General features: G+C 40.4%; 4 protein-coding genes across 5 annotated transcripts; 2 read left to right on the top strand and 2 right to left on the bottom strand.

The window, feature by feature from the left end:
- Positions 1-657: 657 nt before the first annotated feature.
- LOC124286444 (S-adenosylmethionine synthase-like) lies at positions 658-9,064 on the bottom strand. Its single transcript, XM_046722823.1, has 8 exons — positions 8,956-9,064; positions 8,098-8,298; positions 7,508-7,623; positions 6,384-6,527; positions 4,860-5,078; positions 3,428-3,610; positions 2,034-2,167; positions 658-1,266 (listed from the first exon to the last, which is right to left on the bottom strand). The coding sequence occupies exons 1-8, from the start codon at positions 9,062-9,064 to the stop codon at positions 1,164-1,166; spliced, it is 1,209 nt and encodes a 402-aa protein (XP_046578779.1). The 3' UTR covers positions 658-1,163.
- A 23,409-nt stretch (positions 9,065-32,473) lies between these two features.
- On the bottom strand, positions 32,474-40,160 carry LOC124286458 (S-adenosylmethionine synthase-like). The gene is made up of 8 exons (XM_046722836.1): positions 39,986-40,160; positions 37,067-37,267; positions 36,778-36,890; positions 36,102-36,245; positions 35,611-35,829; positions 34,824-35,006; positions 34,089-34,222; positions 32,474-33,775 (listed from the first exon to the last, which is right to left on the bottom strand). Exons 1-8 carry the CDS (start codon positions 40,095-40,097, stop codon positions 33,673-33,675), a joined length of 1,209 nt encoding a protein of 402 aa, XP_046578792.1. The 5' UTR covers positions 40,098-40,160; the 3' UTR covers positions 32,474-33,672.
- A 198-nt stretch (positions 40,161-40,358) lies between these two features.
- LOC124286457 (UBX domain-containing protein 8-like) lies at positions 40,359-95,229 on the top strand. Of its 2 annotated transcripts, XR_006901035.1 has the most exons (8): positions 40,359-40,482; positions 45,515-45,649; positions 62,733-62,806; positions 63,222-63,341; positions 63,789-63,932; positions 66,970-67,086; positions 93,116-93,578; positions 93,617-95,229. XR_006901035.1 is itself a non-coding variant. In XM_046722834.1 (7 exons), the coding sequence occupies exons 1-7, from the start codon at positions 40,407-40,409 to the stop codon at positions 93,275-93,277; spliced, it is 828 nt and encodes a 275-aa protein (XP_046578790.1). In that variant the 5' UTR covers positions 40,359-40,406; the 3' UTR covers positions 93,278-95,229. The 2 variants fall into 2 exon arrangements, 1 of the variants encoding a protein (XP_046578790.1); XM_046722834.1 differs by having other exon boundaries at positions 93,116-95,229.
- Positions 95,230-122,499: 27,270 nt separating this feature from the next.
- On the top strand, positions 122,500-131,403 carry LOC124286461 (sulfotransferase 1B1-like). Its single transcript, XM_046722838.1, has 7 exons — positions 122,500-122,774; positions 124,542-124,627; positions 124,775-124,973; positions 127,394-127,714; positions 129,478-129,581; positions 130,373-130,535; positions 131,165-131,403. The coding sequence occupies exons 2-7, from the start codon at positions 124,607-124,609 to the stop codon at positions 131,299-131,301; spliced, it is 945 nt and encodes a 314-aa protein (XP_046578794.1). The 5' UTR covers positions 122,500-122,774; positions 124,542-124,606; the 3' UTR covers positions 131,302-131,403.
- The last annotated feature ends 12,776 nt before the right edge of the window (positions 131,404-144,179 follow it).

Genomic DNA, 144,179 nt, shown 5'->3' with positions numbered 1-144,179 from the left:
GATATTACATATATCAGTGCACCACTAATATGGCAATGCCGCAACAAGACAGAAGACTGACGACAACAATGGAGAGGTAAAACATACAACCCTACCTTGATTTGTGTTCTGAGATTGTTACATATAAACCTGAAGGCTGCTTCTCACTATATATTAGACATGGCTTCTTTTCCCGGAATTACCGCATTTGAGGTTTTTGTTTGCTCCCAGGTTTTACTTTTTGTAAGTAAGACCTATTTACCGGTTTTACTTTTTGTAAGTAAGACCTCTTCCCAGGTTTTACTTTTTCCCAACTCTATATTAACATCAACATTCAAATGCAGATGATATGTTAGTGTTTTGAAATTAATTACAAATATTGTCAAAGATCAACTTAAATGTGCAAATGTTTTCCCTAGAAGGATTGGAACCGCATATTTCAGATTCATAAGCGGACGCTCTACCTCACAGCCACCGGGCCGACAAAGAACGAGGGTTGAATTATGTATTTATAGTTAGGCCTACTGTCATTCAATTGATTTTACTAGCGCTTCAGTTACTGTTATGTAGCTTCATTACATGATCATCTAATTATCCATCATTGACGGTTTATATGTATAATAAAGCACTCCTCCTCGGTTATGGTTGGGAAAGTAAGCCCTCGACCATCGGGTGGAGAGAAGTTATGGTTGGGAAAGTAAGACCCGAGACCGGAGGGTGGGGAGAAGTAAGACCAAGAGCGCATAGCGCTCGAGGTCTTACTTCTCTCCACCCGATGGTCGAGGGCTTACTTTCCCAATCATAACCTCGGAGTCGTGCTTTATCCTACACATAAAGTGTACAATAAACAGCCGGAACAAACTGCTCTTTACAGGAGAAACCTGTGAATAGATTAGACACCAGATATAATAAGGGGTATTTGGAAATACTCTCGATCAGCTACAAGTGGTTTCTATAACACCTCCAAACAACATTCAGATACTGGATACATACATATATTTAAGTATTTAAGTAATTTGAACAAAATTAAAATATCAAATCAGAGATTCTCATAATTTGAATGTAAAGTCCTAAAGAAAAATATACAGTTGCCAGATATGTCTGGGATATGATATGAATATAGCAGACAAATAAACGTTTGCTTCCCCGTCATGATGCCAACCAACCTGTGGCAGCAGACGAAATTAACACTGAATAGGCTTCGGCTCCTCCCAGGGGAACTCGGAACGCCCGAAGTGCCCGTAGCTGGCCGTCTTCTGGTAGATTGGTTGACGGAGATTCAGTTCACTGAAAAGGTAACAAGAAAGATAAACCACAGGTAGGGTAGGAGCGAGTGAGTGAGTATGGTTTTATGCCACTTTTAGCAATATTCCAGCAATATCACGGAGGGGAACACCAGAAATGGGCATCACACATTGTACCTGTGTGGGGAATTGAACCCGGGGTCTTCAGGGGGACGAGCGAACGCTTTAACCACTACTCTACCCCACCGGCCCAGGTAGCGTAGGAATAGTGCGTTACTTCAAGTTGATATTAACAACGCGTGTAAGCATTGTATGAGCCAGGGTATTGAGTAAAAGGGGTGGTGGGCTGGTGAGGCAAGGGCAGTGTGGTGGTGATGGTGGTGATGGTGGTGATGGTGGTTGGGTGGGTGTGGAGTATGTGTGTAATGCATGATGGTGGTGATGGTGGTTGGGTGGGTGGGTGTTGTTATGTGTGTAACGCATGTGTTAGGGCTGGAGTGGTCGGCCAAGTTTCTTTTTTGGATTGCTCCAGAAATGGAGAGGGTCATAGGTCATGAGGTCATGTGAGGGCCAGTGTGCATGTGTAAGTGGAGAGGTGTGTTTGAGCAAAATGTTTTTTCTGTTCTTGGGGAACATAAAACAAAATGATTCCACTATATCTCGGGTAAAGTGAAAATGAAGCAATGAGTCAGGAAAAGGACAATATTTTGATAGCTGTTGGGGATTTTTGATTCTATATAATTTTGTCAATCAGAACTGACAAGATAAACAAGTGGTCACATGAATGAGAAATGAAACTATGTAACTTACTTAATAATATTTCCAGGTCGAAGGTCAAAGTTTTTCTTGACGATGTCACCCAGCTCATTTATACTTTTGGAGGATGTGCCATAGTCAAACACAGTCACTGACACTGGTTCAGCCACACCGATGGCGTAGGACAACTGAAACATACATTGTCCATCTACACAAAGAATAACACTCAATAGCAAAACATCACGGCCCTTATTCTCAAAACGTTCATAGCCCTAAGAATTCTTACTTTGATCGTAGCCAATGTGTTAAGAAGGGGCTTAAGAAGTTCGTAGGGCTACGTACGTATCGAGAATAGCTAGCCAGGTATATACTGGCTGCCGAACAGTTATCGCCAATACATCTGTATCATGCGTGCACAGTTCTGCTCAATTACACTTTGGGAAATTTTTTCCCATGGTATTTGATAACAATAAAGGACAGCTAAAGAAAATTCTTCACGGTAAGTAACATAAGAGAAAAATTAAAGATAAAGTTATGAAACATATAAAATTATTTAACTTAGTTGTCAGAGGTGTGGAGGGGGGATGTCACACAATCCATACAATAGGAAGTTCACTAAAGTCATTAACTGTTTCATTCCCTACCAATCTACTATAAAAAAACACACAAGTAGTCACACAATCAATTATTCAAGGGTGAGGAATTCTGAAATGGTGATAACTGTTACAGTCAACTGTGAGGAAACACCAATTTGTACTGCCATGATTCCCTTCCACCGTGTTATATAAAAACATGATCTGTGGTATCGAATATCATAATTAATTTTGTTTAATTAATTTAATGAATGGCGAGGTAATTTGGTAAATACCACTAAAATATGATGACAACTGTTGGCAGCCAGTAGAGATTACTATATGAACATGTGTTTCATACTGAATTTATGAACATGATGAAATGACTATCTTCATCATCACTATTATGTATGTACATTCATATCCTCAGGAAAGTAATTGTTTTTATAGCCATATATAGCCGACATATTGCTGATGAGGCTGAAAGATACATTTACTCACTCACTCATTCAATATGAAATGACATTCTTGTATTTCCTAATCAAGGGCAACGGTTATACATTAATTCTTTAATCTTACACAAGTTTCATTAAAATCCGTTGGACTCACATGACAGTGTAGTAATGTTTTTGTTACCCAATATTTCTTATATATAATCCTTATATCTCCACTTTCGAAAAATGTACCATCTTCGACGTGAACAACTATCACAAAATGTCAACAATCTAACAATCAAAACATGATTGAATGAGTTGCATTGTACAACATGCACATGTTTCCAGGACCTTTTCTAACCCTGAACCCCCTACAGGAAAATCTAACAGTACAAAGTGAAGTAAAGTAGAGTTTAGTCCACAACATGTCTGGGGGTCTGACCTGAACAAGAACTCTCTTGCAGAGTCCAGCCTTGACCAGCGACAGTGCAACCCAGCGAGCAGCGTAAGATGCACATCGGTCAATCTTTGTTGGATCCTTCCCGGAGAGTGACCCGCCTCCATGAGCTCCCCATCCTCCATATGTGTCCACGATGATCTTCCTGCCGGTCAGTCCTGCGTCACCCTGAACAGAGGAAACAATCTGTGAGTGAGTGAGGTCGGTTCTACCCTTCTTTCAACAATATTTCAGTCATATCCCAGTGGTGATGAAGGAATGTCTGAAGTGATGTGGAACTCAGGCGTTTACCATCACTTTAGTGAAATCCATAAGGATCAGTATGGTGCTGGTACCAGGTCTTGAAACTACTATCATAGGTTTCTGGTACTCCTGAGGGAAAGAATTCCAGACAATGAATAGGGGAACTGCAGCTGTGATAACTGGGGCTCCCAGACAACCATTCTTTTTAAAAAACACATTTAGGGACTTAGGTATCATAGGTAGTGGATCATGAGTGAGTGAGTTTGGTTTTACGCTGCTGTTTACGCAGCAATATTCCAGCAATCGTGTGTGTGTGTGTGTGTGTGTGTGTGTGTGTGTGTGTGTGTGTGTGACCAGAAATCGGCTTCACACATTGTACCCATGTGGGGAATCAAACCCCGGTCTTCAGCGTGATGAGCGAACGCTTTAACCACAAGGCTACCCAACCATCAGTGGATCATGAAATATATCCCAGACTAGTCTTTGTCACTGTCTTAGACCAACATAATACTAACCACTTACTGCAGGTATCAGACCATTTTTTCATAAGAGACCAAATTTCAATGAAATCAACTTATATTGGTGTTGAAGTTGTCCAGAAACCAACACGTGACCATGGAACTGTTGACAGAATCTTCATCGCTGTATGAGCACTCTGGGTTTGTTACCAGTTGCTGGGCTCCAGATAATGTTTTAAGCCACTGAGTATTTTTACTCTCATGTTATCATTTACATTGGGTCTTCATATTTTTCTTTAGGTCCTTGGATCCAGTGTACTGTGTACTATTATACCAATGAACAGGTGACTTTCAGGTGACTTTTAATTTTCATCTGTTCATGTGCCTAAATTTGTCACACAAGTACACAACGTGAATTATTAACTGCAGTGGAGGTCAAATATAGCCATTCGACCAGTAAATACAGGCTGATGTAGTCATAAGGTACACAAGCTGAATGGGCTGTGCTGGGCGATGACACAGTATATTCTACTGCTGGGTTTTTCAAACTGATCATGCATTTTCATATGCAAGCGTTTCAAACTTAGTTGGGTTATGGTGATCTGTTTTGCCACTCTTACATCTGGCACTCTGCAGCTCAGTTAAGAGAGAGTGGTCTTGCTTGATCTGCTGCATGGGTTCCAGAGAGTTTATACTATCAGTACAAGGAACTATACCTGAGGCCCCCCAATGATGAACCTTCCCGATGGCTGTAGATGGCAGATGGTCCGGTCGTCCAGATACTCCGCAGGGATGACTGATCGGATGACCTTGCTCATGAGATCATCACGTAGCTTCTCCATGGTGACATGTTCATCATGCTGGATGGAGATGACCACTGTGTGGACCCGGATGGGGATGGTGGCGCCACCTTCAACTCGATATTCCACAGTTACCTGTACACAGGCCAAAATAATTTATTGAGGAAATATGTTTTGTCAATTATTGAATTGACTTGGATTGAAAAATATGTTTAATTAATGTCTCCAAATACAAGTATCCATCATAAAATCTGTGAGTGAGTGAATATGGATGATTTTACACTGATTTTAGCAATATTCCCGTAATATCACAGCGAGAAACACCAGAAATGGGCTTTTCTCAGTGTACCCACATGAGAAATTGAACCTAGGTCTTCGGCGCAAAAGCGAAAAATTTAAATACTAGGCTCCCCCACCGCCCCTTAAACTCTGTGAATAAAGAGACCATGGGATACCATAAGAAACAGTGGCATAGCAGCCAGTGAACATGGTTGGTTTTAGAGGTGAAACAAGAAAGCAAAGTCATGATACGATATGTATCACATTACACAGGATACACTAAACATCACAATATGCATTTTGGAAATGTTTTAACTGTAAATATTTCAGACCAGGTTCAAAAGGAAAAGCAGACTGTAGAAACATGGGGGCTATTTTAGTGAACTCAAAACACAAATTACAACACTGACAAAAATGCTTATTGGTCCTTAAAAAAGAAGTAAATCTTTAGGCATGTGTGTCAGGTTGTGTTTATACAGCAATTAAACATATCTATATTGTATCGCTGCATGACAACTCATGATGTGCAAGTGTAACATTTCAGTCCAAGTTGGGGTTTCTTATTATGGTTAATTATCTGTATATTTGGTCATTTATGGTACATTATACTCTATAAACAGCAAAATCAAATTGTAATGTTGGAATCAAATATACCACAAATAAGATAATGATTAGGTGATAACAAATAAATCATTCTTCAAGGAAAAAATGCTATAGGAGAATATAATATTTCATAAGTGAACTTCACACCAGTTTGAGATTCTTCCTTGGACAAAGTCTTATAAAAACATGTCTTCATCTTTCTCTACCAGGTGTTTCCTAGATACCTGCAGTAAAGGCTACACACAGAGGCCCTGTGCCTCCCTCAGCCTGTGGGAAAGTCCCCAGACCCAGGACAGAGACTGCCCCAGGGTAATGCTGGAACCTTCACTATGTCCCTGTACACAGCTGTGAAGCCTCAGGCTGAGCTGGGGTGGGTGAGGGGTTGTCACATGACAAGACATGCAGGTAGTGAGACAAGTGCTTGCTAACTCAATGGGGCTTAGTCCTAGGAAATGCCTTTTTAAAAAAAGAATTTCATAAACATGTGCACTTCAAAATATTCATTTGTCCACCATGATAAATAGTGTTTCCATTCCAATGACAAGACGTGCAGCCTACCTGTGTTTTGGAATCAGGCCTTGCCCATGAAAGTTCACCATTTCTGCGGAGTTCAGCCATTTTGGAATTCAGTTGATGTGAGAGTATCACTGTAAGTGGCATACACTCATCCGTTTCATTTGTGGCATAGCCAAACATCAGTGCCTGAAAACATGATCAGCAATCAGTTTCATCTATGGCATAGCCAAACATTCAGTGCCTAAAAACATGATCACAGGGCTCCAGATAAGGGGCGTATGTACGGATATAAAATAAGCACAATGCAGTAGGAAATAATTTAGAAAACATAGCAGATACGCACCACAGCAATGGTGTACGGTCTTAGAATCATTTACAGACGTACTTATCTGAAAAAGTATTGTTTCATTGTTTATTGACCTGTTTACACAAGACTAGCAATGTTGTGGTGCATAAGCGAAACACAAGGTTACTGATACTCCATTAAATTCCATTCAGTACTCTAAATGCACTCTTATTGTTTTCCAGTACTCCTATATTGAAAAAATAAGGAGTACATACTCCTGATCATGAAAAATTATCTGGAGCCCTACGATCAGCAATCAGTTTCATCTGTGACGTAGCTAAACATCAGAGCCTGAAAACATGATTATTCAGTTTCATCTGTGGCATAGCCATAACAGTAGTGCTAGCTAAAGCCCTAAACGAAGCAAGTCTAGATTTCCCCAGGTTCTGAATCTCTGGTCTCCCTAGGGCTCCTTTTCAATTTAAATGGGCTTGTTTGTTACTATCAAAATTATATATGTTCAGAGACTAAGCCTTAGTCTACAGTAGTGCCTGAAAACATGATAGCAATCAGTTTCATCTGTGGTGTAGCCAAACATCAGAGCCTGAAAACACAATCAGAAATCAGGTTCACACAACAACAATATTTGATGCAACCTCCTCCAAGACATGCCAGAATATCCCATCACTTGGGACACATGCCACACAATAAGCCAAAGCTCAACCTGACCATTGAGACCTCTCAGGTCAGCTTTTACACAAACATGGGACAGTGATGACCTACCCTCCCCAAGAACCTCCATAATGATGCCCTTAACAATGGAATCAGAAGAGACAATGGTCTGAAGCTAATGCAAGGATGTAAGGAGTCTAGTACTTACAGTATCAGTTGACGGGGCATTGATAGACATGGACTCGTACGTCCCATTTTCTTCATCTGTTGATGGTACATGATCCTCCACAGCCAGCAGCACATTACAAGTGCTGTAGTCAAACCCTGCAACGTAAGGTTGTACTTGCTTGTACTGGCTGACTGACAGCAGGATAAAACTACTGACCCTTAAATAGAATTTGATCACCATACAAAATGGCATCAGTGCTTTGTATATATTCATATATCATGAAATTATTTTTATTAAGAAAACTTCAGTACAGCATTGTTCAGGTGAGTGAAACAAGTTAAAATTAAACAATGCAATCACACAGAAAGTAAACGTGCAACTGTTATCTGATCAGAACGCATGGTATGATCCATGATCACTACACTGCAAATATAGCAGACACAAAATATCAGTCTTAGGCAAAATTCTTCAAAAAATCCTTAGATCTATAATTTTGGTCTGCTGAAAGCATGTCTAAGCTGTAACAATGTTCTAAAGCTTGAAAAATAGAAAACTACTATACATCATGATACATTGAGGGCAGGTTAAGGAAAAGATCTAATACACTATTAACCGCTGTGTGTACCCACCCTTAATTGAAGTGTCGTAGCCTATGTGCTGAACAGTGTCCCTGATGACTTGCTGGTAGTTAGTTTCTGCCTTGGACACAATGTCTCCACAAACAAATACCATGCCTGTCTTGGCGGCAGTCTGACAGGACACACGGGAGAATGGGTCCTCGGCCAAATGAGCATCCAAGACAGCATCACTGATCAGGTCACAGATCTTGTCTGAAATGTATTAAAGTTGGGACTGATGCAAAGAGTGAGTGAGTGAGTTTGGTTTTACGCCGCTTTTAGCAATATTCCAGCAATATCACAGCGGAGGACACCAGAAATGGGATTCACACATTGTACCCATACGGGGCTGAAGCAAAGAGGACATGAATAGGTATTCATTATCTGCTAGATATCCATTACTTTGAACTAACGACAAATCGCATAGGATGTTTGAGAGAATATTGAAAAAGACTTGCTGGGAACAAAAGTTGGCCATGACACAACCCTAGTCCTATATCAACGCGACCCGCGATGGGGCCTTGCAAGTTACAGTCAAGACAGCGCCATGTCTTGACTGTAGGAACCCAATTTAATGGGCACTGCGGTTGTCGGCGAAATCTAATAAAGTAAGTAACATTGTTCCTCATTATGAACATAGCGAAAGGAGATATCACAAATGCAGCGAACTCATCGGATTAATGACAATGCCGAACAAAATTAGCTGCTAAAACAGTCTTGAAATTTCAGACTGCCTATGCGCAGAAACCGGGGGGCTTCATCATTCACGCATTCACAAACGCTTCAATAGGTGTATTACTCTCTTCTATTTCTGTGGGCTATTCGATTACATATCTACAGAAGCGAGAGAAAAATTAAAGGTTATGTAACCTGGATGTCCCTCTCCAACTGATTCTGAAGTGAACAAAAACGTCTCTCCATCATTTCGATGAACACCGGCCGCGTCTTCCGAATTGGACGCCGCCATTTTTGACGTCATGTGACTACAAAAAAAATGTAACAAAAGATTGAATAAATAAGAAACGAACAGGAGATAATTAAATATTGGTTAGTACACCGAACAATTACACATAACCAACTGTTTAAAAAAATGTACAAATTTTGATTTCATAAGAAAGCTTTTCTGGGGAGCTTACGAAAACTAACACCAGATCCAAGTCTAGTTAAATCAGGGAAAGTTATCTTCTTTGAATGGCATTTAGAAGTTGGTAAAGGGAAAATTCAATGGATATACAACTTCTTTCTTACAACGTGAGCGACAATTCGGTGCGGCTGCTAACACCGTTATCAAGCAAGTGATGAACAATGCTCAGACAAGGGATTATACATACATGAGAAATGTTTGTACAGTAAGTTGATTGATGTCAACACAATAGACAGTTATTGCTGGCCGATTAAATAAATAATTGAGTGAGTTTAGTTTTACGCCGCACTCAGCAATATTCCAGCTATATGGTGGCGATCTGTAAATAATCGAGTCTGGACCAAACAATCCAGTGATCAACAGCATGAGCATCGATCTGCGCAATTGGGAACCGATGACATGTGTCAACCAAGTCAGCGAGCTTGACCACCCGTTCCCGTTAGTCGCCTCTTACGACAAGCATGGGTTACTGAAGATCAATTCTAACCCCGAGCTTCTCGGGTTAATGAATGAATGAATGAATGAATGAATGAACGAACGAACGAACGAACGAACGAACGAACGAACGAACGAACGAATGAATTTCACAACATGTCGTTAAGATAGCAAAAAGAACATAACCGATAGCTCAAGTCTTTCTTAATGTGTTTAAACAGGACACAATGAACGTCTGAACGAACAGAACGAACGAACGAACGAACTGAATGAACGAATGAATTTCACAACATGTCGTTAAGATAGCAAAAGAACATAACCGATAGCTCAAGTCGTTTCTTAATGTATTTAAACAGGACTGATTGAACACGTCAAGTATGTATTTGCATTCTAAACACATTTTATTCAGTGAAGTCACTGTAGACGGGATTTACCGTGAAAGCTCTCGTATCAAAACAACAGATATAAAACTCACGTCTCTCGTAGGCTGTCAATAAGTACCCATGGCATTCGTGCCGCCGTAAGTGTGACAATATGACTCATACAGATCTATTCTTGTACAATACATACCCGGATTGGGCAGGTACTCAATGACAATACGGTTTCTAATCTCTTTGTGACTTCCTCGGCCAATGCGATGTCTTCTTTTCCAAATGATCAACCTTTGCTTTTAGTAAAATCTTTTAATGGCATTTAAAAATGATACACATGATAAGTTTCAAGGTAATTATTTTATTTATATTTTTCTCACGACAACAAATGCATATCGTATAAAACCTTTATAAACTTAATAAGCTTTTCACAGGAGTAATATTAAGGACATGCTGAACAATAGTAAGCACATGATGAACAATAGCAGCACATGATGAACAATAAGAAGCACGTGGTAATTTAAACAATAGCAAGCACATAATGAATAATAGTAGCATATGATGAACAATAGTAAGCATACGATGAACAATAGCAAGCACATGATGAACAATAGCAAGCACATGATGAACAATAGTAGCATATGATGAACAATAGCAAGCACATGGTGAACAATAGCAAGCACATGGTGAACAATAGTAGCATATGATGAACAATAGTATGCATACGATGAACAATAGTAAGCACACGATGAACAATAGTATGTACACGGTGAACAAACAGACAACAACCATGAGTGAGTATGTGGACCATGTATGTGTTAGGCTCACATCAACAGCAAGGTTTCTGTGAAATTGTACACTATCCTATAGGTTTGTTTTATTAACAGTTTGAATGTCCCCTTATATTCAACACGTATATACGTGTATTCGTGGAATACTAGTCTGTCTCACAGTCCCTGGACCACATTATTTTCCCAACAGCCTGTTTATAAACAAAGGGACACAACTCCGGGGTCACGAACATAAAATCACTGAATATATTTCGAAACAGTCCAATACAAATCTTTAATCTTGCGGCCAGTGCTTACATCATGGGTGACCAGAGACCATCGGTATATGTCTCTCGTTAACCACATAACAGATTCATAGGTGCGTGACTGGCCATGGACTTGCGCAGTCACGCTGGTTGATTGTCACTGGTAGGCAGAGCGTTGAGGGACAAGAGCAATAGACTTATGATGTGTTGTTTGCCTGCATACAATGAATAAAAATAGTGTAGGAAGCAAGCAGCATTCAGTTAACCTTTCCATGAAGTGTTTCCACAAATGATACGTCACAGCCGTCTAAATATTCCTTCAGACAGCTGACATTAGGTACACATGCCTGAGAGTGTGGATCTTGACGTGAACTCTGATAGGGTTTGCATAACAGAGATACGGGGTTCACCTGTATGTTCACAAGAGTGACCGCTGTCAAGGAGTTGAGTTTTTATAGTGTCGTTACTATGGTGGCTGATTAGGGCCATCGCTTTCTCGCCTTAAAATTCGGAGGCGAGAAAGCGAGAAAGCGATATCACGAGACGAGAAAGCGATAACACGAGACGAGAAAGCGATAGCACGAGACGAGAAAGCGATAACGCGAGACGAGAAAGCGATAACGCGAGACGAGAAAGCGATAACGCGAGACGAGAAAGCGAAAGCAATAACGCGAGACGAGAAAGCGATAACGCGAGACGAGAAAGCGATAGCACGAGAAGAGAAAGCGATACCATTACGCGAGAAAGCGATAAAGCGAGAAAGCGATAGAGCGAGAAAGCGAGAAAGCGATATACCAAGGCGAGAAAGCGATAGAGCGATATACCAAAGCGAGAAAGCGATAGAGCGAAAAAGCGATATACCAAGGCGATAAAGCGAGAAAGTGATAGAGCGAGAAAGCGATAGAGCGAGAAAGCGATATTTCACATAATTCTGCCCTGTCTGCACATGACGTCTTACCTGCGTATGATTTAATCCAACAGGAGGCTTTATTTTCATTTGGTTTAGTCGTATAGGAACAACATGAACATGCTTTCAAATTCTGTGGCATTTTTCTAATTAATCCTTCAACTTGTCCAAACAATAATCCAACCATAACTCCAGAAACCGAGTGTGTTTTCGTTGAAATAAATGAGTGCTCTTAAATAGTCTGTAAAAAGGATAACAATCATTTAATTTATTGTTACATCATTAATTAGGCTTGGATTAATTCCTGGCTTGCATTTCTTTATTGTCATTTCCCTTGTTAAATGCTACCATTGTTATCTCATTATTCATACCGGAATTAACAATCCCTGGCTTCCATTTGTCCATCCACCCTACCAATTTAGCGCTAATTAAGTACTGGCTTCCCTTGTTATCTAATCACTGTTGTTTCAAATGTACGTCTTTAGCTTTCTCTTCCTAGTTTCTAGTCTCTTCATTCACCTGATGAAGGATAAGAATATACTCCGTAACATCGTGTTCCAGTGCGGTGTTAAACAACAAACCATCCAAACGAACTCCCCGTCGGGCTTTATTGTATCAGTGATGGAATTTCATACACCATGTGCCTTTCATCTGGTCTTTTTATGTGTGCCTATTTCACACATATATATTTCTACTATTATGTGGAAAAGGTATTGTTTTAAATGTATGTGCCATCGTCTCCCATACTTCTACAAGAATGGCTTGTCTACATACTTATATGTCTGTCTGTCCCCATATCCCAACTATCTACTTGAGACAGTGCAACAAGTCATCGACCGACGTGATAGGTGTGTTTAACAAAAACGTAATATAATTATTACTTGGGGAATAAAGCACTATATCATAAAACACCTGTATATTGAAAATAATTTAGTTTAGATGGGGAGTTGAGAAGTTGGACGTAAGAGGTTTGGGAACTTGATTGGTATAAGTTCAACTAAGTAAGTAGTGTAAAGTATATAGTGACTTATTGTGCAGAACAGTTCAACTGTTGCTGATAACCTAATAAGGAGTCTACTAAATAGATGAAAAGGGGTTAAGTGTTAAAAAGTAGGGCTGGGGAGGCAGGGTACGGTGTTTATGTTTTGGTTGTAAAACGTGCGGTGTGTGGCCTTGACATTGTGAGTTAGTCTGGATAATCGAGTTTACACTGTAATGTGTGGCTAGATAGGGATGTTTTAAAGGGTTTATTCTGAATTTAAGGGTGCCTTTTTTTGTTTGGCGTTTTGATATTTTGTTTTCAGACCCAGTCTGGTAGTTATTGAGTAATTTGGTTTCTTCTAGTAACTACTATCTATAGTAGGTACTAGTCTTTGCACCTATGGCTTTTTTTATATATTGTAAGGAGTTTAGTTGGGGATAGAGAAGGACGGGAGCGACTCACTCCAGTGTGTACATGATAAATGTTTTGTAGATGTGTAGGAGGGTTTATTTGGCTGCAGTGATCTCAATGCTCACAATATGAAACATACATTTTAGAAAGTCCGATATGCTCATGTGGACTAGTAAAAATGAGGATAGTTTTCGCTTTTTCTTTACTTGTCCAGTATATACTGTAACTCGAAATAACATGTACTGTTACCAAAATGGATATACATTAGACTCAGTACTATTCGGAAATGCCCATGCAACTGCACCTGTAAATATGCAGATTCTTAAATCTGTGCATTTATATATCGTAAAATCAGGCAGATTTGACGCCCTTTTCTCATTTGTCTGCATCCCAGTGAATGTCACCTATTGCTCTCATTCGATTTGAATCGTTTTGACATGAGTTGACCAAGTTATAAACAAGATGATACAGGTAGATAGTTCCATATATTGAACGAGTTTCAAGTCCTCCTCTGGAAACGAAAATGTTACGAAAGGTTAATTGGATACACGCGTAACCAATCACTTTTTCAAAACCTATGCGACCACGTCCAGCTGTAGCCTTTACTTTACTTTTATTCTCAATAGACCACCAATGGTGGTATAAGAGTACATATCACACACATCAATTATTACATACAGTCAAAATGGCGGCGGAGGGTAACAATATATTGTAGAAAACCAGTTGTTGGTATAACATGTCTATTATCTAACTTTTGTCAGAAGAAAACATGGCGGAAAAGATGGGTTTTGATAGATATTTTGATGGCAGAACAGGTTTGAAATTGGCGGACCAAAATGTCGCTTACATTATAATAAAGGAGTTGTATATCCATATAACTTTCCCCGTTGTTAAGCACACCAACTTCTAAATGCCATCCAAAGAAGTTCACTATATATGGCTAGACCAGCGTTTAACTGCGTACTATTTTCAGCTTTGATTAGACGAACGTTTGACTGCATCCTTTATTTGCTTAGATTACACCATTGACTGTGGAATGGTTCTGTTACTACATTGATGTACCAAGGTGCTTTACTGTCACGTGCGTCTCCTCTATCTTTGGGTAGGAGCGAATTGGGTTCATGTAGGTGAAGTTCTTCAGTTAATAAATTTCATCGTCTTTATTAATTCAAAGAAACTACAGCTGTATTTTGATCACCCTGAAATACAATAAAGTGACATAAACATAAACGGTTAAGTTCCCATGCCTCATTTCTAATTCCTCCACCTATAACCAAACAGCGAGAACTGATAATTATTTTTGAATTGTCTACATACACATTTGTCACACAACATCATAATTCAAAGAAAACCATAGAAAAGAACCAGTCAGACTACAAAATTCGGAAACTTTTGGAAGCAGTACACATCAAGAAGATACGATCCGCTCTCAACAGAGATGAAGGATAGTACATTCCCAATGCCTACCATCACTTGATAAAGTAATCAATAATATTTCTTGTGTACATTATCTGTTTCAATTCAACTATGTACATCAAACCCATCTTTTGTATATACATCCACCTGGCCTCCTATAAATTCTAATTCAGTCCTTGTATATCACCCTTCTGGCTTCCAATCAACTTACTCAATCTCTTCTACAAGCGTTGTACATCAACCTCATTTATTGTATAAACAACTCATTCCCTATCTACTGTAACAACAACTCCTGTATATATTCTCTCAATTTGTTACTCATGTATCACTTGCTTGACAACGACATTAGAACCCATGTCGAAACATCGCCTCCACAGAATAAAAGAAGTTGTATATCCAATATAATTGTCATTATAGTTCATCAACTCAACTTCTAAAATGCCCATCAAAGAAACAATTCAATTGGTTGGTGTGATTAAGTTGGTTAAGACAATTCGAATCCAGTCATGTCATAAAATATGTAATTCCTTAAGTCACATCACAAAATGAACGTTTCCGTTATTTCACGATATGACTATTGCATACGTGCAAATTGCATGTCAAAGGAAAGTCTACTTCTCTATTAGATATTCTCTAAACGTCAAGTCATACACCGCCATTAGTGGGCAAGAACATTACTGAAAACCATTTAATACTATCCAGAAATTACGATGGCGACTGAGCTCCCGTTTGTAGTCGATCATGCGCAGACAGCACTGAATTGTGGGTAATATCGCTCTATCGCTTTCTCGCTCTATCGCTTTCTCGTGCAATGATATCGCTTTCTCGTCTCGTCCTATCGCTTTCTCGTCTCGTGTTATCGCTTTCTCGTCTCGCGTTATCGCTTTCTCGTCTCGCGTTATCGCTTTCTCGTCTCGTGCTATCGCTTTCTCGTCTCGTGTTATCGCTTTCTCGTCTCCTGATATCGCTTTCTCGCCTCCGAATTTTAAGGCGAGAAAGCGATGGCCCTAATCAGCCACCATACGTTACTGAAATCAAAATGTTGTGGACTTTTCATATATTACATAGGCGGATCCAGAGAGAGAGAGAGAGAGGTGAGGTGAGAGTGGGCTTAACGTCGTGCTGGAGAATATTTCGCTCATATGACGACGTGCATGCATGTGTATGTGTATGTACGGCTGCTTGTACTAACCCAGGCTGTAGCTGGTTTTATAGTGCTAGTTCACTGAGATACCATGCCACAGTTAAGCATGAATACCCCACTCAGACACATTATACTGACTCCGAGCAGACCAGTCCTTGTTGTTGACAGAGAGAGAGAGAGGGATGCGCATTGAAACTAAATGACCATTGAAACTCGGGTGAAAATGAAGTGTGCACCCCTCCTCTTCTCAATAGTGAGCACGCCCCCTTTCTCAAAAAGCTGTATCCGCCCCTGTATTATACTTTTTACTACATTAATCTGACTTGAAATAGCGTCCTTACTCTCACAGATTATCAATTTACATAACGAGTCCTGCGGTACTTGAAGGAGTAAATCTGCTTATTACTCACCCGTGGAAGATGCTGGGGCCCGATCCACAAAGCGTAACGTTACGACCTGTCGTAACTCTATAGGTTATCATAAACTTACGAATGTCGTAGGGCTACGAACACTTTGTGGATCGGTACCCTGCAGTATAACACTTTTACGGCAATATTACACTAGTGTAATACCGCTAGACGTATGACGTCATAATGGTGTACAGTAATGACGTTACAGTGCTACTAAAATAGTAATAATATATATATATGTATAGACCTTGCTTGACTCGTGGAAGCTGAGAGTCATCACACTGTAGGCAGTTTCTATCAATTTAGGTTGGAGAGTAATAAACAGAATGCTAAACGACCTTCCGTGTAATACCATTTCTATTAAACGAGTTAATGATTTGGGATCAAACAAACGGAAGCGAGTAAAGTATGGCTGTCTGGATTATTAAAATAATGATCAAACTTGTCTGCACAGAGATAACCAACAAGCTATACATTATCCGGATTACCCGAACCTTTGATAAGGAACTTACAGGTAAGCATTCATTCATGAATTACACTGTGTAATTCCGAGTAGGTTTCCTTTATATTATATTGTAAGCGAGAAAATGAAAATGCAGAGAATATAATTTCAACCCTACAGAGACACTTTACTGAATACATACGTAAGTCCCAAAACTTTCAAAGTTAACTTTTTGCTTACCCGATTTTTAAACGTAGTATATTTGTTCATTTAAATTTTGGCTAAACTTATCCTACAATCGCCAGCTGCTGAAGGGATGGTGTAAATCCAACTAGGGTCCATGCAGGTAGCAAAAGTAATGTAAGTCCCCATGGTTCCTAGTATGGTGATCTACCTTCAGTTGTTGGCGATCTATAGCCCGTTTTTATATTGTATTGTCATTTAAAAGTAACATATTTTAGTTTAATTACTAGTTTTACATACATATCTGTGATATTCTAGTTGTTTTACTGTCCTTCGTCTGCAGGTTTTTTATAATATCCATATATTTCATTTCAATATCGAATGTTCTCGTCACGATATGGCTGAAATATTGCCGATGTGACGTTAAATATTAACTCACTCACTCACTTACTGAATACATGCTATTTTCAGATTACGTAATCAGTTTGTGACATCATGGACAATAGCTGTATTTTAGTATTTTTCTCAACATTCAAGAACTGTGAAGTGATATGACTTCAGTTGACCAATCAGCATTGTAAAACTCTAAAATGCACTGGAGAAATATCTGGAGGTTATTACACGCGATTATGGTATCCTTATGTTATATATTTGTCTGAATTTGAAAATATACTTTGAACGAAAGAAAATAAACCCTGTGTATCGTCTTATTCTGCTTGAAGACCAAAGTGCACGGGCAAATTATCGGAAATGTATTACACACGACCATGTCCCTGTTGGTAATATTACATAAAACTGTTAAGAAAAAACCTAATGTTCAGAATGACATTCTTGGAATCAAGTGCATGAAGACGTTACTCGCGTGGACCGTGCACCAGACTATCTTACCGAGAGTCACATCGACAACAGACTGACCCAGACGAAACCGTCTTTTTAGAGTAAGCGAGTTGGGTGTAACGTCTCTTTGAACCTTAGTCAAGACATGCTAAATGTGGGAGGGAAGCCCGATGTAATGCAGCTCTCAGAAGTTTATATCTTTGGCGAACGCCACACTGGCTATGGTGCTGACAAATCTAGAAACATAACTGGTGCTCAGCGGGATTCAAGCCAAGTCAAAGTCAAGTCATAGGAGTTTATTGTATTTATAGCCTACGACCCATATACAAATATACATTTATAAATATTCAATATACAAATAATATACAACATACAAATAATATACAATACACGTAATAGAGAAAAAAATGACAAACATTTGTAAAATTACGTTTTAGGGTTTTTACTTCGAACCCACATTTGTTGGTTCTTGCGTCTTCAAGGGACGCAACTCTGGGCCTCGAATCGCAGCGATATACACGACTGGGGCACCCGTTATCCCCTACCTCCTTGCTATGATTATTTTGGTTATTATTTCATCTCCACAATGAACTCGCGAACACCCAGCATAAGTCGTTGTTTACACTGGATACAGTCCGATTCCAAAATGACTGTAAAAGTCAATATATATATATTTTTCAAACTGTACTTTTAGATTTGCATAGACTTCACACAAGTTACACATCTTTAAGACATATGGATCCTCTGACCCATTCTCGACTTATCTTGACGACTTTAATGAAGAGCCAAACTCATCAGCTGATAAGAAACGCCTAATGTGTATAATGCATACAATCTTCCTGACCTAAATCTGGGAAACCAGGATGTTATTCTAGGAACCGCAGAACTTGGTCCGGCTTACAAAGAAATCTGCGTAAGCTAAGACCCAGTTACAACGATATATCCGGCCCTCTGTCGTCAAATTATAACATTGTACAAATCAAGCTCTTGAGTTTCATATCACAAACGAACTGAAACAAGAACGCAATCCTACATTATATACAAAAGAACATCCATTATTTTTATCCCCAGAAATTCCAGGGTTGTTAATACAGCCTTAGAGCAAGTGTGTTTTACGTGCAAGGTTTGTATGAACATGACGTTATCAAGAGGTTATGTTGATTTGACCTTCACTAGATCGTATACGTGTCGTATACAGTGTCAACAACAAAGCCAACGGTGACTAATATCACAATGTGACGTAAGATTTTAAATAATTTCATAACTATCCATACTTATGTAACTATACTTATGTATTACACAAACATTTGTCAGAAGAAGTGCCACGATAAAAGAGTTCCAAACATAAACACCGTGTCAGGCACTGTCAGAAGGTATGAGACACTTCTGATATAGGGGTCTTTATACATACATGGGCAGACACGCATGCAGGTGTGTCGACATTGAAGTCAGCCGTGATTAATACACTACTCATATTTTGATAGGGATAATCATAAATTCTGTTTACATATACACTTGACAGTTTATTAGTATCGTTGTGTGTAATGGAAGATACTGAATTTCCATGTAAAAAGGAATAGCATACAACCATATGTTAACAAATACCCGACACGCACTTAACCAGTACACCCGTTTTGGGCTGTCGACTTGTGTCAGGAATGACGAACATGGACAAAGAGGGCTCAACCAGAACATGGAATACAAGATCCATGGAAGTTTGGTGCCCACTCTGGGATTGATTCACGCATACAGTAAAACGCCACTTATCCGGACCTGAAAGCTCGAATGCCGGACAATGTTTACCGGAAACGAAATTCTTGCAACATGTAATGTCCAAGATATTTTTATGGATTAAACTTCTTTTTTAATTTCTCTCACGACGTTTCGAGACCATTCCAGGTCCCTTCATCAGGTGCAGTTCACCTGATGAAGGGACCTGGAATGGTCTCGAAACGTCGTGAGAGAAATTAAAAAAGAAGTTTAATCCATAAAAATATCTTGGACATCAATGTACAACTTCTAAATGCCACTGAAAGACAACATGTAATGCTTCATTTATCTGAAATTCCGGAAGTCACTTGTGCGAGGTGTGTATCTTTTTAATTGGAAGAACATTAAGTTGCGATCAGAACTAGATCATCTATGTAACATTTTATGTTAGAGTCAACGTATATATTTTGTAGTATGTTCTGTTTGTTATGTAAATTAAGTCGGTAATATTTTTTATAGATCGTTTTTCTAAACATGATTTGTAATGCTATAGTTATCTCTTAACTCCAAAAGGAGTGTCTATTTTCACCGCAGATTACACATACAATGTAATGTTGTATGTTTAAATATGGCGTGAGACAAAAAAAACCCCAAAACAAATCGGTCAGTAATCTCGAGATATTACACAAGTAAGGAAAAATGACCTCGACCCTGTGTAGTTAGTTTTGTAACACTGATTGTATCATCAGAGGTACTATGGTCTCCCCATACACACACAGCTATCGGTTAGGAGACAATAAGCGGATAGGTTAGCCACAGTAAATTAGAGGGATATAGATCAATTCGGGTTAAGAATGTGTAGCAAGTTTGAAACGGGACAGTAGTCACTCTGCGATAATCTGAATTCCAGTTATATCGAAGACATGTAATTTTATGCCGCATATCCAGCAAGAACGGAAGATGTATGATTGTAACATATTCTGTAAACAAATGGGGACTAAGAATAATGACAATTATTTTGGATATACAACTTCTTTTATTCTGTGGCCGGGCGACTTTTCGACATAGGTTCTAATGTCGTCTTCATCAACTCTACTTCTAAAATGCCCATCAAAGAAGAAATGGGGACTATGCAGTATGCATTGACTTAAAAAGGAATCTCTGCTATCGCAGTTCACGATGACAAGCCATGGTGACAGCTGTTGTTATATATTCCTAAAATATAGGCTATACAATTCACATTGTATGGTGCTTTGCGTTATATATTTAATAGGACATTTATGACCTCATCATAATTGAGTCTCTGATCTGTTTACACCTTTTCCTTCTTCTTGGATGGTTTATGTTTGGCTGGCTATCCTACAGATGGTTCTGTCAAAATACTTTAATGCTATGTTATTCCCGTCAAAATTCTCAAAATAATGTGGACCTGACTAGAAATGCCATTTTCACATGTGTTGGATAAGCTTCACAACCTTCTTTGTAGGTATCCACCATAGAAGGTGAACGCTTTGAAGTGGACATCAATATATTATGTTTGAATGGGTTCGAGCTGAGGTTATTACACATGTTTGAATACACAACGTGTGTGAACAATACCCACGGCAACACGTGTGGAACCATTACATTCACAAATGGGAAACAAAGAACAGTATACGCTTCTGTAGAAATTCCAATACAGACCCGCGTGTTTAGTGCATTCCCTGTGGCGATCCCAGGTTAATCCAGGTCCTCGACAACCTGTGCTGGGCGTATAGAAGACGACCAAATGGATACGGTGTAGAGGTTTCGTTGACTTCGATCCTGCAGTCAGTAGAGATCTTTGTACAACTAAAACAGAGAGTGAGTGAGTTGAAATTTATAGTCACATCGGCAATATTTCAGCCATATTGTGCCAGTAAAATAAGCAGATCATCACAGGGATACATTTAAGACTAATAATCAAATCTAAAATACTTTACTTATAAATGACAATACAATATAAAAACAGGCTATAGACCGCCAACAACTGAAGGTAGATCACCATACTAGGGACCATGGGGACTTAGAGTACATTTGCTTCCTGCATGGGCCCTAGCTGGATTCACATCAACCCCTCAGATGTCAGCAATTTAGATATATCTAGCCATACATTAAAATTACACACATTCTACGATCAAAAAACGGAAAGTTGAAATTTACCTTGAATGTTTTGGGACTGAGGAGGACAATAATTTTACAGTACTTTAACCCTCCTCGAGGATACAGCCACTAACAATCTGAGTTACTAATTCAAACTTCCAATCATAAAATATTTAGCTATTTACAAATCATTTAACAAATCTAATTCTTTTAAAAATGCAATAATTAAATGAGAACTGATATTATTAAAAAGATCCTTCACAGTTCGTGATTTAAATTAGTTATCCCTTGTGATGGAATATTCAACACAGTCAAGCAAGACATGATTCTTTCATCACAAGGGATGCAAAACGGAGGATCCTCACCTTTCAATAGGTATTCATGAGTATATCTGGTGTGGCCAATACGACATTCAACTAAAACAATATGTCGTCAAACTATATTCAATCCATCAACCTTCTGTTACAATACCCACGAAACGAGCGTTGCTGTTGACGGCTAAAAACTTTTGGTTTGGGAACCATTATGTTTAAATATGAGAATAATTTGAGAATATATTATTTAGTCACACGTTTGCTCTTATATATGACATTTAGACATTCAATAACTTGGTTACCAAGTATAGGGTAAGTATTGCTTCACGCCTATTTCAGCAAAAACGTAAAGAATATGTCTACTTCCGGTACACCAATCAGCGCAAAGAACCCGGATGTTGGATTTGTTTTGGATGGTTGTTTTACGCCGCACCCAGCAATATATTCCAGCTATATGGCGGCCGGATGTCGGAGGTCACGAGCGAACGCTTGATCTTTTACCCATATTACTTGGCTGAAAGTGACTCTTATTGATTGTTAGTATTTTCATACTAAGAAATACAGTTCACTCTACCACCATGTATTTAAGAAATACAGTTCGCTCTACCACCATGTATAGTGTAATAAAGCACACTTTTGCCCTGAACTATTATAGTTAAAGTACGAGGACGCTTGCGTTTGCCAAATTTAATACTTTTTAAGGATAATTTCGATAAGTTTAAGGCAGAAAACAAACGACGGTGGCGGTGACCTAAATTCAGAATCCTCGCACTGGGTTAACTGGCGCGCTGTTCTATTGATGTGTCTGCCCCCCTACGTTAAGACGAACGTTACCAGAAAAAACAAATGATAACAGTTTGATGGCGGTTTACATTCGGATTAAATATCTTCTCTATCTTATCTTCCCATAAACCATATGGGATAATATGAACGTCGCATTTCTACTACCAACGTAAGTTTAGATCAGTACATCCAGACGAAGCTGAGTCGTCAGGCGACATTCCACGATTGCATTGTGGGAATGTGAACATTGCGAACGTTACCGTGTCGCTGAAAATATGTCGAATTGACCCATTTTAACCGTCGTAAAACATAAACGTAATGTTTCCACCAGTGATGTTAGCTGCGTGAAGCAACTGCAAACCAAGAAACGGACTGCAACGGAGTAGTTTACTGTAGGAGGCCGTACGAGACGATGACAACTGACATGCATCATGACGTCGCTTACATTGTGACGTAATGTAAAATGGTTCGATTACAAGGGGGGCACACTAGAATGGCGCAGTGACGGGAAAACGTCATTCAATTGTTACGTCATAAAAAACTATACCTTTATTTAGGAGATAAACCTACTGTGTGGGAAACTCAGAGGTATATAACGAAATTATAATAGCTCTAAATTTCATTTAAAACCGAACGCGTAGCGTGAGGTTTTAAATGAACAATTTAGAGCTATTATAATTTCGTTATATACCTCTGATTTTCCCACACAGTAGGTTTATCTCCATTCTACCATCACAATTTTATGAACAATTTCAGGTGGAGCTCTTTCTTTGGTTACGAGTCAAGACGTGAAGCGGCCTCGCATTCCAATCTCAAGTGGTATCGCCCGAAACGGGGTGTTTGGTGGCAAACCGTCAATGACTAACAAACTCCAGATTCAGTAATAACAAATCACGTTTTGTTTTTTTCAATGCATCAATCACCAACCATTAACTGATAAGTTGGAAAACATATATCAAATAAGTTTAAAAAGCTTGGTTCACATTTGAAAATTCCACCGTAGACCCTTTCCCCACCAGAATAGTGGCAGCAACCTCATGGCCTTGACCTTTTCTCGAAGTCATTGTTTACATTTGGAAAGATGCGACAGGAGAGCCACTGACAGTTTGCGCAAGGTTAACCTGATTGTATGACTGAGATAGTCTTTGATATCTAATTACTGGTACTGGTACAAAATTTAAGAGTAGGGGCGCTTTTGCTGTAACGAGAAGTCCGCGTTGTACCGAATTTAGATACTGTTGAATTTTGCGCCCTGTCAACTTGACGATTTCACGCACCTCTACGTCTGCGTGCGACAGCTGTGGTGACTCTTACACACTGATGTGTGTACTTTGTGCTCAAATTCGATTCTACGGATATTATTTTCTACATTTTGGAAAGTGTTTTGTGACCTAGTGGCTTCAAAGTGTAGTGAATTCAAACTGAATCGGATTCGCTGGCATGTTCGCGAGTCAGATTTGTGGTGATATTTCCGAAAGGATGGATCAGGACACGAGGGTGTACCTCTGGCATAAACACGGTAAGGTAATTAATTATACTTTAATAGACTACTTTAGATCAAGCGGTGTAATGGATAAGAGGGATCATGACTAAGCTAAATAACTTTTTCAACGATATTATACATTTAGAAAAAAAATATGTTGGGCTAAACAGAACGGTTTGCAGATTCTGTAGATCTAATTGTGTTTTACTACCGCTAAATTTGAAACAGTACAAATTTCAAAATATCATTTTGTTTGAATTGATAACCCAACTGTTTATTTATGTGGACGGAAGGCATTAAAATTTCTTCGGCGTTCGATGTTAATGCATCCTCCGTTACCGGATCAAGATCAGTGGCGATATCGTTGACGAAAGCTGTTAATTAATTTAACACGGAAATTTTGTAGCAGTCTATTGCTGGATCTATTCTGACATAACATAGAATCAACGTAAACATATTTGTTTTTGCTGAATTTTTATTCGGAAAGCAGACGATGTTTTGATCTTGTTCGACTGAATATTTGTTTCCATGCTTTCGAAGTACTTTTGTATGTATAAACACCTATTGCTGTGATTTACGCAAGTAGTGAGTCGTGCCCGTCATCGCTAAATCCATCTTTAAAGACATTTGTGTAATTTCCGACAGTAAAATCGCCGTAATTTATCGATGCATCGGCAGGTTGTTTGGTGTCCGCCATGTTAGTGGGCAGACAAAAATAGTGCATTACCGTAAACCATGTATGATTGCGCACGGAAAACAGAGACCTGTATAACGTGATTATATACCTCTGAATGACTTTAATTAACCAATCACAATCCAGTGTTTACTGAAGTCATGGTAGAATGTCTGATAATGTATTTTTTTCCGATTGTTCTAACAGCTAGGCATCTTAGAATGCTATTTCAACAGTACCCTATTAGTTACATCACGGGTTGGCATCTTAATGTTCGAACTAAGCCGGAAGTGATGCAACTCTTGAATGTTTACCAATTTGTGTAACCCACGAGCTTGGATGTGGTGCTTACAGGCTAGACAAAAACTCAGGGTGAGCCACGATTCAGACCCACGAAAATAGGTGTCTACCTTCTTCAAGGAACGCAGGACAACAAATATCGGCCCCTCGGTTGACAGGGTCACACGTGACCTCCCGCGTCTAATTTGTTTATTATTTGATCTGTAAAGATTTACTGTGGGACACAGAACATGGATCCGTTATCCGACAACAATGATAAAGGTCATATATGTCTTTCTCTTTATGAAGGTAAGAGGACCAGTGTACGTTTGGTGAGATTTATGAACCCCACCAAACCTCTATTCGCCTTTGTGTAGCCATTCCCACCAGGTACTACGGAAGAAGGGTGTGACAGTGTTAGCCGTTCTGTATAAGGTCAGTGCACTTCACACTGCCAACCCAAAGTATATTCAGGTCCATTTCAATCAAGTTACAACTGCGGTTACCCACATACATACAATGTTTCAGTGGCCATAATACGTTTCAATTTTACGACAAGTGGTTCACGCAGAGATGTGTTACCAGAGTTACTTACGGTTAAACCCCGTTGTGTCGAACGTGTCTCTAACTCGCCTTCCCGTCCCTGCCAATTCCTTCCATATTTACCATCATTTATATCTGGATCATGGATATTATATTCTCCCAAAAAAGAAACGCATCATGAAAATAGAAATTTCACGTAGCAATGAATTAAAACGTGATTTATTTTACTAAAGGTTTTTCTCTGTTTATGAGTCCTATGGTGTTTATGTTTTGAAACATCACAACAAAACGCACCATCCGTAAAATACCCGTATTTAACAGCATGATTTTCACTTTCGGCGTGTGGTATCACAGAATACACAATTCACATGTAATGCACGTGAAAGCTAGGGATCAGATAGTCTCAATGATGGGTATAAAAGGTTGATCGCTGTCTGTCGATTATGCACTGTATTTGGAATATTGTTGACGAACGCAAAATGCCACGTCTAAGTGAAGCCAGCCGTCATATCGCCATTGGTTTGCTTGAAGCTGGCCAGTCTCAACGTGCAGTTGCCCGACGCATGAATGTTCACAAAAGCACCATTTCACGGCTCTGGGAGAGATATCGCCGGCAGAATGCGGTAGCAGATGCCCCTCGTAGTGGGCGACCTCGAGCGACCACTGCGGCGCAGGATCGCTACATCCGGGTACATCACCTGCGTCATTGAACAGCTACGGCGACCAGTACCGCTCGACAAATACCCGGATTGAGGAGGCTTTCTGCACAGACCGTCAGGAACAGGTTGAGAGAAGCTGGTTGACGTGCCAGAAGACCTTATTTTGGCCCTGTGCTTCGACAACAACATCGTCGACATCGAGTTCAATGGCGCACCAACGTTCAGGCCTGGAACCTACCGAATTGGTGTAGAATCTGGTTCAGTGATGAATCACGATTTCTATTGGAACGACGTGATGGAAGAATGCGTTTCGCCGACGCTTGCGTTCCCCAGGTGGACAGATTCGGCCGGGGAGGTGTTATGATGTGGGGAACGATCCCCTGCCGTCAACAGTACTGTGACGAAATCCTACGCCCACACCTCCTTCCAATCATTGATCTCCAGAGGGAGTTGTTTCAACAGGACAATGCCAGGCCCCACACAGCACGTCACACTAGAGACTTCCTCCAGAACCGCAACATCAATGTGCTCCCCTGGCCCTCAAGATCACCGGACTTATAAACCCGATCGAACATCTGTGGGATGCCCTGGACAGACGGGTGCGACGCCGTAACCCTCAGCCCCAGACACTTCAGCAACTCGCACAGGCACTACAGCAGAGTGGGCTGCGATTGGGCAACACGAGATTCTGACTTATTCGTTCGATGCCGAGGCGATGCCGTGCAGTTCTGGATGCCCGTGGTGGTCACACGAGGTATTGACTTCAGCGCCACCACACGTCTCCATGTGACACTCAAACTGACTTTCCTCGAGTTGGTGCCAAAGACGGATAAGTCTGCATTCCCAGTGTGCAATTTCGCTATATTTCATTGAATTATAAAGCCATCATGCCACGACTCAGGACTGTACGTCATGAGGCTATTGGCGCGGTCCGTAGGTGTTGAGGGGGTGGGATGGTGGGGATAAGTGCACATCAGAAAACCCCTTCAGTTGTTGTTCAGGGCAGTTTGACAGGTGTGGGCTACAGAGAACAGATGCTCGGACCAGTGACAATTCCGTTTCTTCAGCGTCATGGAACAGAATTGACATTTCAACATAATGCCTGTCACGACTAGGATTGCTATATGACTTTTCTTCAACAGTACAGTATTCAAGTGCTGCTTTGGTCGGCGAATTAAACCAGTCTAAGTAAACTTAGGCTCAGTATTATTCGTTACACTACTATACAGTATAGCAGTGTAACGAATAATACTGAGTCTAAGTTTACTTAGATTGCAAATTCAACGGATCTCTTCCTTGCAGAGCATGTGTGGGATGACGCTTTGTACCAAGTCCGACAGATATTGTTCGTGATTTGGCAACAGAGTTGCACGGAATGTGGCAAGCCTTGTCTGAAACTTCATGCTATTTTCGCTGCTCACCTGTTACTGAGTTTATGATATTGTCGATCAGAGGCGGATACAGCATTTTGAGAAGGGTGTGTGTGGTGTGGTGTGTGTGTGTGCATACTATTGAGAAAAGGAGGGGTGCACACTTCATTTTCACCTGAGTTTCAATGGTCATTTAACAAACTTTCAGCACAAAGGGGGGGGATGTGTGCGCCCCTGCACACCCCACCCTCTGGATCCGCCTATGTTGATTTACCACTGTCTCGCATTTGGACGTGTAACGACAATGTTATGGACATTGAACGTGCTGATCAGTTGTCATCTTATGATATCCTAAATATTTAGATTAGTTTACACAGGTCGAATAGTATGAACAATCGAAACCATTGTCAGGATTTCTATTCATTCGACCCCGAAAGGCTGTAGTTCAGCCATAGATCGATCACACAAGCAACACATGGTGTGCTGTCCTCGACCACGAAACAATAGTTTTGGCCGCACGTCACATATAAGCGTATGTACAGAAATTAAATGTGTTGCTGCTGAAATGGTTCATTGAAAGAGTTTAATTCATTTATGTAATTTATGTAAGTACTGTGCACAATAAATCTCCAAAAGAAGGTTACGTAGTGGGACAACTTCACGATAAACGTTTAACCAGGGGCTCACTTGTTTCAACAAGTCTAGATGTCGCTGTTGACCAGTAGTTTATCAGTTGGTTTGGGGAGAAAAAGTTTTCATTTTCAATGTATGCCTGTTGTGGCAAAAAAAGGAGTGAGGTCAAAGTGACATGCTGGGAGGGCATGTTCCCATTTCGCCTACATCCCATTTCGCCTACAGTCTTAAAAACAACAATTCATGGTATGGTGACTGTTATTTCATGCATGAGTAATAAGTTTACCCCCTTCAGATATAAATGGAATCCCCCTTAGTTTTCCTTTAATTTGATAAGTAGCACATGTAGACAACATGGCTTTTTGCATTAAAATAAAAAAATTGTTCTACTTTCATATTTTTTATTCACAGCAAATCATAGTACAATATGATACAATAATCAAAGTAACACTGGCTGTTAAGTAGTACACTGTACTGTAGTTCATGGATGTCTGAGTTTATTGAAGCTTCAATAAGTGACCTGCTGCGTCCAGGAGCTGAATAGGCGATCTTCTTCCACTTTCAAGTTGTTGTCTCAGTCGGTTGAGACACTGGTCAAGACCTCTGTAAGCTGGGAGGTAGTCTGTCTCACAGTCCCTGAACCACATTAATTTCCCTACTGCCAAGCTCTCTCTGCAGTGCTAAAGCCCTAAATAAAGCAAGTCTAGATTTCCTTAGGTTCAGGGCTCCTTTTCAATATAAATGGGCTTGTTTGTAACTATCAAAATTATATATATTCAGAGACTAAGCCTTAGTCTAGCTGGGAGGGAGCACTTCTCCATGGTGACTGAGCACGAGGTATCCAAGGGAAGCTGGTATTCAAACTCGTCGAGGCTTGCACGACCAAGGGAAGCAACTCTATGAATCAACTTTATTACCGTAAGCTTATAGAACACATGCAAAACATTATGGGGGTATTTTTCAGAAATATATCACAATTGAGAGTATGGCTCAGTCTAAGCAAACTTAGGCTCAGTATTATTCGTTACACTGCTTTATTGAGCATTATTGAGCAGTATTATTGGTTACACTGCTAAAACATTTTGAGCAATTATGTATGAATAAACTAATCATGTCATATTGACAGACATTATGATGGAGAGAAATTTACATAGATTTACATTATTAGTTTCAAATAGGGCTCACATGTTATAATAGTTAAGATTGTTTACAAAATTATTCTTTAAATACATATTTCTGGAGGTAGTAAATTTAGAACATGGAAATAAATAATGAAATTCATATCCAATTTGGGAGGGGCCCGATGGACATTATAATGAGATTTCATACATTCATAGACAACAGCTTTAGAAGATGATATGGGGTTGTTAAGCAATTGAAGCGATTGAACTGAAATTTTAAGTTTAACAGCATTTTTTAACCAAGAAAAGGAAACTATATATTGAGGATGCCATATAATCGACATACCAAAATTATCTAATATTGTTTTAATGTAGTTGAGCCATTTATAGTGATGGTTGTATTTAACTGAATTTGTCAATGATATTTGATATGATTCTGTTAACGTAGAATTATATTTCCCTGATACTATTCTGGATCCTTCTCTATGACGGTGCCATTCCCCATGACTGATCCCTCGCTGTACCAAAGAGGATTAGCTGTAATTTATCTTTGGTACAGCTAATGAGTAATGAACATCTTTCGGCAGAAGTCAGAAACAGAAGAACGTGGTGTAACTTAAGGGAACTTTGCTACAACAAATGAATGAAAACAAAATACAAACGCTGTAATTACAAGAGACAGATTGTGTTGTATTATTAGGCATATAGAATTCTGAAATCCATAGAATTATCTCCCTTGTTCATCATGCCAAATGCTTTCAAGAAGCTATTTTCATGATGTCTACAAATTTATAAAAACAAAATGAGAAAAATTAAATGACCAATCTTTAAAGTTACCTTTTCACCAAGACACGTCACGCCCACTTATGCGCATAGTCCCACTGTTTTAAGATCGATTAACACTCATTGTTAACAAATGGGTTAAATCAGTTCATTCATTGGTCGATGTTTCATTCCTCGCCTGCTGTGCTGTCACGTATAAAACATGCAAAATACTTACATCAGACCTGGAGTTTTAAGTCAATCTCAGTTTAACAATTTCCCTGGACAGGAACAATGCCAAATGGGAACCTTTGTCGGGTAATCTGAGATGTTCAGGTCAGGTGAGGTGAGGTGAAATTGGGTTTAACGTCGTGCTTGAGAATATTTCGCTCATATGACGACGTGCATGCGTGTGTATGTGTATGTGCGGCTGCTTGTACTAGCCCAGACTTAAGCTGGTTTTATGGTGCTAGCCCACTGAGATACCATGCCGCAGTTAAGCATGAATACCCCACTCAGACACATTATACTGACTTCGAGCCGACCGGTCCTTGTTGTACCCATTAATGCCGAGCGCTAGGCAGGGGCCAACAAGTACCATATTTTAACGTCTTTTGGTATGACGCGGTCGGGTATCGAACCCGCGACCTTCCGCTCTCCGGGCGGACGCTCTAACCACTACACCACGGAGGCGGCGGAGCTTATGTGCTACGTCATACGTACCCAAACTTGCTGTAAAATTGTCTTAATTGTAAACATTTACTTGAATGGTATATTGTTAAAATGAACCGCTCAAGCTTTGCTGGGGATCTAGTGAGTGAGCATATATATTTTTGCCCTGTAGTTAAACAATATTCCCCAACATGACAGATGGGGACACCAGAAATGGGATTCAAACATTGGACGCATGTGGGGAAGCGAACCCGGGTTTCGGCGTGACAAGCGAACACTCTACCTCACAAGGCTAACCCTCCTGTCCATCATGTTTGATTACAACTCAGCTATTCAATATTACTTCATATATAACCATGCCCACATCTGGCACCTACTGAAACGGTGCTTTGTGGTGCTCACAATTGAAGGGATTGCCCACAGAGCATAACTCGTAATATCGTTCTCATTACTGGCTGGTACTCGTGGGCTTGGCTATTGGTGTTTTTGTGAAGACTTTGCAAGGTCACGTAAAGTATAGTCGTCTGTCACAATATCAGTTGTACTCACAAAACGTTCTTTGGGTACAAGGTCGTTAGTATTCAGTGCAGTGGCAATGTAATGGGGTTTCATTTAGTCAAGTAAATCAAATGTCTATTTTCACATTACATTACCATATCAAACATCAAGCTTCGAAAACAGAAATGGGATCCACACACTCCCTTCTGGACCTATTCGCACTACTGCTTGTTTCAAACAAAGTGGGGCGTTGGGGAAGCCTAATGGTTAAAGCGTTTGCTCATCACGCTGAAGACACGGGTTCGATTGCCACATGTGTACAATGTGTGAAGCCCATTTCTGGTGTCCCCGCCACTAATATTGCTACAAGCGGTGTAGAGTCTTACTCACTTAAATCAAAGTTCTCAAGGAAATCAGGGGCATTTCCAAATACTAGCACTACTTCATACTTGCAAACTACCATAATCCTTTTCTCTCTTTGGGTTGAAGAAATTAACATGCGCTTTTTGTAAGTTCAAAATCTTCACAGTCCGTGGGTAACCAACCAACCTGTGAAGAATGACAATGCCTCAGAGTTTATTTCCTCTGTAACATGTTATACTTAGCGGTGCGGTCGTAAGCGGTGACTTACTGGATCGATCGAGTGGTCAGGCCTGACTTGGTCGACACATGTCATCGGTTCCCAATTGTGCAGATCGATGCTCCTGCTGTTGATCACTGGATAGTCGGGTCCAGACTCGATTACTTACAGACCGCCACCATACAGCTGAGTACTGCGTAAAACTAAACTCACTATAGTTTGGATTACACAGAGTACCATCCAGAATCCGAACCACACTCATTGTATACATGTATTCATTGTTTCAGCAGGCCTTAAAGACGGTAGCTCAGTCACGCTCGGCTGTTGGCCAGCAAATCAAATTACTGTAGCTAATGACCCTTAGGGGGACTAAGAAAACCAGAACCTTGTACCCCATCAAACAATGCACAAACGCCAAGGGTGGTAATACCCTGGTTCATGAACTGTCAATACAACACAACTCAAATACTTGTTTTAATACCTGTTTATTGTTACCATCTCATACAAAGCCCTCCAGCAAGAGAGTGAGAATTGAAACATATTGCAGCTGTTCACATACACACAGTCTCAATCACACAAGGCGTCACAGCAGTGACCAACAGTGAGGTATTGCCCCATGGTGATGATGAGGACGATGACAGAGATGATACGACACATCACAAACTTACTCACACAACCCACTTTGCACCAATTCAACACCTAATGAGGAAGGTTCATCTTGAAGATCAAATCTCCAACAAATGTACAATACTTTTGCAAGACACCCTCATTAAAACACCATGGGTTTCACCAACAGGCTGCCAAGAACTCAAACAAAATCAGGTTTGATATTGGCAAGACAAATAGGAATGAAAGATTTGTTTTCAAAGGAAAAAATATGATCTGACTAACACACATTATAAACGTAAACATCTTGGAATACTGTTGATAATGTGCAAGACTACATTACAGAAGCACTATAAAAAGGTGCAAAGCCATAAATATGGACAATATGAACACAAGTCTCAGAACCAAGGTCACTGACCCCACTGATGGTATTGAAATGACCTTGACAGCCTGCAACAAGCATATACACCTACAGTTACAACACAAAATGTGAAATGCATCCTCACTAGGATGCATATCGCATGTCGGCATTACTTCAGAATATACATATCTCTGGTCAATCTCCGACTGGGTGTAAAAAATTGATAAAACCCAGCAGACAACAAAAATCACGAAATGTAACTGTTATTATGATTGTTGTAATATCCCTCACATTCACAAGAAAACAACTTCTGTAAGAGAAGATTCAGCTGGATAGTAGGCCCGAGTGTTTATAAAGAGTGCTCTTTTCCATAAATTTCTATAAACACAAGACAAATGTGCTTCCAGATTGTGCATATAAAAAGTCAAGGTAAATTGCACATTTGCAATAACAAGAAGGCGAAATCCGAGACTGTAATTGCCAGAGCAGCAGATGGGAAGTTGTATTGCCAGGACCCCAGCAATCCCCTGTACTTGTGGGCAAGAACAGCGTCGAAGTATCCTTCGAGCTACTGTGGCCTACCGGGAAAAACTCCCGAAAAATCCCCAGATCTTCCACGCACATATAAATTATAATAGTAAAATAGTCATATGATAAAATTATTCATTTATAAAAAAAAAATATTTGCAAATACAACAACTTTAAAACTTCAGTTTCTTAGGTTGCTCCCATGTGAATTCTGGCCGACCAAAATGTCCGTAGCAGGCGGTCTTCTGGTACACGGCCTGACGCAGGTCCAACTCCCTGAAAGAAAGCAATTTTACACAATGTAGTGAGTGAGTTTAATTTTACACCACTTAGAGCAATATTCCAGCAATATCGCGGCAGGGGACACCAGAATGCAATGTAATGAAAGAGTGAGGACACGACATCCTTTTCTCAACATTTTGATGGGAAAGATTTAATAGTCATTTATCTATTAGCATGCAAAGTAGTAACAATAAACAGCTTCTCTGGCAAATGCCACAAAAATATAGATCAAAATATTACAAGGGTATAAACACATCAACAGAGTAATTAATCCAAATAGTTTAGTATTTCAGAAAGGAAAACCTACTTGACAATTTTTCCAGGTCGGAGATCAAAGTTGTTTTTGACAATCTCCAGGAGCTCTGCTTCTGACTTATGAGATGTGCCATAGCTGAACACTGTGATGGACAGGGGTTCAGCAATACCGATGGCATAGGACACCTGATACAGAACAAAAAACACAGGAAATTAGGTACTTCATTGCAAGCATTTCAAATCAAGAAAACACATACTTCAATAATCGTACTGAACTTTCAAATTTCGTCTGACCTAGTGTATTCAAACCTAATTAACCTAGTAACAAACTGAAGAGTAGAGTGAATTAGAATTGGGTTTGAGGCCAAAATCATTTGGAAAACGATGCAGGTGCTTACAAATCTGGTGAACAGGTATGGAGATTACAAACCTTGAAATATAAGGTGACAGACTGGGATTCATACCCATGGTCACGTGTTTCTGGTATGGTCAAGGAACAGTACAGCATATCAGGTTGCACTGATCTCAGTGGCACATGTGCCTCCCTGAAGGACAACTTGGACCTGCATATCAGCTGCCACCATCAATGTACAGTTCCCTTCCTGACTTGCAGTATTTTTAGTGAGTGAGTATGGGTTAGCGCCACTTCTAGCAACATTCCAGCAATATCACAGCTGGGATGACTAGTCTGAGCAAATACTTGAACCACTTTCTATCCCCTCTCCACCTTCCGCGTCTTCAGTAATCAAAGATTTAGTGAACACTTGTCAAAAAGAGGATTTCTCACCTGAATAAGAACACGTTTGCAAAGTCCTGCCTTGACCAGTGACTTGGCGACCCATCGGGCAGCGTACGCAGCTGATCTGTCCACTTTGGAGAAGTCCTTGCCTGAGAAGGCCCCTCCACCGTGAGCTCCCCAGCCACCATACGTGTCGACAATGATTTTCCTGCCTGTCAGACCTGCATCACCCTGGCAACAACAATTATCACGTGGTTACAACTGCCTGATTAATGATTGTACTTTATCTTGAAACAACTGTATACAAATATTTTACTAAATACAGCAGTGGCTGAACAGGTCTTAATTTTACATACACACTCTTAACAGTAAAAATACAATTCCAACTCAAAAGCATAACTTGATGTTCAATGCTACACACTGACATTTTATGACTGAGTGAATGTGGTCTTACGCCGCTTTTAGCAATATTCTAGCAATATCATGGCGGGGGACACCAGAAATCAGCCCATATGGGGATTCGAACTCTGGTCTGACTGGCGCTTTAACCATTAGGCTACCTACTGACTTATTACAGTTATGAACAAGTAAAGATGTGCGCCATATTATTACTGCATATTTGATACCTGGCAATACAGCTGAAAATAAAGAACCTGTCAGTAAATACTATGATTGGAGTTGCCATGTATGAAATCTTTCTAATTTTCGGAAAGACTATTTATAGAAGTGTACCAATTACATATAAATTGCTTCAGTTGAGAGACAGCTAAATGTATGATTGGAGGGTTGTCACCACTACTGCACTGTCTATAGACAGAACACCATCAACCCTTACCTGTGGGCCTCCAATGATGAATCTTCCAGATGGTTGCAGATGGTAGATGGTTTGGCTGTCAGCAAGTTTGTTTGGAATGACCCGGTCGCAAACCTTCTCTCTGAGATCTTTACGGAGTTGCTCCAGTGTGATGGTTTCGTCGTGCTGGACGGAGATCACAATTGTGTGTACTCTGATGGGAACGGCAGCACCTTTAACATACTTGTACTCAATGGTCACCTGAAACAATAATGTCAACATATTTATACTGAAGTCATCTGAAACAGTCTCAACAAAAGAACTGGGAAGAAACTCACCCATAAATGAGAGAATGTTATGTTATGCAATAGAATCTAATATCAATACTTTTAATTACTATCCTCTAATTTAAAACGACCATATTGATTTCATGTTTTACAAATATTTGTCATGATGTATTGTGACACCAGTGGTATTGTCAGTCCATATTGTATCGAAAGATACCAGGCGATACTTGGATTTACTGCACATACCTGTACTTTGGAGTCTGGACGAGCCCATGCCATTTCGCCTGATCGACGCAGTTGAGCAATGCGGGCATTGAGCTGATGAGATAGCACCAAGGTGAGAGGCATGCATTCCTCCGACTCATCTGTGGCATAGCCGAACATCAAACCCTGAAACAAGCATCATCATGTCACCATCAAGTCCAACCAATGGCAGACAATGTAACAAACCATACTCAGTGTAAACTTGTACACAATTACTGACCAGTGCTGAAACTGGGATAGTTCAGGAATGTATGTGGTTGCGGTGAGAAAAGCTGTATTGTCCTCGGCAGGCAAACTGGGGATCACATCATTGCTTTGTTAGAAATGGCTTCTTATTTATTGACGGGTTCGACTCCCCACATGGGTACATTGTGTGAAGTCCATTTCTGGTTCCCCCACCGTGATGTTGCTGGAATATTGCTTAAAGCGGTGTAAAACCAAACTCAGTCAGCCAGTCTTATTTATTGGTCCTGTAACAATTTAACTCTGCCAAGCCAGAATATTAGTCATAACCATAGCAACCAGAATAGAGAAATTTGTGTTACCAATTTGGAATTTTTAATGATACTATCAATTTTAGAGGTAAAAACGTTTTCTTTATCCAGCTGCAACTACACAAATATCTGTGTAGATTCAAGGGAGATAACTGTTGACATACCTGATCTCCAGCACCAATGTCCTCATCATTTCTGGCAACATGAACACCTTGTGCGATATCTGGACTTTGTTCTTCTAAGGCGATCAATACATTGCAGGTCTTGTAATCAAATCCTGAAGAAGAGACACAAATGCTGGGCTTTGTTCAAAGATAATTGAGTCGAGCAAGTTTAGCATTGATCTTCTAACCTGTTAACATATCATACTTAATGATACCAGAAACTATTTAATTCCCTTGTAATGCAAAACAGCGTTTAGTTTCTGCCCATCCAGAAAGAGCAATGGCCTACCTTTTGAAGAATCATCATAGCCGATTTGTTTGATTGTGTTTCTGATGACTTTCTGGTAGTCAACATGAGCTTTGGATGTGATTTCTCCAGCAACCAGAATCATGCCAGTTTTGGCAACGGTCTCGCATGCTACCTTGGCGTTGGGGTCCTGTTTCAAGTGTGCGTCCAAGATAGCATCAGAGATCTGGTCACATATTTTGTCTGCAAAGCAAAATGTTGTCATTAAGAATACATGGAAAATAAATGATTGCTTACACCACTAAAATAACGCAAGGTTAGACAGGGCCATTAGTTTTAATAGCAGGTGAATATCAAACATTTAGCTATCTTACAAACTCAAGTTGAGATTTACTCTTGTCTCATGTTATTTCTTCACTAGCTCTAAGAAATGATGGAAAATAAACACCATTACAAAAGCCTATTAATTACAGAACTTTTAAAATGTCACCAGTCACATAATCCAAGTGATAATCTCAAAACTGGATTGACCCTAGACCACGGTCATAAAAAACTGACATATTAGGAAATGTCAGAAAGAAGTGTTTATCAAAACAGATCCATCACTTCACTGTTGTGTTGTACATGACACGAGTGAAATATACCAGTCAGTGAACAAGTACAAGCTTCTCCAGTCCAGTTCAAACCAGTAAATTTATCTCCACATGGACGCTAATGTTAATTAATCTATCCTGTTCTATGGCATACACAATTCTTATCTATAAATCGCAACACAGGAAAAAATTAGCTACTCTATTAAAAGTGCTCTTACATCAAAGAGGATTTTGCACATGAGCCAGAGCATTTAGAAATGAATAATTTTACCTTATATCCAGCCATGAATTCCCTCTACTGACAGGGCGAGGCTTACATTCATTGAGGAACAAGGAGCAAAATTCTCAAAATGAAGTCTAACTAGTAATAATGCCAATAGAAGCAATGTTATAAAGAACACTGATTTAGAACAGATTACCTAATTTAGGGTTCTACAGACATTGTTGAATATACTTAGAGCAAATGTTTGTGGAATGTATGAGAACATTTGGTAATCTATTGAGGTTATCTTGAGAGAGTTTGACGTGACCGACATTGCCTGGTACACTCTTGTCTGTGTCTACATGTTGACCTTCACTTTAGGACATATAAAAAACAATACTGTTCCAATTACACCTCTTTAAAATTTAGGGTAGGTAGGTAGAATTTATATACATATTTTTTTACCTTTTTTTAGAAGTAAAGTACAAACTAATAACACATTTTATGATTTATGAATGTGTAATTGTTTATTCGATCAAGCTTGTGGCCATCATGTCAACTTTCTCTATCAGAAAGGTATCTGGTATCTGAAAGCTTATTTTATTCAAACTTAATATATTCATATTAGACTGATTGAATATGTATTAAGAATCTTGCAATGCAGTAATGAAAAGACTTCACTACAAAAACTCTACCTTGCTGGAGGATTAGCTTCAAACCAAATATATCCGAAATTAACACGAGATAGGATTTGACTTTGTTTACTTATCCAACTCCACTAAAAAGGACCACTAACTTAAAAACTTTGAAATCCACTGGCCAGAACTTGCAACAGTCAGACGTAAAGCGTACACAATACAGTCTACCACCTCTTGTACGCAAGACAGGTACTCACAGCAGAACTAAGTGAAACGCTTGAACCTATTTAATGTAGTCACCGTGACAAGCCTGTTCAAGAGTGATTTTAAATTAGTCACATCAGCATAACTTTGAGCATATGACAATTATCATGATTGTAAGTGAGAGAGATACATGCTCTGTTCATATAAAACAAAGCCTTGATACGTGTCTATACATACATCGTACATTTGAAGGAATATAGAAGTAAGGACATTAACGGGGCACCCTTAGAATTCTGCCCATATACTGTCGCACAATCTGTCGTAATATATGTCACTCAGACAAGCAGACACAATGTGGAGAAGTTTACAGACTTAACTGGGACCACACTGTCATTAAACTGACTTAACATTTGGCTAGTCATCTCTGAATGTCTCGAGAAAAGGTGACGAACATTTGTGAATATTACGGATGGAATATTGTGACCGTTGTCATTGGACGCCTATGACAGATCATGCCATTTGGCACACCTCGTCTTGTTGATCATGATGCTATTGGCCACACTTGTCCCATTTTAATAACAGGATACGGAGCATTGAGAAACAAACCAAAATGGTGCAAGCTGAAGACAGCCTGTTGCCTGACACTGAATTTACAAGTACACATGAATGACAATAGATACAAAAATCGCTGGGCTTATTGTTTACAGGCCACTGTCAAAACATAGATCATGGCAAGAATGCAGAAGGTACACACATAGCTATTGAAACTTGAGAGCATGAATCGGCTTTAGAATTACTGCTGAACAAAAGTATCTAGTGAAAGTGGGTTTGGGTTGAAGTTCAATGACAGTATCTTGCAACCCAACTTCAACACAAAACCATCTTCCATTAGTAAACAAATACCCAGTTTTCCTGTGCGTAATAGCACAGGAACATACTTTGTGATGCTGAATTCTATAGGCAGGACAGACTATTATGTCCAAATCATTTGTCCATCAAAGACAGCATCATTTCAAAACACGATCACGGCATTATTAATGCTACAACTGACCTACCCTCTGCCAAGTTGAGCTGTCAGTTACACGAAACCCAAGTCAAAACAAACTCGTCTGGCCAAACCTTTCAAGTAAAGGCGGCCTATGCAACCTTCTGAACGCATTTCGACAAGTATAGACGTTGTTTGGATCGATTACACTATCTACTCCTTATGAATGCTGTCTTAATTGCAGAGGTTTTGGTACTAAGATCGTTTTCAGAAAATGACATAGAACAGTGCCTCTCAAAACCATGTGCGTTTGCGAGGTAAAACAATCGGAACAAGTACCTGGATGTCCCTCCCCTACAGATTCTGATGAAAAGAGGAAAGATCCAATGTCATCCTGACTGCATTCTTCTGCATAATGTTGGTTAATATTTCTGTAGTGATCGCCATTCATGATTGCCAGATGAGGCTGTAGTGCTTTTCTCCCTGATAACTGGGTGGAAAAGAGGTCGAGTTTGTGTGCGAGTTTCAATTTATAGACCTTCGCATTACCATGTGACGGCGTTTGGCGCCTTTGATTGGCACATCGCCCTAATGGCAGCCATTAGACTCACCCACGGTGAGGGTACAGATAGTATTTCTGAGTAACAATAACAAAAATGAAGTATATTGTGGTGTGTTATATGTTTGGGCAATTAGCACATATTGGCACTATCGTCACAGCTCCATTAGACGATATTCTCTAAAATGCCACTGCACGGTGATGTCAATGAGCCGTGACGGACGAGTCCATTGTGAAGATGTAAACAACAGGAAGTGTGAAAGTGACATGGAGCAATGTAAGATTAAGCGCTAGTAATCCTATTGTTTTCTGAGCAATACTTGACTGCCGGCATTTGACATTGTGAAAACAAAACTGCCAATGTATTTTGACTGCATAATGACACCAATTACTAAACTAACACATGACTGTGACATATTTCACCGCCTACGGTATGGAGCAATTCTCCACTCCGCACATACGTGTTATCGCCTAACTGGGCGTTACAGCCAATACAGTGACGCAAATTCTTTTGTATGTGTTTGGAATTGCTGTAATTAAAAGACACATAGCTATGTTTTTTTAATGACAGCTGAACAGCCGACACATTAAGGTGTGACGTTTTGTAGTATTTTGACGATTCCGTCATGACATGTTTAGTATTGTTTACGATTAGTAAGTTATTGGCGCGCCAGTATAATCCCTGGTGTGAGACATCTGACAAGGATTGCACAGACCAGCGCCTAGTCACTGAAATATATAAAATTGATAGAAACAAGCAACATTTAAACTGGATCCGGAAAATCTAGCCCTGCTTCATTTTAAATTATAGTAAAACAGTAAGGCAAAACAGGTAGTAAGGAGAAGTAAAATGATTCACACATTTGAGACATTAAGATTTGCCAAGAGCTAGCAGGCATGGGCTTGCTGACATTAATGCAATGTAGCAAGTCCACACTTTTTTACGATTTAGCCTGAGTCTGTGAAACCAAAGTAAATTGGGTTAAATCTAAGGACTGGCGAACTGGTAATTTGTCGTTTGACCAAGTTGCGTGGATTGATTTCAGGACTAACACATTTTGTTCACTCCCTACCTTATGCAACATATGTTTCATTTAATTACATGACATGCAGAATACATAAAAAATAATTATAAAATGGAATTGGTATTTACGACACAACAAACTAACATCTAGTCTCTGAAATGAACATGTTTTACATAAAAAAAAATTCTTACATTATCTTAACAATATATAATGAAAAGGAGTCCAGAGACTATATTCCATAATTCCTTTAACTCTTCATGTACACCAAATTGTAACTAACCAATTACTCATGTGTTATCTGATACATTTAGATAAAATTACAAATACAAATCACACCAATTTGTTTTCACCATTTCTGTTTTTCTGTGTAACAAGCAACTGTTGCATGATAAAGTATACATGTTCTGACTTAAGATTTGTTGTTTGATCGGCATTCTGGAAGTTGGTGAGTCAAAAATATAACATTCAGCGTTATGGATGACAACTTCTTGTTTATTGCATAGAGTGATGTTTTGATGTAGATTCTTAGACCGTTATCAAGTGAAGAATATTTAAAGTTGTAGCCCTAGCTACGAAATGCCCCAGCAAATTTGGTCAAATTAATCCCGATTATTGGTCAAATTGCTCCAGGGGGGTAGTCGAAATGCCCCAATCTATTAAAAATGATTAAATGTATGCCATAAATGCATAGTTTTTGGTAACTTTGATATTATATTCTTCATAAAAAGGTTATTAGGAAGTAATACTTCTGATAAATGTATCTATTTAAAGGAATTGTTGCTAAGAAATACATCAAGTCACATATGTCTTTCTTTCATTTTTAATTTTCTTCTGTGTGGTGGGATGGTCCATGGATGTGGCTCACTTTTGAAAGAAGCTGTTGAACTGAAATTTCCTCCTCCCTGTACTGAGCCCACAGAGCAAAGATCTCCTGGGCTACGGTGTATCGGTCTCAAACTCTCTTAGCTCGCTTTTAGCAGGGGGATATTAAGAAATAGAGGATATCTGTCTTGGAGTCATTTCAATGGTATATGTGCGCCTTCTTTGATGGGGATTTTAGAAGTTGAGTTGATGTCATTGTCAAGGTCAAATGCTTGACAAAGTCATTAGAATCTACAATTTGTGTCAAAATGATACTGATGAATCACAATCTAACACCAAATCGGTTCATGATCAAATATTCATTTCAACTCAGAATGTAATGAGACCAACTCTGGAAAAAAGTTTCGTAACGTTTGTCTCCAAAATATAAAAGTTACTTAACAAACTAACAAGATTTCCTTAAAATTCAGTTACTAGTATTTATCTTTAATAGCACCCTTTAATGAGATGGCAATATATTCTATTAGTTTTCAATTGTGCTCAACATTCTGCCTTTGTTGGGTGAATTCTAACACGTGTTTGAGAGTTGTGTTGAGTTTTATTTGGGATTCAAGGTTGAGCAACATATGGTCAAAAAGAAAGAATAAATGTATTCAGGATATAGGGGAGGTGATCGGAAAGAAAGTCACAGGAAAAAAGTCACAGAATAAAAATCACAATTTTGACTAGGAAAATAAGTCACACGAAAATAGTCACAATAACCAATTAAGTTACCATTACCAATTAAGTTACCTATAATTTAGCAAGACGTATCTGCATGATTGTGTCACAAATACCGACAAGGAACATACGACTTGCAGAACTAAAATCATATCTACAGTCCCGTGGATACCAAGTTCTTCTTGTGGAAGATGGAATAAAGAAAGCAATAAACACAGACAGAAGGACTCTGTTGAAAGTTCGTGATAAACAAATAAATAACACTGTCAATCTGGCCTATGTTTCAATGCACAATCCCAAGAATCCGGAACTTTTTCATATCATAAGACAAAATGTTCCAATTTTAAATGCTGGTATGAAAATGAATCGAATTATGGCTAATGTAACAATGATAAAGAGTAAACGCCTAAGCCGTAACTTAAAACACATATTGACACGTGCCACATTCGACTCATGTATTAAACCTACAGAATTCAGTGTCTCAAAATGTAAACGGGGAAATTGTGGAACTTGTGAATATATACTTGAAACTTCATGTATAAAGTTCAAAAACAGGAAACAATTGTTTCATGTACGCTCTAACATGGACTGCTCCACAAAACATGGCATTTATGTTATTATATGCCAAGGGTGTCATGAAGAATACATTGGACAAACGGAGTGCTTGAGGGACAGAATGCGTGTCCATAAACAACAGATTAAGGACCCCAAAACAAGGTGCATCCCCTTAAGCGCTTACGTCGACAAATGCGCAGCAGGAAAGAAAATAAAATTTAAAATATTCCCTTTCTATAAAATGAATAGAAAAGAAAACTTTTTCATTAAAGAATTGTGTCCATCGTTAAATAGGTAACGCAATGTGTCTGAATTATACTTGTTTTCATTGTGCTACTAGTACTGTCAATTTAAAGCCGCCAATGTGACGTCATGGCAATGCTGCGTCACAACATTTGTATACAGTTGCATTGTGACGTCATGACAAAGTGACGTCATAACATAATCTGTTTAACTGTAATCACTTCTCCATGAAGATAAAAGTGAAACATGTTGGAGAAGATCCGTGTCGTGTGATTATTTCAAAACTTCTTCTTATATATATATATATCTATATCTATCTATCTATCTATATATATATATATATATATATATAGAGAGAGAGAGAGATGTATTATGAATTTAGAGACTAGAGAGAGAGATATGTATTACGATAGTTTTAGTCACGATATGGCTGAAATATTGCCAATGTGACTTTAAATTTTAACTCACTCACTCACTCCTACACCCAGTTTCATGGTTTGCCATTCTAGTCTGCCCCCTCGTAATCAAATATACCCATGGTAACCGACGTCATTATTCATATCGGTTGCCATTGCCTTGTAGTCTCCTACACCAAGCTTCATGGTTTGCAGTTGCTTCAGTCGGCTAACATCACTGGTGGAAACATTAGGTTAATGTTTTTGGCGGAAAAATGCCTCAGCCAGACTCACAATTAAACATTGACATATCAATGTTTCTGGGCCTTTGTCCACAGTCCTACAATACATCCATGAAATGTCACTTGTCATGTCAGCTTGATCTGAGACTGACTCTAAACATATACTGGGAGTAAATTAGCAAGGTTCATACTGTTCCATGTTGTTTACGATAGTTACATATTTAATTGAAATAATAAAGAGAAGATGTTTAACCTGAATGTAAGTGATCTTTTTGTCATTTTTGTTTGTAGCATGTATCTGAATGTATGACCAGACACTTAATACTTTAATTTAGTTTAAAGTAGTTTAATAGTTAATAACTATGATAGGGCAAACTGTACCTTATTACACTGTACATATGGGTACAGTGAACTGTATTTCATAAATGTATGTATATTATCGGTAACTGTTTGGAAGAGTTCTCTCCCTTTGTGGCATAGTTGATGTGAATACAACATTCCATGCACTGTCCTTCTGGAGTAGGTTGGTTTGAACAGAATTTTAAATGTCTGCAACACTGACATGTTAAAACTGAAACCATGTGATATTACCCAAATATTGTCCAACTAGTGGAGGTAGACATCAGATCACTATTATGTTTTATATTGGCCTTCTTTCTATCCACACCACTTTTACTCTTGTGGGTTTTACCAAGCTGGTAAAAGTCGAAGACCCGCATCACTTGAGAGGGATAATGGATAATGGAGTAGCTGAGACATGTAAAAGCACCAGCTTTCCATTCCCCAAATGTGTATCATGTCTGAACCCATATTTGGTGTCCCTTACATCTAGTTTCTGGAATATTGTTGAAAGTGGTGTCAAACCATACTCAGTCCCTGCATCACTTGAGACTGGCTAATGTGCATCTCTACAAAAAGTGTTCAGAACATTCCAGCATATACACTTTCTACAAACACAAATAAGGCAAGACTCATTTATACGAAATATTTTGGATAAGTCAGTGTTGCAAAACTAATCAAATTGTAATAACAAACTTTTATGTTTGAAAGTGTGCTTAAGTTTGACATCATCCTTTTGCTCTTTTGTTAAACTTTTATTTCGTAAGGTTTGTTTTACATATATGAAGCCCAGATCTACCCAGTTTCTTACTTTCATTCATACTGACCAAGAATTTCATACATAAACAATACTTGTGTTGTTCTCCTGACAACTTGATAGCTCTGAATAGGCAGTTGTCAATATATGTGATATATTAATGGAAGTCAAGTAATCTATTCTTAACTAAGTCTGTGCTTTTGTCACACAGATGCTGGGTTGGTGTGCAGATGGCTTGTGCAAGGCTTTCTGGTCTTGGCGACCTTGACCTTTGTCATACAGTGGCTTCTACCGAGGGGAAGGAAATATTTTCGATATCAACGATCATCAGAAGAATCAGCTACAGGTGAGTATGTGTGATTTGAATTTTGCATTTATGAGCTCACCTGAACCTTCAGTTTCTGTAATCTTTGGACAATTAACCATACTCCACTTTAAACAGAACAGGCATGTTGGGGTAACATAGAGGTTAAAGCAAGTCTCACAAGTCTCTAAGGATGCCAGTCTGTTATAAGTAGCTTTGTTTTAGAAATTTTCATTTGAACTGTTGATTATTACCATAGAGATTTGTGCAAGTCTACTTCATAGCATCCTCGATAATTTCCAGGGTATACGTTACGATCACTCTCCACTATACCCTGGATGCATCAACTGCTTGGCCCCATAATTATATTACCTCCCTAATTATATTACCTCCCTTTGCTCTCTCCGCATTCTCCCAGTAGCCAATCAGATAAGCCGCCGTTATATCCGAGCTTGCCAGTGTCAATAAAGATAGGTTTGTTCGCAGTGCCTCTCAGATTTTTTGGGAAATAATAGACAAATTGACAGATCTGAAACTTTTAAAAAATATATGAAAGAACTCCTTCTACCTCTTTCAGAGTACCTCTGCATCAATTGTGTTGCCAAGTTTATACGCTTAGGTAATTTAAGAATCAAAAGTGAGTTGTGATTGGTTCGCTCAACTTCCTAGAGTAGACACCTGATTGGATAAAAAGCCAGCCAAGGGAGGTAATATAATTATGGGGCCAAGCCGTGGATGCATCCAGGGTATAGTGGAGAGTGATCGTAACATATACCCTGGAGATTATCGAGGATGACTTCATAGGTGACTTGTGGTATCACTCATTCAATAAAATTTCCACAAGTCTGTCCATTTTCCAAAGGCCACAGACCCCTGTAACTTACTTTCCTGGCTTGTTACAGCAAAACAATTTGTTCAGAGGACTCAAGTTTTTGTGGATACACACATATGCCTCCTTGATGTAATGTCCACAACAAAATATTTCATTATTATTCAATTCCTGCTGCTAACAGCTTGTGAGTAAACCCTTGAATAATGATGATATTCTAACTAATGGGTTATTACCAATGTCTCTTAAAAAAAGCATTTTCTGTTTCTTTTTGTATGCATATGATTCAAAAGCATTAAATATCTTATAACATGCTATGCATATATATTTATGTGAAATAATCCTTCCTATGAATCATATTTATACTTTTAATAATTGAAATATATTATCATATTTATTGTTTAGCATTATCAATTTGTGTTGAAAGACAACTGTTTCAAAATATGCTGTTAATTCCTCATGTTCATTTGAAGCCTTACCATGACCATATGACCATTTGAAATTTGACAAAGGTAGTGACAATCAGTAGATGGACTCTCCTTGGGGAACCTCCTCAGTAGATGGACTCTCTAAGGGGAATTCCTCAGTAGATGGACTCTCTAGGGGGAATTCCTCAGTAGATGGACTCTCTAGGGGGAATTCCTCAGTAGATGGATTCTCCTTGGGGAACCTCGTCAGAAGATGGACTCTCCAGGGGGAACTCACCAGTAGATAGACTCTCCAGGGGGAACTCATCTGTAGATGAACTCTCCAGAGGATCTCATCAGTAGATGGACTCTCCAGAGGATCTCATTAGTAGATGAACTCTCCAGAGGATCTCATCAGTAGATGGACTCTCAGGGGAACTCATCAGTAGATGGACTCTCAGGGGAACTCACAAGTAGATGGACTCTCCAGGGAACTCACCAGTAGCTGGGGAACTTCAGTAGATGAACTCTCAGGGGAACTCATCTGTAGATGGACTCTCCAGGGGAACTCATTAGTAGATGGACTCTGGGAACTCATTAGTAGATAGATGGGGAACTCATCAGTAGATGGACTCTCCAGGGGAACTCACCAGTAGATAGACTGGGGAACTCATCAGTAGATGTGAGAGACACCCCTACACCCTACACCACTTGTCAATGAATTCTGTTGTTATGCAACTTGTTATTCTGACAAGGACTGTAACCTCCCCATTAGTTGCCGCATGTGATCGTCCTGAACCCTGACGGTCCTTAACGTCGTTAGTTTGCTGATGTAATTTTGATGACAACCAACATCTCTTGCAGTAGCCCTCAATGACATGCCATCATTCCACATATCAATAACTTGCCATCTTTGTGCAGTTGTCATTTGAGGAGTCCCCATATTTGCTAACCAGCAACCAAATCAACTGATTTTCAATTAATCGAACTGTAAGAACAGTTTACTGAAACTTGATATTTGCATAAAGAAGAGTACACATATTGCACGTAATGCTCGCCTTTGATCGTAGCATGTCTAAAATCTAAATTCAACGTATGGTGTGCCTGAAGGGTCAAAATAATCATACTAACAAACATGATTATGATATGAATATTTATCTTACCTCACACAAAAATGTTGTTTTCTGATTGGCTGTGCCAATCAATGTATCCCGCTTACTAGCGAATAACATTTTCTGTGTCACCTGCTGGAAATGCTGAATTGTGGGAATTCGTTTGGTACTTCGTGTTAGTAGTGTTTGGGCTGTTGCCTAACTCCGGTACTCCTTATTATGATCCAATACCTGTGCTTCAAACAGTTCAAATTAACATTGAGGTGTTCGGTAAGATAAATACTTTGTTCACTAGTCCCTCGGGGCCCATTGCTTATTATCTTGCCTCACACATAAATGTTGTTTTCTGATTGGCTGAGCCCTCTTGTATTATTTTCAATGTACCCCGCTTACAAGCGAGTAATATTTTCTATGTACCCCGCTGGGAATGCCGAACTCATTTGGTACTTCGTAGTAGTAATTCTTTATCTCAAATAACATTGAATCGCGTATGATGTTCGGAAATTACCTGTGTTTTGCGAATGCAAATCGATGGAAGGGTGATAACTCTAAATTTTGTTTTCTTGTGGTCTAGTACTCCATACTATGATCCAGCACCCGTGCTTCAAACAATTCAAAATTACCATTGAGGTTTTCGGTAAGATAAATATGTTGTTCACTGGTCCCTGAGACGGGGCCCATGGGTTGATGCACCCTCGACGTTTCTTTATGTTCATATGTTCTTTGGGCTCAGGGAACATAAACAAACATCGAGGGTACATCAGCCCATGTCCCCCTCGAGACCAGTGAACAACTTATAATGTACCTTCTATGCTAACATAAACAAACATAGAGAGTACATCAACCCATGTCCCCTTCGTCCTCTTATAATATGGCTATATGGGGTTAAATATCATAAGTGTGGCGAAATTATTTATCATGTTTCTAGATTTGCTTGATGTTAAACCAAGAAAGGCTGAAGGCTCTGTTTATTTGGATGTCGGCTGGATTAATAAATACATTGTTGACAAACATGGATCATGGAGGAAACAGGGAGTTTATCGGTGGATTAGGGATAATTTGTTTCAGTTACAGTAAAGGCAGAGATGCCAGTGAACACATTGCAACTAGTAGTTTCAAGGATCAAAATTAGTAGTTTGATCATAAAAATTGTAGTCAACTAAATACTTAAAATCATGATGGATTCTGAGAAAGATAATATGACACTAACCAAGAGTGAAGCTTTAATTTCACACACCTCCATCGGCAGATTTGCAAATTATCAGCATTACATTTCTTCTTGTCATCTCTTTTTGGTGAAAATGTATTTAATTGATGAAAATATATGTTTTTGTCTATATATCCGAATTTTAATAAATTTTCTTCAAATTTTGTAGAATTTCTAGTGCAATCATATTGGCATAGCTTGAGGCTAAAATTTGTAGTGACTACGATAAAATCGTAGAGGTTGGCATCTCTGTAAAGGTATTAGAAATGGTTCACTGGAACTGTATTTTGGTGGTAGGTGTTTTAAATAGACAGCTGAAAAGTTTATGTGAATTTCAGCAACTCACATTGTCACAGGCTAATGTGTGAGATGCATGCTATTGGAGCGTGACTTGAGTTCACTATACAGACAAGTTGGTTCATGTATGGGGCTGTCTGGGGCTGTCTGGGGCTGTGACAATATATGCCTTGATGCTAGCTCTATTTCTGCAAGCCTGTGTGGTATATCTGGGATATAACTATGACATGGCTGTAACATAGATGTAGTATAACCCTGATATAACTATGACATGGCTGTTACACAGATGTAGTATAACCCTGATATAACAATGACAATGCTGTTAATAGATGTAGTATAACCCTGATAAAACTATGACATGGCTGTTACACAAATGTAGTATAACCCTCATATAACTATGACATGACTGTTGCATGGATGTAGTATAACCCTGATATAACTATGACATGGCTGTTACATAGATGTAGTATAACCCTGATATAACAATGACAATGATGTTAATAGATGTAGTATAACCCTGATATAACTATGGCATGGCTGTTACATTGATGTAGTTTAACACTCATATAACTATGACATGACTGTTGCATGGATGTAGTATAACCCACATATAACTATGACATGGCTGTTACATAGTTGTAGTATAATCCAGATAAAGCTATGACATGGCTGTTACATAGATGTAGTATAACCCTGATAAAACTATGACATGGCTGTTACATATATGTAGTATAACCCTCATATAACTATGACATGACTGTTACATAGATGTAGTATAACCCTTATGTAACTATGGCATGGCTGTTACATAGATGTTGTATAACCCTCATATAACTATGACATGACTGTTAATAGATGTAGTATAACCCTGATATAACTATGACAATGCTGTTAATAGATGTAGTATAACCCTGATATAACTATGACAATGCTGTTAATAGATGTAGTATAACCCTGATATAACTATGACATGGCTGTTACATAGATGTAGTATAACCCTGATATTACTATGACATGACTGTTACATAATAACCCTGATATAACTATAACATGGCTGTTACATAGATGTAGGATAACCCTGATATAACTATGACATGGCTGTTACATAGATGTAGTATAACCCTGATATAACTATGACATGACTGTTACATAGATGTAGTATAACCCTGATATAACTATGACATGTCTGTTACATAGATGTAGTATAACCCTGATATAACTATGACATGGCTGTTACATAGATGTAGTATAACCCTGATATAACTATGACATGACTGTTACATAGATGTAGTATAACCCTGATATAACTATGACATGGTCTGTTACATAGATGTAGTATAACCCTCATATAACTATGACATGACTGTTACATAGATGTAGTATAACCCTGATATAACTATGACATGGCTGTTACATAGATGTAGTATAACCCTGATATAACTATGACATGTCTGTTACATAGATGTAGTATAACCCTGATATAACTATGACATGGCTGTTACATAGATGTAGTATAACCCTGATAAAATAGTTTTTTAACAACTAACTATGATGGGTCTCTGCTGAAACTATGTTGTTGTTAGAAAGCTGACAAGTTGGACCTCTTTGAAACTGACCAACAGCACGGATGCCTTACAGCCCCAGGATGTTTGTGTAAACAATCCCTTAAAGATGCGCATTCATCAAACCTGGCATCACCGTCGCAGGTCCGCTTTGGCCTGAGAGTGACATCAGGTGCGCATTGACAGTTGGTTTGACTTCACATGTAACACACTGATTGAATTACTCATTTTTTTATAATGCAATGTTATTCTGGACCAACAATTACAACACAATTAAATAGTCTCGACACACGCATTTCTTGTTGTTTGTTCATTCAGGCCTTTCAGGGCCACTGAACGTTAAGATTAGTTGTAGACAGGCATTAAAGAGTTAATGCGCATGTCAGGAAGTCATTGGTTGCTAGCAGTTGAAATGCTTATCGATAGGAAATCTAACCCAAAGGTTTGAAGTTCGGAAAAATTCATGGATATAATATTTTTCGAGGTTGCGCTTCTAACCTCAGTAAAACCTCGAAAATTACATACCCGAAAATTTCCGGTATCATTGTAACTATGACATGACTGTTACATAGATGTAGAATAACCCTGATAAAGCTATGACATGGCTGTTACATAGATGTAGTATAACCCTAATAAAACTATGACATGACTGTTACATAGATGTAGTATAACTCCTCATAAAACTATGACATGACTGTTACATAGATGTAGGATAACCCTGATAAAGCTATGACATCACTGTTACATAGATGTAGTATAACCCTGATATAACTATAACATGGCTGTTACATAGATGCAGTATAACCCTCATATAACTATGACATGACTGTTACAGAGATGTAGTATAACCCTCATATAACTATGACATGACTGTTACATAGATGTAGTATAACCCTCATATAACTATGACATGGCTGTTACATAGATGTAGTATAACACTCATATAACTATGACATGGCTGTTACATGGCTGTTACATAGATGTAGTATAAACCTCATATACCATGATATGCGGAAATTTTCGAGGTACTAAAATTTCGAGGTTTGAGACCCCCAGAGCTTTCGAGGTGATTTAAATTTCGAGGTTTTGGGGCCTAAAATATATAAATATTTAGACAATTTTAATTTTGAGGTTAGAAGAAAGTGCCCAGAAACATGACTTACCGGATTAATACTCAGTGAACTATCGACAAGTAGCCAGTGATAACTGCCGTCTGACTGTTATAACTACCGGTATACCAGTCCATGGCAGAAATAATAGTAATGAAAACAACCCTTTGATCCTTTGTTGTGATAAATGACCCATGAAACACTCTGTCGGCAGTGTTCAAACATGACGTCATTTTTTCTCAGACGATATTGTTTTTTTAACAACTAACTATGATGGGTCTCTGCTGAAACTATGTTGTTGTTAGAAAGCTGACAAGTTGACCTCTTTAGCGAAACTGACCAACAGCACGGATGCCTTACAGCCCCAGGATGTTTGTGTAAACAATCCCCTTAAAGATGCGCATTCATCAAACCTGGCATCGCCGATGCGGTCCGTTTGGCCAGAGAGTGACATCGAGTGCATTGACAGTTGGTTTGACTTCACATGTAACACACTGATTGATTTACCTATTTTTTATAATGCATGTTATTCTGGACCAACAATTACAACACAATTAAATAGTCTCGACACCGCATTTCTGTTGTTTGTTCATTCAGGCCTTTCAGGGCCACTGAACGTTAAGATTAGTTGTAGACAGGCATTAAAGAGTTAATGCGCATGTCAGGAAGTCATTGGTTGCTAGCAGTTGAAATGCTTATCGATAGGAAATCTAACCCAAAGGTTTGAAGTTCGGAAAAATTCATGGATATAATATTTTCGAGGTTGCGCTTCTAACCTCGAAAACCTCGAAAATTAGATACCTCGAAAATTTCCCGGTATACGGTAGCTGGAATATGGCTGAGTGTGTTGTAAAACAACAACCAACCAACCTTATATACCGTATACCGGGAAATTTTCGAGGTACTAAAATTTCGAGGTTTGAGACCCCCAGAGCTTTCGAGGTGATTTAAATTTCGAGGTTTTGGGACCTAAAATATATAAATATTTTAGACAATTTTAATTTTGAGGTTAGAAGAAAGTGCCCAGAAACATGACTTACCGGATTAATACTCAGTGAACTATCGACAAGTAGCCAGTGATAACTGCCGTCTGACTGTTATAACTACCGGTATACCAGTCCATGGCAGAAATAATAGTAATGAAAACAACCCTTTGATCCTTTGTTGTGATAAATGACCCATGAAACACTCTGTCGGCAGTGTTCAAACATGACGCCATTTTTTCTCAGACGATATTGTTTTTTTAACAACTAACTATGATGGGTCTCTGCTGAAACTATGTTGTTGTTAGAAAGCTGACAAGTTGACCTCTTTAGCGAAACTGACCAACAGCACGGATGCCTTACAGCCCCAGGATGTTTGTGTAAACAATCCCCTTAAAGATGCGCATTCATCAAACCTGGCATCGCCGATGCGGTCCGTTTGGCCAGAGAGTGACATCGAGTGCATTGACAGTTGGTTTGACTTCACATGTAACACACTGATTGAATTACCTATTTTTTTATAATGCATGTTATTCTGGACCAACAATTACAACACAATTAAATAGTCTCGACACCGCATTTCTGTTGTTTGTTCATTCAGGCCTTTCAGGGCCACTGAACGTTAAGATTAGTTGTAGACAGGCATTAAAGAGTTAATGCGCATGTCAGGAAGTCATTGGTTGCTAGCAGTTGAAATGCTTATCGATAGGAAATCTAACCCAAAGGTTTGAAGTTCGGAAAAATTCATGGATATAATATTTTCGAGGTTGCGCTTCTAACCTCGAAAACCTCGAAAATTACATACCTCGAAAATTTCCGGTATACGGTAACTATGACATGACTGTTACATAGATGTAGAATAACCCTGATAAAGCTATGACATGGCTGTTACATAGATGTAGTATAACCCTAATAAAACTATGACATGACTGTTACATAGATGTAGTATAACTCTGATATAACTATAACATGACTGTTACATAGATGTAGGATAACCCTGATATAACTATGACATGACTGTTACATAGATGTAGTATAACCCCTGATATAACTATAACATGGCTGTTACATAGATGCAGTATAACCCTCATATAACTATGACATGACTGTTACAGAGATGTAGTATAACCCTCATATAACTATGACATGACTGTTACATAGATGTAGTATAACCCTCATATAACTATGACATGGCTGTTACATAGATGTAGTATAACACTCATATAACTATGACATGGCTGTTACATAGATGTAGTATAACCCTCATATAACTATGACATGGCTGTTACATAGATGTAGTATAAACCTCATATACAGATATACCGGAAATTTTCGAGGTACTAAAATTTCTCGAGGTTTGAGACCCCAGAGCTTCGAGGTGATTTAAATTTCGAGGTTTTGGGGCCTAAAATATATAAATATTTTAGACAATTTTAATTTTGAGGTTAGAAGAAAGTGCCCAGAAACATGACTTTTACGGATTAATACTCAGTGAACTATCGACAAGTAGCCAGTGATAACTGCCGTCTGACTGTTATAACTACCGGTATACCAGTCCATGGCAGAAATAATAGTAATGAAAACAACCCTTTGATCCTTTGTTGTGATAAATGACCCATGAAACACTCTGTCGGCAGTGTTCAAACATGACGCCATTTTTCTCAGACGATATTGTTTTTTAACAACTAACTATGATGGGTCTCTGCTGAAACTATGTTGTTGTTAGAAAGCTGACAAGTTGACCTCTTTAGCTTAAACTGACCAACAGCACGGATGCCTTACAGCCCCAGGATGTTTGTGTAAACAATCCTTAAAGATGCGATTCATCAAAACTATGACATGACTGTTACATAGATGTACCCTATATAACCCTGATAAACTATGACATGGCTGTTACATAGATGTAGTATAACCCTGATATAACTATGACATGACTGTTACATAGATGTAGTATAAACCTGATATAACTATGACATGGCTGTTACATAGATGTAGTATAACCCTGATATAACTATGACATGGCTGTTACATAGATGTAGTATAACCCTGATAAAACTATGACATGACTGTTACATAGATGTAGTATAACCCTCATATAACTGTTACATGACATGGCTGTTACATAGATGTAGTATAACCCTCATATAACTATGACATGACTGTTACATAGATGTAGAATAACCCTCATATAACTATGGCATGACTGTTATGTAGATGTAGTATAACCCTGATATAACTATGACATGGCTGTTACATAGATGTAGTATAACCCTGATATAACTATGACATGGCTGTTACATAGATGTAGTATAACCCTGATATAACTATGACATGGCTGTTACATAGATGTAGTATAACCCTGATATAACTATGACATGACTGTTACATAGATGTAGTATAACCCTGATATAACTATATGACATGGCTGTTACATAGATGTAGTATAACCCTGATAAAACTATGACATGACTGTTACATAGATGTAGTATAAACCTGTTCATATAACTATGACATGACTGACATGGCTGTTACATAGATGTTACATAGATGTAGAATAACCCTCATATAACTATGGCATGACTGTTATGTAGATGTAGTATAACCCTGATATAACTATGACATGGCTGTTACATAGATGTAGTATAACCCTGATAAAACTATGACATGGCTGTTACATAGATGTAGTATAACCCTGATAAAAATAACATATGTTACATAGACATAACCCTGTTACATAGCTGTTACATAGATGTAGTATAACCCTGATATAACTATAACATGGCTGTTACATAGATGTAGTATAACCCTGATATAACTATAACATGACTGTTACATGGCTGATGTATGTAGTATAACCCTGATATAACTATGACATGGCTGTTACATAGATGTAGTATAACCCTGATATAACTATGACATGACTGTTACATAGATGTAGTATAACCCTGATATAACTATGACATGACTGTTACATAGATGTAGTATAACCCTGATATAACTATGACATGGCTGTTACATAGATGTAGTATAACCCTGATATAACTATGACATGACTGTTACATAGATGTAGTATAACCCTGATATAACTATGACATGACTGTTACATAGATGTAGTATAACCCTGATATAACTATGACATGGCTGTTACATAGATGTAGTAAACCTCATATAACTATAACCATTATATAGATGTAGAATGACATGGCTGTTACATGTTAGATGTAGTATAACCCTGATATAACTATGACATGGCTGTTACATAGATGTAGTATAACCCTGATAAAACTATGACATGGCTGTTACATAGATGTAGTATAACCCTGATAAAACTATGACATCACTGTTACATAGATGTAGTATAACTATTATATAACTATGACATGGCTGTTACATAGATGTAACCCTAGTATAACCATGATATAACTGATGACATGGCTGTTACATAGATGTAGTATAACCCTGATATAACTATGACATGACTGTTACATAGATGTAGTATAACCCTGATATAACTATGGCATGACTGTTATGTAGATGTAGTATAACCCTGATATAACTATGACATGGCTGTTACATAGATGTAGTATAACCCTGATAAAACTATGACATGGCTGTTACATAGATGTAGTATAACCCTGATAAAACTATGACATCACTGTTACATAGATGTAGTATAACTATTATATAACTATGACATGGCTGTTACATAGATGTAGTATAACCCTGATATAACTATAACATGGCTGTTACATAGATGTAGTATAACCCTGATATAACTATAACATGGCTGTTACATAGATGTAGTATAACCCTGATATAACTATGACATGGCTGTTACACAGATGTAGTATAACCCTGATAAAACTATGACATGACTGTTACATAGATGTAGTATAACCCTCATATAACTATGACATGACTGTTACATAGATGTAGAATAACCCTGATATAACTATGGCATGACTGTTATGTAGATGTAGTATAACCCTGATATAACTATGACATGGCTGTTACATAGATATAGTATAACCCTGATAAAACTATAACATGACTGTTACATAGATGTAGTATAACCCTGATATAACTATAACATGGCTGTAACATAGATGTAGTATAACCCTGATATAACTATGACATTGCTGTAACATAGATGTACCGTAGTATAACCATTATATAATGATGACATGGCTGTTACATAGATGTAGTATAACCCTGATATAACTATGACATGTCTGTTACATAGATGTAGTATAACCCTGATATAACTATAACATGGCTGTTACATAGATGTAGTATAACCCTGATATAACTATAACATGACTGTTACATAGATGTAGTATAACCCTGATATAACTATGACATCGCTGTAACATAGATGTACCGTAGTATCACCCTGATATAACTATGACATTGCTGTAACATAGATGTACCGTAGTATAACCCTGATATAACTATGACATTGCTGTAACATAGATGTACCGTAGTATAACCATTATATAATGATGACATGGCTGTTACATAGATGTAGTATAACCCTGATATAACTATGACATGGCTGTTACATAGATGTAGTATAACCCTAATGTAACAATGACATGGCTGTTACATAGGTGTAGTATATGATATAGTTTTGATATGGATAATCTTGCTAGCAATGAGTATATCGGAGTCAAGCATGTGTGCAAGTTGGCCTGACAGGGGCCATGGGAATGTATTTTATCTAGAATGTGTAGGTAGTCAATAAACACATGTTATAATAACAGGTGTGAAATATTACCTGTCCATTTGATGTTCTGTATAATCAAGAACAATACTGTAGGTCATTTACATGATAAATAGTTGTGTTGCAGATGTGATGATATATCTTCATGTTCATTCTAATTGAGTAATATATATCAGTGAAATACTATCTGATGAGAGAGTAAGGTGACTCTCAGTCTGACTGTGCTAGTCGGACAGTTCTCAGGAGATCGTAGTGTTAATGCACCAACATATATTAGCAAAGCTTATTGAACTAAAGGAAATTTTAATGGGCCTTAGTATCGTGGTGGTACTTTAATCATAGACTCAGCACTTTATGATTGGAGTCAGTGAGTGAGTGAGTCAGATAGATGAGTGAGTGAGTGAGTTTAGTTTTACGCCGCTTGAGCAATATTCCAGAAATATCATCTTGGGAGACAACAGGAATGGGCTTCACCCATTGTAACCATGTGGGGAATCGAACCCAGGTCTTCGTCATGACAAGCAAATGCCACCCCGCTGCCCCTGATTGGAAAGAGGTATCACTTGCTTGTCTGGGGACAGATAATATTTGGGGGGGATGTGATGAGAACAGTGTTAGGAACAAGGTGGACCCATTTTCACTGTTATATCCCTGTTTGTGTTCGTGGATGCAAATACATATTTCTCATCAGACACTTATTTTCTGAATGAACATGCCACCACTTGCTTACCACCACTGTAGGCTAAAGACTTTGACATAGTTTAGTACAGGTAACTCACCTGTTGGAATTACAGACAGTTTGTTTTTTTACCAAACAAAAATACTAATTATTGATTGTTCTGAATAAAAGCGCACAAGCTTGATGCCTTGAATGTTCAGTTTTGTGTAGGATAATGTTTACCTTCTGATGGATGTACATGTGTAATTGCTATACCATGTGTGTACAGCCACATCCATATATTCATTTGACGTTCAAAACATATGCAGGGTCGTCTCTATAGATAATGTAATTCATTTTTGAGATTTGTAATTTGTGTTGGCATTCATGGGTTAATGTAGTAAATATATTTAAAGGAAAATTACAACTAAAATCCCACCCTGACAAAAATATCTCAGTGCCAACATCAGTGTCATCTGTTTTGACAAGGGAATCACCAGGGTATTTTGAATACAGTACCATGCCTGATTGAAGGAGTATCCATCGTTTCAAACCATTTCTTGTTGTCAATGTCAGAAAATTTATATCATAAAAAACCCATATGTGATACCTGAGTGCCTATGGATTTGACAACCCCTCTAGAGATTGGTCATTGAACTTTGAACTCTCATTGTAAATGCAAAATTCATGGGTTCATGACCAAACAGATGTCAGCTTTCTAAAACTGTCCAGCTTTTCTTTTGCCACCTCCTTTTCGAAATGTTGACTTTGACTAAAGAAATTACCCTCAGAAAACAACATTCTTTCATTGGTTCTCCTTTTTGTGATTCCATGGCGCTCCTAAACGAGATGGTGTATAAAATATCCACCATTGGAGATTTGTGGAAAATATTTCTTTCAAGATAGCATAGCTCACTCGTACCAGGAAGTATTGGTGGTCACTGGCTGATCTGAATGTTCCTCACCAAGGGTGGGGTGGTCAGACTTTCACTCAGGGAGGTATCATCATTTATCATCCAAAACTGTGTTCCACAGGAGATATCGCTTGTGTGAGATCAAACGATATCTCCTAGGAGATATCGTTTTGACAGTAGATTTTGTACAATGCCCTGACAATGCTTTGACGTCATGTACTTGATGACGTCACAATGCTATGACATCGCTGCACTGCAAGTCTAATGGCAGTACCATGTTCAGAGATGTACATTTTTCATGGAAAATTAATGAAGAGTGATTTTGGATGATAAATAGAATCTCACCCTCGTGTCTTCTGATATCAAATATATCAACACTCGTTGATAAAGTAAAAATATCCTCGGCAAGCCTCGGATATTTGTTACTTTATCAACTCGTGTTGATATAATTGATATCAGAAGACACGAGGGTGAGATTCTCTATGTCTCGCTCATATCATATCACTGTAAAAGATCTGACCTCAGTAAGATTGATTAAATATTCCGGCCTTTAGGCGTTATTAGTCCTGATAATCAACTGACCATATATTTTCAGTAATACCTATTGCATATGACAAATTGCACACATGCAAATATATACAAAACTCTGCTAACTGCAAATCAGTAATCCAACACATTTACAAAGAAAATTGTTGAGAAAGAAAAAGGCCCATCTATCTACATAACCTAAATTGAAATGACCATAATTTGAATTACAGAAATATTTTTAATTGACCTCACCTTAAGTGGTGCTTCAATAATGGCACCATTGTTGCATGGTACTTGACGAGGTGTAGCTTCTGTGAATAGCTTTTGTTGTAATAATTTGTTGAAAATATATACCCAAATGACTTGGTTACAGTATTGTAATGAGTATGTGTTAGTATACATGATTGCCTGTGTATCAACTGAATGTTTAATATGTTTCAAACAGTAAGTGTGCATATGGCTTCATACAGTGGCTTGCAAAACAGGCCCCGGTCCATTATCTATGAGTAAATGAAGCATATCAGGTCATAGTTCATCTTCTATGAACCAGAAAAAGAGTTCAATCAATGCGGAGGGTGTGACCGGCACAGAGTACAATCCACATTGAAGCATGTCATCTTATCTCGTACATGGGTTGATTGATAAGTTGTGACCCTGGCATACAAAGACTTGAACTTAATGATATATTTTCTAACATCCACTTCCACATTGGTGCCAGTGATGTTGGAAGGATTTTTTTTCATTTGAGTCAAAATAGGTACTGGCTTGAGCTATCATCATGTCTGTGAAAGGGGTTAAAGGCACACCCATGGATATAGCAATGGGAGTGAAGGATAAGTGCACTGATGGATTGTTCCGATGGAAGAGCTCACCATTTCTCAGGCTCCAATGTATCCTTCTTCTGTAATTTCCTCAAAAGTGCAACATAATATGTTTCTTTTCTTAATGGCCTTTTGAAAGATATTGCATCAGGATGCCGCCTTTGTCATCACAGAAAATGGAGGTCATTACAGTGTTGGCCAGCTTTGGTGAATGTTTCCTCTATTTGTTGTTTCACCTGAGACTGTAAGCAGAAAACCCAGATTTCATCCATAGTCCCAAATTGTTGCAAGGACCTTTCTGGATCAGCTTCAAACAGAGCTAAGATTGTCAAAAGACTGCCTGGTGCTGCCTGGTACATTTTGGATCAGATGACAGATGCTTTGTAACCCAAGAAGCTGACTCTTTCTTCATTGCCAAAGTTTCTTGTGTAGTGTGCTTTCCATCTAATAAGTTACACAGTTTGTGAAAACAGTTATTAAATCACCAGCTAAACAAGGAATGCCATGAAATAAGAATGTGTAAGTGTTGTTTGCACTCAGACATTTATTGTTCTTTTAGTAGTTTGGTAGACTAATATCTAGTCTCTGAAATAAAACATATTTCACAGAGAAAGAGCCGTTCTTTAATTGTTTTGATGAAATGTAATATCTAAGTACAGAGACTTTCTTCATTTTCATAACTGCAGAAATCTAGACTTGCCACGTATTATTGACTGGCGTGGGCTGTATTAGGTCTATTTCTTTAGTTTAAGCTGCTGCAACCAATTGTACAATTGTTCTCTCAGAGGCATACCTGGATCCTTTAACTGAAATAGAATTGTTAGTCAGAACAGAAGCCTGCTTGATGGTTTAAAGTGGATCAGGATCTACATGACTTCCTCCTTATTGACTCTCATTGGGATTATAGTGACACTGTAACGTAATTGAAATACTGGTTCAGAGCTCCAGATAAGATTTAGCTCATGTAGGTTCTGTACCTACTGTATTTTTTTTGGAGTGGGTATTATGAATGTTGAGTGGGTATTTCATTTTCCGTTACCCACTGCTTTCAAATATGTGGGTATTTTATATTCAGTGATTTTACTCACCTAAGTATATATCATTGAGTAAGTTTACTAAGCAGGTATGTACTGCCTTATGTCAGTGTATGAAATAAGGCCCGTCCGACCGCCCGAGACGGGCTAGATTTCTGACGGACGGTCTACATTTACAGCTAGCCAGTTGATGGTCTGGTAAATTTTTTTAGATGTTCCATACATCTGAGTAAATTCACCATATATCTTGGTGTCTGGTCTGGTTAAATTCATTTCGGACGGGTAACATTTTGAAGTTACCAGCCTGATGTCTGGCTGGGTTTTGGCTTGTTTCATACACTGCTTATGTCATACCTAAACAAAACCAACTTAAATATGATGGAAATGATTTCAATAAAAAATCACTCATCCTGTACTGACGGTACAGCACTAGTCCTATACTAACAATACAACTTGATACCAATCGATGTCTTTTTCATTATGCAAGCGATTTTTATAAATATATTCCGTACACATATGTTTGAAACTTTTTGCGTATGTAACACTTTAAATGCGTAATTGGTACGCAACAATTATTTTTCAATGCATAATTGGAAATTTTCTATGCGTATTTTACCCGGATATGCAGCTTATCTGGTCCTCTGCTGTTTCATGGCATTTCCAGCTGACACAAAAATATAGTTTGAACACTGATAAATGATATTTTAACTGAATAATTGCAACTTCTTTGTATGCCAAAGAAGTTCAGTCATCTTTATTAGTATGTCAGCACTATGTACCCATGCTTGTGGGTTTTAACAAACTGGTAAACGTCTTGACACTCACAACACTTCAAGCTTCCTTACAACAATAAGATGGCAGGGTGTGACGAGAATACTGTGCAAAGTGACTCCAAACTCACTCACTCATGGAAACTCAGAACATTTTTCTTTAAACTTCAGGAAGGGGAGATAACTCAGATGAGGAACGGAAGGCGAGAATTAGACAGAAGCTACAAGAAGAACATACACAGAAGGTAGAACATGAATGTGAAAGTTTAGTCATTTTGTTTTAAATGTACTGGTACATAGTTGTTGATGGAGATTTGGAATAAGTCATATTGTTTTGTCATAATATAAGCGGGTTGATAGGCATTTAGAAATTTGAATAAAAGAATGTAATGAAGTGTGTCTAGACCTGAAATATGAAATCAAACACCAAAAAGGTTCCCAATTAAATAATATCCATAATTTTTCATGTCTTCATATATTACAAAAGCAAGATTTATGGATGTCAACTGCCACTTCTGAATGCCCTTCAAAGATTTGATCTTCATATATTGTGTATACATTTGTCCCATACTGATAAATTCAAGGTGTTTAGTCACAATTTTTCCCATACATCTGTAGGCTGATATTGATATATTGTTATGACCTGGTGTATTCTGGCAGGCTAACAGCTACAAGGACCGTATTCTGACACCAAGGGAGGAGGCCAAGAGGATTCAAAAAGAAGAAGAATTTGAAAAGTTTCTGGGACCAGCTTGGAAAGGTCAAGGTCACTCATTAGGGGTATGTGTGATATCGGTACACCAGCTGGTTTAGTTCATCTTACACCTAAACCATATCCCACAGCTCACCACTGAGTTAATCTCACTCCCTTTCTTGAAGATGGTTTTGGTCTGACTGAATACTTGTCACAAAGGCAAAAAGGAATTTTTGTTGTGACTTAATTATCCAATGATCCTTACCCCCACACACCTGTAATTGTAGGTTCAACAGAGGTAAATGTGAATTTAAATGAATTCTGCTTGTAAGTTCAATGTAGCCTTTAACAATGACATTAATGACTGCCAATCATCACCTGCCCCCTTTTACCCAAATCTCTCTGTCAATCCCTGGTTCCTTTTGGTCTGGCTAAGGATCTTTTGTATATCTGTGGGGCCAACTTAAACAGATTTCCTTGGCAGGTTATTTTTCAGAATATTCCTTTTGATGTTAATGCCTGTGTTTCTATAGGGCAATGATAATGAGGAACCTGACAGTACTGAAGTGGGTGGGGAAAGTCAACCCAACAGGACTGCAGCACGCAGGAGGAAGCTGCCCGAGGAACCCACGTTAACATGTGGGGATGTGAAGCCCAAGACAGGGAAACCTATACAAGTAAGTATACTCAGAAACTAGGTGTGTAGTGATTGTTTGAACTATTACTTTGGTGATTGATGTAACCATTCCAGTAATGATTGGTAGGTAGGTAGGTTTAATTAATTCCTCCAGATTTGGAGATACAAAATAAATTGAATATTAAAGCTTAAATTGTAATAATGATTAGTGGAATTATCCCAGTAATGATTGTTGCAACTATCACAGTAATGATTGGTGGAATTATCCCAGTAATGATTGTTGCAACTATCACAGTAATGATTGCTGGAATTATCCCAGTAATGATTGGTGCAACTATCCCAGTAATGATTGGTGCAACTATCCTAGTAATGATTGGTGCAACTATCCCAGTAATGATTGGTGCAACTATCCCAGTAATGATTGGTGGAATTATCCCAGTAATGATTGGTGCAAATATCCCAGTAGTGATTAGTGCAACTATCACAGTAATGATTGATGCAAATATCCCAGTAATGATTGGTGGAATTATCGCAGTAATGATTGATGCAACTATCCCAGTAATGAGTGGTGGAATTATCTGAGTAATGATTGATACAACTATCTCAGTAATGATTGGTGCAATTTTCGAGGGATGATTGGTGCAACTATCCCAGTAATGATTGATGCAACTATCCTAGTAATGATTGATGCAACTATCCCAGTAATGATTGGTGCCACTATCGCAGTAATGATTGGTGCAACTATCCCAGTAATGATTGTTGCAACTATCCCAGTAATGATTGGTGCAACTATCCCAGTAATGATTGATGCAAATATCCCAGTAATGATTGGTGGAATTATCGCAGGAATGATTGATGCAACTATCCCAGTAATGAGTGGTGGAATTATCTGAGTAATGATTGATACAACTATCTCAGTAATGATTGGTGCAATTTTCGAGGGATGATTGGTGCAACTTTTGCAGTAATGATTGGTTGAACAATCATAGTAATGATTGGTGCAACTATCCCAGTAATGATTGGTGCCACTATCGCAGTAATGATTGATGCAACTATCCCAGTAATGATTGATGCAACTATCCTAGTAATGATTGGTGCCACTATCCCAGTAATGATTGGTGCAACTATCCCAGTAATGATTGGTGCAACTATCCCAGTAATGATTGGTGCAACTATCCCAGTAATGATTGGTGCCACTATCGCAGTAATGATTGGTGCAACTATCCCAGTAATGATTGGTGCAACTATCCTAGTAATGATTGGTGCCACTATCCCAGTAATGATTGGTGCAAATATCCCAGTAGTGATTAGTGCAACTATCACAGTAATGATTGATGCAAATATCCCAGTAATGATTGGTGGAATTATCGCAGTAATGATTGATGCAACTATCCCAGTAATGAGTGGTGGAATTATCTGAGTAATGATTGATACAACTATCTCAGTAATGATTGGTGCAATTTTCGAGGGATGATTGGTGCAACTTTTGCAGTAATGATTGGTTGAACAATCATAGTAATGATTGGTGCAACTATCCCAGTAATGATTGGTGCCACTATCGCAGTAATGATTGATGCAACTATCCCAGTAATGATTGATGCAACTATCCTAGTAATGATTGGTGCCACTATCCCAGTAATGATTGGTGCAACTATCCCAGTAATGATTGGTGCAACTATCCCAGTAATGATTGGTGCAACTATCCCAGTAATGATTGGTGCCACTATCGCAGTAATGATTGGTGCAACTATCCCAGTAATGATTGGTGCAACTATCCTAGTAATGATTGGTGCCACTATCCCAGTAATGATTGGTGCAACTATCCCAGTAATGATTGGTGCAACTATCCCAGTAATGATTGGTGCAACTATCCCAGTAATGATTGGTGCCACTATCGCAGTAATGATTGGTGCAGCTATCCCAGTAATGATTGGTGGAATTATCGCAGTAATGATTGATGCAACTATCGCAGTAATGATTGGTGCAACTATCGCAGTAATGATTGGTGCAACTATCGCAGTAATGATTGGTGCAACTATCGCAGTAATGATTGGTGCAACTATCGCAGTAATGATTGGTGCAACTATCCCAGTAATGATTGGTGCAACTATCGCAGTAATGATTGGTGCAACTATCGCAGTAATGATTGGTGCAACTATCCCAGTAATGATTGGTGCAACTATCCCAGTAATGATTGGTGCAACTATCGCAGTAATGATTGGTGCAACTATCCCAGTAATGATTGGTGCAACTATCCCAGTAATGATTGGTGCAACTATCGCAGTAATGATTGGTGCAACTATCGCCAGTAATGATTGGTGCAACTATCCCAGTAATGATTGGTGCAACTATCCCAGTAATGATTGGTGCAACTATCCCAGTAATGATTGGTGCAACTATCCCAGTAATGATTGGTGCAACTATCCCAGTAATGATTGGTGCAACTATCGCAGTAATGATTGGTGCAACTATCGCAGTAATGATTGGTGCAACTATCCCAGTAATGATTGGTGCAACTATCCCAGTAATGATTGGTGCAACTATCGCAGTAATGATTGGTGCAACTATCCCAGTAATGATTGGTGCAACTATCCCAGTAATGATTGGTGCAACTATCCCAGTAATGATTGGTGCAACTATCGCAGTAATGATTGGTGCAACTATCCCAGTAATGATTGGTGCAACTATCCCAGTAATGATTGGTGCAACTATCCCAGTAATGATTGGTGCAACTATCCCAGTAATGATTGGTGCCACTATCCCAGTAATGATTGGTGCCACTATCGCAGTAATGATTGGTGCAGCTATCCCAGTAATGATTGGTGCAACTATCCCAGTAATGATTGGTGCCACTATCCCAGTAATGATTGGTGCAACTATCGCAGTAAAGATTGGTTGAACAATCATAGTAATGACTCTGGAAACAATCAGAGTAGCGTTTGGTTGATCTTTTGCAGTAGTTGTTGGTTGTACTATCGCAGTACTGATTGGTGGAACAATCACAGTTGTGTTTGGTTAAACTATCACAGTATTTTAGGATTATTATTAGGGTTCATGAATAGTATTTTTTGTCACAGGTGATAAAGCTGCCCGATGAGCCAGAAGAGAGTGAGGAACACTGTGTGAATGTGATACTCAGAACACCTGTCGGGAAAAGATGCAGCAGGAGGTTCCTCCATACACATACCGTGAAGGTGAGAAACTCTGCTGAATAGCACCATGGTTAAGTGTTTGCCTGTATGTAGTTGTCCCATGTTCAGATCCCTCCCTACAGATACAGGTAAGGTGAGGCTCACTGTGAGTAGCCCCGTGGTTTAGTGTTTGCCTGTATGCAGTTGTCCCATGTTCAGATCTCTCCCTACAGATACAGGTAAGGTGAGACTCACTGTGAGTAGCCCCATGGTTTAGTGTTTGCTTGTATGCAGTTGTCCCATGTTCAGATCCCTCCCTACAGATGCAGGTAAGGTGAGACTCACTGTGAGTAGTCCCATGGTTTAGCGTTTGCCTGTATGCAGTTGTCCCATGTTCAGATCCCTCCCTACAGATGCAGGTAAGGTGAGAGACTCACTGTGAGTAGCCCCATGGTTTAGTGTTTGCTTTGTATGCAGTTTTCCCATGTTCAGATCCCTCCCTACAGATACAGGTAAGGTGAGACTCACTGTGAGTAGCCCCATGGTTTAGTGTTTGCCTGTATGCAGTTGTCCTGTGTTCAGATCCTTCCTACAGACACAGGTAAGGTGAGACTCACTGTGAGTAGCCCCATGGTTTAGTGTTTGCTTGTATGCAGTTGACCCATGTTCAGATCCCTCCCTACAGATGCAGGTAAGGTGAGACTCACTGTGAGTAGCCCCATGGTTTAGTGTTTGCTTGTATGCAGTTGTCCCATGTTCAGATCCCTCCCTACAGATACAGGTAAGGTGAGACTCACTGTGAGTAGTCCCATGGTTTAGTGTTTGCTTGTATGCAGTTGTCCCATGTTCAGATCCCTCCCTACAGACACAGGTAAGGTGAGACTCACTGTGAGTAGCCCCATGGTTTAGTGTTTGCTTGTATGCAGTTGTCCCATGTTGAGATCCCTCCCTACTGACACAGGTAAGGTGAGACTCTCTGTGAGTAGTCCCATGGTTTAGTGTTTGCTTGTATGCAGTTGTCCCGTGTTCAGATCCCTCCCTTAAGATGCAGGTAAGGTGAGACTCACTGTGAGTAGTCCCATGGTTTAGTGTTTGCTTGTATGCAGTTGTCCCATGTTCAGATCCCTCCCTACAGATACAGGTAAGGTGAGGCTCACTGTGAGTAGCCCCATGGTTTAGTGTTTGCCTGTATGCAGTTGTCCCATGTTCAGATCCCTCCCTACAGATACAGGTAAGGTGAGACTCACTGTGAGTAGCCCCATGGTTTAGTGTTTGCTTGTATGCAGTTGTCCCGTGTTCAGATCTCTCCCTACAGATACAGGTAAGGTGAGACTAACTGTGAGTAGTCCCATGGTGTAGTGTTTGCTTGTATGCAGTTGTCCCATGTTCAGATCCCTCCCTACAGATGCAGGTAAGGTGAGACTCACTGTGAGTAGTCCCATGGTTTAGTGTTTGCCTGTATGCAGTTGTCCCATGTTCAGATCCCTCCCTACAGATGCAGGTAAGGTGAGACTCACTGTGAGTAGTCCCATGGTTTAGTATTTGCTTGTATGCAGTTGTCCCATGTTCAGATCCCTCCCTACAGATACAGGTAAGGTGAGGCTCACTGTGAGTAGCCCCGTGGTTTAGTGTTTGCCTGTATGCAGTTGTCCCATGTTCAGATCCCTCCCTACAGATACAGGTAAGGTGAGACTCACTGTGAGTAGCCCCATGGTTTAGTGTTTGCTTGTATGCAGTTGTCCCATGTTCAGATCCCTCCCTACAGATGCAGGTAAGGTGAGACTCACTGTGAGTAGTCCCATGGTTTAGCGTTTGCCTGTATGCAGTTGTCCCATGTTCAGATCCCTCCCTACAGATGCAGGTAAGGTGAGACTCACTGTGAGTAGCCCCATGGTTTAGTGTTTGCTTGTATGCAGTTGTCCCATGTTGAGATCCCTCCCTACAGACACAGGTAAGGTGAGACTCACTGTGAGTAGCCCCATGGTTTAGTGTTTGCCTGTATGCAGTTGTCCCATGTTCAGATCCCTCCCTACAGATACAGGTAAGGTGAGACTCACTGTGAGTAGCCCCATGGTTTAGTGTTTGCTTGTATGCAGTTGTCCCATGTTCAGATCCCTCCCTACAGACACAGGTAAGGTGAGACTCACTGTGAGTAGTCCCATGGTTTAGCGTTTGCCTGTATGCAGTTGTCCCATGTTCAGATCCCTCCCTACAGACACAGGTAAGGTGAGACTCACTGTGAGTAGCCCCATGGTTTAGTGTTTGCTTGTATGCAGTTGTCCCATGTTCAGATCCCTCCCTACAGACACAGGTAATGTGAGACTCACTGTGAGTAGCCCCATGGTTTAGTGTTTGCTTGTATGCAGTTGTCCCGTGTTCAGATCCCTCCCTTAAGATACAGGTAAGGTGAGACTCACTGTGAGTAGTCCCATGGTTTAGTATTTGCTTGTATGCAGTTGTCCCATGTTCAGATCCCTCCCTACAGATACAGGTAAGGTGAGTCTCACTGTGAGTAGTCCCATGGTTTAGTGTTTGCTTGTATGCAGTTGTCCCATGTTCAGATCTCTCCCTACAGACACAGGTAAGGTGAGACTCACTGTGAGTAGCCCCATGGTTTAGTGTTTGCTTGTATGCAGTTGTCCCATGTTCAGATCCCTCCTACAGATACAGGTAAGGTGAGTCTCACTGTGAGTAGCCCCATGGTTTAGTGTTTGCTTGTATGCAGTTGTCCCATGTTCAGATCTCTCCCTACAGACACAGGTAAGGTGAGACTCACTGTGAGTAGCCCCATGGTTTAGTGTTTGCTTGTATGCAGTTGTCCCATGTTCAGATCCCTCCCTACAGATACAGGTAAGGTGAGTCTCACTGTGAGTAGCCCCATGGTTTAGTGTTTGCTTGTATGCAGTTGTCCCATGTTCAGATCTCTCCCTACAGACACAGGTAAGGTGAGACTCACTGTGAGTAGCCCCATGGTTTAGTGTTTGCTTGTATGCAGTTGTCCCATGTTCAGATCCCTCCCTACAGATACAGGTAAGGTGAGACTCACTGTGAGTAGCCCCATGGTTTAGTGTTTGCTTGTATGCAGTTGTCCCATGTTCAGATCCCTCCCTACAGACACAGGTAAGGTGAGACTCACTGTGAGTAGCCCCATGGTTTAGTGTTTGCTTGTATGCAGTTGTCCCATGTTCAGATCCCTCCCTACAGATACAGGTAAGGTGAGACTCACTGTGAGTAGCCCCATGGTTTAGTGTTTGCTTGTATGCAGTTGTCCCATGTTCAGATCCCTCCCTACAGACACAGGTAAGGTGAGACTCACTGTGAGTAGCCCCATGGTTTAGTGTTTGCTTGTATGCAGTTGTCCCATGTTCAGATCCCTCCCTACAGACACAGGTAAGGTGAGACTCACTGTGAGTAGTCCCATGGTTTAGTGTTTGCTTGTATGCAGTTGTCCCATGTTCAGATACCTCCTACAGACACAGGTAAGGTGAGACTCACTGTGAGTAGCCCCATGGTTTAGTATTTGCTTGTATGCAGTTGTCCCATGTTCAGATCTCTCCCTACAGACACAGGTAAGGTGAGACTCACTGTGAGTAGCCCCATGGTTTAGTGTTTGCTTGTATGCAGTTGTCCCATGTTCAGATCCTCCCTACAGACACAGGTAAGGTGAGACTCACTGTGAGTAGCCCCATGGTTTAGTGTTTGCTTGTATGCAGTTGTCCCATGTTCAGATCCCTCCCTACAGATACAGGTAAGGTGAGACTCACTGTGAGTAGCCCCATGGTTTAGTGTTTGCTTGTATGCAGTTGTCCCATGTTCAGATCTCTCCCTACAGACACAGGTAAGGTGAGACTCACTGTGAGTAGCCCCATGGTTTAGTGTTTGCTTGTATGCAGTTGTCCCATGTTCAGATCCCTCCCTACAGATACAGGTAAGGTGAGACTCACTGTGAGTAGCCCCATGGTTTAGTGTTTGCTTGTATGCAGTTGTCCCATGTTCAGATCCCTCCCTACAGACACAGGTAAGGTGAGACTCACTGTGAGTAGCCCCATGGTTTAGTGTTTGCTTGTATGCAGTTGTCCCATGTTCAGATCCCTCCCTACAGATACAGGTAAGGTGAGTCTCACTGTGAGTAGCCCCATGGTTTAGTGTTTGCTTGTATGCAGTTGTCCCATGTTCAGATCCTTCCTACAGACACAGGTAAGGTGAGACTCACTGTGAGTAGCCCCATGGTTTAGTGTTTGCTTGTATGCAGTTGTCCCATGTTCAGATCCCTCCCTACAGACACAGGTAAGGTGAGACTCACTGTGAGTAGTCCCATGGTTTAGTGTTTGCTTGTATGCAGTTGTCCCATGTTCAGATACCTCCCTACAGACACAGGTAAGGTGAGACTCACTGTGAGTAGCCCCATGGTTTAGTATTTGCTTGTATGCAGTTGTCCCATGTTCAGATCTCTCCCTACAGACACAGGTAAGGTGAGACTCACTGTGAGTAGCCCCATGGTTTAGTGTTTGCTTGTATGCAGTTGTCCCATGTTCAGATCCCTCCCTACAGACACAGGTAAGGTGAGACTCACTGTGAGTAGCCCCATGGTTTAGTGTTTGCTTGTATGCAGTTGTCCCATGTTCAGATCCCTCCCTACAGATACAGGTAAGGTGAGACTCACTGTGAGTATCCCTGGGTGTTCTTACATATTTATATAGACTATGATCCTCCATTACCAGTGAATAATGGTACATAAGGGCACTATGTAGTGTAATAATGACACACTCTATTCATAGTCATGTACTGATATGAGACCATGTATATTTATGGATGTCACATGAGCTCAACTCCAAACATAAACTTGGTTGAACTTGATCTCCTTGTGTTGGGTGTGCTTTACCTGCAATGTGTCCCCACTCCAGGGCTGATTGATACATTCTGAGACTTCCATAGAAATATTTGCACTGTGAAAAAATATCAACAAAACATTTACTCATAACACATGTTATATTTGATGTTACACTTTCTCCATAAAGTACAGATTCTTGTACTTTTGTTGGGTTCAGTCCCACCCATGATTCGAATCCACACCCTCAGAGTCAGGCACCTGGTTGCCTGCACATATAGTCAGCCACTGCGGCTTTCACTAAAATTGAAGTCGGACAACTGGTAGTCTAGACCACAGACTTTGTGTACCCTTCTGTATTCAAAATATTGAATCAGCTGAGCAAATAATTATGACTGTGACAGGTCTGTGACCTATTTCTTGAAGTTTATGCTACTATAGCACCTCATAATGTCTAAAAATTCTGATGACTGTTGATTCTGACAAAGCTATTTTTAGGAGAGAGCCCTGTTGGTATTTCATGGATTATGTTAAAATAATGAAATAAATGGTGTTAGTTATGTTATCTTGTACCTGTACTGTGTACTAACTTACTGAGCGGGATTGACAAGCAGCTGAAGCATAAATTGTGAAGAACCGGGTTTAATTGTTTTGATTTGAAGACCTACATTATTCGAAACCTGGTCTTAGTGTCCCTCCTGCGTGATCTTACAGTAATATTCCTGAAAGCAGTATGACACCCAAACCACATACTCACATCAGAGGCGGATTCAGGATTTGGGAGAAGAGGGGATGCACATAAATCATGAAGCCCAAAGGTTAGGGTGAAATGCTCCTCAGGGAAAATGTTTTAGAGGGAGAGGGGTGTGCGCACCCCAGCATCCTGGGCCCCTCTGGATCCGCCCCAGTGACATTTTGTGGTTACATACATTTAAAAATTGTTATTTATCAATTTCCTCTGATTTGAATTATGCTGACAAGGTTGTTTCGTCATATCACACAGCCTGCATGTTGTGCATCAACCTAGTCTCGAGTAAGAGGTACACCTACAGAATACCGGATACTTATCGGCCATATTGTTTAGTGTCCCGACACCCTAACCCCAACCCTTAACCTTACCCTAACCCTAAACCTTACCCTAACCCTAACCCTAACCCTAAACCTTACCCGAACCCTAAGTAAACTCGCGTGTTTTCAAAGATGGCGGAAGGTATCCGGTATAGTCTTACCCCTAGTCTTTTTACAGTCTACCTCCAGCTATTGTCGGAAGGGGTTGGTGTGATTAACACAGGGATACTTGCTGTCTATAACGTAGCTTCATTGTCAGAATTAGACAGTCTTAGTAAGCCAGTAGGTTGTGACATCTGGTTTTTCAGCCGAGTGATTGTAGTTAGAATGTTTTTATGGTGTGTCCTTTCTACAAGAACCAGAAGTGTCCTGAAGTTCTGAATATCAGTATTAATCATTTATGACTACAGACTAAATATCTACCAGATATTATGTATCATTTGTATTAGTCATGTACATAATGAGTGAGAATGTAATGGTGGGAAGGAACTTTCCACTGGGATAACCAGTAGTGTGTTATCTAATCTGATCACTGGATTACAGTACTTCCCCGTTATACTGTGGCAACTGGATCAGGGTGCCGTTCCACTAACAGATCTTATCTAAGATCAATCTTAGCAAGTTACACCAATTTTACAATCCTCTTAGCTAAAAGTTACACCCGTTCCACTAACCGATCTTAGGCCGATTGTAGCCGGTCCCGATCTTACGATCCGATCCAAGCTTAGACCGAGACTCTTTCGTGCGAGAGATAGAGAAATGCGAGGAAGTAGTTTTGGAACCAAGTGTAAACGTGGAGAAAAAACCTCGAGCAAAATATTAGGGTAGTGAGCACCTTGGTTTCAGGGGCAAGTGCATGTGAACGCGCCATAAGCACATCGCGTATCTAGAATCAGTCATCATCTGAGACGCGGCCGCCTTACAATTTAGAATCTAGTCTCAGAAATCAATTTGGTCTTGAAAAACACCGTCCCTATTCTTAACCTGGCGTTGCAATATTGTTGTACAATTAATTGATTTTAGCTATCCTAAGTTGGTCATGAGCAACTTAGACTTTGGATCTTAACTTTACGATTGACTTGGGTAAGATTGGTTAGTGGAACGGTAAGCCGATCGTAACGTCACTCTAAGATTGGGATTTTAGGGTTTTACGATTGGCGTAGGGCTAAGATCGGTTAGTGGAACGGCACCCAGATGGTCAGGTTTGGTCACTTGTTTCACTCACTTTGCAATGACGATGTGGATCGTTGCTCATGATATCGATCACTGGAATGTTGAATGCAGGCTTGAATATTTACAGGATGCCTGCATATGGCTGGATATTGCTGAATCAGCTTTAAACAACAAAACACACATGTTCATCTCATTTTTTGTTTTCACACTCACATTCAGTAGTGACTGCATGATCAGACAATCCACTGATCATCTCTGATCCATGTATCTCTGTCTGTACAATAACCCCATGTATAAGGTGACCCCCTGTACAACCACCATTCAACATCAGTGCTAATATATACACTTCATCTACGACCTAATTGCGACCCTCATCTAAGCGACCCTAATTGAAGCAGCTGCCTTCGTGGTGTAGTGGTTACAGTGTCCACCCGGAGAGCAGAAGGTCGCGAGTTTGATCCCCGGCCGCCTCATACCAAAAGACGTTAAAATATGGCACTTGTTGTTCCCTGTCTGGTGCTGGGCATTAATGGGTACAACAAGGACTGTTCTGCTCGGGGTCGGTATAATGTGTCTGAGTGGGGTTTTCATACTTAACTGCGGCATGGTATGTCAGTGAGCTAGCACTATAACATATGCATGCATGCACGTCGTCATTTGAGCGAAATATTTTTAAGTATGACGTAAAACCCTCACCTCACCTCACCTCACCTCACCTCACCTCACCTCACCTCACCTCACCTCACCTCACCTCACCTCACCTCACCTCACCTCACCTCACCTCACCTCACCTCACCTCACCTCACCTCACCTAAACGAAGCACATCTTCATCACATTCATGTTCCCAATTTTGCAATAAAAACATACTTGTTACTAATGTGCAAAACAACATGAAAGCAAACTGGCTCGCTCGCTCACTCTTCATCACACAATACAGAATTTGCAATATTTGTTTTCCATTAATTTTTCATACAGTGCTTGGTGCTTTAGAACCCCACCCCACATGGTAATTGGGACACTGATATGCATTAACATCAGCGCTGACCTGTAGACTGCTGGGAACCTGCTCGGAATCCCAACATCTTAATGAGTCAGAGGTGCAGGTTGATAATCAGTACTAATTATAGCTTTGTGGTCAACACACTAGAGAAAGGTCAAGTACCAGGTATGACAAACTACTTTTGGTTCAAGTACTACAGCAGCCAGTGTATGGTTGACTCAGTTGTCATTGGTGCTGCTATTTGCTGTGCAGAGTTGCTTCCCCTGGGCATTTCCGAAACCTGCGATTGTGGGGTTTGATTCCAGCACCTTATCCCCACTTGTGGGTTCCACCAAAGTGGTAAAGTGTGTAAGCTGAGTCAAGTTGACATGACATACAGTGTGAACAATGTTCTTTGCCAACAGGCTTGTAACAAACTGAGTATTTTTCTGTCCCTGCCACTCGATTTCTCATATAGTTAAAACTCACTCACTCACTCACTCACTCAACCACCCAGCCACCCACTGGTGAAACCGATGTACAATGGTGCAACCCTTCATGGATGTTGTTAATCTGTCACAATGTCCAGTTGTTTTCTGTACATTTTACATATATGTATAGTATTTTTTGTCTTTGTATCATTGAAATATCCACGTGAAATTTTATTTCTACAGTACGTGAGACTATGATAAACAGCGTCTCTCATATTTCATGTGTATGTCAAACTCATTACGTTTTGTATGAATTGTCAGCCATTACAAATCATGAACAGGTGTATGCTATCTGTGTCAGTGACAGTTATTAAACATACATTAATTGATTAAATGCATTGATATGGAAATCTGATACAGAACATTTTATCTGATGAAGCTGGTGGACCAGTTGCAGTTCCCTGCACAGGTCACTACACCTCCCTGCTGTAGAGACCGACACCTCCCTGCTGTAGAGACCCACACCTCCCTGCTGTAGAGACCCACACCTCCCTGCTGTAGAGACCCACACCTCCCTGCTGTAGAGGCCCACACCTCCCTGCTGTAGAGACCCACACCTCCCTGCTGTAGAAGCCCACACCTCCCTGCTGTAGAGACCCACACCTCCCTGCTGTAGAGACCCACACCTCCCTACTGTAAAGACCCACACCTCCCTGCTGTAGAGACCCACACCTCCCTGCTGTAGAGACCCACCTCCCTGCTGTAGAGACCCACCTCCCTGCTGTAGAGACCCACACCTCCCTGCTGTAGAGACCCACACCTCCCTGCTGTAGAGGCCCACACCTCCCTGCTGTAGAGACCCACACCTCCCTGCTGTAGAGACCCACACCTCCCTGCTGTAGAGACCCACCTCCCTGCTGTAGAGACCCACACCTCCCTGCTGTAGAGGCCCACACCTCCCTGCTGTAGAGGCCCACAGCTTCCTGCTGTAGAGACCTACGGCTCCCTGCTGTAGAGACCCACACCTCCCTGCTGTAGAGACCCACACCTCCCTGCTGTAGAGACCCACACCTTCCTGCTGTAAAGGCCCACACCTTCCTGCTGTAGAGACCCACACCTTCCGGCTGTAAAGGCCCACACCTCCCTGCTGTAGAGGCCCACACCTCCCTGCTGTAGAGACCCACACCTCCCTGCTGTAGAGACCCACACCTCCCTGCTGTAGAGACCCACCTCCCCTGCTGTAGAGACCCACACCTCTCTGCTGTAGAGGCCCACACCTCCCTGCTGTAGAGGCCCACACCTCCCTGCTGTAGAGGCCCACACCTTCCTGCTGTAGAGACCCACGGCTCCCTGCTGTAGAGACCCACACCTCACTGCTGTAGAGCCCCACACCTCCCTACTGTAGAGACCCACACCTTCCTGCTGTAAAGGCCCACACCTTCCTGCTGTAGAAACCCACACCTTCCTGCTGTAAAGGCCCACACCTCCCTGCTGTAGAGACCCACACCTCCCTGCTGTAAAGGCCCACACCTCTCTGCTGTAGAGACCCACACCTTCCTGCTGTAAAGGCCCACACCTTCCTGCTGTAGAGGCCCACACCTCCCTGCTGTAGAGACCTACGGTTCCCTGCTGTAGAGGCCCAGTGGAAATGTTGGAGTACAAACTACACTCCACTTTGACACTGACCTGACTTAGTTTCCACAGATTAGTATTTAGTTTGATAAGGACTGGTGAAGTGTTATTTAACCATGTCATGTCCCAGCTGATAGGATGACAGCAGTTACCAAATCATAGGAATGTTTGTATGTAAGGGTCAACATAGACTAATGCTTAGTCTCTGAATATATATATTTTGATAGTAACAAATAGACCCATTTAATTGAAAAGGAGACCTAGTGAGATGGGAGATTCAGAACATGAGGAAATGTAGACTTGCTTCATTAAGGGTTTAGCATTGCAGGGAGGGCTAGGCTGTAGGGAAAATAATGAGGTTGAGGGACTGTGAGACAGACTACATTGCAGGGAGGGCTAGGCTGTAGGGACAATAATGAGGTTGAGGGACTGTGAGACAGACTACATTGCAGGGAGGGCTAGGCTGTAGGGACAATAATGAGGTTGAGGGACTGTGAGACAGACTACATTGCAGGGAGGGCTAGGCTGTAGGGACAATTATGAGGTTCAGGGACTGTGAGACAGACTACATTGCAGGGAGGGCTAGGCTGTAGGGACAATAATGAGGTTCAGGGACTGTGAGACAGACTAGGGGTTAACATTATGCACCATGTTAGCAATGGGCTTATTTGCATACATGACATACATAAGTCACTATGTATGAACACTGTCTATACCACTGTATAAATGATGCAAACAGATATGTTGTTTAAACATATTGGTTAATTGTTGTATGTGTATGCTGCAACAAACTACAAATTGTATGAAGAGTCAAGAGTAAGTTGATTTGTTTGATCAGCATTCTAGAACTTGGTGAGCCAATAATAAACCCATTCTGGTGTCCCACGCGGTGATGTTGCTGGAATATTGCTCAAAGTGGGGTAAAACTACATTCACTCACTCACTCAATAATAAAGCAAACAAATTTATGGTTAACACCTTCTTGTTTTATTGCGTAGAGCGACATTTTGGTGTAGATTCTTCCATTTCGCTTCATAATGGTGTAAAGATCTACATCAAAATGTCACTCTGGGTAATTAGCAAAACCAGTGAAGATCAGTGGTAGAATTGGTCTTCAGCAACCTATGCTTGTTGTAAGAGGCGACTAACAGGATAAGGTGGTCATTCTCGCTGATCGTATCCCAATTGTGTACATCGATGCTCTGGATTGTCGGTCAAGACTGGGTTATTTACGCATGGCCACCATATTGCTGGTATGTTGTTAATAAAGTGGAGCGTTCAACTACAAACAAACAGATGATGATTATTATTGTATGATATTTATATAGCGCACATATCCAGGCAACTAGTGCTTGCTCAAGGCGCTGGTGTTTTTTCCCTCGATCATTGAATGTCAGTCTCAACGGCACATCGTGTTATCAATCTCAACTCCCTGGGGAACAACTCTTGCAGCCACTAGGCGACCGAGTTATTGTGGCCTTCTCATCCTAACAAGGTACCCATTCACAGCTGGGTGGACTGGGACACATAGTCACAGTACTTTATCCAAGTTCACTGCACGTTGCTGTACCTGCAACTTGGTGTTTGCACGTATTCATGTGGCCACCATCTGGTCATATACCAACGGATTCGTGGGTTCTTTTAAGTGCACAGGGTTGTGTACTGTACTCTAGGGGGTGTGACAACACTGAAAGAGTCTGCACACAAAGTTGACTCCGAGGTTTTTACACCCGTTCACAGGTAGGCTCGATCCCAACACCTCAAGCTCGCTGGAATCAATAGCCTGGCACCTTAGCGAGCTCGCCCACCGCGCCCCATATGCAAGACAAGACATTGTTATCCTTAAAGTTGTATGCTTGAGTAAGTTTAGTACAAGATGTATGTGAAACAATCACACAGACCTTGTCCCGTCTGAGTACTTCTAGGTTGAATGTACTGTGTTCACATGGTACACTGGAGAAGTTGGTATATGTGTATGTTATGCTGTCTGCCATGATGTGGCATTATTTACAGTGTTATCCAATCATCAGTTCAGTGGTTAACTTTTTTTGGTTAAATTGTTTTCTGTGACTGGATGCAACAGGTGTTGTTTTAAACAGTTCTATTCTCTCTGTTTTGAATATGTTACAGTAAGACAAACACATGAATATTGTTTCATTGGAATTGCAGCTTGTGAAATGAACTTTGGACTGAGTGTTACATATACAAGACTATGCGGAACAGCTACAGAATACCGGATATCTACCAGCCATATTGTTTAGTGTCACATCACCCTAACGGTAACCCTAAACCATACCCTAACCCTAACCCTAACCTTAACCCTAACCCTAACCCTAACCCTTACCCTAACCCTAAACCATACCCTAACCCTAAACCATACCCTAACCCTAAACCTTACCCTAACCCTAAACCTTACCCTTAAACTAAACCTAACCCTAAGCTCGTGTCCTTTCGAAGATGGCGGAAGGTATCCGGTATTCTGTAGTCTTACCGACTATGGAAAGCTCTAATAAAGCTGGAGTGGATATGTGAGGAAAAAATACATATTTGTTGCATCAGTGACAATGATGTCTCATGCAATTCCCTTTTTTAACTTATATCATATGTTCCTGCATTTTATCAGGTGAAAAATTGCCCTGCTTTCTTAAGTGTTTGTGATGGATTCCACTGCTGCGGCAGGATACTCTCACCTTTTGGAGAACACCTATAAGTATCAATATGTGATAATGATATATAAATACCTATTTATGATATATTTATGATATAGTCAGAGTTGGACTTGGCTTTGAGCAGAGCATTTCTGTGATCATGGATAGACTTTTGTTGCTTTTATTTGCTTTTGTATCCATGTAAATATTCACTTGTTGTCAGGCTTGATTTTCTGAGAAATGCTTAGAGGTGCTCTATTGTACTATAGACAAATATCAATATATATTCAGACATTTATGATAGGGGGAGAGAGTAATTGTTGGGGACCCTGTGGTGTATGTGTACTGTGTAACCTTGAAGTCAAAGAACTATTCACATTTTCATGACTCTCTTAGTGCAAGCTCGTACACCTATTTCATCAGCCCAGTGGAACAGAGTTAAACTAGGATTACTCAGCTGTTTTCATTGACAGGCGTTAAGTGTGTTCACTGAATCCTTGAATAAACACGAAACAACAGTGGCGGACTACCTGTAACAAGCACTGTGTGGATGTGCTTCCTAGACATTTTATCCTCTCACAAACTGGAAGCTGACATTATGATGCAATCAAGATCATAGAGTGAGCGAGTAGGGTTTTTTATGTCATTTTAGCAGTATTTCGGCAGTATTATGGCTTTACACTACAGATCTTTAAAAACATCACACTGAGACATGCTCTATTGTTCTTATCCTGACAGATACCTGTTGAATAATAACTCACTCCTTCTATATGGTTATTATTCAAGGAAGATATCCACTCACTCACTCACTCACCCACTCACTCACTTCACACTGAGACATGCTCTATTGTTCTTATCCTGACAGATACCTGTTGAATAATAACTCACTCCTTCTATATGGTTATTATTCAAGGAAGATATCCACTCACTCACCCACTCACTCACTTCACACTGAGACATGCTCTATTGTTCTTATCCTGACAGATACCTGTTGAATAATAACTCACTCCTTCTATATGGTTATTATTCAAGGAAGATATCCACTCACTCACCCAATCACTCACTCACTTCACACTGAGACATGCTCTATTGTTCTTATCCTGACAGATACCTGTTGAATAATAACTCACTCCTTCTATATGGTTATTATTCAAGGAAGATATCCACTCACTCACCCAACTCACTCACTTCACACTGAGACATGCTCTACTGTTCTTATCCTGACAGATACCTGTTGCATAATAACTCACTCCTTCAATATGGTTATTATTTAAGGAAACTCACTCACTCACTCACTCACTCACTCACTCACTCACTCACTCACTCACTCACTCACTCATCCACCCACCCTACTTTACCATACTCTGACATAAAACATTTTAACCTATTTTTCCTATTTTACATAATTCCTGAACTTATTGACTGAGTTATTTAACCAGCACCTGCTATGACAGATAGACTGGGGTGCTAGTGTAAAACCCTGTCTTGTTAACACACCTACAGTGGAGAAAGATTGTGTGACTGGTGAGAGGCACAGTAATTCACCTCAAGGCAAGGAAAAGTTTTCACTCGTGTATTGGTGGTCGGAAAATCTTGCTTTTTATCTTGTGGATTTATCAGGAGAGGTGGTCGTACGATTCATTTATGAATGAAGATAATCATACATTACGCTGGCACGTTTCTTCTCATTCTCGTCGGACAATGACCTTTATATCTTGATCACAGCTGGACATGTTGTATAAAATTTACATGTAGTACAGACCGCCTCCGTGGTGTAGTGGTTAGAGCATCCGCCCGGAGAGTGGAAGGTCGCGGGTTTCGATCCCCGACCGCGTCATACCAAAAGACGTTAAAATTTGGTCCTTGTTGGTCCCTGTCTGGTGCTCGGCATAAATGGGTACAATATAAGGACTGGTTGGCTCGGAGTCAGTATAATGTGTCTGAGTGGGGTATTCATGCTTCACTGCGGCATGGTATCTCAGTGGGCTAGCACTATAAAACCAGCTTCAGTCTGGGCTAGTACAAGCAGCCGCACATACACATACACACGCATGCACGTCGTCATATGAGCGAAATATTCTCAAGCATGACGTAAAACCCAATTTCACCTCACCTCACCTCACATGTAGTACAAGGAAGAGAACATACTAAGTTGGTGCAAGACTAACAGATCATATTCATACAGAAAATGGTGAATCTTGGACACACCTAAATAATAAAGTCTTTATGCTTCTTGTTGGTGGATTATTTTAATAATGTTTGCTCACAATTAAATATTATGTTTTTTAAACTAGACAAACTTCATTACTTGCTTTATGTATCTGCCTGACAATTTTTTGACATTTTATATAATATTCTGTGACGTGTAACCTTTTACATCAAGATGTACAGTTATTTTAGCATATTCTCTTCAAACCATTTGCTTTAATAAAATCTTCATTTATTGGTGACAGAATTGGCATGTTTCATGCAAAAATTATTATACATAGGACTTGATTTTAGTTCATTATTTTCCTCTCCTAAATTCCTGTAGTTAGGAATAGTTACGAAAAAATGAATAATTAAATTGGAGTTGCCTAAAAGTGATACCTGTTTTGTTCCTATTCCTAAATGTTTTTCGTGTTTTATATATTTGAAAGCTCAGGAAGTATGAAGGCTCTTTTTTGTTGAAATACATCCCACAATACTTGGAGCTTCTGCCATGGCCCACTAAAGTTAAGTGTCCCATAAGTGTGGTGACACAAGCATTACTTATATGTATGGAGTAATCATATGGAATGTACTGGAACACAGGTAACATGCTCGGTCACAGTGACACACGTGGCCTTCACCTTCGAAGCTTTATCAGTAAAACTTGTAAGGTGTGCTTGCAACATCTATTACATTTATACATGAATGAAGTCATTAATGAAAAAGTTGAGATGAGATTAGCCACTGCTCTTGAAAATGCTTTTGAATGCTTATGCTGACAGTACATAATTTACATGATGCAATGTTCTTGAAACCAAGAGACGGTTAAATTGTTGCCCTCATCTTGACCTTGTTCTGTATGAAATTTTCATGTGTTCATATGGGGGTGGAATTTACATATATGTTTAGCAAAAGCACACTAAAACTGGAAAATTTGAAGTTTCTTCATTTATTAACATTTTATTGGATGAAATATTTTTACATTTTCATAACTTAGACCTCTACAGTCTTAACTATTTGATCGTATACTCCTACAATATCTTTCTATACATCTGAAGACGTGGAAGGCAACTACTTTGTCAAATGATTTGTTTCCCTTTTCTTTACCACCCCAGAAGATCAGGGTTAGAATTAATCTTCAGTAACTCATACTTGTTGCAAGAGGCGACTGACCGGATCGGGTGGTCAGGCTTGCTGACTTGGTTGACACATGTCATCGGTTCCCAATTGCGCAGATCAATGCTCTTGTTTGGTCCAGACTCGATTATTTACAGACCGCTGCCATATAGCTGGAATATTGCTGAGTGCAGCGTAAAACTAAACTCACTCACTCACCTTTACTTTACCATGTCTATTTGCGAATTTTGACTTTTTAACCAAAAAAAAATATTTATTTATATATTCTATATTTATCATAATTGAAATGTAATCATTGTAGAAATTTTCAAATTTCATCCATACAATCTATTAATACATGCTAAAACCTTACAGATACCAAAAGGGATTTTAGTGATTTCCTCTCCTTTTCCAAATTATATTTTGAACATTGCATTATGATATGTAGGTCGTAACTCATCTTAGACCGTTTATTTTTGGAACACTGTTTCTCATCTCTGACAGTGATATACCTGTTAAATATTGGTGTTGCTGTCAACAATTAAATGCTTTTGTTGCATACAAGATGTACATTTTGTGTACTGCATCAGTAACTCACAGCCCTGAATTGCATACATATATCCTAATTGGCGATAATTTTTATATATGTCAGAGATTTGAATACATAATGATGCTATACTTCAGGTTTCAAAGTGTGAAATTCAAACATCTACTTCCTGATGTATCATTGAATGATAGAACAAATATTTCAGGACATAATGCTGAATATTGTAAAGAGAAAAGATATATATGACAGTCATCACCTGTTCTCCAACAAGAGCACGCAGGATATTTGCAATGTGACTTTCGGAAACTCTAATAGATTGTTGTTGAATGAACCGATTCAATTATATACATCTATTTTTGTAGATTCATACATTGTTATCACTTTTAGCTTGATAACGATGTAAGAATCTAGATCGAAACGTCGCTTAACACAATAAAACAGAAGTTGTCATCCATAAAGTTGTATGTTTCATTTGTAAGATGCATTGATATACATTTCAAACATGTACTGTTTGTATTCACACCTGATTTATTTTGCTTGACTTCACACATTGTCCCCTTCATGTACAATGGGATCACAACGCTCAAGTTGTCCTTGCCATCAAAGAAGTTAACTGATTTAGATTGGCGGTAGATTAGCTCATCAACGCGCCGAAGACCGGAGTTGATTCCCCACATAGGTACAATGTGTGAAGCCAATTTCTGGTTTTCCCCGCCTTGAAATTGCTGGAATATTGCTAAAAGCGGCACAAAACTATACTCACTACACACTCCAGCTCTCTCAAGCTTTGATTACATGGACCAATGTAAACAGTGAGTATGCAATGGAAAGAATTTTTCACATTTTAGAATGTTTTCTCAATAAAAGTTGAACAGATGGAAAGCATCTGTTGGACTGTGTTAGATGTGGTAATACTGCCTATACTGTTTGTATACACTGTTCTAGTACTTTTGGGGTTAAGTCCCATTCGGAATTCAAACACTCAGCAATCTAACCCACTCAGCCACCGTGGGTTGAGCATTCATAGCTTTCGGCCATGGGAGCCATGCCACTCTACACTTGTCAGAAGGTTTCACAAAGTATGTGATTTAGACTACTAGTTGTTCGACTTCCATTTTGTGGAAGCCGCGAGAACTGCTGAATCTGCTGTAATACTTTACACAAACATAACATGGGCATTGAAAGCAAGTAGTAAAGTAACTTTATAAGCTAACGTGAAGTGAGAACCCTAAAGTCAACTATGCAAGCCTTTCAAGGGTTTGTTCTGCATGATGTCATATCACTTATTGTGATGCAACAATTTTGCAAAATTTCAAGCTGTCTGGTGTCCCAAATACTTGAAACACAATTACTGTGTAAATTCCTGTCATGTTTGTGAAATAATAACTGTAAATATTAGCATTCACCGTGTTGAGGCTGTCAAAACGACAGTTTGAATCAGATGGGGCTTATTGTAAATTGATGTCCTCTGACTGACCAATCAGATTCAAGTAATTTATAAACCCATGGCATAATAATGTATACACTGTGGTCTGTATTCAGTGTTGTATATACTGTAGTAAACATCCTGTTGGGTACATGGTCTACTGTGGTCTGTATTCAGTGTTGTATATACTGTAGTAAACATCCTGTTGGGTACATGGTCTACTGTGGTCTGTATTCAGTGTTGTATATACTGTAGTAAACATCCTGTTGGGTACATGGTCTACTGTGGTCTGTATTCAGTGTTGTATATACTGTAGTAAACATCCTGTTGGGTACATGGTCTACTGTGGTCTGTATTCAGTGTTGTATATACTGTAGTAAACATCCTGTTGGTCTACTGTACATGGTCTACTGTGGTCTGTATTCAGTGTTGTATATACTGTAGTAAACATCCTGTTGTTGGTACATCCTGTTGGTCTACTGTGGTCTGTATTCAGTGTTGTATATACTGTAGTGTAGTAAACATCCTGTTGGGTACATGGTCTACTGTGGTCTGTATTCAGTGTTGTATATACTGTATAAATGATCACTGTGGTCTGTATTCTGTTGTATATACTGTAGGTGTACATGGTCTACTGTACTGTAGTAAACATCCTGTTGGGTACATGGTCTACTGTGGTCTGTATTCAGTGTTGTATATACTGTGGTCTACTGTGGTCTGTATTCAGTGTTGTATATACTGTAGTAAACATCCTGTTGGGTACATGGTCTACTGTGGTCTGTATTCAGTGTTGTATATACTGTAGTAAACACCCTGTTGGGTACATGGTCTACTGTGGTCTGTATTCAGTGTTGTATATACTGTAGTAAACATCCTGTTGGGTACATGGTCTACTGTGGTCTGTATTCAGTGTTGTATATACTGTAGTGTGGTCTGTATTCAAACATCCTGTTGGGTACATGGTCTACTGTGGTCTGTATTCAGTGTTGTACATGGTCAGTGTTGTATATACTGTAGTAAACATCCTGTTGGGTACATGGTCTACTGTGGTCTGTATTCAGTGTTGTATATACTGTAGTAAACACCCTGTTGGGTACATGGTCTACTGTGGTCTGTATTCAGTGTTGTATATACTGTAGTAAACACCCTGTTGGGTACATGGTCTACATGGTCTGTATTCAGTAGTTGTGTGGTCTGTATTCACTGTAGTAAACATCCTGTTGGGTACATAATATACTGTGGTCTGTATTCAGTGTTGTATATACTGTAGTAAACACCCTGTTGGGTACATGGTCTACTGTGGTCTGTATTCAGTGTTGTACATATACTGTACTGTAGTAAACACCCTGTTGGGTACATGATTGTACATGCTGTTGTGTACAGTGTTGTATAGTATCCTGTTGGGTAAACACCTACATGATCTTGTATTCAGTGTTGTATATACTGGTACATGATTGTACATAAACACCTAGTCCTGTTGGGTACATGTGTGTCTGTATTCAGTGTTGTATATACTGTAGTAAACACCCTGTTGGGTACACCCTGTATTTGTACATGGTCTACACACCCTGTTGGGTGGTCTGTATTCAGTGTTGTATATACTGTAGTAAACACCCTGTTGGGTACATGATTGTACATGCTGTGTACTGTTGTGTGGTCTGTATTCAGTGTTGTATATACTGTAGTAAACACCCTGTACATGCTGTTGTGTACAGTGTTGTATATACTGTAGTAAACACCCTGTTGGGTACATGATTGTAAACACCCTGTTGTTACATGATTGTACAGTGTTACAGTGTTGACTGTAGTTAACACCCTGTAAGGTACATGATTGTACATGCTCACCCTGTTGGGTACATGATTGTAGTGTGATGTGGTAAGGAAAGCCAGTGTGATAAATAGAGAATCTCACCCAAGTGTCTACTGATATCAATGATATCAACACGAGTTGATAGAGCTACAAATATTTTTACCTTTATCAACGAGTGTTGATATATTTGATATCAGTAGACACGAGGGTGAGATTCTATTTATCATCAAAAATCATTCTTCATTAGTTTTCAATGAAAAATGTACATCTCTCAACACTGTACTACCATTAGATTTGCTGTGCAAAGATGTCATAGCATTGTGACGTCATCAAGTTGATGACGTCATAGCATTGTCAGGGCATTGTACAAAATCTACTGTCAAAACGATATCTCCAAGGAGATATTGTCTGATCTCACACAAGTGATATCTACTGTGGAACACAGTTTTGGATGATAAACAAGCACATCCTATAATAATATTGTATGATGTCAGATGAGCTTGGTGATCCATATCAGGAGGGAATGACACAGCACTAATACACACGCTAACATTACCTAACAGGTTGTGACAACAGGAAGGGGCTGCTGGGAAGTTTCTTAAGTGGGGGAATGCATTCTTACATTCAGCTGGTGTATTGACATTGTGTTAACCACAGGCTGTGACCTCAACTAATGTAACTCATTCTGGTATATATAAGGAATAAGACTAGCATGAAAACAGGGAGCATAAGTATTATTGATAAATTAAGCATCATGGTTGTTAGACGAACTGTTCTGGTATTGCTCTGCACTCATCAATATTCCAGCTCTGTAATGTTGGCCTGTCAATAATTGAGCCTGGACTGTGCTGCATATATTGACTGGCAATGGTGACTGGTGTCCATCTTTGTTGTGGTTATTGATAAAACACTGTCATCAGAGTCACAGAGTTGTGTCCATGTCCTGGATGAGTGGATACTTACTGGTATCTGGAACAAATATGTATATATGGTATTGATGAGGTCGGAGGTGAGGAGACAGATAGGTTAACATGTGTAGGTTTGGTGGCTATGGGGGATATCATTTACTTCAGGTAGAATCATAAACTTACAAAAGGATGAAGATCATATTTTGTATATCATTGTATAAATAATTACAAAAGGATGAAGCTTATATTATTTATATCATTGTTTTATATAATTACAAAGGATGAAGATCATATTTTGTATATCATTGGATGCATGAAGATCATTATATCAGTTACAAATGGATGTATATCATTGTTTTATGAAGATTATATTTTGTATATCATTGTTTTATTTAATTACAAAGGATGCATGAAGATCATATTTTTGAATATCATTGTTTTATTTAGTTACATAAGGATGATCAAGATCATTTACAAAGGATGAAGATCATATTTTGTATATCATTGTTTTATATAGTTACAAAGGATGAAAATCATATTTTGTATATCATTGTTTTATATAATTACAAAAGGATGAAGATCATATTTTGAGTATCATTGTTTTATATAGTTAATTACAAAGGATGAAGATCATATTTTGTATATCATTGTTTTATTTAATTACAAAGGATGCATGAAGATCATATTTTGTATATCATTGTTTTATATAGTTACAAAAGGATGAAGATCATATTTTGTATATCATTGTTTTATTTAATTACAAAAGGATGCATGAAGATCATATTTTGTATATAATTGTTTTGCATAATTACAAATGAACCAATCTCTTCCACAAAATTGTGAAATATATCAGAGTATTTTCTGTCTACTGCATCTCACTTAACTAATGGTAAAATTTGCTAAACGTTTATGAAATCCAAACGGAAGAATTTAAATGTTTACTGAAGAATTTATGTATTATAGGTCTATGACCTTTACAACATCATAATCTGCCTGTCTAAACGTCTGGAAGAGTGAGTGGCTGGATGCTATGGCTGGATGATGGCTGGATGATGGCTGGATTAAAGTAAGGATATATGGGTTGATTAGATCAGGGGATGGAGTTTTCACTGAAGTGTTCAACGACATAAACAACAACAGAAAATAAAAATAAAATAAAAATAAAGCCAAAACTACAAAAACATCACATCCAGATGTTTTACACCATCAGTTCAGTGTGCTATGTCACAACATCTTCGCTGATGGTTCACGTTCCCAGGTAATGCATTGACGAGTGATGTATAACACAGTGGCAGCACCCTGTGACATGTGTTCAGTATAGAACCACCTGGACTATTGAATTGCTGAGTCACTGTTGCATTAACTTCAATAGTAAACGTGCCAAGGCAGTCCACTATTTATATTCATATACGTGAACACAGACTTATGATAATGCCTGTAGCTGATGTAATTGAAATGTTGTTGACAAAAAATTTTTTAGCAGTAGGTGAGAGAGTTTATATGCATTGAACTTTCAAACAGAATTATGACAAAAAGAAGTAACTTATGCGAGTGAACAAGGGATCTATCATCACTACATGAATATTTAAAAGTATTTGTCAAGCATGTTAGACATGGCAATTGTAGTAATTTCTAGTAAAAATATTTGTCATCAGAGTTTAATACACTGTTTATGAGCTGCCAGTACAGTGGGTATATGACAAAAACAAAATTGTAAGTTTGTCTTACTTTACTCCAGTATAAATTCACTAGAATAAAAGAAGGGCAATCTCATAATTTGGTATGTCCTTTCCTTATATGAATTTATGCAGGTGGAACTACACTATAGCTGATGTACGTATATATTAAGAGCACTAAAAAATAGTAGGTAGGGTGCTCTAGCCATGTTGACAAGCCATGCTGGTACAATGAGGCCTTAAGTAGTCTCCCTTTGTAGGTCACCGTCATAGCACATGGTGGTGAACTGAATAAAGGTTGCATCAGTCTGTCGAGTTGGGGACACACCTCGGTCACATGAACTCACTTGAACTATTCCCTGATGACTTTTCAAATGAATAATTCTGTTCACTATATTAGTGTTTTTGTTTTGTACTGACGACCTTGCCTCTATTATGTTCAAAAGACTATTTTCGATAGAGATCTTTCTGAGGGAATTAGACTTATTGTTAATAAAAGTTGTGAAAATAAGGGGTCAGGCATTGGGATGTTTTAATGTACAAAACAGACTGGAGTGTTTTTAAAATTGTCTTTCTTGTTGCCCCAAAATATGTTTGCCAAACATGTTGTTTTTGAAAATAAATAATATAAATGTAGACATTACCACAAAACAGGCATTTCCTAGGACTAAGCCCCATTGTGTTAGCAAGCACTTGTCTCGCTACCTGCATGTCTTGTCATGTGACAACCCCTCACCCTCCCCAGCTCAGCCTAAGGCTTCACAGCTGTGTACAGGGACATAGTGAGGGTTCCAGCTTTACCCTGGGACAGTCTCTGTCCTGGGTCTGGGGACTTTCCCACAGGCTGAGGGAGGCACAGGGCCTCTGTGTGTAGCCTTTACTGCAGGTATCTAGGAAACACCTATATTAAAACCTTGGCAATGTATTGCTTATATAGTGGGGTTGCAGGTTGATGATTTTCAGGAGTGGTGTGGAATGTACGCATAACAAAACATTCTTGAAGTTTTTAATTATAATTGAACTCGGATGACAATTATATTGGACCTTTAAGCCACAAGTACTTCATTTCACTTTGTGAAATTTATAAATAGTCTCAATTTTGATTGTCACAGCTATTGAGCTAAAAACCCAACAATATTTAAATCAACATTATTGCTTTTGACCCTGATCAGCCATTCTTTGTTACTGTTGTGTGTAATATTTAAACATGAAGACAAAATGTCCTTTCATTGAACAAAACTTTTCTGGTTTGATTTGCATTTAAAAAGCAATTCTACCATGACTTCAGTAAACACTGGATTGTGATTGGTTAATTAAAGTCATTCAGAGGTATATAATCACGTTATACAGGTCTCTGTTTTCCGTGCGCAATCATACATGGTTTACGGTAATGCACTATTTTTGTCTGCCCACTAACATGGCGGACACCAAACAACCTACCGATGCATCGATAAATTGCGGCGATTTTACTGTCGGAAATTACACATTTGTCTTTAAAGATGGATTTAACGATGGCGGGCTCGACTCACTACTTGCGTAAATCACAGCAATAGGTGTTTATACATACAAAAGTACTTGAAAGCATGGAAACAAATATTCAGTCGAACAAGATCAAAACATCGTCTGCTTTTCGAATAAAAATTCAGCAAAAACAAATACATGTATGTTTACGTTGATTCTATGTTATGTCAGGATAGATCCAGCAATATACTGCTACATAATTTCCGTGTTAAATTTATTATCAGCTTTAGGTCAGCGATATCGCCACTGATCTTGATCCGTAGCGGAGGATGCATTAACATCGAGCGCCGAAGAAATTTTAATGCCTTCGCCCACATAAATAAACAGTTGGGTTATCAATTCAAACAAAATGATATTTTGAAATTTGTACTGTTTCAAATTTAGAGGTAGTAAAACACAATAACAGAATCTGCAAACCGTTCTGTTTAGCCCAACATATTTTTTTCTAAAAGTATATAATATCGTTGAAAAGTTATTTAGCTTAGTCATGATCCCTCTTATCCATTACATTGCTTAATCTAAAGTAGTCTATTAAAGTATAATTAATTACCTTACCGTTGTTTATGCCAGAGGTACACCCTCATGTCCTGATCCATCCTTTCGAAATCACCACAAATCTGGCTCTTTGTCAACAGACTCGCTGAACATGCCAGCTTAATCCGATTCAATTTGAATTCACTACACTTTGAAGCCACTAGGTCACAAAACACTTTCCAAAATGTAGAAAATAATATCCGTGAGAATCAATTTGAGCACAAAAGTACACACATGAGTGTGTAAGAGTCACCACAGCTGTCGACGCAGGCGTAGAGGTCGCGTGAAATCGTCAAGTTGACAGAGCAAAATTCAACAGTATCTAAATTCGATTACAACACGGACTTCGTTACAGCAAAAGCCCTACTCTTAAATTTTGTACCAGTACCAGTAATTAGATATCAAAGACTATCTCAGTCATACAATCAGGTTAACCTTAGCGAAATTGTCAGTGGCTCTCCTGTCGCATCTTTCCAATTGTAAACAATGACTTGGCGAAAAAGGTCAAGGCCATGAGGTTGCTGCCACTATTCTGGTGGGGAAAAGGGTCTACTGGTGGAATTTTCAAATGTGAACCAAGCTTTTAAACTTATTTGATATATGTTTTCCAACTTATCAGTTAATGATTGGTGATTGATGCATTGAAAAACAAAACGTGATTTGTTATTACTGAATCTGGAGTTTGTTAGTCATTGACGGTTTGCCACCAAACACCCCGTTTCGGGCGATACCACTTGAGATTGGAATCTGAGGCCGCTTATTGATTGACTCGCAGAACTTCGTAAAGAAAGAGCTCCACCTGAAATTGTTCATAAAATTGTCATGGTAGAATGGAGATAAACCTCTGTTGGGGAAAATCAGAGGTATATAGCGAAATTATAATAGCTCTAATTGTTATTTAAAACCTCACGCTCACTGGCGTTGGGTTTTAAATGAAATTTAAACTATTACAATTTCTCAAGATTATATGATCCCATGGTTTAGGTTTTCTCTAAATATTCAGTTTATTAAAGGACAAGAAATCACAAATTTCAAACATTATTCTTTCGTTGAATGACTACTGAAAATTAATGATATGGCTAGAATTATGCGACATTACATTCTTTATTACTCACTGAAAATTGATATTGTTTTCCTTTTTCTAGAATCTTTTTCATCACAACTTCACTGCAGATGTTTGTCAGCTAAATAATGATAAAGTTATATATTTTTTAGACAGGTGAGCAATAGTGCAGTGTTCTCTATACTTCTGTGTCAGATGAAGAATCCATACTGGAACCATATTCATTTGTTTGTGTGATTTGTGCTGGTTTTGAGAAAAAAGTGATGTTGAGAATCCTCTTCACTACAAAATATCTGTCTAGTAGCATTATTTTCTCACCTTTCAGAAAACATATGTCTCAAGCCAGTGTAAGAGACGGGTCATTTATTACATGGTGTTTGATTGAGGAGGGAGTATGTCACAAATTGATACAGTTCTATGTTTTCAATCAAAAACATTTATACGACTGAATTGTCTGTAAACTTAGGGAATTATGTAGATTAGGGGATTATGGAAAAGAATATTGTGTAGAAATTTAGTTTTTTCTGATTTCTCTTTTCAGGTACTGCTTGACTTCATGGCGACTCTGGGCTTCAGCCAGACGTTCTTCACTATATCAATGTCATATCCTAGGATGAATTTATCGGAGCACCTCAACAAGACTTTGTGGGAGATGGGGTTCCAGAGACAAGTGACCTTGAATATAGAGGAGAAAGACACATGAGACAGTGACACCTGTCCTAATGTACCATGTTGCACAGAAGTGCAATGTTAAGCCCTTGACCTTCAGTTAGGTTATACTACTCAACATTCGCTAAGGACAAAGACAGCCCTCTGTAGTAGAAAGTATGTTTGTAAGCAAATGTTGTGTAGTATATAAAGATAACAGTTCTTGGTCTATTTATGATCACAAACTCTAACTCCATCTATAAAACAATATTTGAGAATGTTACGATGTATCATTGAGCTATCCTGATGCAGTCCTGTTGCAAAAAGGTTTCAGTTATAGACATTCGCCAGAAGTGGTCATGTGTGTTTTGACAGAAATGCTTTATTGACTCAGATTTACGTTGTTTCACTTGACATGCTAAAAATAGAATGGAGATTACCCAGTCAGGTAGTTCCCAGTCTGAAGCAACCCAGTGTCTTGTTTGTAGGAAACTCCCAACATTATCGTTGCATGATATGCGAAGTCTTGACTTTAATGTATAATGAGTAAGTACATCATAGAGTTAATAGGAGGGTTTTTTTTATCCAAAATATATAACATTGACCGAGGAAAAAGTCTGCGGTCAATATTTCATTTTTAAGGTCCATAAAACACAGGTGTTAAACTCATATGACATCTATAATTGTATATTGTTAGTGAGTAAAATATATAATCATTTTTCATTATGGCTCTATACCTAAGAAACATGACATAAATATCAAATGATCTCTTTTTTCCACATTAACTCAGCTGAAAGTGAAAATATCCTTGATGCCAGTTTGGTTTGATCTCCATTCCTTCCATTGACCTATGTAACCTGACACTGGAACTCCAGATATCTGTCAGCTCCCATCCAGTTCTGTAACCTGACACTGGAACTCCAGATATCTGTCAGCTCCCATCCAGTTCTGTAACCTGACACTGGAACTCCAGATATCTGTCAGCTCCCATCCAGTTCTGTAACCCGACACTGGAACTCCAGATATCTGTCAGCTCCCATCCAGTTCTGTAACCCGACACTGGAACTCCAGATATCTGTCAGCTCCCATCCAGTTCTGTAACCCGACACTGGAACTCCAGATATCTGTCAGCTCCCATCCAGTTCTGTAACCTGACACTGGAACTCCAGATATCTGTCAGCTCCCATCCAGTTCTGTAACCCGACACTGGAACTCCAGATATCTGTCAGCCACCCACTGCCCTTTCTAAGGTTCTTCACCACAAACACACTTGACAGTCATAGAGTGGTATTTACCACAGGACAGATGAGTGAGTGAGTGAGTGAGTGTAGTTTTACACCGCTTTTAGTAATATTCTAGCAATACCAAAGTGAGGCACCAGAAATGTGCTTCACATATTGTAACCGTGTGGGGAATTGAACCCAGGTCTTTGGCTTGATAGTGAACACAGTAAACACAAAGTCACCCTACCGCCCCAACAGATAAAAACAATCTAATACTGCTATTATAAGAGCAAGAACAAGGTTTTTTATGTTTTTGTTATCCCACCTTAAGACTTTATTACAACAAATCAAAAACTGTGTTTTAAATGCATGGACCTGACAAGGACCTATTTGCATTGTTCTTGTATATGGTAAATAGCCGCAGCTTGAATCTAACACCTGTGGTGTTCTACTGTAAGGGCTCTAATTATATTATATTTGGTACTCTGTAAATTGACCTTGTCAAGAAAGAGAATGGTCTTTAAGAAAAAGAAGACAATTTCATTTAATAGATTAAGTTTACAATTTAAGGTATGATGCAGTGTATGAAATAAGAATCATGTTCATGATGATACACTTCATATGAGAATCAAGAGTCGTATGTACAATGTTAGCACTCATCTGAAGATAAAGTAACATATATCATGCACATAGTTAGGGGTGGGTATTGCAGAGAATTTTCATATTGCGATATATTGCGATGCGAAAGCATGTATTGCGATATGTATTGCAATATATTGCATGAAGTATTTTTAAACAAAAAACTACTTATAATCAAGTTACTTCTTGATTTATAGAGCAAAAACACAACAAAATCACTAGGCTTGATTAAGCTTTAATAACAACTTTTAATCATGATAAAATAAAAATGTGAATAATATTTGGCACAAATGAAACAAGGACATATCCGAACATTTCCGAGTGTTACGAAGTTTTCCGAATACAAGTCAAAATACCGGTTTTCGATCAGCATATCGCAATATGTATCGTTTTCATGTCTGAACCGGTAAATACTGGTAAACCGGTTATATTGCGCAGCCCTACAGATAGTTACATGCTTTACAGGTCTGAGTGAGATACGTTGATCTAGGAGCCGAGCACTGTTAACAGAGCTGATAACTCAGTTTTGATTGATTACAGGAAGATTGCTGAAACATCACATGTAACAGTGTATTGAATAGGAGTAGAACAGCTGGAAATTTGTTGACTTTTTTCTCAAGCACGAAGAATAGGAATCTTGTTTATGAATTCTTATTTCATTAATTATTTCTGACTGAAATAATTGTTTGTTAATATCACTTTACCAGTTTATGAAATATTCTTGTTCATATTTTCCTATTATGCATGTCAATAATTGTGTGTGTGAGACTAAGAGCATATCATTATTCATATAAGATATATGAGTGAATAAATCTTTATTTTTCATATGATATGAAATGCCATTTTTGCAATAGGTATCATGTACAATGTATATTACTAAAATTAAGTTAAGGAACACCCATTTCTGGGTATGATTATTCTTAATCAGTCATTCTTTTGAGTGGTTTTTGCTGTTGATGAAAACGGCATCATTCCTCTAGCCCCCGTCCCCCATGCCCCCTGTTGTTACAAGCCACTAATTAGTACCTCTAGCCCCTCGCTTGGCTGTTTTGTTAGCCGTACTCACTCCCCTGTAACTGGATTAACTGTAGACTAACAACTAGTCTCTGAAATGAACATATTTTGCTGAAAAAAGTTCATAGTAAAAAAAAATATAATATAATGAAAAGGAGCCCTGAGACTTTCTTAATTTCCTGAAGCTGAGGAAATCTAGACTTGCCACATTTTCTAGACTTGCGTGGGCTTTCTTGGATACATTTGCTTCAGGGTCTGTACGACAGACTAGATTAACTGTTACTAAGCTTGTTAGGTTAGGTGTTGGTTGTGAGGAAGCATCCAGCCAAACACAGCTTTTGCAACTTAAGTGTGGACAGTCTGCTCCCAAACGTAGGAAGCAATATGTAGATAGAGATGACAAGAGTACGTCACATCGGCATTATTCCAGCCATATTGTGACGAAATCAAGTCTGCATTCATAAACACTTTAAATGAGTTTTATATTAAAAACATATTTATTCATGACATTGTTATTTAAAAACAGAAAATGTCATAGCACTAAATTCAAAAGCACGCAGTTCGTTATCCACATTACATAGTTACAATTTATGATACAGATTAACTTCCCCCAGGTATGTAGTTCACTATGATATGCCTGCCCACTCACGCGGAAAATTGATATCGGTGGTACATGAGTATAACAAAGGAGTACATACAAAATGTACAAGATGACTAAATGATACATCAATTAAAGTGTTTACAAACAATCTTCATGAACTTGGATACATTTTAAGAGTAGATATATTCCTTGAAAAAAGTTGACGGAACTTTGACAAATTCGGCCAGGAACAATAAGGTTCTTTTAACAATGATCATAATTCATTATATGAAATAATAAAACTATTGTTAAGTAGGGTCACGTACGTGCTGAAACTTGAAACAACTGAAACTTCATCTCAGTTAAGAGGCTCACAGATCGAGTATTGGGGTCGCGTGCTAATCTGAAGTACGGTAAGCCGATGTTTTCATAGCAATTCGCTTTCGCGGCACTTCTAGCACAACTTTGGTTTTCGCTTTACTGGGAATAGGGAATATTGAAATTCGCTTTCCCGGGTGGAGTGCAGGGGGACAGGGGCTAGAGGGGTGGAGTCATGAAAACAAGATCTGTCCATTTATTCAAGTGAAATTAATGTGGCTACCTTGTAGGCAGATATGAATGAAAAAGGCAAATCAGAACATTCTTTTTATATGAACAGTTTAATCAAACAAATCATCACAACAAATTGATCAAATTTTTACCTAGATCACTTCTTTTGTTTTGATTTTGTAAGACAGCTGGTGATGTCATCTAGTGTTCTGATGGCATAGCATTCAATAGAGGTCTTGTGTATGCATTTCTTTTTTATCTGAGTATTTTTTTTGTATCACTGAAAAGTAAAAATAACCCTTTGAAAAGGAGTACCATAGTATATTATTCAGAGGTATCTTTTAGGATTAAACTGTGGCTTTTATCCTAGCAGCAGGATCAAATGATACTGGGCATTACTCAGTGTTTGTTTTGACAACCTATTACAATTTTATGAAGAACCGGGGACTATTTTATGGATATACAACTTATTTATTCTATATAGGTGATGTTTAGACATAATATTCTAATTTGTTTGACAATGACATTATAATCTATGTCGAAATGTCGCCTATACAGAATAAAGAAGTTGTATATCCATAAAAATACATGTAGTCCTCATTCTTCATCTCCTCAACTTCTAGAATGCCAATCATAGAAGAATTCTTACAATTTTATACCTTGCAATATTGCCTGACAAACATGTGTAGGGTTGAGGCAAGTGTTAAAACAAACTACTGTTACCACACAGCAATCAAATAATCAGGAACCCACAGAGGAAATCCTGTTCGTCAGCAAGTGAGAGTTTGTGCTGTATCATGTTCCAGTGGAAACATGGAATGACGTCATAGTCTTTGATCCTGCTGGGGTCTTGACAACTTTATCAACAGATAAGACACAACATATTCACTACTATTAATTATGAATGTGGATGAGTATATTATTTTTGTGAATGTATTCTACAGATACAAATTTACATGGGAAATAAGCAATACCAATGAGACAATTACATTCTCAAATATTGTTATGATCATTCTCTGAAGACACATTTTGTACAAAGTCCAGTGGGTGTTATGTTCTGACCAGAGTATGGGTGTTTTCCAAAGTCATGTAAAAATATATACATTAGAATTTCAAATCTTGGAATCTCCTGATTATGATCCATGGTTCATCAGCACAATGAGGGTGATCTTAGGTTTTACCTATGTGATAAGCATTTAGACATGTAGACATTTGAGATTTCCACCCTTAGCTGATGTGAGTGAGTTAAAATTTAAGGTTGTGCTGGCATTGTGTCTGCTGTATAAGGATGATGTAGTTGATATTTCTGAAATACTGTTCAAAGTGGCCTATCACCAAAACCTGCCATAAAGGAGACTTATTGGTTGTGGTTGTTGATATTTGTTTCTAATTTGTTTATATTGTTAATCAAACTTTGCCCCAGAAGCCTTGACTGGTGTACAGAAAAAATCCTGTTGAATAATATGATTATTTGTTTTCAGCAATGCATGGATGAGGTTTCATACACATCTATATTGTAAATTAATTATGCAAATAAAGATTTAACATAATGCTGCTTGTCCTGGTAATTGTGTGCACTGAAACATATGATTTTGTGAATGTTTGTTATGCTTATGAAAACGTTCCATTGTATACCTAGGGCAAGACTCCTTTTCACCAATAGCTGGCTGATTTTCATTGATCTATTTATACAATTAGCACCACTAATAGATTAGATGGATTTGGCTCTGATGATGACTTCATCATTTGCACAAACGACTCAGAGGGATATGACATCATCTGCCGAGAGAGGAATTCGTATCCTGTACACCTTATTAGGATTAATGGTAAGAACTTGTTCTTCTGAATCCAGTTTTCAGTGCCATCACAAACACCCACGTTCATAAATATTATAATTGATATGTCTTATCTGAAATATACACAACCTGGAATTACCAGCTGGAGAATAATCCTATCATCTGTTGCAGAGTAATTACTATGAAATCCAGACAGTAATATTATTAATGTAACTTACGCCTCACTACAAAACTGTAAACGAAATGGAAATATACACAAAGAACTTAGTTAAACAGCCCTTGACATATCTTACGATTGAATTAGCCCCGATCTTAACGCTTTGGGGCATATCTGGGACATGGTTGGTCGTCGTGTGCAGCAAAGGGGTCCTGTACAGAACCTGGCCCAATTGGAAGCTGCTTTACACGAGGAATGGCGTAGACTACCCCCCAGAGGATTAGGAGGCTGACAGGGGGTATGAGGAGGAGTGTGCTGGCTGTCATACAGTCACATGGAGGTTACACTCGGTATTGACCTTGAATCGTGTAAGACGCAAAATGACATTCTGAATGTTCATGTTCACCACGTATTCGTCGCCAAGTCCAAATCTGCAAGATGACCAACAATGCAGATAACAGTTTCTGATAATACCGACAGAAAGATAATGTAAATTATGTTTTGCCTTGAAGTGTATTGTATTTTGATAATTTACCACAAAAAAACTAAATACATTCGTGTATGCAAACGAATAATATCTAACAAGTGTATCTGATATGTTACAGTATTCTGAGCACAAGAGGTGATAAGCGCGGAATATTACAGTAGTTGAGCCCTGAAAAAAACCCCCAAAACCTCTATTATATTTTGGATATATCGCGTTCACGCTCTGTCGCATTCTCCCTGTATTGTATATTCGCCTTGTTACGCATGTGCACACATGACACATAAATACTACTCTTTTGTATGTAGACAGAATGCCAGTCTGACAGCGGGACACAAACAACACGTTCACTGTGATATAGCTGCACTTACACTTACATGCTGTACAAGCATATCAATGAACTTCGTATTGTTAACAACGTTAACAGTGTGAGGTTTTATCAACTGTAATAACTCCAATGTCAGAGAGATGTCTATCAAGCTACATTCAGTTTGTTTATTCAGCATGTATGGCCTCCGGCCCATATACAGATGATACAGCAGGTTGGAACTGCAACTTACAAAATTTGACGTCTCAGACGTAGTGCATGATGACCATAAAGTTGTATCTTAATGATAACATGTGTATCATTAGATGCCATTAAGTTGATGAAACTAGTTTTTATATTATATGATGTACAGACAAACGGTAGGTATTCAGATCTTAAGCTTTCATAAGCTGTATTAGAAAATGAAATTCATCTTCAATCATGTCTAACTTACACACTTTACACAGTCGGAGTGTTCTTATCACGTTATAATATCGCCAAGTTCAACTTGGAATCTGCCCATGCCAATACGCAGTTTCGTCATATGGCTACGATTTAAGGAAAAGTCACCATGCGTTAAATACAATGCCGGTTGTAAATTCAATTTAAATGAAGAATAAGAGTCATACCTGCTACTACAGTGCATGCCAGATCTCCATTCCTCAGTTTAGATATCAGTAACACGTTGCTTAAATCTTGACAAAAATACTGTCAACACCTTGAAACACCCAAACGTAACCAAAACCGTAGCTAAATATAACTTGCCGAAGACTGACTGACTGAGTTTGGTTTTACGCCGCTTTTAGCAATATTCCCGCAACATCACGGCGGGGGACACCAGAAATGAACTTGCCGAAGAGGCTCATGTATGGCGTTCAGCATTATCTAATTATATAAGAAGTACATTTAATATACATTACGTGGATACCTTTGACGAGGCATACGAGCAACTCTAAGCCAAAATTTAGTACATCTCAACAAGGAAAGCAAATAAACTTGGAATCTGCCACATTCGCCCATAGCTAAAACATTCGGAGACCTTGTACTAATGTTAAAGGTCACATGCAACGTAAAACACAACTTTGTATGGACTTACCGAAACAAATCATCAAAAATGCAAATTCAACTTATAAAGTTGAAAAATAACGCGAAGAAAAAAACCGCGCGAAATCGGAGTTCAAATGATTCACTAATTTTCCCCCATCGCTTGGGGGAAAAGTGGTCTGGGCTGCGCTCATAGCACATGCGCAGTGAAATAGGTTCGCGCAGCTTGTAAGCGGGTTGTCCGGTGAATACTCGGTGAAGGCTTTGGTGTGAGCTATTTTTCCATGTTTTGTTGATATTTCACAGGCGCAAGCTTTTTATATATCATGACAGTAGATTACCGATTTAACTGTCTATATAATTTCATTTGTCTATTTCACCACACGTTCTCCTTACCGAGTCACTTTCTCAGTTCGATACCTTAATGTGTCTGCCTGCCTGTCTGCTAATGACAATATTCAATACACAACTGCGATCACTGACCACATGCAATTTGAACTTAACACCTATCAGGCTATACACCATAAACAAAACGCATTGATTTATGACCCAAGTTCGGTGTCTGTCACATTATTTCATTACACAGACAGGCAGGTGTGATACGGGCGCGAGCTTTTTATATGTTATGACAGTAAATAAACTGTTTATATAATTTCATTTGTCTATTTCACCACACGTTCTTCTTACCAAGTCACTTTCTCAGTTCGATACTTAAAAGCAATGTCATTATTTAGCGTTGACAGAATTTCTAACTGTGATATAGATATGTCGTTGTCACAGACAAAACTCAATGTCTGTTTTATTGACACCTATGTGTCTGCCTGCCTGTCTGCTAATGACAATATTCAATACACAACTTCGATCACTGACCACATGCAATTTGAACTTAACACCTATCAGTCTACACACCATAAAAAACCCGCATTGATTTATGGCCCGAGTTCGGTGTCTGTCACATTATGTAATTAGACAGACAGGCAGGTGTGATACTTGAACACATGACATGTTATGATGTCTGTTGACTGCAAAATGTTATACACAAAATATGAGCATGTATTTACAAAACCCAACACCTCTATATATACACACACAATGAGCCGTGAGAGCATCTGCAAATGAACCAGCCGTTACACTTGAGTGGACACCCACCCGCTCTGACTGGGTTCGGTATCCCGGCTGCTTCGTTTCAACGGGAAGTAAACCCAAGTACAAAATATTGCACTTTTGATTTGCGATTGTACGCTTATAATTTTGTTTATATGTTTTTTTTCATAACCAGCAATGTATATTATATGTCATGAATAAGTGGTAATTGTGCTTTAATTATGTTTGATTTTTTGGTTGCATGTGACCTTTAAGAAACCGTTTACTCGCTAAATGTTGTGTTCCCTCTAAACAGTCAAGACGCTGAAAGCCCCACAACCCTGAACCGTATAACAACATTGGCATAGCCTGAGAATCCATTATTGTAAAGAAAACCTTGAAGGTAAACTGCCCATAGGAATATATTCTTCTTAATACTTCAAATAAGGCTTTCTTGGCCTTTATGGCAACAAAATTGCAACTCTGTGAAAAAACGTAATTGGCTTGTAAGAACTAGACACGGATAGTTATAATTAGAAACTACAACCACATTATTCCCACTGTAGGTCCACTTTTCAAAACGTGATAATTTTCCACTTTTTCTAAAACCATTATTTTAGTTTTAGACATATTAACAGTCCATTCCCATGAATCACACCAACTTTGGAGAATATCAAGACGCTTCTGTGGACCATTTACACTATCAGCAACAAGAACAACATCATCTGCGAAGAGTAACAGAAGAACTTCAATGATATCAGGCTACATCTGAATACCTCTACTGAAGCTACATGTCTAATACGAGGGTCAATCTATACACGTCAAGGGGCACGATGCAAGTTGATCATAACTCAACTGCCACATACTTTATTTACAGACAACAACATGATGGCATTTGCTAATATCATACTAACATACAGTGAAACACCCCACTAGAATATACTGACGTACATAAAAAAGTACACACCTGGTGTTTTGGGACTATTTCCAAAAAACCCATAAATGTTTAAGTGATTACGATATCTGTGGTGTTTTGAAAACACTTGTGACAAGGCCGAATCAAAACACCTTTTAAATATTATTGCTGATTTAAGAAAATATTTCACCAAAGAATCAGGTGTGTAATTTCTTTTGAACGTCAGTTTACGTTTTAAAAATACACCCGCAGTTGATAGAGGGTGTGTCACAATACCCAACACATAGTCAGATTATTCATCGTCATCTTTAAGAAATGGGTCTTCTACAAATTCTTCTGACAAGTATATATTTATATTTTAGCAAGATTTATCTAAAGAGTGTGGTCATTACCCGCCCCACTGACAATGTGATGGTCCCATTAAATTCCTCACTTATTAATTAGTGCTCAATGCCTAAAGGGCAGGACACCTATTGTAATCGTTCGGATTGGTATTTATTATTCCGCAGTATTTTGCACCAGTCCTAGCTCCAAACCAGAGCTCAGAATCTCTCTACAAAAATATAAAAAATCACCAAGGGGCCCATGCCACATTACTGAAGTTGTTTCCGCAAAAATTCCAAGGCTCTAGTTTGAATAGCAAAGGGCAGATATTTCAAAAGTAATTTCAAAATGTCAATTTCCGAAGTAATAATCTCCGACACTACTGGTCCAAATTCCTTCTGCAGGTGCGGAATCAGATTCCCTTCAATTTCAAGTGCAGGACCCATGTAGCTAAATTGTTCCAAGGGTTTTAGTTATGATTTTCTAGAGTTTTCTGAGTAGTTTGCTCCCAAAACGTGCTGAGCTTGGACTATCAGCTCCAGAGCTTCCAAAATGTCCAGGAACTACTCTGTACATTGACCACAAAGCACGAATCTTCGATGGCAGCCATATCGAGTGCTACTTCTCTTAAAAAAGTTTCAAAGAGTGAGTGAGTGAGTGAGTTTTACGCCACACTCAGCAATATTCCGGCTATATGGCGGCGGTCTGTAAATAATCGAATCCAGTGATCAACAGCATGAGCATCGACCTGCGCAATTGGGAACCGATGACATGTGTCAACCAAGTCAGCGAGCCTGACCACTCGATCCCGTTAGTCGCCTCTTACAACAAGCATAGTCGCCTTTTGTGGTTAGCTTGGGTTGCTGAAGACCTATTCTACCCCGGATCTTCACGGGTCAGTTACAAAGAAGTCTTAGCTGTTAGCAGAGACTTTTTATGGGTGTGAAAGGCTTTTCTTCACTTCTATTTACAGATGTCCTGCTGTCATACGGATCAAAAGTATTTTCCCAACCAGAAATTGTACTATTGAAAGGACAATCATTTGATTGCAACACTTGCGAAGAAGGAAAAAAGGCAAATTGTGGAAGTTTTAAATGGCTAATATAGTACTTAACATTCCTTTCCCATCGGTGGGGGCGATGGGGTAGCCTAATGATGAAAGCGCCCGCTCGTCACGCTGAAGACCAGGGTTCGATTCCAAATATGAGTACAAAGTGTGAAGCCCATATTGCTAAAAGCGGTGGAAAACCATACTCACTCACTTTCCCAGCTAAATTTTGAAATGGAAGAAACACACAGCTCTCTTTTATGGACATAAATCTTACATGTCCCATGCTTTTCTCGCCTCGTACTACTCGTACTATCGCTTTCTTGCCTGGTGCTATCGCAGTCTTGTCTCACAATATCGCTGTCTCGCCTCGTACTTATGCTGCCTCGCCTCGTACTATCACTTTCTTGTCTCGTACTATCGCCATATGGCCTCGTACTATCACTTTCGTATCTCGTACTATCGCCTTATGGCCTCGTACTATCGCTGTCTCGCCTCGTACTATCGCTGTCTCGCCTCGTACTATCTCGCCTTGTACTATCGCTGTCTCGCCTCGTACTATCGCTGTCTCGCCTCGTACTATTGCTTTCTCGCCTCGTACCATCGCTTTCTCTCCTCGTACTATCGCTGTCTCGCCTCGTACCATCGCTGTCTCGCCTCGTACTTTTGCCGTCTCGCCTCGCACTATCACTTTCTTGTCTCGTACCATCGCCATATGGCCTCGTACTATCACTTTCTTGTCTCGTACTATCGCCTTATGGCCTCGTACTATCGCTGTCTCGCCTCGTACTATCGCTGTCTCGCCTCGTACTATCGCCTTTCCTGGCCTCGTACTATCGCTGTCTCGCCTCGTACTATCGCTGTCTCGCCTCGTACTATCGCCTTATGGCCTTGTCTCGTACTATCGCCTTATGGCCTCGTACTATCGCTGTCTCGCCTCGTACTATCGCTGTCTCGCCTCGTACTATCGCTGTCTCGCCTCGTACTATCGCTGTCTCGCCTCGCACTATCGCTGTCTCGCCTCGTACTATCGCTGTCTCGCCTCTCACTATCGCCTTATGACCTCGTACTATCGCTGTCTCGCCTCGTACTATCGCCTTATGACCTCGTACTATCGCTGTCTCGCCTCGTACTATCGCTGTCTCGCCTCTTACTATCGCCTTATGGCCTCGTACTATCGCTGTCTCGCCTCGTACTATCGCTGTCTCGCCTCTCACTATCGCCTTATGACCTCGTACTATCGCTGTCTCGCCTCGTACTATCGCCTTATGACCTCGTACTATCGCTGTCTCGCCTCGTACTATCGCCTTATGACCTCGTACTATCGCTGTCTCGCCTCGTACTATCGCCTTATGGCCTCGTACTATCGCTGTCTCGCCTCGTACTATCGCTGTCTTGCCTCTCACTATCGCCTTATGACCTCGTACTATCGCTGTCTCGCCTCGTACTATCGCCTTATGACCTCGTACTATCGCTGCTGTCGTACTATCCTCTATACGTACTATCGCTGTCTCGACCTCTTACTATCGCCTTATCGCCTCGTACTATCGCTGTCTCGCCTCGTACTATCGCCTTATGACCTCGTACTATCGCTGTCTCGCCTCGTACTATCGCTTTCTCGCCTCGTACTATCGCTGTCTCGCCTCGTACTATCGCCTTATGACCTCGTACTATCGCTGTCTCGCCTCGCACTATCGCTGTCTCGCCTCGTACTATCGCTGTCTCGCCTCGTACTATCGCCTTATGGCCTCGTATTATCGCCTTATGACCTCGTACTATCGCTGTCTCGCCTCGTACTATCGCCTTATGACCTCGTACTATCGCTGTGTCGCCTCTTACTATCGCCTTATGACCTAGTACTATCGCTGTCTCGCCTCGTACTATCGCTGTCTCGCCTCGTACCAGTCCTTGATGTACCCATTAATGCAGTGCTCCAGGCAGGGACCAACAAGTGCATTGTATCTTATGGTATGACGCGGCCGGGGATCGAACCTGCGACCTTCCTCTCTCCGGGCGGACGCTCTCACCACTTCACCACGGAGGCGGTCACACTCTCAAAGTACTTGGTGTAATCACAAGTTCAATAATAGCGTCCATGGATGTCCATCTGTGTCATTGTCACATCCCGAATGACCTTGCAAACAATGAATACAGTGAATAACTGCACACAAAAAAACAATTAGAAGGCAACAAACATTATTATGATATACCAGAATAACTGAATATAATTACACCATCCATATACGTGCTGCCAATGTAATTTATCACAATATATTTCACTATTATAATGGAACATTGATATCCATATATATGCATAATGTTGATGATGTGTTTTATTAAAGCTGGGAAGTGGAATGTGTGTATAACCCGTGATGCGCCCAGAATGCTCCAATGACTGTCTGCCTGATGATATCAGGTTAATAATGCTAGAAATGAGTGGGTTCTGTTGAAGCCCGCTTTACAAATTATCAACAAGATCACTGTGTGAGTGAGTTGTTTTTACGCAATATTCCAGCAATATCATGGCTGGGGATACCAGAAATGGGCTTCACACATTGTACCCATGTGGGAATCGAACCCAAGCCTTCGGCGCGACGAGCGAACGCTTCAACCACTTGTCTACCACCATATCACTGTGTCCCCTTCATGCTGGAGGGGTACATGGAGACGACATGGCTCGGTACTTAGGGAAGCGTGTTCTCTTTTGACATTCTCTAACCTACGGTAGACTCGACTGGGGTAATGGGGCGGTAGGATCTCGTCACGCCGAAGGCCCGGATTTGATTCCCCACATGGGCACAGTGTGTGAAGCCCATTTCTAGTGTCCCCCGCCGTGATATTGCTGGAATATTGCTAAAAGCTCACTCACTCACTCATGTTGGGGTAAATAGTTGAACAGGATGTCGTGTACGCTGTGTGCACGTCAGTGTACTCATGACTAATGTGTCCTTATTACTAAGAGAACTGTCAGCATAATCTCTACACCGTGCATGGTGACTATACAATATATTTACACGTGTTGAACTGTAACGAGATCACAGACATAGTTTCCATAATATATTTAATGTAAGTGGTCAAACCAAATGTTGTTATTATAATTATAGTCTTCATTAATTGGTTTTACTCCGAATTTTGAAAGTCATCTCAGGAGGTCGCCTTGGCCCCTTCCTGTTTCAAACGTAAACATACATTGTCAACAACGTCGAAGGGATGGTCAGTAGTGCACCCACTGCAATATGTTAAGTCATGACAACCTGACCTATCTGATAAAAGAAAGCGGATATATCTGGTTCCAGCCTCCAAGTTGACATGTTTATCGGTCGTCAATGCTCTCGCCACTTCTACTACATGTAAACAGAGGTAGACTGTACAGTATTGTATCTACAAGTGCGGTATGCTCTATATACATGACGCTGCAACTTCGTCTATGGTGTCTAAACCTTATTTCCATTAGTATGGCGTTTTAGTGAGAAGAAGCAAACAGAAAAGAAAAGAAAAATAACATACGAAACGGAGTTATAGTTGAAAATGTAGTTGTTGATTGTTAAGGCTTGAACGGTTTTAGGGGGATTGGAACAGATTGAAATGAGAAAAGGACTGCAGATTATATGTATGGGATGGGATGGGGTGTTGTGGTATTGTGGTGTGTTGGTGTGGTGTTCGCGTGTTGTGTGTTGTGGTGGTGTGGTGGCGTGGCGTGTTGGTGCGGAGGTATGGTGTGGTGGTGTGTTGTGGTAGTACTGAGGTGTACTGAGGTATGGTGCGGTGGTGCAGAGGTATGGTGTGGTGGTGCGGAGGTATGGTGTGGTGGTGCAGAGGTATGGTGTGTGTGATGTGCGGAGGTATGGTATGGTGATGTGCAGAGGTATATGTGTGTGTGATGTTGTGGTGTGGTGGTGCAGAGGTATGGTGTTGTGATGTTGTGGTGCAGAGGTATGGTGTGGCGGTGTGTTGTGGAGATGAGGTAGGGTGTGGTGGTGTGGAGCTATGGTGTGGTGGTGCGGAGTTATGATGTGGTGATGTGTGGAGGTGTGGTGTAGTGTAGTGTGATGTGGTGTGGTGTGGTGGTGCAGAGGTATGGTGTGGTTATGTGCAGAGGTATATTGTGGTGTGCTGATGTGGTGTGGAATATTGTGTTGATGTAGTGGTGTGATGTGATGGTGTGGTGTAGTGTGGTGTATTGATGTGGTGTGTTGGTGTTGGGAGTGGTAGCGTGTTGTGGTCGTGTGTGGTGGTAGTGGTGTGTTGTGATGACATGGTATGGTGTGATGTAGTGTTATGGTGTTGTGGTGTTGTGTGATGTGGTGTTGTGGTGCTGGCGTGTTGTGGTTGTGGTGTGGTGTGGAGATGTGGTAGTGGTATGGTGTGTTGGTGGTGTGGTGTGGTGTGATGTTGTTGTTGTGGTGTGGTGTGGAGATGTGGTAGTGGTATGTGTGGTGTGGTGATGTGTGGTGTGTGTGATGTTGTTGTGGTGGTGTGGTGTGGAGTGTGGTAGTGGTTTGGTGTGTTGGTGGTGGTGGTGGTATGGAGATGTGGTAGTGGTGTGTTGTGTTGATGTGGTATGGTGATGTTGAGGCGGTGTGGTGTGGTGATGTGGAGTGATGGCATAGTGTGTTGGTGCTCTGTGCGGTGATGTTGAGGTGGTGTGGTGTGGTGTGGTGTGGTGTGGTGTGGTGTGGTGTGGTGTGGTGGTGTGGGGTGGTGTGGTGTGGTGGTGTGATGGCATAGTGTGGTGTAGTGTTATCGTGTGGTGATGTTGAGGTGGTGTGGTGTGCGAGGTAGAGGGCACGGAAATTGAATCAATGCTATGAACATATTGAGGTGAGAATGGAGTGGGGGTCGACAGGTGGTTGAGACTGGAGGTTAAGTTTATAGTAAGGGATCGTAGGTGGGGGATAGTAAGTTGATGTGTGGATCAGACTAGATGGTGGTGGTGGAATTGGGTTTAACGCCGTGCTTGAGAATATTTCGCTCATATGACGACGTGCATGCGTGTGTATGTGTATGTGCGGCTGCTTGTACTAGCCCAGACTCAAGCTGGTTTTATAGTGCTAGCCCACTGAGATACCATGCCGCAGTGAAGCATGAATACCCCACTCAGGCACATTATACTGACTCCGAGCCGACCAGTCCTTGTTGTACCCATTAATGCCGAGCGCCAGGCAGGGACCAACAAGTACCATATTTTAACGTCTTTTGGTATGACGCAGTCGGGGATCGAACCCGCGACCTTCCGCACTCCGGGCGGACGCTCTAACCGCTACACCACGGAGGCGGTCGGATCAGACTAGAGTTTAAGGTTGAAGTTTTGGTTACAAGTGTTGATGTTCGGGTGTGATTGAAATTAATATGTGGGGGTTACACTGGTGTTTAAGCTCAAAGTGTTGGTTAAAGAGGTGGATGTAAGGTGAGACTGGAGTTTGAGTTTGAATTTAAAGTGAGAATGGGAAGGGCGGTTGTTAGGAAGAGACAGGAGTAGTTTCACTCACAACACGACCTCTGATAGACATACAACGTGATTATCGCATGCTAATAGTAATGAAAACACGGATATATAGCACATGATAATTGCACCCATGTGTGTGGCTTCACACATGAACTCTTGAGCAACGCAGGTATGCATGTTTTGTCAAATCCTATTTTTGGCCGGTTCGTGCTTGCCCATACCACGTGACACGAGATGGCAATGACTTGACACAATATGCCTTCGTCATATCATTACGTAGTTCGCTTTACAAGGAACCTCCTATTGTTGGGGAATCACTGTTGTTCAAGCTGATTTTTTGGTTACAGACAGATACAGACTACTACATATTAGAGTTATATTTACAAAGGAATAAAAAACTGTACGAAGTACAGGCATCGGCGATATATTTACCTTCATACATCAGAGTGGGTTTTTTGTAAGCTGCTCGCGACAAAATTCAAGCTTACTGTATGATGGCAGTAATAGAAATTATAGAATATATATAATATAATAATGATGTAAATAATAGAATGAAAAGGCAAACTGTAAAAGCACTTTACGTTTTATCATACGACGACCATATTTTCACGACCCGCCAAATATTGAAAATTTAGTAAATAATATGGAAAATCTGACATATTTCAGGGGCGGATACAACTTTTTGAGAAAGGGGGGTGCACACTATTGAGAAAAGGAGGGATGTACACTTCATTTTCACCCGAGTTTCAAAGGGGGGTGTCGTTGCACCCCTCTCTGGATCCGCCTATGTATTTTTTTCTTCATTTCTATTTTAAGATTTCGGATAATCTTTAAATTTCATAACGTTTTTAGAACGTTATATTTGTATTGGTGGCATGTTGTTTGTTAGAGGTTGTGAAACACTATTTACATAAAATAATAAGAGACTGTTCTGCTCGATCACGTGCCAGTGTTGCATAGTGTTTCGCGTGTGTAAACACAGCTGGCGAGTATCTTAAGAAACGCTCCAGTTATTGATCTCAAATTTGTTCCATTTCCATAATTAGTATAAAGACTCGGCAGAAAAAATGAAAGTACTGACGTCAAAACCCATTTTTTAAGGAACATGTGTGCACAACGTATAGCAAAAGGTATTAAAAAGGTAACTATGGGTATTACGCAATACCATTTTTAAATTAAAGGGACTATCTCTAAATATATATGTCGGTCAAGATTTTGGACACTGGGAAATCCCCAGCGAGACTGGTAACCTGTGAATGTATAGTTCGGACGCACTGGAATTCGATAAACAACAGTTCATATGCGGTTTAGACTGGAACATTGCAGTTCAGGTAGTAACTGCGTACAACGCATGTGTCTTTGATGACCTTGAGGGTATATGGCCAAAGGTTACATACCTTGGAATAGACAGATAAACTCATCTGTAAATGATAGCCTACAGATGAGCAGTTAGGTAACTGACCATTTTTCAAACAAACAAATGTATTTTTCACTGGAAGAAGAGACAAACACAAGTTTTACCATCAATTATTTCCGCTCTTAAGTAGAGTTTTGTCTAGAACGATTATGTTTTTCAAACACACCTCAGCCCATACCCCAAACACCCACAGAAATAACAGCAAAGGGCTTTTCCTTACATGAGCCATATGCATCATCATGATCAGTGGTGTGTTTTGGTGTTTACAAATCTTCGATACCTTAGATAACATCCACAAAATGAAATGATGAACACTAGGACGATACAGAGCAAGTCATTAGCCAGACCTCTTAAATCAGAAAACCCAGATTATCGGGCGGTGACTGGTGGGATTGTTTACGTGTGATAGTAATACTAGAAAAGATATTCGATAATCTGGTCATTTGTTAAACCGGACAAACGAATGGATAGTCGCTTCCGAAATAAGGAAGTTTTGCTGTATACATGGTTATTTCTAAGCACATGTATATCCCGAGAGTTATGGAGGAGCCTTGAATCTAAAGCGTTCGATCGTTTTGACGAAGTTCCAGGTTCGATTTTCACGTCTCCTGTCGGGATAGTGCTGGGAAATTGGTAAAAGCGGCGTAAAGCCTCGCTCCCTCCCTCCCTCACTCGACCGCCTCCGTGGTGTAGTGGTTAGAGCATCCGCCCGGAGAGCGGAAGGTCACGGGTTCGATCCCCGACCGTGTCATACCAAAAGACAGCCGCACATACACGTACACACGCATGCATGTCGTCATATGAGCGAAATATTCTCAAGTACGACGTTAAACCCCATTTCACCTCACCTCACCTCACCTCACCCTCACTCACTCACTACGGCACAGGGACGTGACCACATGAGTGATCAACTGTCGCCATACCACTCCAACACATCAAACGCCAGAGATTAACCCTTCAAGTTCACTGGTTAGATCATTCACAGCTCGGGGTTCAAGTACAAGGATATAGAACACTGAGCAACTTCATGAAACCACGTATTAGGGCAATGGGACATCAGAAAAAAAGACCTTCCATCTCATCATTAGTCAAACACACGATCTGCATACCGGTATACACCATCGTGCACGAATGAGTGATACCACACAAGGGCCCTGTAGTCGGTTGCGGTAAGTGATCATGCCCCAAAACTACTGACCGAGTTTCAGACAGGTAATCTATGTTTAGGACTGTCCTATAAACCAAGTTCAAGGACGCGCCCCCTGACACTGCACTTTACATCATACTTTATTCGACGTCAGAGGTGGAATGTTGAAGGAGGTATTACGCTCTTCAAGCACGCGTGGGGACACTTTAAGGCTATTGTTCCTCCTCCATCACCCCAGTCGGGGCAATGAACTCTAAATACGAACGCTTTGTTTTATCGAAAGCACTTTAAGTATTCTAGCTATAAAGAAATTATGGTATTTTCAAATCGGTCCTCATTAATTAAGTAGTTTAATAAAACTGACCCGGACCGATTGTCGATAACTTGAGACAATGTGGCTTCCATGTTGATATTTCAATAGTGGATTATACATTCCTCGTTATATACTAGGCACAAAAAATAAAGGAACCCCTTGACTTTGTGAAGCATGTATACTTTAATCAGCACAGCCGTACTGTAAGTATGTCAGATATGCTTCATAACGAGTGTGTCCACCATGAGCAGCAAAACATGCACGACACCTTGCAGGCATGCTGGACACCAACCGCTGAATTGTCGCTCTTGGAATCACGTGCCACTCTTGATGCAGTGCTCTATCTAACACATCAAGATTTGCTGGTGCAGGCTCCCTGAGACGCACTCGACGCACTAACACATCCCACAGATGTTTGATAGGGGATAGATCTGGTGTTTTAACCGGCCAGGGTAACGTTGTAACACCTTGTTGCAAGACGTTCACGGCAACACGAGCACTGTGAAGACGTGCATTATCGTCCTGAAACACCAAACTTCGACCTGCCCTGTGAGCCATTGGAACCACGTGTGTCCGTAAGATCTCGTCCATATACCGGTGGCCTGTCAAATTACCCCGTACAAGAATCAAATCAGTCCTCCTATTGAAAGAAATTCCTCCTCAGACCATAATAGAGCCGCCCCCATAAGAATCGTGTTCTTGTACTGTGGGTCTTACATAACGCTCTCCTCGGCGTCGCCACACACGCAATCGTCCATCCGTGAATCGCAAACGAAGCGGGATTCATCACTAAACATCACATGTCGCCAGTGACGGTTCCCCCACCTCTGACGTTGCTGAGCCCACTGATAACGAAGGCGTCTGTGGTTAAATGTCATCGTCACGCCTTTGAATGGACGTCTTGACATAAGACCTCTGCTACGGAGCCTGTTTCGTACAGTAGAGTTCGAAATCCGTGTTCCTGTGGCTCTGAAGAATTCCATCTTCAAATCCGGGGCTGTGACAAATTGATTCCTCAGAGCCATAGTTCTCAGGAAGTTGTCTTGTCTGGGGGTGGTTTTAGGGCGTCATCCTCGACCGGTTGATCAGACGGGAAATAACGCTTTTGGACTTCCTGAAGAACCGGGCAACACTACTCTGAGATTGCCCACCCTCATTCATGCCAATGGCCTGCCATTTCTGTGCGTTTTTCAGGTACTGTCGAGTAGGCATTTTCACAAGAGATAGTGGGACACGCTTACTGTCAATTTTATAGGCTAGAATGCACGTGTGGTGCATGATGCACATGTATCATATAAAGGTAATATGGAGCTGACTGTCATGTCAACCGTTATTGATTTCCGACCTGGGTTCGAATGCAATCAGCTTTGCAACTTTTATGTAGCATTGTTTCAACTATAAATTCCACTTGGGGGGTTCCCTTATTTTTGTGTGCCTAGTATAGATTATGTTATTAAATGAAAGTATCTTCTCTGTACCGGTTACTTACGGGGGCGGGGGAAACGCCCTCTTGTCATTGCTGTCATGTTTATAAAAATCTTAAAGTTTTGGTTTCGAATAGGGGATGTTTAAATGTGCACTTCTTACAGCGCAAATTATGAACCTGTCTAAATGGACGCCCCGTGTCCTACATCAGTCAGTGATAAATAGCTGAAAAAAGCCATCAGAACGAAATAAGTAATAAATGACACCAACAAAAAAACAACCCAAAACGGATAGTGGGATACATTTGGCGCCCCTTGTATGATGGACACAGGGGCGCACACACCTTGGGCTGGGATGCACACAGTTGAGAAAGGCGGGATTTACACTTCATTTTCACCCGTTTTCACAAGAGTTTCAATGGTCATAAAAAACTTTCAGGATAATAGGAAAGGGACAGCCTATGGGACATAATGTATGTCGACAAAACGGAGTACAGAGGCACTGAAGACTGATATGTAGCGGTTAAGGTCAGCTGTGTACACAGGAGTCTGTGGTGGCCTTGTAGGAAGATGAGTGAAAGGCATCATGTATGTTTACGACACACTGGTCCCGTCTGGTCCGGAAAGTGACCATATCCTGGAACCAACTGACCGTGTTCCCTCGTGCACCTGGCTGGCACGACCATGCGTTCTCCTGTGTCAGTAGATGTGGAATGTATATTGGGGTGGTGGTGGTTTTGAAGGTGTGTGAGGGTATTGGGTTGGGTAAGCGGTGATATTGTGCTGACCGCGCCGCAACCTGCAGCCCCTCTGGTACTATCTGAGCTGAGAGACTGTTATCGTTGAAAATGTCAGTTTACCTAGTCACCATTAACTAACACTGTTTATGTTAGTATTCTGATTGTTTGTTGTTAAACGCCACACTCAGCAACATTCCAGCAACTTGGCGGCGGTTTGTAAATAATCGAGTCTGGACCAGACAATCCAGTGATCAACAGCAACAGGGATACGATGACAGACAGACACACAGACAACTGTATATATACGTCTCACTTCTGTACAACATGATATTAAACACATATATAGAACATAAATATATGTACAGAAACACTCAATATGAGTTATGAGAGACAATAGTCGTTTCAAAATCTTAAAACTTACAAGCATAATATAAAAAGTAGTAAATGCATAAAACTGGTAACATTTATGTGTACAGAAGGCGTTTCCTTCTCTGTAATATTGAAAAGCAGGTTTTGGCAAAATAGTAAAAAATATCAACACTTTGACACATCAAAAGTTTTCCAGCATTTGTTAAAACACAAACGTCCGCATCATGGGAATAACAATACGACACAAGTTTTTCCCTAATATCATTATAAATATCACAATGAAACAGTACATGAAACTCGTCTTCGACACAATTTGTACAATTAAAACATTTCCTATCACTAACCCGTAGATTTTCATACCGCCCAGTTTCCATTCTTATTGGGGCTACCCCACATCTAAACTTGGCCATAGCTGAACGGTAACATCTGGGCATACTAAAAGTAACAAAAGGTTCAGGGTAAAAATCCTGTTTAAAAAGTCTATATGTTCTCAACTTGTTAGAACCCCTTCGACCTTCTTCCTTATTTAACAAACATTTCCAATTTAAAATATATTTTTCCATACATTTACTTTTTACTTCTGTCCAAATAATTTTTTACTTGGGCTATAGGATTGATTTAAAACACACGACATATCAAGGGCATTAAACTTTTTCCTAATTCTAGAATTGACAAGTATCAAGTCACCGAGTCCTACCACCCGATCCCCGTAGTCGCCTCCTCCGACAAGCATTGGTTGCTGAAGCCCTTCACGGGTCTCACCCAGATGTACCCGGGTTTATGTTGTTACGTTGAGCTTCTCACAGCGGCGGCATGTTTTCACAATTTCATGTTGCACGTTCCTTTCATGTTTCCTGTGTTTGGCCTCCACGATCCCTCGTGGTTGCGTTTTTCGTTTCCCTAACTTTTCGGCATGTTTTGGCCGCACTTCATTCCACCCCACACAGATGCTTGCACATATGAGATATTCATCTATATTTTGTGTTCGTTTTGTGAACATCAACAAAACCTCTTCAGATATTTCCGTTTTGTATCAGTAGACTACTTTTGCGTTAGTTTCGTGCAGTGTATATTTGTTTGCATTCTAAATATTCCGCGTAGAAAAGAAAACGTAACAAATACATTTCTTAAGTTCAATATATAAATTATTGATTTCAAAATCCTTCAAGAACACCTAAAGGAGACGCGTTTTGGTAAGAGTTCCTCCCGTTCCCCATCCCAAATAATATTTATAAATATACTAAGATTATTAACAAAACTTAACACAACAATTACTAGAGAACTCACCAAATGACTAAAAGTCCAAAATTTAAGTTAGGATTAGGATTAGGGTTAATGGTAGGGTTAGGTTTAGAGTTAGGGTTGGGGGAACGGAAGGAACTCTTTTCCGGGTTTTAGTAAAGAGTCCACTCGAGCAATGCTTGAAATACGTATATACACTATTTGGATGGCGATGGTGAAAAAGAACACACACATATATATAGCGTAAAAATTTCACTGCGATTTTTCAAATATAGTACAATTAGGCTGTCTACCCGGATTAAAGATGCACAGGGAAGTGAGTGAGTGAGTGAGTGAGTTTAGTTTTACGCCGCACTCAGCAATATTCCAGCTATATGGCGGCGGTCTGTAAATAATCGAATCTGGACCAGACAATCCAGTGATCAACAGCATGAGCATCGATCTGCGCAATTGGGAACCGATGACATGTGTCAACCAAGTCAGCGAAACTGACCACCCGATCCCGTTAGTCGCCTCTTACGACAAGATAGTCGCTTTTTGTGGCAAGCATGGGTTGCTGAAGACCTATTCTACCCTGGATCTTCACGGGTCCACAGGGAAGTAGCAGTGTGGCTTCAGTATGTCCACTGTTGCTTGCATTGTAAGCTATGGAGAGCAATTATGGGCAGACTGGGTTTGCTGTGTTGTATACATGTATGGTTAACCCAATGTTTTGGCAAACTGTCAATAAAACTATTTTCACAAAGTGAAAATGAAAGAGTTTTATTTAAAATAAATTCATTACCAATGCTTGTTGCTTACGATATCAACATATCGGTCAAATATTGATAATTATGTCATAAACCTTTACGCCAGTAGCCACAGTTTACAGCATGTTATGAATATTGTGTTTGTTTTAATCGTGGACATGGAAGTGTATGGTTGATACAGTCTCCTGGGCTCAAGAAATGCTTTTATTTTTACATTTAAGCAACGAGTGAGTGAGTGAGTTAAAACTTAAAGTCCCATCGGCAGTTACATTTAAGCAACGAGTGAGTGAGTGAGTTAAAACTTAAAGTCCCATCGGCAGTATTTCAGCCATATCGAGACTATGAAAATTCCATAGAAAGGTAAACTTAATCAATATAAATATCTGACAACGAAGGAAAGCAAAATAGCTATACTATCACAGATGGACATTTATAACTAGCATGTAATCATAAAAATGATACAGTGAGTGAGTTTAGTTTTACGCCGCACTCAGCAATATTCCAGCTATATGGCGGCGGTCTATTAATAATCGAGTCTGGACCAGACAATCCAGTGTTCAACAGCATGAGCATCGATCGCAATTGGGAACCGATGACATGTGTCAACCAACTAACATTTTCTTAAACCTGTATGTGTAATATACCAGTTGATAATTACCAGTCCAATAAATATGCCCCCAACCACCACCACCACCACCACCACCACCACATATACACTCTATAATCCACGCTTTGTGGCGCTCAGAAACGACCCGTGAAGGTCCGGGTTAGAATGAACCTTTAGTAACCCATGCTTGTCGTAAGAGGCGACTAACGGGATCGGGTCAGGCTCGCTGGCTTGGTTGACGCATGCATCGGTTCCCAATTGCGCAGATCGATGCTCATGCTGTTTATCACTGGATTGCCTGGCCCATACTCTATTATTTCCCGCTAATGTCTGTTTTATGATACAAAATAAATTAATATGTACTTGTCTGAATGCTTGATTCACTGGGACCGATAATATAGAAGTCTCTGCACTGGTTTTGCTAACCAGAAAGTTTCCCTGGCGTAATTGTCTTTAACGTTTCACGTTGAGACTTATCGTATTTGATTGAGAAACAAGAGTATTATATGTACGCTTCTATAAATCCTCACATGCAATAACGTTCACTCAGAGGTGTGTTTTGACTTGGGTTTGGTACACTTGTTTCATCATCGATAAGGTCAATATAGTTTTCAGCATCTAAACGCTGTTTCAAGAGCGGGTGCCTGTGTATATCATACAACTTTAGACCCTGTTCCTACACATTCCTGCCCAACGTTTTCAAATCGCTTGAATCTTAAAACTTCAAATAAAACATGGTTGTAACGTTTGAGTGTCAGTCTGTTTAACAGTTTCTGTTTACCCACAGTTATGGAGTTGTGTGTGCGCCTACATATGTTTGCTGTAGTTTATCTCATGATTCATGACGCTATACTGTCATACAAGCTGTTCCAAATACTTGGCCCATGCACATTTATGTTCTCACTCTGAGACCGCCTCCGTGGTGTAGTGGTAAGAGCGTCCGCCCGGAGAGCGGAAGGTCGCGGGTTCGATCCCCGACCGCGTCATACCAAAAGACGTTAAAATATGGTACTTGTTGGTCCCTGCCTGGAGCTCGGCATTAATGGGTACAACAAAGACTGATCGGCTCGGAGTCAGTAAAATGTGTCTGAGTGGGGTATTCATGCTTCACTGCGGCATGGTATCTCAGTGGGCTAGCACTATAAAACCAGCTTCAGTCTGGGCTAGTACAAGCAGCCGCATATACACATACACACGCATGCAGGTCGTCATATGAGCGAAATATTCTCAAGCACAACGTTAAACCCAATTTCACCTCAACCTCACCTTTCTCACTCTGAGTGAGTGAGTGAGCTTTTAGAAATCTAACAGAAGAATCTAAGGCTAAGGTGACCACAGTTAGATTCCCCTGCGAATCCAGCTCGAAATAACTTTCATGACAGTTGAAGAAAAACCCAGCTTGGTTTCTGTGAATCCTTCAAAGACGGATCCAGAATTATGAAACAGTCACTATGTCACATGTCGAAAGGATGAAGCTAACATATGAAGTAGCAGAAAAAAGAGAATCTGTTGACAAGAAATCATTATAATGTTCAAAGAACGATATTTTTGCTGACATTATACATATATTATTTAAAATACTATAATTAAAATGAAAATAGGTCTCCAAACTCCCATCCCTATATATATTCCCTTGCTATTTAACAGTTTGAGAAAACAACTCTACCATGCAAAACACATTAAATCTTGAGGCCTTATATCTAAGATGTAAGTTCAATATACTCATATAGACTTTCACTAAACAGTCACATTTCTAACCACTTTAAATGTATGTTATTTTGAAGTAATGGCACTGAATTGCTTCAGCTCCCAAATACTGTTAAACGACTGACGTTCAAACGTGACAGACATGTTCTAAGATTCAAGCGATTTGAACAAGTTTACCTGCAATGTGTAGGAACAGCGTCTAAAGTTGTCTTATATACACCGGCTCCCGCTATTCAAACAACGTTTAGATGCTGAACAATATATTCACCTTGTCGATGATGAAACTGGTATTTCTTACATGGAAACTTTAGAAGTTTAGAAGTGTACACAACTCAAGTTTTACTTGGTTTATTCAACAAAGAGACGAAGGCCATCGGCCCATGGCACAGCATTTGTGCAGCAGCCACAATACCTATTGCCTACATTAACGGTTTTGTTCTCAATTGCATAGACTTCTCAACATACTTAGCCAACTTTTTTCTAAGATCAATTCTATCACTGGACATTAATAGATTAAACTTACCTAATGTTGAAAATAAATAATATTTCCTTGGAATAAACTGTTCTCAAATCGACATACGCCTAGCATACAAAAAGTGGTACTCATCTTCGACATAGTCCATTTTACAAACATCACAACATCTTTTCTTGGGACATTTGAATGTCTACCATTTATTTGGTGAGAATTACATCTAAACTCAGCTAAAGCGGCACGAGATTTTTGAATAGTTATATGCTTAATATAATACTCTTGATGTAAGTTAGACTGATACATAGAGTGATTATATGTTTTAGAAACCTTGTGACAATACATACTGATACATACATTTAGCTCTATCTATAAATTCTGATAAAACGACTGAATATTACTAATGCACTGGTTATCCTAAACATAGCCAAATCCCAATTTAATTAACACATTTCGGAATTTTAAAGCACAAGTACATTTACCACGACTCATATCTAATATTAACATGTTATAACACTTCTTGAGTAAGCGTGAGTTTGGCCTAAACAGTTTATACCAATACTTTATACAACGCTTAAAGGCAAAGATATATACCGGATATCGCCCACACTCACCACGAACGACATGGTTTGAAGTTGACATTTTCACACTAAACATATTTACATGCTTGAACACCTTCAATAGCACTGCTAATCTTACATTCAGAATCAAAGTCTAGTCCCCATATTCCATATTGACACCACTTTAACCTGGAATAAGCAGTTTGGTAGTTCATGGTTGCAATCTAGAAAAGCATTATTTGGTGCCGAGACTTAAACCATTACCATATGATGTTTTCTTTAAGTTTTTTTTATAGTAAATTCCGAGAAAATACCACACCTATATACATATAAGATGAGACACATTCAATGAAATTGCCCTCAAAATACCAGTTTTCGCCCCTTGAAAGAACTCTGTCGATTTTAAAGTCAAAACACATCTCTGAGAGAACGTAACTGCTTGTCAGGATTTCTAGAAGCGTACATATAATAATCTTGTATGTCGTTCATAATGCTTAGATTTCTTCAAGTGAGATATTTTATTCCATTACGATACGTCTCTTCGTGGAGATTACGCCAGGGAAACTTTCTGATCAGCAAAATCAGTGTTGAGACTTTTTTATTATCGGTTGCCAGTGAACCAAGCATTTAGACAACATTTGTATTTTGTATCCCCAAAACAGACACCGGCCAGAATGCAGAGCTATTAAAGTGTGGATATTTGTATAGATCATGTCGTTTCTGAGCGCCATGACATCTACACCCAAAAGCCTGCGCTATAGAGGAGTGTATATGTGTGTGTTTTGTGGCTGTGTAAGAGCAAAATAACCAACTCTGCGGCATATTTATTGGACTGATACATATTGCCGATGTGAGGCTAAATATCTACTCACACACTCACTGTTGGACTTGTAATTAACACCGGTAACCCAAATGGCCTATTCAACAGGCCCTTTACCATATTTACAAGTATAACAGTTTCAAAATGTGTTCCACCGTAAAGACTTAAATGCCACAGGCTGCCTATAAATGCCCAACAGACATACTGAAATACTGCGCTTTATAAACAATAACAAGGTCTGAAACATCTTGTAAATAATATTACTTAGGAGATAAACATACTGCGTTTGGAAATATGATAAATGTTAGGCCGAATTGATAACCGATTTATAATCGAACTTCTTCGTTCCGCGGAAGACACTGCGTAATCCGACATGGGACGAGACACACAACGGCGCAGTGATTATACAAGTACTATGCTGGTCGCATGGAACTCTGGGTAGGAGAGTGGGGACGAGAGGCGAATTGAACTCTTCTGTGAGGGGAGTAGTAAGTGCCCTCCGTATTGTTTTCTAACATTGCAACATAGAAAATATTCTACTGTTTAGTCAATGCAATAATAAAGTACCTAAGAGCTTGGATTTGATAAGCCCACCTATACACGACCGAAACCAGCCTATTATATTATGTGTTGTATTATCGGGGGCGGAGGGGGGCGGAGGGAGGTGGGGATTTTCCAGGGGGCATCACCCCTTGAAAATGACTAAACACCACATTGAAGTTATTGTTAATGTTTTGCATTCGCAGAGGGGCATTCGCAGGGCCGCTTTGAAAATTCCAGGACCCGCCTATGGCTGTGGCACTGTAACCCCCCTGAGAACACTATGATGGAATCGTCTGACCTATTTCTACTCTTGCTTGGAAGTAGTTGCTGACAGTTACGCATCAGTTGGAAGTGGCGGACGAGCCAGTGTTAACATTTTGCGAAAGGTTGTAATCTGAACCCAGCAGAATCAAAGAATAGATCCATTTCTGATCGACCAACGAATCAGGGTTGTAACTCATCAAAAACGGTTGATTATTATGACCGACGAGTTTCGATCATGATTTCACGTACTTGCCTCTACCTCGGAATGTGACAGTGCTGGCCTAACACAATTTTCATTCTTGGGATTTTGGGACAGGATTGTAGCCAAGCGGTGACAGCCTTGAGGAGCAGCTGGCAGAAAGCAGAATTCTGGTTCAGTTTTTTACATGTAGAGTCTATTTTGTGAACGATGCAACGAGACAGGATGGGAGTATGAGTGGCATAAATTTGGTATTTCGCCTGACCATTTTTTGGGCGAATTTCCGCATAAAAGTGTCGAAGGTTTCAAACTTGCTGGATATCTCATGTTGTGTAAACCATTCTAAACAGAAACACATATATCGTTTACCAGGTAGGCAAATGTTACTAACGTTTTCTGTAAATTTTGTATAAATAGGGATGTATTTTTACAAGGCTTTCTGATTCATAAGTTAGACATTGCTTGTTTATGTTTGGGGCTGTACATTGTAATTGAGTTTGAATATTTTTATAGAAGACGGTAATATGATAGTGAGGTTCTTTAATAACTGTGGAGGAAAAATAATATAATTGTATTTTTTTGTTTTAATATATGTTTTATTACCATTTCCATCACGTCTGTTGTGTTGACATTAGCCATGTTTGTGGTCAAGCCGAAGTAGTGTTGTATACGTGAGCAGTGAAGCGGTCATGAAATCAGACGCAGTTTCAATTCAAATTGAAAGTGTCTAATTTTATTTATTGTCCAATCAATTTCGAGTATTTCACGTAATCATGATAAAATGCTGATTAGATCTAACTTGCGTATGGTTGCCATTGTATATGTCCTCCATTCCGCCAGGAGAACTAGCCTTGCTGGGTGCTGTGTCTCTCGGGTACACTCTCCACCCGAGAACATCCCGAAGATGGGGACATGTCAGGGGAGTTAGCGGGCCAGTCTCATGTCCATATGCTTGGGAATAGGAGATAAATGGCGAAGGTCTGGTCACGACATGGTCTGGCATTGTTATCTGGTACTTCAAAATGTCTACAGAAAATTGCAGGAAATAGAACGACAAGACGCAAAATTCCGTCAACGTCAGTTGGCCTGTCATGTGTGATATCGCCCCACACCTAGATCCTTTTGTCACTTCAGTGTAGTACTGTCTCTGAGACCATTTCCAAAACCGATTTTCACAAACATACCAAAATTGGTGTTCCGAAATCATGCAGTTTATTGCCATGTCACATCCTTCATAGAAGGCTTTGGTTTCAGGCTTGAATTTTGTTAGTGGTGCATTGCATTTTGAAACTGGTGACAGCATTTCCAGGAAGGCTACAGCGCCATGACACCCATTTCAGTGTTTGCAATACTTTAATTTGCCAGTTGGCCATGAAGGCTTGCTGCCGCCTGCAGGCTTTAAAATCTACAGGCCCCGAATGAAATCTGCAGGCCCATTTTGTTAAAGTAGAACCAATAAAAACAAATTAGACTTCACTGTACACGGTTTCAGTGTTTCTACAAAACCAATTAGCGAAGCCTATGGCGCAGAGAGAAGTATTTATTTGTTAAAGACTGGTGTTGATATTCCTATGCGCAAAGCGCTGGAATACCAGGAAGTGAAATAGTAAGTTATCGTAACGTGATGGATCATGAATGATTCCCGAACGTTAATAAAGAAAACAATTATGGGAAAGATTCCAGTTGAAAAATGAAAATTGACACATATTTTACTGAAGGTCACAAGGGCCTGCAAATATTTGAAACTGCCGGCCCGATACAACAACAACCAGCCGCGGGCCTCCGGGCCAGCGATTATTTCGAACGCTGACCCACATACATGTTTTTTCTACACAGGTCAGCCCTCGCCAGTTCAAAGCACTGCAGAGCTGACAATGGGACTGAGACACGCATGAAATAACATGATTGTCCTGTCATAGTTCACTCGTGTTATGTAAAGCATCGCACCTGCTGATACTATTATCTAAGGTTCAAGGTGTATGCAGCGTCACGTCTACCTGGGCATAGCCTGCATGTGCATGCACTAGACACAGGGCTTTATACACACCTTCAACCACCAAAGCACACGAAATAGGATATCGTCGAACAGTTTCGTCATATAACCTTCCGCACGTACTCATACTGGCATTTACGTTACAGGTGTAACTCTGTAAGGATATCACGCCTGCTAAATCGTTAACCTACATCCCTATACGACCAGGACCATGCACAAGTCCACAATAACAGTAAGTGATACTTTATACTGTCATATTGTACAATATTGCTCAGCCTGATCAATAATTACTGTTACATGCATTCAGTGGGATGTGCAGTTGAAGGGGGCTTATTTCTAGCTGGGCGTAATACATGTTGTAATCATTGTTGATTCGTAGTGTGACGGGCAGGATCTTGTGGTTGACAAGACAGGCCAGGACATTGTCTTTGTGACTGACAAGCGAGGAAACTCCATGCAGCTACAAATGTTTGAGGGCATCCTGTACGGCACCGTATACAGACGGGCGGTTTTACAGCAGATTAAACACTTCCAGTTACGAGAGGATGACATTTATCTATCAGCGTATCTCAGAACAGGTTAGTGAAAGGGATGAAGGTTGAATTTCACCCGTGAAGATCCGGGTTAGAATTCACCATCCATGCTTGTCGTCAGAGGCTACTTTCGGGATCGGTTGGTGAGACTCGCTGACTTGATTGAAACATGTCCTAGTATCCCCGTTGCGTAGATCGATGCTCATGATGTTGATCACTGAATCGTCTGGTCCAGACTCGACAGGTTTACAGATCGCCGCCATATTGCTGGAATATTGCTGGGTGCCGCGTTGAACAACGAACAAACAAGAACAGAAATAGTGAGAGACATCTGTCGTCGCCATATATCTTTGAGACCAACGAGAAGCGTTGTGGTGCTATGGGCTCATGGATCATATTCGGTTATCTTCTGATTCTTATATTTGTATTTCATCCCATGCACATGTGCCTGATTTATATATATCCCTCTAACTCACTCCGGAACCATTGAACGAAATGAATCCCCAGCGTAGTTCCTTGCGATGGTGTAAATCTTTGCCCATACTATTAACCACTGGTCACCTTGTATACCTTTTAGCTATTTACAAGTAGTCATGCTAAACCCTGCATTGTGCTGATACAATACAGCATATCCATTATCCGATACAGCCAGTGAGGATCATCTGGCTGTTAAAGGGCGCACGCACGCGCACACACACACACACGCGCGCGCGCACGCACGATCTCCCATCCACAAATACAAGAACATAGCACACATAAAAGAGGTGGCCATTTTTCTGTATATAATATAACACGAGCAATGTTTGGGCGTTGCATTTGAACACAACTACTCAGAAATACTTTTTCTGTAGTCTCCAAGGTGATAAGCTGGTGAAAATGGAACAAATGGCTACCTGAATATCACCTGGTATCAGTGTCTGAAGTTGCTCACCATATTGCCGGATCTGACTAGAAATATATACTCATGCTAATAATGGTTGTCACCCCTTCTCCCCTACCCCACCCCCTCTCCAGTTAAAAAAGTTGAAGGGGGTGACAACCATTATTGGCATGAGTATAATTATGCTACACGGTTATACACACAGATCGGGCATAAAGTACTAGGATATCACAACAAATATAATACATGTATATTCTCTGAAACTGCCATGGACACCAATAATTAGATACGAGGTTTACCAAAATACAGCCACGAAGCAATTGGCACCATGCTCAGTGACAGTAAAACCACTGACATCCTATCCACTTGATGGGCTGACATGTGTAGATCTGCATTAGGGAATACCATTGTATTCTAATGATTGGACTTGCTTTTTAGAGCAGAGAATTTTATATTTTATAAAGGATCATAGCCTTCTGATAAATAATACGGATCCCCCAAACTTTCTATACAGCTCAAACAAGGTATTCATCAGCAAAAAAGTTTTGATTGCAATTACATCTTCGTATGCACAGACAATATGATAGCAAAGACGCTAACATCGGCCAACATACATGTATGGACATTTACACTCATTGATCAAACGACGAATTTACTCCAAAATCTTAGCCCAGAACAAGATTTGTAATACTGGGTTAAGCACGCATAGAAAGTTTCAGATAACAGTTGGACACACACACGCACGTACGAGCACACAAACGCACGCGTGCACACACACACCAAGATTACACAATATTATTCAGTATTTACATGCAACTGGAACTACAAGCGGTTTCGGTTTTAACATTAAAGCAAAACAGAAAAGTTCACGCCAGCTAGGTCAGATACCATGGAAAGTCCTCACTCGTTCAGTGAAAATGGGGGCGGTGGGGTAGCCTAGTGGTTAAAGCGTTGGCTCGTTACGCCGAAGACCCGGGTTCGAATCCCCACATGGGTACTATGTGTGAAGCCCATTTCTGGTGTCCCCCCGCCGTGATGTTGCTGGAATATTGCTAAAAGCGGCGTAAAACCAAACTCAGTCAGTCAGTCAGTCAGTGAAAATGGAATCTGACGAGAACAACTTGGGTCTTCTATATATATTTCCATTCAAAAGTTTAGACCCACTAATGTAAATAGAGCCACTTACTTCAGGCAACTGTTCTAAACTTAATTTTGCGCAATCTTCCATACTGTTTAAAATTGTACTGTTTACAGTGAACTGATGTATTGTAAAACAAATTCGTACAGTTGAAAAGATTATTGTCATGAGTTCAAGAAATGATAAAGCTCAGTGAAAATTGGCGAATTCTTAACAAAACTTTACACCAAAACGCAGTAGTTCACATGCATGATATTTGCACATGCTTTTCAGCAATTTGATGCATGATCCTCGTGCAATTCATCTACATAAGGTTCCCCCAAGTTGGTGGTGAAATCAATCCTCAATGTAACATATATATACATAACATATAGTGAGTGTTTTTAGTGAGTCTAAACGTTTGATCTGCCCATATCAAGTTAAGCACACTGACTTTGTATCATTTAGGAACACATTGGACGTTTGAAATGGTTGGTATGCTGCTCAATGGAACTGCTGAAACAATACCCAAATTCAAGGGAAAGAATCAACTAGAATTCATGACGAATGATGAACTGAGTAGTCTCCCCTCTCCAAGAATCATCAACACTCACTTCAAACTTTCTCGTGCACCAACACAGCTAAGAGAAAAGAAATGCAAGATAATCTACAATCTGAGAGATCCAAAGGATGTTGCAATCTCACTCTACTGGGCATATATGGATGGAGGGCTATCTGGCTACCAGGGCACATTCACAGATTTTCTAGAACTTTTCTGCAAAGGGACAGGTATGTTTATCCATAGTATATCTTTTCAAGGGAAGTTAAACACAGATCCTTGTTTCAGAATTACAAGGCCTTGCTTCGTTGAGACCGAACTAGGATTAGGATTAACCCTGTTGGTACCCTTTTATTCACGACTTCTTATCTTGCTTTGTTTAAAGGCACAATGTCACGCCACATTTCTCGAAAAATACATAATACATTTCTCTCAATAATACTAACTATCAGCCCTTAGGGAATCTACCATATAATTTATTCCAAAACAAATTACGTATTTAGATTACAATATTAAATTAAAAAGTTCGAATGAATTAATGCAACGCTGCATTAAATCGACTCTCCCGCCCTCTACCAGCCGAACATCATTTCAAGCGAATTCCATAGAGTTATGCCCCTTGGAACGCTCTTTACGAATATTCTGCAGGTTTCAATACACTAAACCAGAATCACATGCTCCCTGAGCAAGAACCGTGTGTAAACATCGGAAGAAATAGAGACATGTGACAGCTATGATTGGATGAAATAGTGTAAGATTTTTATGTTTTTTAAAAGCACATGCATCCAGTAATTAAAACTGACCACGATTTTAAGTATTACGTGCTGTCATTTTTATCACCATGACTTATGCTTATTGTGTGTACAGATGTTTTCCAGTAGGTGACATTTGGTGCGGAACTGGGGTTGATGTGTTCAGCTTCCTCTGCTCGGAAAATTTGCCGGAAAAGTTAGCCGGAATTTGTGTTTATTGTAGTTTAAAGGCCAGACTGTACCCATGTGTACATGGAATGACTGTTGATAGCCTGGATGATTTAAAAAATATATAACGTTACTATAGAAGTCTATGGGAAAACATTTGGTGTTGTGTAACCTGTAACGCAACGTGTGATTTAGGCCAGTTCGGCAAACACCGACAACACCGCGTGCGACAACACAGGGCTGTTTGGAAGCTGTTCGCCTCGAAGTTTCAATTATCGATTTCAGGCAAGTCGTAAGGGATAATAAGTCTTTTATTACATCAATAGGAAGCTAAAGTGAGTGCATATGCCCCCAATACATATAAAATATAGTCCAAAATACTGTCGAAAATGTGTGACATTGTGCCTTTAAACCTCATTGAACACTTGTGGGACGAACCTGGCAGGCGAGTTTACAGACGTCAGCCACTGCCAGCCAACGTTGCAGATTTTACCTTGGCACTGCAACAAGAACGGAGGAACATTCCTATGGCCTTTATCACTCGTCTCTGTAACTCTATGCCCCAACGTATCCATGCCTGTGCGAGCTGATTGAGGCCACACGAGATACTGACTGTGATAACGGGGGTGCCTCAGTTTGGAAGACACTGTGCTGTCGACAACATTCCATTCTTTTCTTCAACAGACTGAATGCTTATTCCATGTGCTTTTCATAAATAGTAACAATTAATTTCATCGCATGTCTTGTTTTATTTTTTCTCATATCAAATTCGGCTATTCGTTTTCAAAGTGTCTCAGTATATGTTATGGTTGAGTAAAGCGTCACTCTATAATATAGTATGAATCAATGGAATGGGTGACCCAGTTATGCGTAGCATCCACTGAGCATATTGTAAAAGTATCATAGTATGTACACGTATTCAGGCAACAAAACCCCCCAGATATATGAGGTTTACATCACAATCAATTTCCAAAGTTGAAATACTTTTCTACTTATGCATTGCGGACAAATTTGCATTGGCTCCTAATTTGTGAGTTTGTGGTCTTTCTGTAACCTCGTTTTGAACATTTTAGTTGACAGCAATGGGATGTTTGAAAACCTGCGAGATGCTGAAACATTCTTTGAAGAAAATCCTGATATACAAGTGCACTTCCAAGTTTACGAGGAGACAATAAAGGTAACTAATGACAAAATTCAAACCTTCAAAGATACCGATGTAATTTTAACATGTTAAAGAGTCAAATATTATTACTGAGGTTTTGAGTTATTTGACAATCCACATGGTTTTAATTCCACTTGAAAACATAAATGTAAAAAAATAAATAATAAATGATAATAAAACAAATAACAGTCCTTCCTCCACAATATTAGGAGACGTAAAAACCGTGAAGAGAATGAACGGTACAGGCACATGTACTACTGGACTCTTATCTCTTTACACCAATTGGTTGAATTTTGAAGGAAAAGAAAACAGAAAAAAGACACCTACAACGGATTCTCGGTTCTGTAAAGCTGCCTTTGATACATGTATTTGTAACGTCATCACGATCTGTGGGTTTGCAACGTTTTAACGACAGTTTCAGTGACATCTGTAAGCAAGTGAAACTGCGTCCACAAACTATCAACCACTTTTGTCAGTGTGGTCCAAAGAAAACACAAAAGACTATTTTGCTGTATGCCATACCTTGAACGCACATGTTGCACCGCTACTCAAACGGCAGATTGGGTTGTTTTCCCCATACAACTTGGAATGCATGTAGGAACAATGATTTCGTTGATCAGATACTGATGTCAGGTCCTATGGGCGTGCCTCTCGGGCCTCCATGCGGAGCAGTTTATATGATTGTGATTATTATGATTTGTCTGATCCTTCATTTCGCTTCATATTCAATTTATCCTTTTGAACAACAGAGATAATTGGTATCACATAAGCATGATGGTAACACGTCTAATTTGTCTTTATAAAAGGATCCTGCAGCACAAGTGAGAGCTCTCTCTGACTTTCTTGGGCTTGAGAGAAATCACGAACTGTGTTGTGCCATTGCGGAAAAGTGTACCTTTGCAAGGATGAAAGCTGACAAGGACAAGTACTCAGTGAAAGTCAATGGGAAAAACTTCTTTTACCGGAAAGGTATTATATCATGCAAAACAGGACCTAAGTAGATACTTTGACATTCGCGAAGCATGCAAATAGACAACGAATGGTATGAGTGTGTATCATGTATGATTTCTACTGATCATTACTGAAGACAAAATATTTGACCAGTTTTCGCGGGTCGAACGGAAAACTCGGCCAGTGAAGAGCTTGGTTAGAATTGGTTTTCAGTAACCCATGATTGTCGTAAAAGGCGTCTAACGGGATCGGGTGGTCAGGCTTGATGCTCGTATGTTATATTTGGGATTACACTTTCTTAGTTGGTTGACACATGTCATCGTATCCCAGTTGTGTAGATCGCTGCTCATGCTGTTGATCACGGGGTTGTGTGGTCCAGATTTGATTATTTACATATAAATTATTGCTGAGTGCGGCGTTAAACAACAAATCAACCAACGAATAGAAAACTCAAACGCAATAAAGTGATGGATAAATGTGACTTAAAGCGGCCGTTGATATAAAGTACCATATATTACCGACCTGGTGAACACTGAACCCTTTTAGGAAGGATGCAAGAAAGAACATGTAATTGCCAAATTATCTGTTGTTAATGTGATGTCATGAGTTATATGAATGGTTTGAGTTGTGATGATGATCTTGTGCAGGTATCGTTGGAGACTGGAGGAACTGGTTCACGGAGGAGATGTTAGAGGAGTACTACCGTGTGTATGAGGAGAAGATGGCCGGGTCAAGATTTTATGAACGTTACGCCAGGAAGAAGATCGATAATACAACTTCATGACTCAATTCGGGAGCACCATTCCCTAATCATTGTTACCGAACACTAATTACCGGTGACGCCATTAAAATCAGAATACAAATAGAATTTTATGCGTGAATGAAACATTTTATTTCCTGTTTTTCCTGTAGCATGAATAATCACTTCTCGAATACTACACCGTGACTTGTCAATAACTTCAACCTCTGCCTCTTGAACAGGTGCAATTCAGGCAGAAACAGGTGAAAATACATCAGAGGACCAAAGTGGACACTTTAAGCTTCTTCAAGGTAACTGAAGAAGTTGTGCTGGAACCCGTTATACTGTGGACGTCGACGGAAGGGAGTAAGCATAGCATTATTTTCCCGAAATAGAATCCGCTGGGCTTAAAGTGCCAAATTGAGGTGGAAGGTATTTGAATCAATTACTGAAATTGCGAAATCACAGCGTGTAATCTTGATATAGATAAAGCATGAAATATTTGTCGGGGCATACATCATGGGAAAGGATAACTTTCATAATAATTGTCTTATTTGCTTTCTATTATTCCCTTTAATGGATAAACAGATACTAATTTGCAGGTTTTGTTAAACCGACCCAAAGGATACTATTTCCCCTGTACCCTGTCTGACAGGATACTAAAACCAGAACTTCGCCATGTCTCTCTCTCTCACACGCACGCACGCACGCGCCCAGGATATTTCTCCTAATTTAACGCATACAGAATACTAAAGAACATAAAATCTTATAGCGTTCGCTCGTCACGCTTAAATGCAGAAGTATTGTGTAGACACTATCGACCTTAAGATGTTGAGAGCTCTTTTGGGTATCATCTGGCTATTTCGATATTTGCAATTAGCAGCCAACGTTACTGATACCGGGTAAAGCCACCTGTGTCGGCCAGACATGTACGAATTCTTCCAGATGAGTAGCCCAATGTCATCTTGATTCATCCGTGGGAGTTGCAACAAGTAGGGAGGGAATTCTTAAGACTATGGAAGTAATGTAGTAGTATATACAATGGGGGTTCTGGATCACTTTCAACCAAAGCCTCTGCAAAGCCTTATTTCACAAGTAAGGCTTTGGTCGGACCCTTAGCTCTTGCTACCATTACCCCTACTATGAAAAAGTTTGGGCCGATAGCGGGATGCGAACGGCACCTCACAATCGCGCTACTGAGCTACCGGGGGCATGGCTGGAGTGTGTTGGTATCCTGGGATTGCACCATCCAATACTGGGCTGCGTCTAACGTGCCGCTATGGCACTATTGTGCCGCTATGCCATGTTTACCTCGATGAAACAGTTTAATGTGAATCGCCTATGATCTCTTTGGTGTTTGTAATAAAGGCTTGCCGGGCTTTTTTCACCCCTTGTTCTATGTACTTTTTTTTCTCGTCCTCGCTGATAGTAGATTTACGAGACTTGGATCGAATCTCTTGTTTCATTTTGTTATATTTTTCGAGTTCAGAGAGGATTGAACGAAATTCCTCCTCTGAGATCTTACTGTCAGTGAGTGCAGTGGAAATACGCTCACTTACTGTGTTCAGCTTTGCTTCAGCCAGAACTCTGATCTCGTCGTGTTTCAATGCCTTATGATGCAGTCTGCGTGATGCCAACTTAAGCGCCAACCCTAACACCCCTACCACCCCAGCTGTTATTTCAATACCTAGCACCACGGGGGTAGCCACGATGGTAGCTAACAACCCAACACCTGCCGCTCCCAGTCCCATGCTGGTTGCCATAAGGGCAGTGTCAGCCCCGTCCACGATATTGAAAGCTCTATGGTACTTCTTACACAGTGCTTTACGCGTGTCGCGGTCTTGTTCTAGTTGGCATTTCACATCACATAACTGCCTCAAACGGAACCCGTCTACGGTTTCCAGGGTCTTCGCTACTTCCTCTACGACTGGGTATAGCCCCATCCTATAATATATATTACAAAAGATATTTTAATTGGGTTTCATTTAACAGTCGATCAACGTACTTGAGGCTTATAAGGAATAAATCCTCATGTAGGAAAATAGGTGAGAATTTAATAGGTAACTCTGCAGCCACAATAGCCCCTCGTCGGGGTTAGTGAGTGGGTTATGGAACCCGTTGAGGGGTCCAGTTGTATGATGATACGGTAACGTTTACTACGGGTCTGGGGAAACCAGAGTACTCTGACCCCAGGTAAAAGTTGTTGTAATTCCTTATTACTATTAACTCTATCGAGATAGACTTCTATGATAAGTGTGGAGCCTGGTACCATAGGACGGAATCCCTATGTGCCCGTAGCAGTCATACCTTTAACTCACCCGTGGAATGACTGTAACCTATTGCTGTATGCCAGATACGAGTCCGGCTCAGAGCAGAGATGACAAGGACAATAGGATCAAGCTATGACCCGCATTATACACTGGTGCATACAGGTCATACTTCCTTCCCATTCCCCTGGTGAACGCCAAGCTCACCTGTGGGAAGACCTTGAGAAAGACCCTTTATCGAACACGCTTTGAGCCTCTATTAGCTGCTAGCTGTACCACAAATATGGTATGTTGAAAGGCCCCGGTGACGGGCGGCGATTATTACGGCAAAGCATTGTCAATTTGAGAGGAAAAATAATAATACTATTAGTATAGATGGATGCCGCATTGCGAGGAGATGGGGAAACCCTGCTGAGGAGACCCCAGCACCCCAGACCTCCTTCAGAGGGGATCCTCCTAATTGGGGAGACTCTCAAACTGAGGGGAACTCCTCACTGGAGGTGACCCTCCTCGGTGACCCTACACTGGTGTAAGCAGAAGAACCCTAAGAGTAGCTGCCGGTAAAACGGTGTGGTGTAACCAACATAAAATTGGTCAGGTGACTCACCACCGACTCTTGTTGGCTGTAGGCGAATCAAGGCCGTGGTTATCTCAAGGTTAAATATATACACGGCACACAGGAATCCCAAGGATCCGGAGGGAACCTCACAGGGATTCCGGGAGCCCCACACAATTAGAGGTCAACCCACATATCATGTTATAATTTAATATTTTATATCATATACATAATGCTCCGAGGGGAAAATCGTTTCGTCAACGCACGATACCACGCCACAGTGGTCGTGCTTGCCCTAGCTGTAGGATACGCTCGGTTGACCAAAATGGTGCTTAAACAACCAACCATCAAGCTTAGATTTCAACCTGCAGGATATGGGTATGCGCTATAATGAACCTTGGTATGGCGATGGCTACAAAGACATCCTAGTAAACAAGGATACTTACCTGAAAATATTATGAAGTAAATATAGATGGCTACGATCGCCATGATGGTTGGGTGGGCGTTAGTAAATGCCCTAGCATTTTCCGGGAGTAATTTCCTCTTCTCTAAACTACGAGTCACACACGGCTGAAATACAGGAAGAAAGAAAGCCGCATAATCTCGCTTATTGAGAAATTACAGACAGCACCAATCCGGAGTATCGCTTAAAAAACGCCTCCAGAGGATCGATTTCAATCTAACAACTCAGGCGCTGGAAACCATGCCGCTCAAACATTCCACGTCACGTCGACGCTCCACGCAATTAGAGAATACTTCTCTTACACAGGTAAAACGGCCGGTAACCGGGCCAATAAACCCACACTCGCCAGTACTACACACCATCCAAGGCAAATGGACCGCGGAACTGGTATTCATACGCGCTTGGTATAGCAGCCACTGCGCGCTTTGGTTGGCGTAAACAATTCAGGACTAAGTAACTGTTATAAGTATGCTTAAACATGAGACCTGCTCCATACCGATGCGAATACATACTTATGGGGAAGAAAGAACCCCTGTGGTAAGAAAATGCAGGACTAGGGGTACTGTTGGTTCCATTACGGGAAGCCCTAACTACGCTGCGGTTCTGTGTGTGGTATAGGGGTTAAAGGGCACTACTGTTCATGTAAAGCCCACGGGCGAACGTACGAAGTCAGACATCACCTCATCTACGAGAATAAAAGGCCTACATAAATGAACGTAGGCGACTTCTCAAGATAGCAGTGTAAGGCTGAGGAGCATACCTCCCTTGACAGTGGCCCAGTTAGAGATTAATATACACACCTACGATAGCCATGTTTGTGGAAATTGAGCCCAGGGAAGGTTGCCTGAGAAGCTGGCAGATGGATGTGGGGAAAAGTATAGATATCAGTGTCCCCAAACCCATGATTGTTAAAGAACTATATAAGTGCCTGCTTACAATCATGGTAAAAGTAGGGTCGGATGCCATGGGCTGGGCAAATTTGGAATTCACTTGATGGGGGCGCAGTAGATGTGCATGGGGATATAGATATACTTGTTGACAGTTCATGCTTGGTTCAACAACCCGATGCAGTTCTGGCAGAATCAACTCAACTTAGCCGCGTGTGGTGCTTCCAACGGGGTGTGGTGTGACATTAACCGACACTCGGCGTGGACCGCTGAGTCAGTCTGTGTTCACGTTCCAGGTCAGGCGTATCCTTAAAGAAATCAGCGCTTCGGTCCCACAGGACAAGGCGTGGAACGCAGTAAACAACCAGTACGATAGGCGGGCCTACGAACGTATTTGCAACGAATTCGAACTGAACCCGAAGACGGATTGGCGTTTGCCTGGACCGAACCACGGGTTGGGTATCCCCATCACAACATGCACCTCGTGGATGCCAGTTGAAAGAATGGGGATACAAGTCGTATCATCACCTAACAACCAACGAGTGGGATGACCGTTACATGGCTTTCGACAACAGCAATGATTACCGGGTCTGGAGGTTCGAGCAGGGGGCAGCGGATGACTGGAAAAAGTTCATGCTGGACACGTCGAAAGGATTCACTCGTGACGGGGTAATCAGGTTAAACGGCTCGATTCCGAAGCGTGCGTGTGGGCTGTTGGGTGTGCAGGCGCAAAGCGTTCAACATCCTCGGTAAGGGGACTGCTACGGCGGCTCAGAAACAGTTCGTTGTCAGCGTTGAGGATGCTATCAATGCTCCAGTTGATCTCCGAGTGCCATCAAACGCTACCAAGACGTGTTGGAATATGCCAGGTCGAGAAAGTCGACTCTGGCGTTCGGCGATGGGGTTGTACATGGCTCCGGCGATATGCAACTGAGAGTAAAAAAAGTGGTGGGCTACAACAACGAAATAGTCATAGCCACGGCAGACCAAAAGTTGGGCGTCAACCTCGATGTCAACGTCCCCCACGTCCCACCACCCACGACCGGGTATAGTCACCCCACCCCCGGAGCCTAGGGCTCAACCAACACCCCCACAGCCCCAAAATCAGGCCTCCAATCAGCAGCACATCGATCGTAAAACAGCCCTGGTGGTTGGTGGGGTAGCTTGGGGACTTATTTGGTTAAAAATTTCTTAGCCGCTACGTACACCAAACCCACCATGGCGACAATGGCTGCCCATAGGTTTTGACTGAGCCATGTGGCAGTTTTAGCCAGAGCGCCCAGCAGCCACGAGACGATGCTACCCAGGATGCCGGGCAGGGCTTCGGCGGCCTTACCAGCCAGTTTAGCCAGGGCTTCCCCTAGGGATTTCAGGTGTTTTTTTTATCCACTCTTTGACACCACCTGTGGGTGTTGGTCATGGTGCAGGAGTGGGGCTACCCCCTGTCAATGACACCACCAGGGTTGATATGATGAAGCCAAATGCAGTCAGAATGCTGGCGATGGTTCTCCGTGCCGTTCGACTTCGAGTTGCTCACGGGACACGCGCCGTTTTACCAGGCCGAGCTGGGTGATAGGTTTGAATACGAGCTAACGTTTAACAACTACAGCAAAGTAGTGCGTACGCCGAACGGTGATGAGGCCAGTTACGCCATAGACAACATCTCTCTGGAGTTCGACATGGTCACTAGCCCGGAGCTGGCCAGGCAGGTTCGAAGCCAGTACTCTGGGAAGATGGCCATCCTGTACGATCGCATACTGAGGCATAGATCAGTCGTGCGAGATAAGAGCGACACTGTGTGGAATATCAACCTGAGCGTGCGGCGCGATCGATGAAAGGTATCCTGGTAGGTCCCAGTGGCGGATTACGAGCCGTTCGGAGGGACAGCGAAGTTTTCAACCCGAGATTGAAAAGGTGGAAGTGACCATAGAGGGCGTGCCCAACCAACTGTCCAGTCATGGTATGAGGGCATACCAGCAGTGGGATGAGATAAATAAGCTACCGGCCATCAAACAACACCCATACATAACCAAAGACCTGGACCTATCCTCCGTGAAGATCGGTGAGTACCTGACCACCAGAAATGCTGGCGCTGTGGTTGGACATGCGGTCCACGGATGACGATAAACTGCACGGTAGCGGTCGCCGTATCGACAACGGCAGCGAGGGGATAACAATCCAGATTACCAAGAAGGCTCAACCCGTGGGCAAGTTGAAATTATATCTGTACGTTATTATGGACGCGCAACTTAATATAGACAATGGGAGATTCGTGCAAGCCATCTACTAGGCCACTGCCTATTGATTTGCCCCGCGACCCACACTGCGCCATAGTGTGTGGGCAGACTGGCTGTGGGAAGACCGTTTTCGTGTTGGATATGTTGGAGGGGCACTACCGGGATGTGTTCGACAACATCGTTATCATGTGCCCTACTCTGAGCATGAATAAAACGTACCGCGGAAAGACCTTGGGTGATAGCGGACCGGACGTACACAAAGTCGACCGAACGCGCATGCAGGACTGGTTGAAAGCTCTTCCACGAGAAATTTAAAGGGAGCCAACACTGTTCATACTAGGCGACTGCAGCAATGTCGCGAGATAACAAAAAGAGACATGTACCTGGCCTTCTCTGGCCGACACGCAAATCACAGCGTCTGGGTGCTAACGCAGAAGTTCAACTCGGTGTTGAAAGACCTAAGGGAGCAGACGCGATGGGTGGCCTTATTTCACTGCAAGGACTGGGATTCGTTCGAGGAGTGTTTGACAGAGAACGATGAGATGAGTAAATTAGAACGGGAACGGGTGAAGAAACAGCTCGCTGAAACTAAACACGCTAAGCTCGTGCTCAAGACCGACCAACCCGTGGCTTATAGGGTGTTTTAGCTTAGCAATGCTTAGCAATGCTTAGCAATGCTTAGTAAATGCTTAGCAAAGCTTAGCAAAGCTTAGCAATGCTTAGTATAAATACTTAGCATTTAGTTATAGCTATGGTATTTGAAGTGTTTGTCGTGTGTAACTTAACCTTCATTTCTCTGTGTTTCGCCTATATCGTATATTATATAGTTAAAACTAAAACTCACTTATCACATTATAAGATGGAGTGTGAGGAATTGCTAGAGCAACTGTTGGTGCCACACTCACCACAGGTGGACGCTGATAAGCGAGAGAAACTGGTGGCGTTGGCTGTTGGCGGCAAAGCCAAACATTACTTTGGAGACTACACTCCCGATAAAATTCACAAAATGTCAGCTGAAGAAATCGATAAACTGTACGCTAGATACGAGACCCGGCTCGGAGCAGAGATGACAAAGACAATAGGATCGGCTATGACCCAGATATACACTGGTATTGCGTCATACTTCCTTCCCATCCCCCAGGAACGCCCACTTCACTTGTGGGAAGACCTCGAGAAAGACCCTTTTATCGAACACGCCTTGAGCTCTATTAGCTGCGAGCTGTACCACAAATACGGTATGTTGTTAGCCCCGGTTACGGCGGTGATTATCACGGCAAAGCATTGTCAATTTGAGAGGAAAAATAATAATAATAGTATAGATGGATGCTGCACAGGAGGAGATGGGGGAAACCCCCAAGGAGGAGACCCCACCCCAGACCCCTTCAGAGGGGATCCCACAACTGGGGGAAACCCCCACGTTGGGGAGGTGACCCCTCCCGAGGTGACCCCTACAGTAACCAGGCGGAAGAATCCTAAGAGAGTAGCTGCCGGTAAAAAACGGTGGTGTAACCAACATAAAATTATCAGGGTGACTCACCCGACCCGACTCTTGTTGGCTGTAGGCGAAACTGCTGCCGTGGTTATCTCGTGGTTATATACACGACACAGGAATCCCAAGGATTCCGGGGAGGGAAACCCTCACCAACAATTAGAGGTCAACCCGCATATCATGTTATAATTTAATATTTTATATCATATACATAATGTCTGAGGGGAAAACGTTTGTCAACGACGCATACCACGCCACAGTGGTCGCCAGTCTAGCCGTAGGATACGCTCGGTTGACAAAAATGGTGCTTAAACAACCAACTATCAAGCTAGATTTCAACCTGCAGGATATGGGTATGCTTATAATGAACCTTGGTATGGCGATGGCTACAAAGACATCCTAGTAAAACAAGGGATACTACCTGAAAATATTATGAAGTAAATATAGGATGGCTACGATTGCCATGATGGTTGGTGGGGCGTTAGTAAATGCCCTAGCATTTTCGGGAGTAATTTCCTCTTCTCCGAAACTCACGAGAGTCACACGCGGCTGAAATACAGGAAGAAAGCGGCATAATCTCGCTATTGAAATTACAGGCCGCACAATCCGATGCGTTAAAAAAAAACGCCTCCAGAGGATCGATTACATTAACGAACAACTCAGGCGTGAAAACCATGCCGTTCAAACATTCCACGATGTCGCCCGAGGCAGCAGCGAGAGAATACTTCTTATTAACAGGTAAAAGGCTGCAACCGCTCAATAAACCCACACTCGCTCAGTACTACACGCCATCCAAGGGGCAAATGGACCGTGAACTGGTATTCATAGCGCTGGGTATAGCAGCGACTTCGTTGGTTCTTGAAACAATTAGACTAAGTACTCATATAAGTATGCTAAACATGAGACCTGCTCCATACCGATGCGAATACATACTTATGGGAAGAAAGAAGCCTGTGGTAGGAAATGCAGGACTAGGGGGTACTGTTGGTTCCACATGGGAAGCCCTAACTACGCGTGTTCTGTGTGTGGTATAGGGTTAAAGGGCACTACTGCTTATGTAAAGCTCACTTGAGTGAGCGTAGTCAGACATCATCTCATCTACGAGAATAAAAGGCCTACATAAAGAACGTGGCGACTTCTCAAGATAGCAGTGTAAGGCTGGAGGAGTTACCTCCCTTTGACAGTGGCCCAGTTAGAGATTATACACACCTACGTATAGCTATGTTTGTGGAAATTGAGCCCAGGGAAGGTTGCCTGAGAAGCTGGCAGATGGATGTGGGGAAAAGTATAGATATCAGTGTCCTCAAACCCATGATTGTTAGTGAACTATATAAGGGTGCTCGTTTACAATCATGGTAAAAGTAGGAGTTTGATGTGCCATGGGCTGGGCACACTTGGAATTACTTTGATGGGGGCGAGTAGATGTGCATGGGGATATAGATATACTTGTTGACGACTTCGTTGCAAGTAATACAAAACACCCTACTATACTAGCATGTTCGGGTGGGCCGAGGGAATAATCGATAAGGTGTATCTAGATTTTTTACCTTTACGGCGGCCCAATTAGACATTGATCTTCATAGGTGTGTATGCGCAACTATGACTACTGTTAAGTGAACTTAAAGCGGGAATTAGCCAGGCAGAGGGTGTAATTGGGTATTCTCGAATGCCCAAACCAGCATTGTTGAAATTACTAGGTTTAGAAGCCCCTCCTACGGTAAAACAATTAAAAGCTCAAGCAAAACAGCTTGGATTCGCGGGTTATTCAAACCTGGGGAGAGCCGGGTTAATCGCATTGTTATCACATGCCCCCGTAGCAAAACCTCCCACTGTAAAACAACTGAAAGTTCAGGCACGTGATTTGGGGTTAGGGGGATATTCCCGTATGAGGAAACCACAGCTTGTAGAACTATTACGGCAGAATAGAGCTATTGACCTACAGTTCGTGCGCACTGAGCGCGCTGTAGGTAATTATTTAAGAGGCTGGCGCATGCATGTTGATAGGAACATACATATTATAGATATGAAGCCTCTGATAGTTGATAAAATAAACCAGGAACTAAACAGTCTAGGAAGTATCAAATTTCAAATCACAGTGAAAATGTAAACCGATAAGCAGGCGGGAATGGGGTCACTGAGTGCGTTCAGCCTTACTTCCGAGGTAAACAAGCAGGTCGTGACTCATATAGAGACCATAGACGCATCAATCGATACCAGTTTTCAGCGAATCTGGGAATACCTAGAAGCGCTACACACACTTGGGGTCTGGGTGGACTGTAGATAAAATCGATAATGTCTATCTAGACATAGCTAACTACGTGCCGTTCAGAGGCGGGTCATACCTAGACTTGCCTCCCTACTATAGGAAAAACATGCCATGGTCAGCGTCAGGAATAGAGGAGACGATTGCTGGAGGTTAGCTATCAGGTCAGCCTTGTTTCCAGCTGACACTAATTCGAACAGGCCTTCTAGTTATCCCCAAGACGATGGGCTCAACTGGGATGGTATAGATGAACCAACCCCATATCCCAGATAACTAAAATAGAAAAACAGAATAATCTAGCTATAAATGTCTTTGGGCACGAAGGTAACACAACAATAGTGCACAGAGTAAGCTCAGTGTTGGGGGCCCGAACTGGGGGACGGGAGAACCCCCTCGGCGTTATCAATATATTCATGATCCAGCGAGGTGACAAAGTACCACTACACATGGATAAAACACTTTTAGCAGGCTGTTGTATGACCAATCGGCACACAGAGAAAAGACCCACTTCTGCTTGACGGTGCCTACATGGCTTCACGAGCTGATTTATTAGAATCCCACGGGAGGATTGCCCAAGGTGTGGGGCAGACGGCTATCTGAGGTCGACATGCCTAAAGAAGGTGACAATATCCTAAAATTCGGTAACCACAAGAACCAAATGCCTGTGCCTTATATCATATCGCCGACTTTGAAGCCTTGGTTAAACCTGTTGAGGCTGCCGCCCATTGCAGGGCTGTTGGGGGTACCCCAACCACACTCAAAACACAGGAGCATGAGGCCTGTGGGTTTGGATACGTGGTCGTCCGATGTGATGGGGAAGCGAAAGCTCCGGTAGTGTATAGGGGTCTAGGCCAGCGGCTGAAAGGTTTCTAAAGTGTTTGCAGGAGGAAGAAAAAATTATTAGGAATGCACTGTATAGGGTCGCTCCCATGCGTATGACCCAAGCCGACAGGCTAGCTCACGCCTGTAGCACTAACTGCCACGTGTGTGACTCACCACTTAACGGTGATTCGGTGAGAGATCACTGCCACGTAACCGGTAAGTATAGAGTGCAGCTCACAGCGATGTAACCTCAAGCTTAGAATCACCCCTAAGACAATAAACATCCCCGTGGTCTTTCACAACTTGAGAGGGTACGACTCTCACTTAATCATGCAGGCCATCGCGAAAATCGATGGTAATATTACGTGTATCCCCAACAACATGGAGAGATACATCTCCTTCAGCTTAAACGGCCTTAGGTTCATAGATTCAGTACAATTCTTATTGTCGTCACTAGACAGTCTGGTCAAGGCCAACGATACCTTCCCTATTACCGGTCGATACACAGACGCCGAGACTAGACCCTGCTTATGAGGAAGGGTGTGTACCCCTATGAGTACATGGATAGTTGGGCCCAAGTTCACGAGACCAGACTACCCCCATCAGAGAATTTTACAGCAATCTGACAGACTCAGCAATATCCCAAGGCGATTACTTGCTTGCGCTATTAATGTATGGAATAAACTGGGTTGTGAGAATCTGGGTGACTATCACGACCTGTGCCCGAGGACAGATGTACTGCTGTTAGCCCGGCGTGTTTGAGGCGTTTAGGCGGACATGTTTCAAGCAGTATAAACTTCGACCCGCATGGTATTACACCAGCCCAGGTCTGTCGTGGGATGCCTTGCTTGAAAAAGACGGAGTTAAGTTAGAATTACTCACAGATTACGACATGCACCTATTCATTGAGAAAGGCTTGCGGTGGGATCTCCATGGCAACCAAACGAAGCGTCACAGCGAAAAGCAAATAATCAATACGTGAAGGGTACGACCCTAGCAAGCCAACCAATCACATTCTCTACCTCGACGCCAACAACCTGTGCGGCTGGGCTATGAGCCAGTATCTACCCACAGGGGATTCGAATGAGGTGCCACAGGAGGTCGATGTTATGAGCATCGCACCAGATTCGAATAAAGGTTATATCCTCGAAGTTGACTTGGAATACCCCAAGGCATTACACATCACACAACAGCTACCCCCTATTTGAACGTATGAGGGTTAACCCAGACTGGATGTCTGAGTACCAACATAACTTATTAGGTGGGCGGGTGGCAGAACGTTGAAAAACTCGTGCCCAACTTAATGAATAAGACCAAGTACATAGTTCACTATCGCAACCTACAACTGTACCTGTCGTTGGGTATGAGGTTGACCAAAATACACAGGGTGCTCATGTTCGACCAGAGCCCATGGATGGAGCCTTACATCAGAATGAACACAGACCTCCGAAAGCTTGCAACCAGTGACTTTGAGAAAAACCTCTACAAGCTCATGAACAACTCAGTGTTTGGTAAGACTATGGAGAACCTGAGGAAAGCAGCGTGACCGTGAAGCTGGTTCGGTCGAATGAGGAAGACAAGCTCAGGAGACTGATAGCCAGTCCGGCATTCAACCCGTAGCAAGATATTCACCCGATGACCTAGTTGCCCTACATGAAGAAAAGCCACATAAAATTCAACCGGCCTGTTTACGTGGGGATGAGCATCCTCGATTTATCAAACACCTGATGTAATGCGACTTTTACTACGCGAGCTTAAGAAACAGTACGACGACAGGTGTGAAGTGCTGTACACTGATACGAAAGGATTCCCTGCTGATGGAGATTCGAACTGAGGACGTGTACGAGGACATGAAAAAACACCTCGATTTGTATGCGACACCAGCCTACCCCAAGGACCATGCCATACACAGCACAGTAAATAAAAAGGTCCAAGGTAA

This window comes from Haliotis rubra, unplaced genomic scaffold (assembly GCF_003918875.1).
Source record: "Haliotis rubra isolate DU_JTF1 unplaced genomic scaffold, ASM391887v1 Scf383, whole genome shotgun sequence".
In the NCBI taxonomy this organism is placed as follows: Eukaryota; Metazoa; Mollusca; class Gastropoda; order Lepetellida; family Haliotidae; genus Haliotis; species Haliotis rubra.
This window is presented reverse-complemented; position numbering and strand designations above follow the sequence as displayed.

Excerpts from the sequence above, each read along its gene's own strand:
- LOC124286461 (XM_046722838.1), top strand. The coding sequence starts at position 124,607 with ATGCACAAGTCCACAATAACA. Across the intron at positions 124,974-127,393 it reads ATCAGCGTATCTCAGAACAG|GAACACATTGGACGTTTGAA; the intron begins GTTAGTGAAAGG and ends TGTATCATTTAG. Across the intron at positions 129,582-130,372 it reads TTTACGAGGAGACAATAAAG|GATCCTGCAGCACAAGTGAG; the intron begins GTAACTAATGAC and ends TCTTTATAAAAG.
- LOC124286457 (XM_046722834.1), top strand. The coding sequence starts at position 40,407 with ATGTCAATGAGCCGTGACGGACGAGTCCATTGTGAAGATGTAAACAAC. Across the intron at positions 62,807-63,221 it reads AAGAAGAACATACACAGAAG|GCTAACAGCTACAAGGACCG; the intron begins GTAGAACATGAA and ends GTATTCTGGCAG. Across the intron at positions 63,933-66,969 it reads AGACAGGGAAACCTATACAA|GTGATAAAGCTGCCCGATGA; the intron begins GTAAGTATACTC and ends TTTTTGTCACAG.
- LOC124286458 (XM_046722836.1), bottom strand. The coding sequence starts at position 40,097 with ATGAATGGCGATCACTACAGAAATATTAACCAACATTATGCAGAAGAA. Across the intron at positions 36,891-37,066 it reads CTATGATGATTCTTCAAAAG|GATTTGATTACAAGACCTGC; the intron begins GTAGGCCATTGC and ends TCTCTTCTTCAG. Across the intron at positions 33,776-34,088 it reads CGACCTGGAAAAATTGTCAA|GGAGTTGGACCTGCGTCAGG; the intron begins GTAGGTTTTCCT and ends GCTTTCTTTCAG.
- LOC124286444 (XM_046722823.1), bottom strand. The coding sequence starts at position 9,064 with ATGACGTCAAAAATGGCGGCGTCCAATTCGGAAGACGCGGCCGGTGTT. Across the intron at positions 7,624-8,097 it reads CTACGACACTTCAATTAAGG|GGTTTGACTACAGCACTTGT; the intron begins GTGGGTACACAC and ends CTTACGTTGCAG. Across the intron at positions 1,267-2,033 it reads CGACCTGGAAATATTATTAA|TGAACTGAATCTCCGTCAAC; the intron begins GTAAGTTACATA and ends TTACCTTTTCAG.